Source organism: Notolepis coatsorum (genome assembly GCF_963971535.1).
Source record: "Notolepis coatsorum genome assembly, chromosome: 7".
In the NCBI taxonomy this organism is placed as follows: domain Eukaryota; kingdom Metazoa; phylum Chordata; class Actinopteri; order Aulopiformes; family Paralepididae; genus Notolepis; species Notolepis coatsorum.
Window position 1 is genome coordinate 119,652,199 of NC_140171.1, and position 121,896 is coordinate 119,774,094.

General features: G+C 44.0%; 3 protein-coding genes across 5 annotated transcripts; 1 reads left to right on the forward strand and 2 right to left on the reverse strand.

Moving 5' to 3' along the window:
• Window positions 1-25,226: 25,226 nt before the first annotated feature.
• abcg2d (ATP binding cassette subfamily G member 2 (JR blood group)) lies at window positions 25,227-93,244 on the forward strand (the record flags this gene model as incomplete). The annotated part of the gene is made up of 15 exons (XM_084318839.1): window positions 25,227-25,432; window positions 27,540-27,599; window positions 28,271-28,385; window positions 35,324-35,476; window positions 42,291-42,448; window positions 44,752-44,903; window positions 54,235-54,336; window positions 63,172-63,425; window positions 65,091-65,173; window positions 67,762-67,851; window positions 69,090-69,214; window positions 75,335-75,489; window positions 76,359-76,448; window positions 91,082-91,200; window positions 91,924-93,244. 15 exons carry the CDS (start codon window positions 25,227-25,229, stop codon window positions 92,069-92,071), a joined length of 2,010 nt encoding a protein of 669 aa, XP_084174965.1. The 3' UTR covers window positions 92,072-93,244.
• LOC311232146 (cold-inducible RNA-binding protein B-like) lies at window positions 50,264-51,380 on the reverse strand. The gene has a single exon (XM_084318841.1). It carries the CDS (start codon window positions 51,285-51,287, stop codon window positions 50,838-50,840), a length of 450 nt encoding a protein of 149 aa, XP_084174967.1. The 5' UTR covers window positions 51,288-51,380; the 3' UTR covers window positions 50,264-50,837.
• A 1,364-nt stretch (window positions 93,245-94,608) lies between the features above and the next one.
• On the reverse strand, window positions 94,609-120,188 carry pkd2 (polycystic kidney disease 2). Of its 3 annotated transcripts, none has more exons than XM_084319224.1 (16): window positions 119,216-120,188; window positions 118,609-118,722; window positions 116,641-116,774; window positions 113,920-114,170; window positions 113,030-113,254; window positions 112,086-112,314; window positions 110,882-111,052; window positions 110,063-110,244; window positions 109,375-109,495; window positions 108,302-108,400; window positions 107,114-107,235; window positions 106,339-106,456; window positions 100,530-100,690; window positions 98,531-98,678; window positions 97,160-97,261; window positions 94,609-95,889 (listed from the first exon to the last, which is right to left on the reverse strand). In XM_084319224.1, exons 1-16 carry the CDS (start codon window positions 119,691-119,693, stop codon window positions 95,782-95,784), a joined length of 2,763 nt encoding a protein of 920 aa, XP_084175350.1. In that variant the 5' UTR covers window positions 119,694-120,188; the 3' UTR covers window positions 94,609-95,781. The 3 variants fall into 3 exon arrangements, with proteins under 3 accessions (XP_084175350.1, XP_084175351.1, XP_084175349.1); XM_084319225.1 differs by having other exon boundaries at window positions 97,208-97,261; window positions 100,530-100,693; XM_084319223.1 differs by having other exon boundaries at window positions 100,530-100,693.
• Window positions 120,189-121,896: the final 1,708 nt, after the last annotated feature.

A 121,896-nucleotide genomic window follows, 5' to 3' on the forward strand; every position in this document is an offset into this window, starting at 1 on the left:
TGCGGTGAGAAAAAAAACGCAGCGTGAGCCTTTTGTATAGCTATGGCAACGAGCTGTCAGTCACCAACCTACCTGATGACGAGAGAGAAAGAACTCTAGCGACAACTACATGATAATAATAACTTTTATCGTATTTTACTGCCGCGGTTTTGCACATATAGCATATTTTAATACACTTTATTGTATATTAATTATATATATAGTTATTGCCTGACACCACAGTTCGCCCTTTGCTTTTTATTAGCTTTTATTAGTGTATTCGTGTAGTTATTAGTGTATTTGTGCTTTGTCGCGAATCTCTGGCCGCATACGCTCCCTCCCCATTGGGATCAATTGAAAAAAGACGCGTGCGGCCATAAAAATGAGATAGGTGGACCCGGGCCCTTAGACGGCATGCTTTGAAGCCTTGTTGTTTAGAACTGGTTATGCTTTGGCCCTTTTTCAAAGTCGGTTATGCTTAGAGTTTATCTTTAGAGCAGGGCGATAGACCACCAGCCCTGATTCCAAACTCTAAGCATAACCGACCTCGAAAGAGGGCCAAAGCTTAACCAGTTCAAAACAAGGCGGACATTAATAACATTTTCAATCAATCCAATAACACACGCTCACTTCATTCTTAGATGGCATGCTTTGAAACGGCGCACCTCCGAGCTGCTTCTATAGAAAGTAGGTTAAAAAAAAAAAAAAAAATTGCCTCCCTATATTTTTTTAACCTACTTTTTCTGCAGATGGTTTTGTGAATAAATCTCCATTATGCTTCAATTAATGTGTATTTATTGTATAGCAATAAGGTTGGATGAATTCGGCAATTGTATAAAGATGTAAGCACTGTCTATCTGTAATACAATTTTCAATCAATCAATCCAATAACACACGCTCACTTTTTTTCCCCCTCCTTTTTCCTCCGATTTTCTCCCATCCCAATGTTAGTCGTTATGCCAATTCCCAATCCCCTTCCTGGTCGCTGCGCACTTACCCCCCACAGTCGGTCTGGGAGAGTGGAGGCTATCACGTGCTTCCTCCGACACACGTCCAGCTAATCAACCGCTTCTTTTCACCTGGCAGCGCGGATTCTCACTGAGAGGGCATAGCGTGTGGAAGGATCACACTATCCCACTTAGATCCTATCTGCGCTTAGCAGGCGCCCCGACCGAATTGTAGGAGTCGCTGTTTACAACGACCGGACCCACCCCGCCAGCTTCTCCCACCCTCTAATACTGCCAATTGTATTAGTGTGAACGGCCAGCCAAGCTGGTGACAACCCCGGAGCTGTGAGCTGGATTCGAACAGGCGAATCCTAGCTTCTCCGGGGTTGGTGACGAACGCAATCTCTGCTACGCCACCTGACCGCCTCCGCTCACTTCATTCTTAGATAGCATGCCTTGAAGCGCACCTCCGAGCTGCTTCTACACACGGAGGCAACTTCTCTTATTTTATTTTTTGGAAAAACTTTTTCTGTGGATGGTTTTGTCAATAAATCTTCAATTAATGTGTGTTTATTGTATACCAATATGTTTGGATGAATGCGCCAATTGTATAAAAGCCATTACACCACTTGTAGTCGTGTGTTATGAGAATTAGAGCATGCCTAGGGGGGTCTAATGACAACCAGCATGCCTAACAACCACCCCTGCCCGTGATGTAATGCTTAAATTAATGCCTTTCAGATATCCACGCAGAGCTGCAACATTTAAATTGTATTTTATAGTCACTCGTGAAAAAGAGATCTCGGTCTCATAGTGTTTTACCTCTATAATTAAAGGACAAATACATATTCTATTCTTATAAGTTGTAAAACAGTGACTACTGAGATCATTATTTTAAAGACAAACATGACAGAGTGATATGGGTTAAGTGTTTGAGAATGACATCAAGAAGGATGCCCTTTTAGGGCGGCTGGGTGGCCTAGCGGAGATTGCGCTCGTCACCAAAGAGACTCCGGTCTTGACTCCCAGAGTCAGCATTGCCTGCGGCTTGGGCCAGTCGTCATACTATCTCAATTGGCAGAGGTAGCGGGTGGAAAGTCGATGGGTGGGGATTGGACGTTGTGGACAGCGACTCCTACAGGTCAGTTGGGTGACGCCTGTACAGCAGAGACAGGAAGTATCGGGGGCAGCGTGAGCCTCCCATGCGTTACTCCTCGCCACTGAGTCCGCGCTGTCTGGTGAAAAGATACGACAGGCTGCCTCCTCGTGTACCGGAGGGGACACTTGATGCAAGGCTTATATCCTCACTACAGCCGACCAGTGGGAGGCATAGAAGTTTAGCAACGTTCAAGACGGGGGAGGGGAAAATTGGCAATATGAAATTGGGATGGGAGAAAAATAGAAAAATAAGGAGAAAAAGTGGATACAAAATAAAAAGAAGGATGCCCTTTCCTGGATGTTTTGCATTAGATTAGATTAGATTATATTCTAATTTACTGTATTGTCATTATACAGTACAATGAAAAGAAGTTTGGCATCCAATAGAGTGCAAATGTAACAGTAAAGTCATGTAATAGTAATATACAATGTACATGTGATTAAACTGGGTATAAAATATCTAAATGAGTACTACTAAGTATAGTGCTATCAGATGTACAGTACAGAGTTCAAGTATTAATTCAACATGCAGAACAAAACATGCTCCAGCTAGGCAGAGAGATAATGTCTAGTATTTTCTGTACTTTATTTTTCTTTTTTTAATGTAATTAATTGTAATGTACTGGATACAGTATTTTATGTTTGCTGATATTTGTTGAGCTTACAGTGTTATGCACTACTGCAGTAAAACTGGGATTTTTTTGGTTGTGATTCTCATGTTGACTGATTTGGGTATATGGAGAGAAATATATTCAGTCTGCAGCATTGGTCTTGTGTAGTGTGTTTGGTGAATTTATTGTATATTTGCACATTCTCTGTGTACTTCACTTACAGTACTCTAATCACTGAGAAGTAGAATTGCTAAAAGTGTTTTAGGTTAAATTAAGCACAGCAGTATGTAAATGTAATGTAAAGTATGTGGTTCAAACAGAATTAAGTCATGAAACGTGTGTTTCATATGGTACATTTGTTTAAATATATATATATTAGTGCTGTCAATCGATTAAAATATTTAATCTGATTAATCGCATGATTGTCCATAGTTAACTCGTGATTAATCACTTTTTTTTTTATCTACCTCAAACAGATCTTTTTCAAGTTTTAATACTCTTATCAACATGAGTCAACAAATGCTTGCTTTATGCAGCCATTTAACACAAAAGGATGACCCTCATGCATTGCAAATTTGCATCAAATTCAAAACAGAGTGATGCACAAAATAACTTAAAAGAAAATAATTTAAATCAAGCCCAATTGACTTGCCCTAAGCCTTAGGCCTAAGCAGTCACAGGAAAATATGGCTTGTTTTCCCGGTAGGCCTTGATTGCAAAATGGTGGACACAGGAAGACAGACAAGTTTTACCAAAAATAACAATGTTTATTTGCACAACTATTTTGCTCCAGCCTCCATGTTTCAGAATATAACAAAAAATAAAGCAAAGAGCAAAAAAAATTCAAACTAGAGCACAGGTGAGCACTTCAGGTAAGCGACAAGACTCTGGAGCACTGACACCTGCAGACTGCACTCTGGTCTGCTTTCATAGGGCGTGGTGCCTCATCACCACACACCTGTGTTAATTACAAAAGCGGCCATTTTAATTACAAGGAAAAACAGAAAGAAACAGTGTGTCAATCACAAACCACCAATTAGTGACACCACACTTAAACCACAATGTGAATATACACCACAGACGGTAAGTATTCCCTCCACCATGTGAAAGTAACACATAACAACAATGAATAAAGTGTGCATGAAATAATAGGGGAAAGAAAACGTTAGGAACTTGTTACATTCACCCACACAAGGGCTGAGGACTCACACCTCCCCCCTCTCTCTCTCACACACACTCTCCCAGCTCTCTTTCTCTCTTGCCCCTTCCTCATCTCTCTCACACACACACACACACATCAGTACACACACACTTTGAGTCAGAAACAAACATAGTATCAATGAGATGATCAATAATACACCGGAGTGAAGTCTAAATTATTATTTTTTAAATATTAAAAAAAAAAATGTGTTAATAATATATAAATTAGTGTATAGCTTTTACAAGAGTGTTTCATTTAGCAAAGGATCTGAGGTGTTCTGCTAATTGTGTGTGTGGTTGTGCAAATTGTGTGTAGTGTTTTGAAAAACCGGTCCCTGTTTTCGAATTGTGCAGAACTTTCCAGAAGGGGCAGATCAAGGTTTTTAATTTAAGAAGCCTATCTAATTTAACGTAAACATAACAGTGATTTCATCTAATTTCATTATGAAAATTTGTACACGATATGCTTTATAATAATGCTTTTATTTAAGATTAGATGAAAAAAAATGCAACTCTGGTGAATAAAATTACACTGCCCTTGTCACTTTAGGCCTTAGTATGTCGACCAGTGGAGGCAGTGCTTCACTATTATCGACCAAAGAAATAATCCTAATATCAACCATGTGCTTCTGTGTTTTGTAAAAATGAACGAGGGTTGAACAAATGTCAGCTTCTTGGGCTGCAGTCATCTGACATCGCTGGGTGAAGCTAGAGTACGTTTTGATAGTTCGTTTTTCATTTCAAACGGAAATACGGAAAAACAAAACAAAAACGGAAATACGAGGTGTTTTCCTATTACCGTTTTAAACCAAAATCGAAAAAACGAGGAAAAACAGAAATACGTAGCTGTTTTTCGTATTTTGGTGTCAGAATCAAATGGGAAAAAAGGAGTAAATAATGGGCCAATGTTGGTTTTTGCACATTCCTTATTTCGTTATTCCGTTTTGATTTGAAGAATGAAAAACGGAACCATGTGACAACTACATTTTTCAAAGTAAAAGCCAAGCAGGGATAACGTTATGAATAAATACATAAATAAATGCATATATAGGCCTACATCTATTTTTTGTTTTGTACATTTCATTTAGACATGATCTTTTATATGAAGTAATAGCCTAATAATGGAAATAGCCTGTGTGGTCTGTCCCAAATAGTGTTGTCTAAACGCACGTTACCCAACGGATATCCTAGTTCAGTGGTCGGCAATAGGCGGCCCGCAGGCCGAAATAGGTCTGCCAGCAATAATATCTGCCCGTCAGATTGTTTTGAGAATATGATTTGTGATGAAGACTCGCTTTATTGTATCGGAATCGGTAGACTGGTAAAGTTAGAAAGATATTCACAGATTCGAATTTCCGCGGTCAATAATTCTTAAGCTAAATGTTTTTAAAACACAAAGGACACCTCTTTCCTATCGTAGTAAGGTAGACAACGAGCTACAACCCTATTTTCACCTAATCACTCCAATAGCCTCCAGAGTTGGTCTAACGAGTAGGGTATATCTGCAGTGCCGCAACCCCATACATTGGAGGGGCCTGTACTGTGCGATGCACTACTGCGCATGCAATGTTGGGCGGGGCTTTCTACTAGCTCTGGTTTAACATTCATTCTTCTTCGTTGAAAAATAACCAAATATGTCTTTCAGTGGAAATGTAACTTAAAGGTGACATGCATTATAAATGTCATTTTTCAGTCTCTAGCATTGTATTATAGTAATAGGAGTTAGTATCAATGTGTTTTTGTGTCTAAATACCATATTGGCGGATTGCTCTGATTCAGCTCAGATCATTTCCTGCTCCAGTAAATTAGGCCATCCTGATTTGAAGGCCTGAGTGACATCACTCAGGCTCTGGGTAGCGGACAGTGATGTGATTGGCTCTGTGGTTGTAGCTAATGCCTGCCCACAATCTACCTAGACTGACTACACAGCGAGTGGAAACCACTTCCTCATACTGCGGCAGAGTGAAACCCACCTCTGCATGCACTCTGGAGGGAGAGAGAGAGAGAGAGATAGAGAGATGGAGGGAGAGACAGGGAGAGACGGAGAGAGAGAGAGAGAAAGAAAAAAAATACAGGCCATTATTGATAAGGCCCCCTCTCTCTCCCTCTCCCTTTCTTTTTTCTTTCTTTCACTCTCTCCCTCGCGGCAGCTTGTGCTCCCGAATGGGGGGGGGGCATCTTGAGGCTGAAAAATTATGGTTGAGTACTTGATTAGAAATATAAAACAATGCATTTTTCTGAAAAAAACCTTACAGATGTCTTCAATAGACTCACAGGAATTGTGTAAAGTTGCCCAAATAGTGCTAGGAATAGCAATGCATGTCCCCTTTAAGTACCTTAGGCCGGGCCGGGGCACCTTCTATTTTGGACATTAGGGCCTATTTTCCGTCTGTAATTTGCTTTAGTGGTGAGCTAACGTTAGCTAACACACGCTCCGGGATTGCAGCTGGGGGCTAGTTCTGCACTAACCTAATGTTAGCTAGCTAACGCACGTTAGCTAATATTCCATGTAAACACCCAACTAACGCTATGTGAATGTGAAGTTGCTATTATTTTGGCCCACGTTTTGACTACTTTATTAATGTTGAACTAATGTTAAAACTATGTTAAACATGAACCATTCTCACAAGGTGTTCAACTTCACATTATCTGTTATTGTCCACCGCAATACACACATTGTAAAAAAAACACATGTGTTGCTTATTCAATCAAATCCAGGTTCAAGCGTTTTATAACCTTGAGCAACATTCCTCTATTTTAGTCCAAAATGATAAACATGACTTGATGCTTTTTTCTTACATAGTACTGTATATTTGTATGTCTCTAAATGTCTTGATGAATTGAACATTAATTTAAGTACCTGTATTATTCAGTACATTAAAATTAAACTTCTTCAACTTGAACCTGTGTGGAATGTGTATCTGGTCATGAATGAATGAAAACTTCATTTAACAGATTGCAGAATGGGTACAATACAGTACGGCTCAATACACACAATTGTTAAGGGGATGCAGACTAGAGAAAGACTTTGTCTTTACATCAGGGTCCCCCATTTTCAATTCATAGTCATCTGTGTGTGATGGAGGAGATATCAGCTGACCGACAGAGCCTTTATCCTCTCCTCTGACGGAGGCTGTGTATGTTTAAACTGTAAAACCCCACAGTCAGAGCTACTGTACCAGATATGTCTGAACTTTAAAACACCACAGTCAGTTGCGGGGAGGAAACCCACAAAGACACAGGGAGAACATGCCAACTCCACACAGAAAGTATACCTGGATTCGAATAGAATATTTGCATCTCTGTGGGGTCCTTATCAAAACAATCGCTTATCAAACCCATTGTGTTTACTGATATATACCATATAAACCATTAAGAGTGGGTGTCAGACAAGAGGGAAGACTGTCAGGTTTTAAACTGTGGATACCAAACAGAAGGTAAATATTACTTTGAACTGTACAGTAATCCAGAACTATTTCATTGCACTGTAAATAAACTGATTTTATAGTATGTCACATCATTCATGTCTTTCACATTCTACTAAAACTGAATCAAACCATAAACAAGGTGGCCTGTTGGGATGTTAGATCCTAATCTGAAAAACTGATTTTATATGTCTGAGGAGAAGACTGGTACTCATCATCAGGTCCACAGACGGGCCTCCCATCTTCGTCTCCACAAAGTACTGGGGAGGTCTACTGTATGTGAGACATATTTCCTTTAGAGTGAAAGAAAAATGATATTGTGAACAAATATGTTGTGTGCCAGGTTTATGTGCAGTCATGGTAAAGTGAGAGGTGACGGGTGGACCACCACTGATGTCATGTGTCCAGGCAGGCCTCGGGTACAAGTCATTTGAACTCCAGCAGCCCATTACGTACCAACCTGTTTCTTTTCCCATGAATCCCTGCACAGCCACAGACACTAAACCGAAAGAAGCTTTAGCTGTCATGACATAAAGATGCCAGACATCCATATATCTGCTTATAGATCTGTTTGATAATGTCTAGCTCAGGAATGGCTAAATTAATGTTGTGTGCATTTAACATCCTGCTATCCTCAAATTTACAATTTACATTACATTTGGTTTCCTTGAGGTAAATTTCACCCCAGCAATTTAAACCTCTAGAAAAGTATTAAAATGTTAACCAAAGTTTGTGATGGGGTGCACAGGGTAAAACAATTAGATTTTAGAATATTTCAGTAAATGTTTATCATCAACTATCTAGTTAGTATTTATAGGTACATTGAGTCCATCCTCACCTCCATCACACTATGGTATGCTGCAGCCAAGGACAAAGGCAGGCTGCAGCGTGTCATCCACTCTGCTGAGAAGGTGATCAGCTGCAATCTGCCATCTCTCCAGGACCTGTATGCCTCTCCAGAACTCGGAAGCGTGCAGGTAAGATTGTGGCCGACCCCTACCACCCCGGTCACAACCTGTTTGAGTCACTCCCCTCTGGAAGGAGGCTGTGGTCCATCAGGGCCAAAACCAGGGGCGGATTTAGGATTGTAGGAGATCCGGGGCTTAGCCCAGATGGGCCCCCCCCCCTTTTTTTTTTTTTTTTTTTTTTAATTTTTTATTTTTTTTTAATTTTAATTTTATTTTTTTATTTTTTTTGCAGGCAAGGGGTGGGTAGGAGGGGGTCAGACACGACCCCCTCCACGACAGATTTTTTTTGAATTTAATGAACCTGTACGTGCAATTTCCTGCAATATAGAGCCTTCAATCTTGACCAATAAAGCTGCTCTTTTCACTATAAAACTCAGTTAACCATAACGTAGTTATGGTTAGATTTATATATTGGGGGGGGATATATCATATTTTTCATATAATCAAAAAGTGGTGGAGCAAGATCATACCTTTGCTCCCCCAAGTTCAATAGTGGGAGAGCAGAGATGCTCCGAATGCTCTTATGGCCAGGCGTCTATGATTCACTGATACAAAGTAAAATAGTGCAGTGCAATAAAATAGTTAGTAAAATAGAATAAAATAATGCAATAGTGCATTGCAATAAAATAGTTATCATCGTATTTTTTCGGGAGGCCGGTAAGGAGTGCATTACAGTAGTCGAGTTGGCTTGAGATAAAGGCATGGATCTGGTTTTCAGCGTCCTTTTGATTTATAAATGGCCGTACTTTAGCTATGTTTCTAAGGTGGAAGAATTAAGTTTTTGTCAACTTGTTGATTGTGATTTAAAGCTTAGGTCTGAGTCTACCATAACACCAAGACTTAACTCACTCAAATACAGTTAGCAGCTGGATAGACCACAGATGGAAATTAGCTTCTGCTAAATCTGGTGCAAACATATTTTCATGTAACAATGATGAATTGTAAAAAAAAAAAAAAAAAAAAAAAAAAAAAAAAAATCATTTTTTTTATTTTTTTTTTATTTTTTTAAAAATAGATTCGGGGCTTTTCAGAATACATCCGGGGCTTGAGCCCAGGTAGCCACCCCCTAGCTCCGCCCCTGGCCAAAACCTCACGCCACAAGAACAGTTTCTTCCCCTCTGCAGTGAGCCTCATCAACAAGGCTCGGGACCCTCACTGACACCCCCCCCCCCCCCATTGTGTACATTAACACACTCTACTGGACTATATACTTGCCCACCGGATTGTTACTCATTCTAATTAGTGTATATAATTGACCACATCTGCCCAGTTGTACAGCCCTGGCCTATTCCTATTTTATTTTTTATATATGTGCTATATTTAATTTAGTTTATATCCCATATAATTTTATTCAACCTCTTATTTACTGATTCTGATGTAACTCTAACCAGTTAATTAATTAGTCTCTCCATATATGTAACTCTAACCATATTTGCATATCTTGTATGTCACAAACTTAAATGTCCAAACCCAACCCCCTCCAATGTACAGTCCCCTCCCCCCCAATGTACAGCTTTCCCCACATACCCAACCCCCCCACCCCACCTACCCAACCTCCAATGTACAGTTTCTTCCCCCTCAAATTATATACTCTCTTTATAGACTCTTTTTGTACTCTTAAACAGTACTGTATATTTGTAGATCTGGTATGTCATAAAATTTATTTAAATTTTTTACATTTAATGTCTAGATGTAACATACTGTCTATCTGTATGTCATATGTTATGATGAATTGAAAATGGGGGACCCTGATGTAAACAAGACGAAAGTCTTTCTCTGGTCTGCATCCCCTTAACCCTTTCACGGCAGTGAAAGGGTTAACCTGCTGTCGTGTGGCAGTGAAAGGGTTAACCTTCTGTGTATTGTCGCAGTGAAAGGGTTAACAGTTTGGTAGTGCGGCAGTGAAAGGGTTAAACCTCTCCTGCAGGCACCCTCATTCCTTTGCCGATGTCCAGGTGGGAGAGTGCAGAGGTCCACCTCCACTTTACCTTCCTGTGTGTTTGGTCTCAGGTCCGTCTGTGCAGAGGTCCACCTCCACTTACCTTCCTGTGTGTTTGGTCTCAGGTCCGTCTGTGCAGAGGTCCACCTCCACTTACCTTCCTGTGTGTTTGGTCTCAGGTCCGTCTGTGTAGAGGTCCACCTCCACTTACCTTCCTGTGTGTTTGGTCTCAGGTCCACCTCCACTTACCTTCCTGTGTGTTTGGTCTCAGGTCCACCTCCACTATTAATTTGTATATTTTGTACCCAGTTTAACCACCTGTACATTGTATATAAATACAATGTACAGGTGGTTAAACTGGGTACAAATATACAAATTAATAGTGTAGTGTTATCAGATGTATGTGTACAGAGTTGTATTATATAAATAGAGACAGTATGACAACTATAGCATAACTAGTAAGAGGGTAATAGTAGAAATATATAAATATAGGTATTTGAATCTAACAATATGAGAGAAATCAACAGTGTAAACAAGTGTGAGCGTCTGTATTGTTATGGTTTGAAACCGACCCCAACAGCGCGGCACAGACAGGTAGTTCAGAGTTAGCCAAAGACTAGGGCGTATTTATTTCTGAAACAGGAATGAGCGAGATAACAAAAAGAACAACAAAGGGGAGAATGTTCTTGGCAGAGTTGTCTGCGGCTCTGCAGATCGTCCCGGTATTGAGATGGTGAAGCGGCGTAGCGCCACTGCCTCTGCGGCTCTGCAGCTACTCCAGGATCCAACTCGGGGAGGAACGGAGAGAGAGAGAGAGTGGTCAATAAACAAGCCAACGGAATACTGAGGCAGCCCTGTCCTCCTTAGCTGAGTCCAGTATAAACACACGTGACTTAATCTTCAGTGTTACCAACACACAAGTTTAGCTGAGCCCAGTACAATCCCACATGACTTAATCTTCAGTGTTACCAACACACAAGTTTAGCTGAGTCCAGTACAAAACAAAAACGGCAAATCTTCAGTGTTATCCAAACACACAGAAAAACAGAGAATCCAAAAGGTTCATTCCAAAAACTCACCAAAGCGCAAATGCGCAAAGCGGGCAACGAGGCACAGCTCCAAACGGATGATAGAGATACACAACAGCGGCGACTTCCATGGACGTCCTGAAGAAAAACAGACGAGGCACAACAACGGGGGGAACAGGCAGTAGCAGTGGTAATCCAAAACGACCCGACAACGATTGACAGAAAGACCCGAGTATATGAAGGGCCCTGGGCGCTGATTACAAACAACCGACAGGTGCGTGACGGCAATTGGTACTTGACCTAGAAGCGTGTGGTGACAATGAGCCAATCCTCCTCACAGTACCTTGAAGCGTGTGGCGGGAATGGGCCAATCCTCACATGTATGCCCTATTGGTTATATTGATGATGCAAATTAGACAGTTTGACATTAGTTAGATAGATAGATAGATAGATAGATAGATACTTTATTAATCCCCTTGGGGAAATTCAGGGTATCTCGCAGCTCACATAGCATACAGACATTTGACCATTCCCAAACAGTAGTTACACATTATGTCTGTATCATGAATTAAAATAAGTACATGATAAAATTCAATCAAATCATACCCATCAATATTAAAATTAAAATTAAAATAGGATCGTGATTAGATAAAAGCAGGTGTATAAAAACAGGTGTAAAAACAGATGTAAAAACAGGTGTAAAAACAGGTGTGAAAACAGGTGTAACTATAATACGCTGTTGTACAGTCTGATGGCTGTGGGGACAAAGGACCTCCTGTGCCGCTCAGTCCGTGAGTGCAGGGAGATGAGCCGTCCGCTGCGACTGCTGCTCTGCCCCACCAGGGTGTGGTGGAGAGGGTGGTTGATATTGCCCATGATGGCCAGCAGCTTGCTCTGAGTGCGGCTCTCCACCACGGTCCCCAGTGGGTCCAGTCTCCTCCCTACCACTGAGCCAGCCTTCTTGACCAGCTTATCCAGCCGTCTGGTATCCCTGGCCGTGGTATTACCACCCCAACAGACAGCGGCGTAGAGGAGCACACTTGACACCACTGCCTGATAAAACATGTACAACATTTCCCCACACACATTAAAAGACCTGAGCCTCCTAAGGAAGAACAGCCTGCTCTGTCCTTTCTTGTAAAGTGCTTCCGCATTAGCAGCCCAGGCCAGCTTATCATCTAGGTGCACTCCTAAATATTTGTATGATTGCACCGTCTCAATGTTGTTTCCCTGTATGCTGACTGGTTGCAGAGGTGGTTTCGACCTGCGGAAGTCCAGTACCATCTCCTTGGTCTTTTTTGCGTTCAGAAGAAGGCCGTTCCGTTCGCTCCAGTCGCTGAAGGCTCCCACCTGGTCCCTGTACTCTCCCTCCTGTCCCTTCCTCACACACGCCACAATCGCTGTGTCGTCCGAATATTTTTGGACGTGGCAAGACTCAGAGTTGTAATTGAAGTCTGCCGTGTAGAGGGTGAACAAGAACGGAGCGAGAACAGTCCCCTGTGGGGCCCCAGTGCTGAATATAGAATAGAAGTACTTTATTACATTTGGGTTGTAAACAAATTAAATACAGAATAGAAGTACTATAAAAAAACTGGATTACACTTACAGCATATTAATGACTGTCATATTAAACATGTCTCACTAAACACAAATGTCACCAAGCCAAACATTTGATAACATCTTTGTAGCTTTGTTCAATAGATGCAATGTTGTACTTTACTTGAGTATTTCCATTTTTAGAGAACTTACTTGCACTACATTTCAAAGGACATATTGTACTTTTTAACCCATTACATTTATCTGAACCCTGCAGTTACTAGTCACTTTGATGTACATACATTCTAAAATATACAGTAAAATGTACAGGAAGATATACAAGGATCTATACAGTCCGGTGCCCTCACTGTTTGAGAATGTGTGGCTGGAAGTTTGAGAGCACGCTCACCACATACCATATCTGACTTATATTCCCCAACCTAGTATTGGGAATTCGATCTGACACCATTTTGAATTTTTTTATCTTAGCGATGGCCCTTTCAACATGAACACGGTGCTTTGCTATGCGCTTAGTTGTACGCACATCTCCAGATGGCATTTGCCTCTTAGACCTCGTAAAGGGTGGCAGGTTTAACTGCAGTCCGACAGACTTGATATCGTCCTCTATCAAAAAGCCCTTATCGGCCATTAGGCCATCGCCTCTTTGTTTCTCCAGTAGTGGGATGAGACCACTTTCTCTGACTATCTCCTTGTCAGACATAGAGCCTGTGAAAAGTGCAGAAGAGAAGATCACAGCACCACAGGGGTCACAGGCAACTAACGATTTCAGAGTGTTTGTGCTTTTGTAACTCGGATAGCTCTGACTTTGCAACACCAGTGAGGTAGGCCGTTCCATTTTTAGTTCAGTGCAATCCAATATTGCAAATGTTGATGGATAATCCGTTTTGTAGGTGTCTGGCATATTTGCCATAATGACATCTCTGTGAGGCCAAATTGGTATTGCACCCAATACGTCGAACATAATATGAATCCAGGAGTTGAAAAGATTACTTGCACTTTGCACGGTTATGCTGACTCTAAAGGCAAGGTTTTTCAAGTCTTCATTGTTGCGTAGTTTCATTAAAACAAATAACAGCTGGCTATGCAGGGGCATCTCAACAACTTGCCAATCATTCTGCTGGTATTTTAAGGGGACATTTATTTGAGTGGCACATGGATCATTTGGAATGCCAAATATTGTGCACAGGTGGTTGAATCGTTCATATGTGAACCCAGTATGCAAACATTTGGGGGATGTCACTGTTTTGGAGGAGTTCAGGTGTGATAGTTCCTTTTCTAAGTGTGCCAATGTCTGCTTTCAGCCTTTCTACCTCTGTTTCGGAACACACATATGGGAAATGCACTGTCTTCTCCAGAGTCGGACAAGAAGATATAGTGCATTTCCCATAATGTTGGCTGTTGCCTGTGTTGGTGGCTTTGTGAGACTTGCATAATAGCTAAGGTTAAAAACTATGTTTATAGCATTAAAACGAACTACAGCAGGATGCATTTCACCTGAAACTATACAGTGTTCACCTGTTTGGATCAGTCATGAATTAAACTGTATTTCTTTAGACCGCTACTGTATTATAGGGTGACTTTTTGATAATTACATTATTTGAATAGCCTAAAATATCATTTTTATTGTAGCATAAAGTGTATACATGAATTGGCATAAATCTGGTCTAGAATAGATATTTATGTTAAATTGTTTATTATTATTGTTTAGAATGACATTACATTATAGGCTATATTTCTGTAACACACCATTTGCCCCCAGTGCAGGACGTCACACAGCCGCACGCTCCAACCAGGGCTAACACACAGTAAATGTCACTCAAACTGAGTACATTTGACTCAAACTGAGTAAAATGTTACTCAGTTTGAGTCAAATGTATACTCAGTTTGAGTCAAATGTATACTCAGTTTGAGTCAAATTTACTCTGCTAAATTGACTGTGCATACATGGCTGGATAATTTCTCATCGATTCTCTCTTATTTTTGTGGAAATAATTGTAAATAAATAATAAATACTGTGTTCTGTTTAGTACGTTCCATACCTTTATGAGTGCTTTTTCCCACGCAATGCAGATATCATTATTGTTTATTGTTTAATTTAAAAGGATCCCCATTAGCTGCCACCTAAGTGGCGAGCTATATAGTCTTCCTGGGGTCCACACAGAAAGACAACACAAAACATAACAATACATGAGATATGACAATCACAATTCACTTAATTAACAATGATAATCTAAAAACAGTAAACATCTTTATAAACATCAGCATATTTTCAGAAAAGGTTATTACATTCATGAGTAAATATTTCATTATTACATTCCTACAGTAGGTATTTCCACTCCCAAATGTGAACAGTATTTGCTCACATATTTAAGTAGTGCATTCTTAGGTGGTACTTGAAAGACACTTTGCTATTCAATTTACTTATGTTCAATGGGCAGTTATTCCAATGATTGATGGCACGATAAACAACAGTCCTCTTTAAAGCATTTGATTTTGGACATGGTAACATAATCTGTCCATCATCGGCTGACCTAGTAAAATAAGAATGAACCTGACTGCATCTGACAATTTGTTTGTATAAGAAAACAGGTTGAGATGAAAAGATGTAAATGTAATGTAACCGTTTTGAAAACCAGCATATTCTCTATACCGTTAACCTGCCATGAGAGTTGACGGTGCATACTGATAGTGTTTGTTCTCATGGAACAAGTATAGTATGTCTGTTTGTCTGTCTGTCAAAGCAATAACTCTGGCAGTTTTAATCTGATTTGGATCACAGTTTGTGTTTTTAATTTTTTGATCTTTGTTAGTTACTTAGGTTCTTGGTTTAACAATGGGCTATAGGTGTGTGGTTCTGCAGAAAACAGTTCCTCTCCAGCTGGGTGGTAGCTATAGAAAACAGTTCCTCTCCAGCTGTGTGGTTCTGCAGAAAACAGTTCCTCTCCAGCTGCAAGGCCCACATTGCAGACATTAGACATCCTAAAAAGAAATGATAAGAAAGTAAAATCAATATCTGTTGTAGGCTTTATTTACTAAAACACACATTCAGGTGAGTAAATAGGTACTTTCTCATTCACAGGTAGGCTATGGTAAATGTATACATATTTCACAATATAGGCCATATGCCCCCTACACACACACACACACGCACGCACGCATGCACGCACGCACGCACACACACACACACACACACACACACACACACACACACACACACACACACACACACACACACACACACACACACACACACACACACACACACACACACACACACACACACACACACACACACACAGTAGCTGTACTACTACAAACTGCTTTTACACAAAATACTTTTACACAGGTAGACAATGGTAAATGTATATATTTCACAATAATAGGCCACAAGGCCCCTACACACACACACAGACACACGCACACACACACAGTAGCTGTACTATTGCAAACTGCAATTTTACTAACACAGGTATAGCAATGATAAATGTATACATATTTCGCCATATGGCCCCTACACACACAGACATACACACACAGTAGCTGTACTACTACAATGTACAGTAAATGTCCTAACCCAATAATACACGAGACCCTCTTCTTGGGACCAAGTAAGGTTTCGTCGATAATCCTGTTGAAGTTAGAGGTTCTATGTAGGATTGCAAGTAACTGTCTAACTGCATATATAACTGTTTCCACTAGAGGGCGCTCTAGGCGGAACCACTCATGATACCACCAGGTGGCGAGTATATAAAGAGATGTCTCCTCCCCCTCTACCTCTCTTCCACCTGCCTCTCAGTGAGAGGAGAACTCTAGAACTGCTGTTTAACATGTGAATGAATAAACCACGCCAAAGGCTAAAGATAGAAACCATGCCTCTTGACCACATTATTGTCGCCCCATAGCCAGATTCTGTCAACAAATCCTATATATAGTTCCTCAAAAGATATTCCAGAGTTACCGATGTCACCACGTCGTGACGTGTACGTTTGAGAACACTACCGTAATGACAGAGAATGAAGTGCAGTTGACATGGTCGGCCCTCACACAACTCTGTCGTTTTTCGGGAGCGGTTTTCGGGAGTGGATAGCGCCAGCGGGGAACATAGGACCCGGGGAACATAGAACCCTTTTTATCGCAAGCGGGGAACATAGAACCCGGGGAACATAGAACCCGGGGAACATAGACATGCTCCCCTAGTTAGCAGCTATCATTAGCCCATTGCTCGCGTCAATTATATTGCATGTCATTGAAGGTCCGCGCTGGTCTGTGTCTAATGAAATTACAATTGCATGTCATTGAATGTCCGCGCTGGTCTGTGTCTATAATGAAATGAGAGGAAAGCTCTGCGCTAAAGCAAGTCTCATCTCAGCCGCGACGTGACAACATACTCAATGTTATATAAAAATAATCTTGCGGTCTACTTGAAAATCAGCCTGCAATCTATACCGGTCGATCACGGCCGACTGGTTGGGCACCACTGGTCTATAGAAATAAATGCATTCGAACAAGAAACCAATGTATATAGCAATGGCAAAAAAATTGCCAGGCCTAATGCGAGCCAGGGAAGTCTTGGGCTTGTAACGTGGCTTCATCTAGAGGTTTTCATCCACTGAGCCGTGAGGCTCAACATGCTTGTTTGGTTGAGGTCTGAATTCTGAACTCGCCAAATTGGCCATAAATATTGTTTTTGTGGGTATTGTCCAGTTGTTGCTGTATGTTTTTATCTGCCCAAAATTCAAGCAAGCATGAAAGCATTACAGTAAGCTTGCACACCACGCCCCGCTCCGTTGTCGGGGATGCTGGTTCGCACCCGAGACCACCGACCTATTCCAGTCGTCCAGGTTTGGAGCGAATCAGCGTCCCCGGGGACGCGGGGGAGAGTTCTCATCACACCCTATTTTGGTGCGATCGGGCTCTGATTCGACCCCGAATGGCTAGTGTGAAAGCCCCCTAAGTCTCCCCATTCCGATATAAAGCGAGTCTTCATTACAAATCATATTCTCAAAATAATCTGACGGGCAGATATTATTGCTGGCGGACCTATTTCGGCCTGCGGGACGCCTATTGCCGACCACTGACAATCTGTTGGGTAACGTGCGTTGGGTAACAACACTATTTGTGACGGACCACACAGGCTATTTCCATTATTAGGCTATTACTTCACATAAAATATCATGTCTAAATGAAATGCACAAAACAAAAAATGTATGTATCATAACGTTACCCTGGTATAGATCTGTAATATGCATGTATTTATGTATTTTATTCATAACGTTATACATATTCGTTAACGTTAGATCGTGCATGGCTTTTACATTGAAAAATGTAGTTGTCACGTGGTTCCGTTCTCCATTCTTCACATCAAAATGGAATAACGAAATAAGGAATGGTCAAAAACAAAAATTAGCGCATTATTTACTCCTTTTTTTCCATTTGATTCTGACACAAATACGAAAAACAGCTCCGTATTTCTGTTTATCCCTGTTTTTTTCGATTTTGGTTTAAAACGTCAAAATGTAAACGGACCCTAGAGCCTGAGGACCTGTCATACTCATACCCCGCTGATGATGCCATCTACACGCAGCCTGGATAGCCATGTGTAGTGGTTACGTCATTGCCGTTTTTCGTGTTCCACCCTCTGTCCAACGCAAATGCAATGTATTTCCCCATTGACCATTTCTAAATCGTCTTGTTTAAAACAAATAAAGCATTAACATTTGCATGGTGTACCTTTCTGTGCTTATTCATCCACAATCTATAGCTCACATGAAAATATTCGCAATTATTCATAAAAAAAATCGCCACATTTTATTTCAACCAAAAATGCTTAAACAATAATGTTAGTGATAGAAGGGAACACATTTAGTGCAAAAATCGAAAGCTTTTCAATTTCCATGCAGCAGAATTGTTACAATACCCGATAATCCATTTTCCCAATGATAAATCCCTATACGGGTGGAACAACCAGTGACGTCAGACTACACCTCCCTATTAGCCACACTGCCACAGTCCTCCCACATTTTGGAACAACACTGGCGGCAGACGCCTATAAATTCATTGGCTACACGAGCGCCTTCACACATGCGAGGCTCCACAGAGAGGATACACGCCTACCGCTCCCGACTGTAGCGACCACCAAGTTTGTATGTTGGGTAAGAATCCGAATCAGAAATGCCATAGTATTGCTAGTGTTGTTCGTTTTTTGGTTGCTGTTCAAATGCTTATAGTGCACATTTTAAAAAAATATATATGTATATATATAAGAGCTTAATTGAGCTTAGAGTGAAAGCGTTTTCATTTCGATTTAGCATTTGGTCAGTTGCAAGTGCATTACTTTTTTGTTGCATAAATGGTGATTGACGTGCACGTGGGCGATTATCAAATAAATGTAATAATGTTAGCCTAATTAATTATTCTATATCATGATGATTGATGATCTATCTATAGATGATTGATTTGACCGTGATCTGGTGCACGTGCATGTCCCAGTCAATGTCATGTGTTCTTGTTTGCAATTAAAGATTCAGTGAATGAGCATGCTTTTGGAGATGCGTGTGAGCCATCTACCCGCAAGCTACAGTTTAGTCTTATCACGAGAGTTGGTCGGGGACTGCAACGCTCTACAAAGTTATTCTTGTGTGCACACAGCTCCGAGAAAGAAAGCAAAGCAATACAAGCTCACAGAGTATAGTGAGTAGTGACCAGTGTAGAAATTACTTTATAAGACATAGCCTATAGGGATAATAGGCATATTGCTGTGTATGCCCTATTGTCAGAGGTTGTTTATACTGTACTGGAGATGAGACAGACATCTGGTTTACCTCGTCAAGGAGCGTAGGCCATCGATTGATTGATTGATTGATTGATTGATTGATTGATTGATTGATTGAAGATTTTATTAACAGATTGCAGAATGGGTACAATACAGTACAGCTCAATACACACAATTGTTAACGGGATGCAGACCAGAGAAAGACTTTCGTCTTGTTTACATCAGGGTCCCCCATTTTCAATTAATCATAACATATGACATATACATGACATACAGATACATCTACATCGATCTCATCTATAAGTGAATAAGTAAATGAATCCTTGCTCTGAGGAACCATACAACTGCAATGTTGTATGTGTGAATGTGATATATCGCAAGAAAATGCTCAACCTCATATTGTCTTTTAAACGCAACACGAACTCACTATCTATAGATATTAACGTTTGAAAAATGTGTTCCTCTGAAAACTTAAAACAGAGCTAGTATGGTTGTTTTAAACAGATTTAATTTGGACTGCTGATTTTTTCCCCCCACAGCTACTTTACTGTGAAAATGAGAGCACCTTGCAGTCTTTAGTGTAATTGTTAATTGGTTTTATATTGTCAGTGTTGGGGAGTATAGTTTCAACTACGTGTAATTCAGCTAGTTTTTATTTTATTTTTATAACTCTTTATTTTTGAGTTTTACATAAGCATTATACAGAACAGTAATAATATGACAACCACCACCACAGGACAGACAAGACAGACAAGACTCACAGGACAGGACAGTGTTGTATGGTGGGGGGGGGGGGAGAGCTGTATTTGCTCTTGGTGTGTCGGGTCTGTTTTGATTGTGCCATGGCAGTCTGTTACACATCTATAACGGCTCATATGTTGTCCATTTCGACCAGCGTCTGTCGTATGTCTCGGAATTCAGCTAGTATTTTAACAAAGATTTTCAGTAGCTTGCTATAGTTCAACTAAATACAAATTGGAATTAGTGATTTTAGTAGTTCATAACTTTTTTGACAGGTGAGACCATTGTGAGGGTTAAGTTGGTAAATGGCCTAAAAAGGTGCCAATTTTACATTTCTCTATTTTTGCATTTTCTTTCTATAAAGAACCCATATGGTTATTGGTTTATGTCTGACTGGCAGACAGCTATTAAAGTGAAGAGTAGACCTACACTATACACTTAGTTTTCACTTTCAGTGGTCACTTAATTTTGCCCTATATGTTATAATTGTTGTTTATCGGATTGCAGATGTTATTGTATTTTTTTATATTTTTATAAAAAAAAATCAAGTAACTTTAGTTAACCATACTATACTTCTCTTGAGGGTAGCTTTGATGTAGTCTATCTTTGTGCACTTTCCCAACACTGTATATTTAATTTTAAAGGTGCACCCTGTTAGTTTTGGGAAGGATATTTGAATACTAAACTATGATTTAATTTAGTCAGTATGATAATTTAATCATTTTGAAAGCATGTTCACTTCAGAAGACAGAGAAGAAAGCGTGCGTGACTGCATTTTGTTTCCATTGTATTGTACTTTTTCTTTTCCTGTGTCACCCAAGTTATGAAATAGAATCCAGCTTAGTGTTGCTGTGGTAGGACAGAAATGATCGTATAGGGGATGGGAATCAACAGATAGCTCCAGATTATCACCATACCTAGTAGCCAGTATATCACTCCTGTATATGGTTAGTCCCTAACCATATACGGTTGTGAAAATCTCCATTGACAAACTAGGTTTATGAATGAATGACCTTTATTTATATAGCACCCTTCACACTACACTACAGCTTAATATAAAAACACAATAAAACAAAATCAGAAATAAATGACAACAAACAAACAGCAGTTAAAACAGTGAAGCCAGATAGAAAAAGTAGAATAAAAGAATTTGGATAAAATCATGAGTCACTAATTAAAACAAAACTATAGAACAGTGAGAACAAGAAAAAGCGCCTATGCATGATCAAAGGCCTGTCTGAACAAATGTGTTTTTAGTTGTTTTTTAAAAGAGTTTTCAGAGGGGGCAGGTCCAGGGGGAGAGCGTTCCAGAGCCTTGGTGCTGTCACCTCGAAGGCTCGATCACCCCTTGTTTTTAGCCTGGACCTGGGGACCACCAGGAGGTGCTGATCGGCAGATCTGAGTGAGCGGGTGTTGGTGTAGGGTGTAGGGATGGATGAGTTCCGTGATGTAGATAGGGGCCTGACCGTGAAGTGCTCTGAAAGTGAAAGTGAGGACTTTGAAGTGAATTCTATAGTGTACCGGGAGCCAGTGCAGGGATACCAGAATGGGAGTGATGTGACATGATTTTTTTGACCTTGTGAGTAGCCTGGCTGCAGCATTTTGGACCATTTGTAGTTATCATTGGGCCCAAGATCCTATGGCCCTTCTACAGATCCCAGGGCCTTCTGCACAACCGCAAAGTTGTACAGAGGGTCACATGGACAGCCCAGAACATCAGTGGCTGTGAGCTGCCATCCAGGATATAGTTTAGTTTTAGTTTAGTTTCACTTTATTGTCCACAATGTGGAAATTTGTCTTTGGTCTCACCATTGAACAAACAAATAAAACAACAACAATGACAATGACAGCAGACATTATACATATACACATACATACATCTGTAATGGAGAAGTGCAGAGAAAATAGGAATACAATACATCAACAAGGACCGGGTCTAACGAGTGCAAGATTCATTTAAAGCCTTAATGGCATTAGGAATGAAGGAGTTTCCTTTTTTTTATCGGTTTGCTCTAGGTAGCAGCTCGAACTCCCCATAGAGTGGGTGAGAGGGGTCACTATCTTCCTAGCTTTCTTCCTAAGCACTTCGTTGTAGCTGTTTTTGTGGCTTCCCTGTGGTTTCTGAGGCCAAATTCACTATCCTCTGCAACTTGTTCCTTCCTTCCTTCCTTCCTTCCTTCCTTTTTTTTTTTTTTTTTTTTAGCGTTTATCGCTTTTCTGGTAAAGCATGACCGACAGAAACAGGTTGAAATGGGATGTAGAGCAGGGGAAGACATTCTGAGAAATGACGGCGGGTCTGGGAATCGAACTCGTGTCCCCCAGATCCGTGACGAGCACGGTTTTCCCCGACGCAGAAATAGCGCCGAGATATGCGGTGAGCTACGGGAGCTCCCCTGTTCCTTCCTTTTATGTTTAGATATCTGTACCATATGGCCATGTTAACACTTTGAGTGCCACTCACGAGATATCTCAGGTTTTTAATAGTGACGTTGAATGCCACTCACGAGATTTCTCGGAATTATTATTGTTTTTTTTTTTAGCGATCTGAAATTTTTTTGCATCACCCGAGCCTACCCGAGTATAGCCGAGCGGCGCCGGCGATCACTGTGGAAAAAAGCGCCCCCTGTCGTCTCCCAGATGACATAAGTGATTTTGGAATGGACTCAATGAAAATGAATGGGGAAAAAAATCCGGTACTCCACATTTTCCAGTTCACTGATCCAGCCGGGGTTACCACAGTTCATTCTGGAACCTCAGATCCCCGCTGATCATGGAGTTCTACAGTATCGCGTTGGATCCATACACGTATCGATTTTTTCGAATGGTGATCAGGAATTGGAATATACCAGTTGGATACCATCTGATGTCAGGTAAGGACTCTATGTTATCAGTGTTAGGATAATCAGAGTAAGTTTGATGAAGATATAGGCTGTTTTGTGAAATGTCTTCTTTCGGTTTCACTGTAAAAGTCAGAGAGGAAATCAACGAGGCGATTATCCGTGCGCGGCCGTAATGTGCTTGCGTGCACGTATAATATTGATCATCTAGCGTTTATTTGAAAACGATTCATAAAAAGGCCGACGAATATCAACGTTGTGGAATATTCCACTAAAAGACGATTTTCATAGAATGCTCCAGAATGAGCTGTTTTTTATATCAAAACGGGGGCTTTTCTAACTGCTCTGAAACGGAAACGATGCGATAAAAAAACAATCTGCCTTGACAGCACTGACTGGAAAATAGTCTTTGATAATGCAATGGGCAGATTAGACACATAGCCATAATTTAAAACATAGATTAGGCGATATTAACGTTAACATTGGCGCCGATGGTGGCATTCAGCCGGTAAAAAGGAAAACCAGGCGTGGCGCTCAAAGTGTTAAAGGTTAAGATTCCCTCCACTAGGTTCTTATAAACTGTTTCCATAATTGGCTTACTCACACAAAAGTTGTTGAGCGTACGTAAAAGGTGGAGGCGTTGATTGCATGATTTAATTATGTGGTCGGTATTTTTATTGAATTTAAGATTGCTATCAATGTACGTGCCAAGATATTTAAATTCATCCACTTGCGCCGTCGTTTGTCCGTTGATCATGAGAGGCTGCACTGAGTTACTGTTATGTATGACAAGTTCCTTCATTTTACTTACATTCATGAGTCATCTCTAAGGAACTTTCTTTACATAGTCCCTGTATGTACCCTCATAGTATCCCCCTTCTTCAGTAAGGCAACCAAGGTCAGCTTATTTAACAAGTATACAATATACAACAACCACCCCAACCACAATCAGCTGACGCCATCTGGCAACAGTACCACAGACCTCAAGACGTGGACCAGCAGACTCTGGGACAGGTTTTCCCCCCAGGCAATCAGACTCATGAACAAAGAACATTAATGTTTTATTTTTATTTTATTTTTTTTTATTATCTTTTTCCCCCTCCTTCTTTTTCCGATTTTTCTCCCATCCCACTGTTAGTCGTTATGCCAATTCCCAACCCCCTTCCTGGTTGTTGCGCACTTTCCCCTACTGTTGGTCCGAGAGGCCGGAGACTGTCACATGCTTTCCTCCGACGCATGTGCAGCCAGCCGGCAGCCAGCCTGGCCGCGCAGATTCTCACCGGGAGAGTGTAACGTGTGGAAGGTCGCACTACCTCTCTCCAGATCCTACCCTTGCTGAGCAGGCGCCACGACCGAACTGTAGGGGTCGCTGTCCACAACGCCCAGGACCCACCCACGGCTCCCCTCCCCCTATCTCAGCCAAACGAGTTAGTATAGCGATCAGCCCGAACCAAGGCAATGCTGACTCTCTGGGAGTCGAGACCGCAGCCTCTTGCATTGGTGACGAGCACAATCTCCGCTACGCCACCTGACCGCAAAGAACATTAATGTTATTGTAATGACAGACTATTGTATTATAACGAAAGACTATTGTATTATAATGATAGACTGTGTCAATATGACACCAGTGCATTGATTATTTCTGGCACGTGACAAATATACTGATTAGAGACGAGTTCATATTGGATTGGATTTGGGGGCGACAGTGGATCAGGAGGTAGAGCGGTCGTCTGGTAATCTGAAGTTTCCCAGTTCGATTCCCACTCCTCCCGGCAGCATGTCGAAGTGTCCTTGAGCAAGACACTTAACCCCTAACTGCTCCCGATGAGCAGGTTGGTACCTTGCATGGTTGCCTCCGCCGTCGATGTGTGAATGTGTGAGTGAATGGCTGAATGTGTGAGTGAATGGGTGAATGTGAGGCAAAAGTAATTTCTGCAGTGTCTCTTGTCTTGTTTTCCTCCACCCCCTAATCCTGTCCCAAAAATGGGGTTAGGTTATGTCATGGTCCCCTAAGTGACTCGTCTTTTGTTTTTATTCTGCTCAACAGGGTGCACGCTGCACAGGATGATGGAGAGAGCCAGTCACATCAACATCGCCATGATGGAGGATGGAGGCGCCAACGGGACGAGCCGGTCGAAGGTCCCAGACCAGGCCAAGCAGCCGTGTGGCTCCACTGTGAGCTTCCACAGCATCCAGTACAAAGTGGAGCTCAAGACAGGACCCCTGTGCAAGAGGAAGAGCACCCCCAGGGAGATCCTGCTGGACCTCAAGTTAGTCCTTACAAAGATATTTGTGCCATTCCTCGCTCTCTGTTTATCTCTCTCTTTCTCCCTCTCTCCCTTTCTCTGATACTTTTCTTCTCTTTCTACTTTCTCTCACTCACTCACTCACTCACTCACTCACTCACTCACTCACTCACTCACTCACTCACTCACTCACTCACTCACTCACTCACTCACTCACTCACTCACTCACCTCAACTCAACTCACTCACTCACTGACTCACTGACTCACTCACTCACTCACTCACTCACTCACTCACTCACTCACTCACTCACTCACTCACTCACTCACTCACTCACTCACTCACTCACTCACTCACTCACTCACTCACTCACTCACTCACCTCAACCACTCATGCACATACTCACACACTGACAAATTCCCCATAGACAAGTAACACCAGATGTCCACACATAATTAAAAGAATATTGTAATGTTACAACAATCAGACAGTTATATATATATCGTGAGGTACACAACACCAACCACAATGTAGCAAACAGACCACTGATGGAATACACCTGACGTTTTCCCATGGAGGAATGCATCATTTCACACAAGTTTTGGGTAATTTCCCCTCTTAGTGTTAATTATATGATATTAAGCATGGTTTCTTGCATATAATCTCTCTTGATACACTAAAGAGCTGCCAGGGAATCGAATTAAACAATGTCACGTGCTCCACTACAAGGCTTTAATTTAGGCTTTTTAATACTGTTTTATATCACAGAGGATTTTTTATTCTATTGTGCAACTTGACTTGCCATTGTTTTATTTCTGTCTGTCTTTCTGTGTGTGTGTGTGTGTGTGTGTGTGTGTGTGTGTGTGTGTGTGTGTGTGTGTGTGTGTGTGTGTGTGTGTGTGTGTGTGTGTGTGTGTGTGTGTGTGTGTGTGTGTGTGTGTATGTGAGTGAGAGTGTGTGAGAGAGAGAGAGAGAGTGTTGAAAAATGTCGATCTGTAGTAGTAGATGGTAGTAATTGTTCTAGGAATCTTAAAAACAAAAAAATAAAGAAAAGCTCATCGTTTGCATAATAAATTATGCCTGTAATTGTCATGTACAGTATGCATTGATTATGCACCGTGACCTTTCTGCAGACAAAGACTTGAACTCTGATTGACTACTAGCTGAAGCAGTGTGAAAACGCATGTTATATGTTAGCTTTCAACAATGTAATGATTATAAACATCTGCACTATATTTGGATGGTGTGTGTGTGTGTGTGTGTGGGGGGGGGGATGCGGGCACTACTGGCTTATTTTTTATTCATTTTTTAATGTTTCTTTACTCTTTGTGTTTGGCCAATAATATAACCTTTAAGAATGTACAATTGGCACATTTATGAAAAAATTGATTATGGCTGATGGGGGAATAATCTACACAGTTTATTGATGGAGGCGGGCAACAGAGCCTTTGATTGAGGGTGGAATTTAACCCTTTCACTACCACACTACCAAATGGTTAACCCTTTCACTGCGACAATACAGAAGGTTAACCCTTTCACTGCCACATGACAAAGGGTTAACCATCTGTCGTGTGGTAGTGAAAGGGTTAACCTTCTGTAGTGTGGTAGTGAAAGGGTTAATGAAAGCGCATGTTGCAGCATGGAGAGATTCAGAGTACAGCAACGAATGCCCTGCCCTTGATCTCTGTAGAATTATTTATACAGGGGAGTAGAAAAAACTGAGTGGACGCATTGTACAAATATGGGTAGAGTGACGTAAATGGGTCGGGGTAGAGGTGTGTGTGTGTGTGTCCCATGACCTCAATACAGGAAATACCATGTCACGTAGACTGGGTCAAATAGTAATTCATTCTTAGCATTTTCTTTCCATACTTGGAGTACCAGAGGGGAGGGGTTAATGGCACAAAAACAATTAATATACTGTAGTGTCTGTAATAACAGAAAGAAAATTGATCTCTCTCATTATGTTGTTCACCCCCCCCCCCCCCCCCCATCAGGTACTCCAAGTAGGTTGAAACAAACCCGAATTTTAACAAATGCTAGGAGTTATTTGCAATTTATTATTTGACCCAGGTCTGATATCATGTATGTGAAATATATTGGTTGAAATTGGATTTGTTATTGTCTTGTAGTGGAATCATGAGACCTGGCCTGAATGCCATTCTTGGCCCCACTGGGAGTGGAAAGTCCTCGTGAGTATTGAGCCCCCTCTCCTGTCACTGATAAGAGGCTGATGCTAGATCACACAGGGGTCATCTGCGTCTTATTGGGGGTCGTTAGTCTTTGGCCAAGCTGCAAAACTGTGAGTCGTAATTTTTACCTTAAAAGTTGTTTCTAAACCTACTCTATAACCTTAACCACTCCCACTACCTACAAATCTTAAATTAATGTAAACATTTATTTAAGTGGGATCTAGCATCTAACCTGTTGCACCCATGAAGATTTAAAGGGACATTTCACCTGTTGTTCCAGTCATCAGTGTAGTTGATTTTCCAAGGTAGTGTAATGCTATGGTCTTAAGTTCACAACATATTTGGTTTATTTCCTGTTGCAATGGTTACTAATGCAGTAGTTGCTAATACATATGGGTCCAAACTGTTCTCCTAGCAACAGAATTGAAAGTGAAACCGTCTATGAATAAACTTACCAACTTGATAATAATATTCTTCTATTTTACTTTACTTCGCCTCGATACATTTTTAGGCCATGTTATATTTCCTCAAACCAAATGAATTACATTAAAAAAAAAAAATCTGCATTTTATTTATCTTTTTGGTCAAGTAACCCTTTAAATTCCCAGTAGTCACCTGGTCGATGCCATCAATCAAAGATGGTGACTGGTGGTTTCTGCTGTCACTCAAAGGTTTCTGGACATCCTGGCAGCGAGGAAAGACCCGTCTGGCCTCTCTGGGGAGGTCCTCATCGACGGAGCTCCACAACCTCCCAACTTCAAATGCCTCTCTGGCTACGTAGTTCAGGTGAGCTTTTATTATCATTATTATTATTTTAAAATGTATTTATTTCATTCGATTATGTATCTATTATTATTATGATTGTGGCGCAAGCAGATCAAATGCATTTAGGGTTAGGACATGCTGTGAGAATGAAGGGCGGGTTGGTTGTGTGTGTGTGTGTGTGTGTGTGTGTGTGTGTGTGTGTGTGTGTGTGTGTGTGGGGGGGGGGGGGGGGGGGGGTTGTCAAAGGAAGAATTACATTAGTCATGTCCAATTGACCTCCAATTGACAAACTCTGTCCGAGGGAAGCAACAGTTGTGATTGGAGAATCAAGAAAAGAGGGCGGGTCTTGAGATAGGTCAATTATCATACCGATAACTTGCGTGGCACTCGAAGATTTAGTGCATCAGAACCATCAGAATACATTACAACCATTTAGTAAAAAAAATATTAAGATATGGAAGCAGTTTTTCCTCTATTCAGATAAGCCTAGAAGGCTGAATACAGGATCAAATCTCTTGCTGACACATCATTTCTTGCAGTGTAGTCAGTGCCAAATACAGCTACGTTGTCAAATGCATTTAATTAGTTAACTTTGTATATATCTAACGAGGTGAAAAGGACAAGCTGCCAAAGAGAGGCTTGGAAATAACAGAGGAGGACAAAGACGTGTGTAGAGGTAAACAAGGATGGTGGCCGTGCCAGATTCAATTTGTGATTGCTGTGAGAAATTCACTTATTCAAAGTTCACTGTCACAAGATGGGGGACTTTTGAGACAGTACTGATGTGTGTGTGTGTGTGTGTGTGTGTGTGTGTGTGTGTGTGTGTGTGTGTGTGTGTGTGTGTGTGTGTGTGTGTGTGTGTGTATTTATGTATTTAATTAAGGGTCAGTAAAGGAATGTATTTGTCTGGCTGAATTGTCAGCACGGACTGTTTAAAAATAGTTTTTGGACATTAAGTGGTTTGGATATTAAATTATATACTTGTTAATAGTGTAACTGATGCAGTGCCATTAGTTTACTCACAGAGTTCCGTGGTCTCCCGGGCCATAAATATTTATCAAAACAGTTTATCGACTAGAAATGGGTCTGATATAGAAAGGGTAACTGAATATAAATATCTTGGAATCTGGCTCGATGATACATTTTTGTTTAAATATCATAAACAACCTTGCCAGTAAATTGAGGCAAAGAATTGGTTTCCTGTACAGGAATAGATCTAGTTTCCCAATGATGTGTAGAAAGAGGGTTATTGAAGCAGTCTTTCTATCTGTCTTGGATTATGGAGATGTGATTTATAGAAATGCTGCCCCTTCAACTCTTAAACCACTAGATTCTGCGTATCATTCTGCTCTTAGATGTATCACTGGTGATAGATATGATACACACCAATGCATCTTATATGAGAAAGTGGGTTGGTTTTCTCTGGCAGATAGGCGAAATCAACACTGGTATTTATTTATCCTTACGGCCATTAATGGGAAATTACCTCCTTATCTCACATCACTATTAATTTGGAACACTAGACCCTATATGACACACTCAGATGAATGGCTTACACTGGAGGTCCCCCATGTACAGACCCAACTTGGAAAATCAGCCTTTCATTATAGTGCCCCTACTACATGGAACTCTCTTCAGCTCTCGCTGAAGATGAAACTACCTATAACGCAGGGGAAGTTTAGAGGTTTACTTGCAGGCCTGCCTGCAACAGTCTGTAACTGTTTTTCTTAGCCTACTTATATTAGTTTAGGGCAGTATATAGTCTTTCAGGTGTTTCACACATTGGTCTTTGTTTGTCTTCATTTGGGACGCAGTTCCCGGTGGGGCGTGTCGTGGTTGGAGGGGGACGCGGGTAGCTTGAGTGTACTTGGATTGTTTGTGTGTGTGGTGGTGCGGGTGTCATTTCTGTGGGCTGCTTTGTTGCCTCTGGTCCTGGTGGCCATGCCGGTGCGAGGGGATCGTGGGTTCTATGGTTTTGCTTTCAGATTCTGTGGGGGGGGGGGGGGGTGGCGGGTCATGTGCTCCATGGCCTGTAGCCGTGCCGGATGGGGGGGGGGGGGGGGGGCGTGTGGCGTTGTGGGTGGTCTGGGATGGTGCTGGGACCTTTTGGGACATTTTGGGGTGCTGTGGGGGTTGTGGTGGGTTCTTCATGCGGGGGTGTCAGTGGGTTGGGGGAGTTTCGGCGATGGGGGCTGGCCGGGGTCCATCGGGGAGCATGCAGGGGGTTTTCCTCGTGGTGGCGGGGCCCGGCACCGGGACCGGGGGAGATGGAGTGGCCCGCAGGGGTGGCATTCCTGCCACCGTGCATGACGGTGTGAGTGGCGCGCGGGCTGTTTTGTGGTTTCCTTCGGTCATGGCGTGCTTTATCGGGGGGGTGCGTCTTGGATGGGGATGTGGTAGGGATTGATGTGTGGGGTGTTTTGGGGGGACTGACTGTTCCGGGGGGGTTCACATGCCTTCGAGCAACATTGTACTTATTTTATGCCATTATTATTAAGTCTGCACGTTTATATTGCACTACTTTTATTGTCTTTTATACCTATTCTTATGTCTGCAATTTATGCATTGTTTTTTATTCTGTCAATCTGTGTGCTGATTTTATGCCTATGTTCATTTTATACTATATAGATAGTTATTCATATTTATTATTGTTATATTGTAGAAATGTGTGCATTGAAATGTCTGTCTCGACGACATTGAAAATGAGGGTGACCTCAATTGTCTTTTCGAGTATAAATAAAGGTTGATGATGTATTTAATTAAGGGTCAGTAAAGGAATGTGTATTTGTCTGGCTGAATTGTTGGACATTAAGTGGTTTGGATGAATGAATGAATGAATGAAAACTTTATTAACAGATTGCAGAATGGGTACAGTGCAGTACAGCTCAATACATACAATTGTTAAGGGGATGCAGACCAGAGAAAGACTTTCGTCTTGTTTCCACCAGGGTCCCCCATTTCCAATTCATCGTAACATATATGACATACATGACATACAGATAGACAGTACTGCTACATCTATACATTTATGACATACCAGATTTGCAATTACAGTACTGTATTTGTGATACAAAAAGAGTCCAGAAAGAAAAGAGTATATACATTAGGCGTAGAAACTGTACATTGGATTGGGTAGGTGGGGGTGGGACTGTACATTGGAGGTGGTTGGGGGGGGGGGGGGGGGGGGGGTAGGAGTGGGGGGGGGGGGGTGTTGGGTAGGAGTGGGGGGGGGGGGGTTGGGTAGGAGGGGTGGGTGGGGGACACTGTACAACTGTACAAACAACACTGTACATTGGATTATGGGACTGTACATTGGACTGTACATTGGAGGTGGTTGGGTGGGGGGGGGGGGTGGGTAGGAGGGGTGGGTGGGGGACACTGTACAACTGTACAAACAACACTGTACATTGGATTATTGACAAGACCATACTTGGTAATTTGTGTTCGGACATTTACAGGGGCCAGTTTCGAGTTGCAGTCTCCCTTAGGTGTTTTTTGAGAGTGTTTTTGAAAGTGGGTAGTGATTCACATTCCTTTACAGCTTTGGGTAGGGCGTTCCACATTGATGTGGCATAATTGCGAAACGTGTTTAGTCCCTTGTTTGAGCCGAATCTGGGTTTAACATGATTTGTGGAGCTCCCTCTGGTGTTGTGATCGTGGTATTCACTGACCTTTGGGAAGTATTTAGTCATGTACATGGGTACCTTGGTCGTGTAGTGTATCTTGTAGACCAGGCCCATTGCAAGTTGCTGTACTCTGTCGTCTACTCTAAGCCATCCTAGGTTGTCAAAGTGGGCAGGGGTGAGGTGGGTTCTAGGAGTAAGGTCAAGCAGTAGTCTGACCAGTTTGTTTTGAGATGTTTGTAATTTTGTTTTTAGCGCCTTTGAGGTGCTTTGGTACCATGAGGTGCAAGCATAGTCGTAGTACCCTTGAATGAGTGCTCCTGCTAGAGTCTTCAGGGTATTCTTGTTTACCAGTGAGGAGATCCGGTACAAGAAACGAGTTCGTTGGTTGACTTTTTTTATTACATTGGATGCCATTTTGTCACAGGAAAGATTTGCCTCTAGGATGGAACCCAGGTAGGTAATATCTTCTTTCCTTGTGACAATATTGTCACCCACTGTAACTGAGAAGCCGTCGGTCTTGCTGAGTTTGTTATTTGAACCGAAGAGAATAAATAAATAAATAAATGATATACTTGTTAATAGTGTAGCTGATGCAGTGCCATTAGTTTACTCACAGAGTTCCGTGGTCAGGAGTTCTGGCCCGGTTCTGAGCGAACCAGGAAGCTTCAGACAAGCAGCCAACAGATCACAAGACAAAAAAGTGTTAATCCATAACGTGCATGCAAAATATTTAACCATCCACAACAGAAAACTGCAGTCCTGGCGCATTTCCTATGCTTGCTTCATGTTGGAACGAGCCCCAGCACATAGTAACTGCATCACACTGGGGCTAGTTCCAACACATAGCGTTGCTCTGAAGCGTAGGATATGTGTGAGGATTGTGGTTTTCTATTGTGGATGGTTAAATCTTTTGCCTGCACGTTGTGGTGTGGATTAACACTTTTTTGTCTTGTGATCCCGTTTGCTGCCTGTCTGAGGCTTCTCGGTTCCCTCGGAACCAGGCCAGAACTCTGTGAGTAAACTAACGGCACTGCACAAACTATGCTACTAAAAAGTATTTCATATCACTTAACCCTTTCCCCGCCAATAACGTCGTACAACGGGTTTCAAGTTCATGCGAATTCTGCCAATAACGGCGTACGACGTGATTCTGATCATAATTTCATATTTTCGCCATGGTATTCATATTTCACTCACGGAGCCTTGTCGGATGCTGTGTGAGCCAGCACAACTCTGCAACGCTTCAATACTGCCACCTGGTGGCTGATCGGCGAGTTGCAACCGGAAGTGGATCTTTTGTGATCCCGGTGCGTCTCCCTATTCCGTCCGGCCACTCGTTTATCGTCGCAGGACTCAATACACACACCGTGGATATGGATCTTTGCCATAACTCAATAATCTACATGATTTGGGCGTGTATTAGTAATATACAAACCGGAAATGGATCGCCTCGATCCCCACCACATAACTGGGATCCGTTTGCTCCACTCTCATCGCCCAACGGTACGAGGAGACTAACGTGAGTTTCAGCGTTTTTGTTTATCATTTTCGATACAAACTGCTCTGATCAATATATCACCCATACTACATGAAGCATCTAACGACTATCACGGAATTATAAACGACCCCCCCCCCCCCTCCGTTCACCCGCGCATGATCAGTCATACCGTTTAGGACCATGTACAGTTGAAATTTTTAATATAGCGTCGATCGGTGTCAAACTGCATTTGATGATCTAATATATGCATTTGTGCCTATATCTCACGTTCTGGGAAATACTGCAGAAAACGCTAAAAACATATTTATACTCTAGACGGTATTTTCGTATGAATGTGTGAATGAAAAAGTAAAACGTTCCTACATCCTGAACGATAGATAATCGATGTTGAATGGGCCATAGTAATGTCAATTTAGCTATACAATTTAAAAAGTTATAGCCCTGCAAAGAAGGTGAACATCTCCATAGACTTACAGTGCTGGCAGAGATCAAACAGCGATGGATATAAGCGTGGCAGAGAATGGGTTAATGTCCACAATCCAAACTATCCCTTTAAGGGGCCTCACTTGTGTACTACAATATATAAAAGGTCATTTCCGCTTGGTCCATTCAAACGCTGATGACGGCTGTGTCCTGAAACCCGTCCGTTTGGATGTTTGCTGCCCATGCAATGAAATCACAATTAGGAAATTTTCTGTGAATGCTGGTCATTTCAACAAATAATAGTTAAAAGGCTTCAAATATGGCACACCATACATGCAAACAGAGAAAGTCCACTCAGCTAAACAAAGTTTGTCGACGACTTGTGTGAATCTCTGTTGGGTGAACTTTGGTCAATGTGTCACTGTTTGTGCAAAGGGCTTAATTTCCACAGTGCGGTGACTAATTAACGTTGGAACCGGCCTTAAAGCAGTAGAAACACAGACGATGTCATCCCCCACAGATTACAAAGATAGTCAACAACAGCGTATTTTGTACATGCAGGTGCAGTGCACAGATTTTCACTTCCATAGACTCACATGATTGCGGCCGGGTTATTGACTATGACAAAAAAAAACAGACCTGCACATCACTAATAAGGACACATAATTATTTGAGCGAGTATGAAACCCCTGAACCCTGGCAGTGTTAGTGCCATGCTCTACCCGTCGTGCTCAACGAGACCACAGAGAGAAATGCTTATTTATTTAAAAATGATATATATATACGTTATTGTGTCAATGAAGTCACTCTACATTTAGGTGTAGTATATGTATACACATATCCATACATACATGTATGCATATATACACACATACATATGTACACACACAAATGTACATATACTGTACATACGTATATTTAAAATCTTGACACCGTGTTTTGCATTTTTCTTTTTTTACCCATCACCCATACAAAAACAAAAACATAAGTGCATACATAAACAAAAGAGTGCCTGAATCTGAATCTGAGTGAGTACTGGTATAGATGTTACTGATCCTGGACTAGTATACTTATCCATCCATCCATAGTATACATCCAATATACATCCCTACTCGTCTCCACATACATATAAAATAAAAAAAATAGATAGATGAAAAAAAGAAAAAGAAAAAAAAAAGTAAAAAGGACTTGAATTTTCATTATACAGTAGGTGTTTTTGAGTAGTAGATCAAAGAGAACGCTCTGCCTACTACTACTACTACTACTACTACTACTACTACTACTACTACTACTACTACTACTACTACTACTACTACTATAGTTTTCTATTACTGTTTCATGTATTACTTAAATCCTCATGTATTAGAGATGTATTAGAGAAATTCTTATTGACTCTGCTGGTAAACATCCAGGACGACGTGGTGATGGGCACCCTGACCGTGAGGGAGAACCTGCGCTTCTCGGCCGAGCTCCGCCTGCCCGGCTCTGTTCCCCAGAGGGAGAAGGAGGCCCGGGTCAATCACCTCATCAAAGAGCTGGGCCTCACCAAGGTGGCCGACTCCAAGGTACAGAGACGCATACTCAGGAGAGAGGATGGTTGCTGGGGGGTGGGTGGGGCAGAAGTAGGGTTGGGTACTGTTCACATTTGAACCGGTACTTGTGAATCGTTACAGGTGCCCGACGGTACTTTTTTTCTGTACTTTAGTGTCTAAAAATGTAATCTACCTACCTCAGTTGTAAAAACAATTTCCAAACTTCTAATTATTTATTATCATTATTATTTATTTAGAACAATTTGTTAATATATATATAATATATAATATTGCAGCAAATGTTGTCTGCATCTAGCTTTGTAAAGTGTAACCACACTTGCAACCGTTTTCAGCTTGCCATTACCCCGACTGCTTTGTTGTTGAATCAAGTAAAATCCTAGGTAAGCGTGTATTGTGCACGTGAACGTTGACGTGAACGTGCAGCACACATCATAGGTTTCGCTTTGCGGTAAACGAAACGTTGACGTCATAGGACTGATGATAGTAGTCCAGGTTTAAGCAACTTCTCCTTGATGTACTAGCATTCCACTCTTGTCAGCTGGTGTAGATCATGCCGTTTTATGTCCAGGCTAAGGGCAGGGATTTGAGGAACACTACACTGATCCTTTATGTAGTATGAATGGTGTGCTGGAAATACACATAAAATTACATTACATGTTGGAAATCCCATTTGAATAGGGCTTGTGTTGACATTCTGAATTGTCCTTTTATAAGAAATACTGATGAACATAAAATGAACTGAGAGCAATGTAACATTACATTACTTGAAGTAAAGGGAGAAAATTAAGACAGTGGACCTCATGATTTGTAACAAGTTCGTAAGAGTACCAAAGATCCAAAGATCTCCACCGGATGCTTTATGATTCATTCATTCATTCATTCAATTAATTTATGATGAATTGAAAATGGGGGACCCTGATGGAAACAAGACGAAAGTCTTTCTCTGGTCTGCATCCCCTTAACAATTGTGTGTATTGAGCCGTACTGTATTGTACCCATTCTGCAATCTGTTAATACAATTTTCAATCAATCAATCAATGCCTGAACGCGTGAAAAGGTGTTCATAAATAGCCAATGGTCTGTAAAACCATTGAGTTATTTGTGTGTAACTTCAGTAAAAACGACATCCTTAGATGCTCTCATTGTTTCATCTATGCACCCAATAGTGCCTGATCCTCCCTTTTTGTCCTCTGTTATATTTCGTATTGCATCGCGTCCCGCTCTGAGCCTTACGAGATACTCCTATCTCCTGTGATACCTAATGTATCTCCCACGAACAAAAACACATGCACCCCACCTGTATGGGGCCCCGCCCCTTATGGTGGCACCGCCCATATAACCATGACCCTGGTCATGAAACACCCTTCCTCTATTTTCGTCCCAGCGTATTGGATGCGTGCACCATACGAGCTAGCGGAATGAAAAGATTAAGGAAGATTAATAATGTTGGAAGCTTACCGGAGGTTGCTGGCCCCTGGCATCTTCGACGCATGTTTTCGGCGACACGACGGGCCTGTGATGTTCCTCGTTTGATGACTGCACATCGAGGTTCAGCTGTACAAGGCTGGCTGTCGGGCCAGCTTGTACTCAGGTAGGCCCTGTGTCTTCAGGCATGGGTATTAGTGTTAGTAATGCTGGTTTGTGTTGTTAACACAACCTTGTTGTGTGTTGGCGCCAGGGGCAAGATGGTTTGGTGAACGTTCTCTGCAGGGAACGGTTTCCAAGCTGTCTTGGGCGTGCTGCTAAAACATCTAAAGCTATGCTAACATGCTATCGCTACTGCCGCATGCTATCACTACTGCTAATTGCTATGCTGTTTTAATGTCTCCGCCGTGAGATGTTGTCACTCTCCCGCCTCTTGCCCGGTTCATCAATGAAGGTCAGTCGGTAGCTGTTGTGGGGTTTTGAGTTCTGTTTACCTTTTTCGGGTAAATGGGTTGACAACGGGGTAGGTCGTGGCTAGGTTCTAGCCAGGTATTACCTAGTGTTCCGGCGGGGTTTGTTGAACGGTGTTCCCATCTGGGTTGGCGTCGGGTAGTGGGGCTATGGGTCCAGCCGACATGGTAAACATGTTGCGTGTCTGTGCACAGGCAATTGTTGTCTTGGGTTCCACATTGCCTGGCGTTAGGCTGCAGTAGTATAAGGGCAGGGCCGCTTGGGAGAAATGTGAGGCCCTGTGCGTTTTTAGACGCGAGGGCCCCCATCTCCTGGGGCGGCCCTGTGTAGGGGGCTATTGTTTCATTTTGTCACTCTGCTATGAGAAGGTCTGTCTTGCTACAGCTTTCTCTCCTCTCAAACCATTCATACTGACGGTCAATCGGTATACTGGGGGAGTAGTGCGGGGGGGGGGCTTTGTTTACCTTTTTTGGTAAATGGGCTAAACTAGGGCTGGTGTTCTGTTGTGAATATTTTGAATGAAGACGGGTCTGGTCCGTCTCCCCTTAAACTTTGTGTGTATGGGTTTGCTCATTCTACAGTTTTTGTGGTTTAGCTCTTTTATTCATTTAACCTTTTCATGGTCCACACCACAGTGGAGGGTGCTGTTTGCAATCACCACTGGTGCTCCATGTTAACGTCAGTCCTTTGTTTTTGATATATTGAAACAATGCCCCGCCCGGCCGACACCATGGGTCGGCCTGGCGAGTGGCTGGTGGGCTGTTAAGGCTTGTACCGCCACGGTATGGAATTGGCAACGATTAGAACTGTGTTCGAATTGGTGTTTTTTCTATTAAAGAAATGGTGTCTGGTGGAGGGGCCTTGAGGGCCGGCCGACGTCGACACATCGCGCAAGGTTGTTGACGTTATTAGCTTTGACCCAGCCGCAAGCTATAACCGCTCAGGGTTCCCCTCTCCGCAGGGGATTTTGGTCTTCTGCTGGAGCGCGGGCGGTATTGTCCTAGGCCCTACACCGCCTCACACCGCGCAGCCAGAAGAAGAGAGAGCACGGCCTCGTCAGCGGCGATGACGGGGCCCTCGACAGGCGGCCATGTTTCCCCCGCCAGTGGTGCCCTGGTTGGAGAATCGACAGGGTATCGCGAGGCCGACAGTCTTGGCGGCCGAGGGATCGGCCATTTTGGGTGATTTCGGTGTTGGTAAACCACTCCGTCGTCATTTTGCCGCGAGCAGCCCGCTCCCCGCTCAGTCCGCTTTCTGTTACCCTCAGAAGCGGGGCTCTGGGTGTGTTCCTTTGGCTGCGGGCCGCGAACCTTCTTGAAGCGTATGCGGCCCCATTCTTCGCTTCTCATGGAGACAGGAGCTGACACCCAGTTGATGGCTGAGCCTGGGTCTGTCCGTGAGAATGTTGTGCTGTCAAACGGCTCCCACACCTTGAACTGTGTTGGTTGAGCCTGGTGTTACGTCTGTCAACTTAAGTGTTGTCAGCAGGGGGGCTCGAAACCTTTTGAGGCACACAGTGCGGGCTTCCCCGGCCTCGCCTTCGCCAGGCCAGGTATCATGTTGGTGCTCCCACTCCTGGAATATTGGCAAGTGGTCGCAGCTCACATGGTTTGGGGTGGTAGTGATATCACTGCAGGGCTACGGTGTGTAGGAACCCATGGGGGCCTTACACCTTGCATGTCCGGCTGCAGAACAACTCCTTCAGCATGTTCTGGAGGGGTGTTCAGTGGGGGGGCTTTTTTGATCGGAAGCCCCCCGTATCAGACAGGCCCTTTTTCTGTCGGGGTTCCCCCTTGGGTGCGATTGCCTCGTGGGTGGTGTCAGGGTCAGGTGTTCCGACACGGAACGCGCTCCTCGCACGATTCCAGGGTTGTCTTCGCACAGCGGGGGGGACCGGGCCAACTATCTACAGTTCCTGGCGGACCTGCGCCACGTGACGGCGGGTGCGTTGGGAGTGTCGTCACATATGACTACGGCAGTACCATATGTCAAGGTAGATGGAGAGAATGGTGAGGCGGGGACTTGTGTTTACACAACCCCACCCGTTTTCAGGTTTGGTACAGACCCTGTTGTCGGGGTCTCCAGCAGGGACAGCTCTGGTCGACGAGATCCAATCTCTGTGGACGAAGCAAGCCATCGTCGTGGCGTTCTCCTCCCGGTGTTCTCTGCCCGAGAAGTCGGGAGGGAGGGGTGTAAGACCCAGGCTGGACCTGTCCCATGGGAAGGTTCAGCATTTTTTGGATCGTCTCCTACCTGTTGAACACTGTCAGGTGGGGGTCTGGTTCTCCTCCATAGACCTGTAGGATGCGTATGCGCATCCCCGATCTTCCATCCTAGGGCTTACCTACGCTTCCTTTGCAGGGTTAGCGTATGAGTACCAGAGGCTGCCGTTCGGTTTTCTCTGGCTCCCCGCATCTTCACCAAGTGCGTGGAGGCCGCACTGGGGCCTCTGCGTCATCCGGGGTTACGGAGTGTTCTGCCCTGATGACGTTCTGGTCCTTCGCGGTCAAGGTGGATCGTCAGGTCTCGTACCAGGCAGGTCTCTACCAGCCTGGGGTTGCTGTAGACTGGATGTAGAGTATTCCTCTTCCCAGTCAACGGTTGGAGGGCTATGGGCATCCATCTCAGAGCGTGTTGTCAACACGCTCGGGAGGTTCCGTCCTAGGACGGTTACGGCGCTGTCTCACGTCGCGTTTTCACCGACGCCTCCCTCGCTGGTGATGCGTCGGGCCAACGCAGTAGGGGGCAGCTGGCAAACCATGCTGCCCGGTCTGCGCTACGTTCAATGTGTTGGTGTTGAAAGCGGTCCTTCTGGTCCACAAATGGTGTTGATCAGGACGGACGATACGACGTCAGTGTCGTGTATCGACAGACAGGGAGGAGTACGCTCCCCCTGTCTGCACCAGGCGGCGGGCGGCTGGCTATGGGCGTCCTCCATCTGCGCGGCCTAAGGGCTCCCCACATCCCCGGCAGGGAGAATGTGGGTGCAGGTGTACTGTCGCGGGGCGGCCCTCATCCTGACGGGTGAGGATTGCGTCTGGACATGGCCAGGCAGGTCTGGGACCGATGCCGTGCCGCCAGGGATTCTTCCCCATACATCTGTTAGGTCAGTTGTTGGGACGGGTACGTTGAGGGGCGCAGGTTCTTGATCCTGATGGTGTTACCATCTGGAATGCGCATGCTCCCTCCACTGTCGCGCTTACGCGGGCAGATGACGTATGTTCCAAGTGTGGTGTAAGGCGGGGGGCCAGGACTCAGTCTCCTGCCCCCTGGTTGCTGTCCTTAGTTACCTCCAGTCTCTCCTTGATAGACTGTCGGCTTCGACGGTGAGGGTATATGCAGCAGCTATATCCTCCTATCATGAGGGGTTTGAGGGGATGTCTTGTTCAGCCACCCTCTTGTGAAGCGTTTCCTGCTTGGCGCTCGACGCGTTAAGCCGGTGCAACGCTCCTTGGCTCCGACTTGGGATCTTCAATTGGTCCTCGGTCGGTTGTCCTTGGCCCCGTTTGAGCCGCTCGAGCGGGCGCCGTTGGGACAGCTGTCCTTCAGGACCGCGTTCCTTCTGGCTGTCACTTCCGCTAAACGCGTAGGTGAGCTCTGTGCTCTCTCGGTACATCCAGAGTGCCTGTCTTTTCGGACCGATTGCGGTGTCACTCTGCGACCTAATCCTGCTTTCGTGCCTAAGAATATCCGGAGTTCCTTCCGCTCCCGGGATATTGTGGTTCAGGCGTTTCGTCCTCCTCCTCACACTGGTGAGTTAGATGCGGGCCTTCACCTGTCATGTCCAGTCCGTGCTTGGGGATTTACCTCAGCCGTACTCAGGATTTCAGGGTTACCGACCAGCTTTTTGTCTGTTACGGTGGGGCTCGTGCTGGTAAGGCACTGTCGGAGCAGCGCCTGTCCCATTGGTTGTGCGAGGGTGTTACCCTCTGCTACACACTGGCTGGGCAGGATCCCCCTGGGGGCGTCAGGGCGCACTCCACTCGTGGGGTGGCTGCCTCTGCCGCTCTCCTGGGTGGGGCCTCGGTGGAGGCCATCTGTGCTGCAGCTTCATGGTCCTCCCCGGGCTCCTTTGTAAGGTTTTTCCTCATGGACATGACCGGGGGTTCTGTCTCCCAGGCGGTTCTGGGGTCTGTGGCCTTTCCTGCTTCCCGTCCTTTGGTCGGGTAGCAGGAGTGTATGGGTATGGGCCGCAGTGTGTTGAGTCACACGTGGTTCCGCCTGTACGGTGTGTTCAAGGGGTTCTGGCTCCCTCTTGTTCGCATTCAGGTGGAGTTGACTGCGCCCCCCCTTCGTTAGGAAGGATGGGGTGACAGGGCTCCCCGCACCCCTTGATGTGGGCTTACGGGTCCTCAGGGGGTACATCTGTCGGGTCTCGCGCCCGCTCTTCCCCATTATCTCGTAAGGCTCAGAGCGGGACGCGATGCAATACGAAATATAACGATAGGTTATGTAGATAACCTAGTTATATTAGTATTGGCTAAGCGTCCCGCTCTGCGCGCCCTGAGTTCCCTCTTGAGGGATCTTTTCCTGGGACGGGTTTTGGCGAGGAAGGGTGTTTCATGACCAGGGTCATGGTTATATGGGCGGTGCCACCATAAGGGGCGGGGCCCCATACAGGTGGGGTGCATGTGTTTTTGTTCGTGGGAGATACATTAGGTATCACAGGAGATAGGAGTATCTCGTAAGGCTCAGAGCGGGACGCTTAGCCAATACTAATATAACTAGGTTATCTACATAACCTATCGTTATTTGTATGTCAAATGGTAGCTAAAGGTCCTGCTAGATAAGGGCTGGAGGTGTAGCTCACTAGGCAGGACAGAAGGTATACTGTTACCCTGTAGGGAAGGTAGTGTCCTATCCTCCTCTACACCCACACTACTTCCTCGTGCTTGGGTCTTTATAGCCGTTGCTGTTGCTTCCCCTGCAGGTGGGCACACAGATGATCCGGGGGATATCTGGAGGTGAGAGGAAGAGGACTAACATGGGCATGGAGCTGATTATTGACCCGCCCGTCCTCTTCCTGGACGAGCCCACCACCGGGTTGGACGCCAGCACTGCCAACTCTGTCCTGCTGCTGCTGAGGAGGTAGCTAATGCAATTCTTTCTTGTTTGTTGTTTTTTTGTAACCCTTTCTAACCCTTTGTCGTGTGGCAGTGAAAAGGTTAACCTTCTGTATTGTGGCAGTGAAAGGGTTAAAACTTAAAGAGTGTGTGATGGAAGTTGTTTTGGGTCTTTTTGATTAAATTATTATTTTTTGAACAAACACATACAACAAAAAACAACTAAATGCACTTTTCAGAAAAGGAAAAGGGAAAAAACTAAACATAACAATAAAAAATACACAACAAAGACCACACAAGGTGGCTGAGTGGCGCAGTGGGCAAGGTACTCGCCACTAACGCAGGATATGCTGGGTTCGAGCCCAGCTCTCTGCGTTGCTTCCGGCTTGGCCGGCCGTCATACTAACACAATTGGGAAGTGTTAGAGGGTGGGAAAGCTGGTGGGTGGGGATTGGACGTTGTGGACAGCGACTCCTACAGGTCGGTTGGTGCACCTGTACAGCAGAAAGTATCGGGGGCAGCGTGAGCCTCCCACACGTTACTCCTCGCCACTGAGAGATCGCGCTGTTCAGGTGAAAAGATGCGACAGCTGCCTCCTCGTGTACCGGAGGGGACACGTGATGCAAGGCTTGGTCCTCACTGCAGCCGACCAGTGGGAGGCATAGTCTAGCAACGTTTGAGACATGGGGAGGGGAGAATTGAAGGGAGAATTGGCGAGGCGAAATTGGGATGGGAGAAAAACAGAAAAATAAGGAGAAAACGTGGATACAAAAAAATCTAAAATATACAACAAAGACCACACAAGTACAAAAAGAAAAAAGGGGGAACCACCACCACACCACCACCAACAAGCCACCACCACCATCCCCATCTCAATTTATAATGGATTTCAACTGCACTGCCAGACCGCTCCACATTGCAAATACATCAAGGTCCATGGTCTGAGAGCGAGACAATGAATGGAAGTAATTTTGTTAGAGTAGAACTGGATCTCCCACGCAGAGCCTTATAACGGTAACTGTTTACTGACCTCTGTCACCAAAATGTCTACTCCCTCCCTTTCACTGAGGCTTGACTACAGCACTGCACACCATTCAGTCCATCATGGATGTAACTTGTTACATTGTCCAGCCTACAGCATGTGATGAGACATTATTTGTTTTTTTGTTCTTTTTTTGCCACAGAAAATTCTAGCAGGAATTCTAGAGCCTTCTTAATTCCTCTATAAAAATAGTAACTGCATCTGTAAGTGTGGAGTGTTTTTCTTATGCAATTGACAGCTTGCTAGCATTCAATGTAAATGGTCAAATTGATTATTTGACTCCTGACATTTGGGGAATTGAGAGTTGACTCCAAAGCTGTGGGATCTATTCGAGTAGATCTGACTCCAGTGGATGTGGAATTGATTCTCTGTATGTGTGTCAGTGTTGTGAAGTGGAGCGGTGGAGTATCTCACCCTCTCCAGGAACACGGTGTAGAGAGCAGAGAAGAAATGCCTTCCTCCAAGTCACACACGTTGTTAATTTAGTCTTTTGAAATTAAGAATAAGGGCGGCTAAGTGGCACAGTGGGCAAGGCGCTCGCCACTAACGCAGGAGATACTGGTATCGAGCCCAGCTCTCTGCGTTGCTTCCGGCTTGGCCGGCCGTCATACTAACACAATTGGCAGTGTTAGAGGGTGGGAAAGCCGGTGGGTGGGGATTGGACGTTGTGGACAGCGACTCCTACAGGTCGGTTGGTGCGCCTGTACAGCAGAAACAGGAAGTATCGGGGGCAGCGTGAGCCTCCCACGCGTTACTCCTCGCCACTGAGAGTTCGAGCTGTCTGGTGAAAAGATGCGACAGGCTGCCTCCTCGTGTACCAGAGGGGACACGTGATGCAAGGCTTCTATCCTCACTACAGCCGATCAGTGGGAGGCATAGTCTAGCAACGTTCAAGCCAGGGGAGGGAAGAATTGGAATTACGAAATTGTGATGGGAAAAAAATAGAAAAATAAGGAGAAAAAGTGGATAAAAAAAACGAAAAGGGTCTGGAATCAACTCCATTGATTCCCGTAATTTGGAATCGTAATCTGACTCGACTCCCAACATTTCTGGAATCAAACAGCCCTAATTTCAACAATTCCAGCAGGGGTTCGGCAATTATATAGATGTCGTAGTTAATGTAGCCGATACTGATCAATTAAAAAGATACCGTGATCGGCTCTGATCTGTCTGATCCCATATCCTTTTTCTCCTCCTTGATGTTATTTATCTTATTTGTTTCATGCAGTCGGCAGCTCACTTGTATTTAAATGCATGGGACGTTTTCCCTCTTTCCCTGTTTTCAGAATGGCCAATCACGGACGTACTATCATCATGTCCATCCACCAACCACGTTACTCCATCTACAGGCTTTTTGACACCCTGACCCTGCTCGTTAGTGGCAAGATGGTGTACCACGGGCCGGCTCAGAACGCTCTGGACTATTTCGCCAACATCGGTGACTATACTCCAGTACTTAGTAGACAGGGCTTTGAATAGATCGATGACCTCTAACCACCAGCCACCAGCCAACTCCTGGTGAGTGTCGGCTGTAGCTGGTGATTCTGTCAGATCTGCTGGCCTCTCTGGCAGGCAGCCCACCTCTATTTGATGGAAAGAAATTGCTTTGGTAGCTAAGATGTTAGATTGGCCGGTGAAATTTGGAGGCCACAAGCCAAATGCGGCTGCTTGATGAAAAGTTAGTTTCATGCTCTGTGATGAGACACTTGGGCTGTCAAAAGTATTTGAATGAATCCAAAGTAAGATGGAGTTTGTTTGTTTGTTTGTTTGTTTGTTTGTTTGTTTGAATTAAATGAAACTTTTGTGTAATCAGAATCGTTTTCTATAACATGCTCTCACACCTCCCTTGGCTGCCATGCCTTTTCAGTCACCAACGATCCAAAAACAGTTTACAGCTCAGTCACACAATGTCTCACGAGAGAGAGAGAGAGAGAGAGAGAGAGAGAGAGAGAGAGAGAGAGAGAGAGAGAGAGAGAGAGATGCAGAGGGGAGAAAGAGAAAGAGATGCAGAGATAGAGAGGGGTGAAAGAAAGAGAGAGGGGAAGAGAAAGAGAGAGGGGAAGAGAGAGTGGCAGAAAGGGGAGAAAGAGGCAGATTGAGAGAAAGAGAGAGAGAAGCAAATAAGGGAGAAAGAGAGAGGGAGGCAGAGGGGAGAGAAAGAGAGAGAGAGGCAGAGGGAGCACAAAAGGATTTGGGGGAGTGTAGGCACGCCTTGTTAAATATTTAACCAATGCACAAATGCCACCTTTTGGAGCACATCGTGCCAGTGCCGAAGCACTCCTCTGCCTCGAGCCTTAATGACTTCCGCCCTGTTGCACTCACCCCCATTATCATGAAGTGTTTCGAGAGGCTGGTCCTGGCTCACCTCAAATCTGGCCAATCACCAATTTGCCTATCGTGAGAACAGGAGCATAAGATAAGATAAGATATTCCTTTATTGATCCCCTTGGGGAAATTCAGGCATCATAGCAGCATGGGGGAAGGGGGGGGGGGGGGGGGGGTAGTTAAAACAACACAAGCAGTGTAAACAAATAGGTCAATATAATTTACTATCTAACTAACTGAAATATATATTCACAGTATTCACAGTGTCACATAAGGTGCAGTATGCATAAGGTAGTGTTATAATTTACTATCTACTGAAATATACATTATTCACAGTATCACAGTATCCACATAAGGTGCAGTATGTCTAAGGTAGTGTTATTGTCCTCCTTGGGTTCCTATTAGTCCTAGGTCAATGTCTGGCAGCAGTCGCTGCCCCCTGTTGTGGAGCCTGGAGGCCGCTAGTCGCTGCCCACTGTTGTGGAGCCTGATGGCCGCTGGTATGAAGGACTGTCCGAGGCGGTTAGTTGAGTGTCGGGGGGGTATGAGTCTGTGGCTGAACGTGCTTCTCATCTTGACTAGCTCGTCGTAGAGAGGGTGGTAGGGGTTCTCCATGATGGCAGCCAGCTTCCTTCTCATCCCCCTCTCTGCCATCACCTCTAGTCTAGGTAGCTCGACTCCCACCACGGAGCTAGCCTTCCTCACCAGCTTGTTGAGCTTGTTGGTGTCCCTTGAGTTGATGTAGCCTCCCCAGCATGCCACAGCATAGAAGAGGACGCTGGCCACTACAGACTGGTAAAATGACTGCAGCAGTCTATTGCACACGTTGAAGGACCTGAGTCTCCTCAGGAAGAACAGGGCTTTGGAGGACCCTATCTCCTCAGTGCTACATTCTGCAAGGCTGCGTGCTGAGCTCCCTTCTCTACTCCCTCTTCACCCACGACTGCACTCCTATACATGGCACCAACACCATTAATAAGATTTGTAGACGACACAACAGTGTTGGGCCTCAACAACGATGAGGAGACTGAGGAAATTGATTGATTGATTGAAAATGTTATTAACAGATTGCAGAATGGGTACAATACAGTACAGCTCAATACACACAATTGTTAAGGGGATGCAGACCAGAGAAAGACTTTTGTCTTGTTTACATCAAGGTCCCCCATTTTCAATTCATCATAACATATATGACATACAGGTAGACGGTACTGTTGCATCTAGACATTTATGACATACCAGATCTACAAATATACAGTACTGTTTATGAGTACAAAAAGAGAGTATATACATTTGAGGGGGAAGAAACTGTACATTGGAGGAGGTTGGGTAGGTGGGGGGGGGGGGGTTGATTGATTGATTGATTGAAAACTTTATTAACAGATTGCAGAATGAGTACAATACAGTACAGCTCAATACACACAATTGTTAAGGGGATGCAGACCAGAGAAAGACTTTCGTCTTGTTTACATCAGGGTCCCCCATGGGTAGGCGGGGGGAATTGTACATTGGAGGGGGTTAGTTTTGGACATTTACAGGGGCCAGTTTCGAATTGCAGTCTCCCGTAGGTGCTCTTTGAGAGTGGTTTTGAAGGTGGGTAGTGATTCACATTCCTTTACAGCTGTGGGTAGGGCGTTCCACATTGATGTGGCATAATTGAGAAACGTGTTTAGTCCCTTGTTTGAGCCGAATCTGGGTTTAACATTATTTGTGGAGCTCCCTCTGGTGTTGTGGTTGTGGTATTCACTGACCTTTGGGAAGTATTTTGACATGTACATGGGTACCTTAGTGGTGTAGTGTATCTTGTAGACCAGGCCCATTGCAAGTTGCTGTACTCTGTCGTCTACTCTAAGCCATCCTAGGTTGTCAAAGTGGGCAGGGGTGAGGTGGGTTCTTGGAGTAAGGTCAAGCAGTAGTCTGATCAGTTTGTTTTGAGATGTTTGTAATTTCGTTTTTAGCGCCTTTGAGGTGCTTTGGTACCATGAGGTGCAAGCATAGTCGTAGTACCCTTGAATGAGTGCTCCTGCCAGAGTCTTCAGGGTATTCTTGTTTACCACAGAGGAGATCCGGTACAAGAATCTAGTTCTTTGGTTGACTTTTTTTTATTACATTGGATGCCATTTTGTCACAGGAAAGATTTGCCTCTAGGATGGAACCCAGGTATGTAATTTCATCTTTCCTTGTGACAATATTGTCACCCACTGTAACTGAGAAGCTGTCGGTCTTGCTGAGTTTGTTATTTGAACCAAAGAGAATGGACTCTGTTTTACCCAGGTGTAATGATAGTTTGTTATCAGCGAGCCAGGTGCAGATTCTGCCGAGTTCCGAGCTGAGGGTTTTTTCAACCTGTAACTTGTTCTTGTCAGAGACCAGCAGGGCTGAGTCATCCGCGAACAGGAACAAGTTGCAGTCACAAGCTGACAACATGTAATTTGCATAAATTAGGAACAGTAACGGTCCTATTATGCTTCCTTGTGGAACACCACAGCTCACTGGGAGGGGGGGGGGTAGAGTACCGTTTACCTCCACCACCGTTTACCAAGCCCACCTGTTCCCGCAGATTCTGGTGAACCTTTACCGGTGCGCCATAGAAAGCATATTCACCAAGTGCATCACAGTCTGGTACAGCAACTGCACTGCCTCTGCTTCCGGTGGTGAAAAACACCCAACGCATCACTGGTACATCACTGCCTGCAATTGACTCAATCACAAACGGTGTCTGAGGTAGGCACACAGCATCCCAACCTCTCGTCCCAATCATGGACTGTTTGCCCTCCTTCCTTCCGGGAGGCGCTACAGGGACCTCTGCTCCAAGTCAAGCAGACTCTGGAACAGCTTCTTTCCCTCAGCCGTCGTCTCCCTGAACTCTGTGCCACGATGACAGCCCCCTCCCCCATAAACTCTGAACTCCATTGCCTACACCCTATAGGTTCTGTTATCCATACTGTACGACATAGAACTCTGTTGCCTATACTAAATGTATACCTATCTACTGCTTTCAATGTCTACAACTTTGCTGGAGGGAATGTGGGGAGAATCATGCTGACCATACACATATATTCTTCACATGTAAAAAAATGAAATCAAAAAATACAAATCTACTGGTCAGATATTTTACACAATGGAACAGATGTTCGAGAAAGTGGGGTATCTAGAAAAACTAAATATACTGTTAGGAACACGCCCCAAAAACCTACAAAAAGAAGAATTATATATATATATTTTTTTAGAACTGCAGCACTTAAGCAAATAACAAGAGCTTGGAAAAAACTTGAATCTCCCAAAGTAAACCAATAGTTAGAAACTGTAGAGGACATAATAGTATGGAAAAGGTAACTTACAAAATCAACAAGAATGAAAATATGCTGGACAAAAGATGGAGTTTCTTTAAACTATGGAAAGGTATTTGACGACGGACAGATCAGGCTTTGAGATGAGGATTTAAGAAATACATGCAACAGTAATAGAAAACTATAGTAGTAGTAGGCAGAGCGTTCTCTTTGATCTACTACTCAATTGTTGGGGAACACCCTGTAGGCCTAAACCTATAATGAAAATTCAAGTCCTTTTTACTTTTTTTTTTTATCCATCTATTTTTTTTATATGTATATGGGGACGAGTAGGGATGTATATTGGATGTATACTATGGATGGATGCCTGGATAGGTATACTAGTCCAGGATCAGTAACATCTATACTGGTACTCACTCTTTTGTTTATGTACTATGCACTTGTGTTTTTGTATGAGTGATGGATGGGTAAAAAAAGAATGCAAATAACTGTCATGATTTTAAATATACGTATATGAACATGTGTGTACGTGTATGTATGTATGGATATGTGTATGTGTGCACATACACCTAAATGTAGTGACTTCATTGACAAAGTATAAAAAAAAAAGTCTAAAACTGCCCAGCCCAACACTGTAATCATCAGTGTGTACAATCAAAGTGTAGCACTCAACACTTCATGAACATTGTTACTCAGCTGATAGTTGTCGTACAGAACTTGTAAGTCTCTTTGGACAAAAGAGTCAGCTAAAAGTAAGTAATAATAATAACTACCCACTTCATACTATAGTCTACCCATATACTCTGTATGATAGCATATACTGCATATTTACATTTTCACATATATATACATATCTCTGTCTGAATATAATCCTTCTTACACAACTGCAGATATAACCCATAACTCTGTGATAGCATGTACAATAATGCTGTGTGTATATATCCACACCCATTTGTACATACCTGCATATAATCCTTTTACATATCTGTAGATACTATATCTGTACCAGTTACACTGCTGGTCAGTATTGACTACTACCAGTACCATACTGTCTTTATACCTGTGTCACTGTGCAGATTATACAACTCTGTACATAAATCTGATAGCACTACATTGTATTACTATTGCACTTTACCGTTACATTTGCACTCTTTTTTTGTACTGTATAATAATAATAATGAGATTTGTTTTTCTTCATTCAGTTTTATTTGGCGAGAGAAGTTACATCGACATCGATCACTTATACAAGTTCAGTTCATTCCAACCGCACATTTAAAATGCAGACGTTGCGCAAAGCAAAAAGAACGCATTGAACAGCCGACCACATTCGGAGTGTAGTTCACAAGTCTGAAAGGAATTAACTTTGTGGGGGAAACGGAACAAATGATTTCAGAGTTTTCCAATTTCTCATTTAACAGCAGTGTAACAGCACCAATCAAATCAGATATTGTACGTAGTCAAGGTGCGTGTGAGGTTAGGGGGGGAAAGCCTGTGAAGCAGGAAAACATCTTCAACTTTGTGTTTAAACATCATAAACATGGTTCGTCAATGAATGGCCAAAACTATGGCTACATTTGCACAATGTTTGAGCTACTGCAACATAATATAACTACAAAGATAATCGGGTCAACACCACGTGGAAATACAGCCAGGCAGTCAATGGATGCTCATGAATCGGAGAGTGTTTTACTCGTGTGCAGCATAGCTGTACGACCCAGAGCGCTGCCCGTAGCTGAGCTACCCCCGCTCCTGCTGCACTAATCCCGGTATCCACCGCCGCTTCTGTATCCACCACCGCCGCCGCCACTTCTGTCACCACCGCCTCCGTAGCCTCCATCACGGTCACCGCCATATCCACCTCCGCCGTATCCTCCACCGCCTCTCCCGCCGCCACCGTAGCTTCCTCCGCCTCCGTATCCTCCGCCTCCTCCTCCTCCTCTGCCGCCGCCGCCGCCACCCTTCCCGGCTTCATCCACACGAATGACTCTGCCGTCGACAGTCTTGCCGTTCATTCCATCCATCGCATCTTTGGCGGCGCCCGCGTTATCGTATGTAACGAAGCCGAAGCCGCGGGACCTTCCCGTCTCTCGGTCTCTGATCACGTCGCATTTGGCGATGTTTCCGTACTTTGAGAACGCTGACGCCAACGAGTCCTCGGTTGTGTCGAAGCTCAGTCCGCCGACGAAAAGTTTCCCCTCGTCAGACATCTTTTGTCTTGATGCAGCAAACTCGTGGCAAACGATGAACAGGAAATCAAAGCAGGTCTTCTCTGACCGAAATCCTTCCCAAAACGGAAACAGCGGTAATCCTGAGGACACCTGGGAGTCGGGACAACTCCTTTATTTGATGAGGCTCCCCAGGTGTGGCCAATGCTGCCTCGTTAATTATGATAATAGATTTTAATCTAATCTAGTCTAATCGAATCTAATAAGGCATGTTTAGAATTTCACAAGACACATTGCAACTTCACTGAGCTGATTAAAAGAAGAAACACTGTCTGTATGTGACACGAAGCACGTATGCATATTGATTGATTGAATTGAATTGATTGATTGAAAACTTTATTAACATATTGCAGAATGGGTACAATAAGGGGATGCAGACCAGAGAAAGACTTTCGTCTTGTTTACATCAGGCTCCCCCATTTTTTTTTGTGATCACATTTTTTTAATTTTCAAACATGAAACAACACAGTTCACAACATAATAACAATAATACAATCCATACAACAATAATAATACATAAAAAGACACCAAAAACATTGACTCAACACTACAATGACTAGACAATAAATAAAACAGATTGTACAATTAACACCCTAAGCCCCCTCCCTCACCACCCATCACAGCCATGATCCCCAACCCTCGAGAGCCCCAAGTCCGGTACCCCGGCGAGCCAGAGCATCATGCCTCTTTAACACCCCGACCCGCCGAGGGCCCCCCCCCCACCCCTAGCCTGTGACACTCCGACACAATCAAAAGGGGCCCAGAACACAAACATAATGGGTTTCCTGAGCCCCCTCCATCTACAGGCCCGGCAGTCGCGAACCCCGACCCCGGGGGATCCGCAGTCCGGCGTCCCCACGAGCCAAAGCATCATGCCTCTTTAATGCCTCGACCCGTAGAGACCCCGAACCCCCCCCCCCCCCCCACAGTCCGAGCCCACAACCACCAGACCCACATCTAAAGGGGCCTCAGAATATATACATAATTAAAAATACAATAGTTCTACAAAAAGAAAAAACAAGTGGACAATGGTCTCCGCTCGCTCTTCACCCCCCCCCCCCCACACACACACACTCACCCCAGGACCTCAACGTGAGTTAAATACATAATATATGGTAGATTATCTAGCAATTGATCGTTATATGCGCTCTTTAAGTTTTGCAACCGCTGCCAACCAAATAGCAATAATCGCTTCGTTAACCCCTAAAACTTGTGCAGTGGATATCTCCAGATATATCACATCGAGGTAGGTAAGAATCCATACCTTCGGGCATAGCTTGTCTGGGTGTATCCACCGTGAGGCAATCAATTTCTTGGCGGCTGTGAGGCCGGCAAAAATTAGTCTCTTCACATGTGTAGAGGTCGGTAATTGGGAAACCTCATTCAATAATAATACAGAAGGCAGGACAGGTATAGTCAGAGAGAAAATATCTGATAGCTGGGTGGTAATCTCTTCCCAGAAAAGCTCAACAGGAGGACATATGCATAAATGTTCCGATGGCCCCGTTTGGACATAAGGTACATCGAGACCCATTAGACAGGGTCCCCCATTTTCAATTCATAATGACATTAATGATATATGCAACATATAGATATATATCTTGACATTTCTGACATACATGACATACAGGTAGGCCTATACAGTACTGTTACATTTGTGACATACAAGATATGCAAATATACAGTACTGTTATCCTAACAGAAAATATATACATACGAGGGGGAGGAAACTGTACATTAGGAGGGGGGGTTTGTACATTTACGGGGGCCATACAGATATATATCATGATGACATATGACAATACATGACATACAGGTATACAGTACTGTTACATTTGTGACATACAAGATATGCAAATATACACTACTGTTAAACGGAGATCCTAACAGATAATATATACATACGAGGGGGAGGAAACTAGTACGGGTGGGTGGGAGGGAGGGGGGGTTTGGACATTTACGGGGGCCAGTTTAGAATTGCAGCCTCCCGTAGGTGCTCTTTGAGAGCGGTTTTGAAGGTGGGTAGGGATTAAATTTTTTTTTACGGCTGTGGGTAGGGCGTTCCACATTGTTGTGGCATAATTGCGAAATGTGTTTTAGACCCTTGTTTGTGCTGATTCTGGGCTGAACATGATTTGTGGAGCTCTCTCTGGTGTTGTGGTTGTGGTATTCACTGACCTTTGGGAAGTATTTTGACATGTACATGGGTACCTTAGTGGTGTAGTAGTGTATCTTGTAGACCAAGCCCATTGCAAGTTGCTGTACTCTGTCGTCTACTCTAAGCCATCCTAGGTTGTCAAAGTGGGCAGGGGTGTGGTGGGTTTTAGGAGTAAGGTCAAGCAGTAGTCTGACCAGTTTGTTTTGTGATGTTTGTAATCTTGTTTTTAGTGCCTTTGAGGTGCTTTGGTACTATGAGGTGCAAGCATAGTCGTAGTACCCTTGAATGAGTGCTCCTGCTAGAGTCTTCAGGGTATTCTTGTTTACCAGAGGGGAGATCCGGTACAAGAATTTTGTTCGTTGGTTGACTTTTTTGATTACATTGGTTGCCATTTTGTCACAGGAAAGATTTGCCTCTAGGATGGAGGGACCCAGGTATGTAATTTCATCTTTCCTTGTGACAATATTGTTATTGTCACTCACTGTAACAGAAGCCGTTGGTTTTGCTGAGTTTGTTATTTGATCCGAAGAGAATGGACTCTGTTTTACCCAGGTGTAATGATAGTTTGTTATCAGCGAGCCAGGTGCAGATTCTGCAGAGTTCAGAGCTGAGGGTTTTTTCAACCTGTAACTTGTTCTTGTCAGAGACCAGCAGGGCTGAGTCGTCTGCGAACAGGAACAAGTTCCAGTCACAAGCTGACAACATGTCATTTGCATAAATGTAGTATTATTGACTAATAATTGGAGATTACTAATGTCCATAATGTTCCAGGTTATGCATGTGAGCCACACAACAACCCGGCAGACTTCTTCCTAGATGTAATCAATGGAGAGTCGACTGCCACCGCTATGACCAAGATGCAGGGCTCTGAAGGTAAAGGCATGGAGAGCACACACACACACACACACACACACACACACACACACACACACACACACACACACACACACACACACACACACACACACACACACACACACACACACACACACACACACAGCTGAGACTAGGAATGCACCAATATCGGGTCAAAAGTAATGAATCTGATTGTTTGTCGATTATTGACAGATATACTTATAGTTAAAGTTAACAAATTATATAGATGCATCTTAAAAACAAATGTATGCATTATTTATTAATGAAGTACTTTGTGCTGTAAATTGTAAAACAATGTGCTCAAAGAAAGATTGAATTACACGGATCAGAAAGGTTCTCTCATGGAGTGCAGTGACCGCACCAACGACCCCATAGAATTACCTCGCCATAGCCGCCCACGCCTTCTCCCCCTCAAATCCTGCCTGTCCAGCACCAAACCAAGTCTGGACCTCTAAGCTAGCTGACACCAGGTCAGGAGTTGTTTGTATTAGCCTGCAAAAAAACTAAACCCTCCGTAATACTTTTGTACCTTCTCTACTTTGTCTGGACTTAATTAAATTAAATAAAGACGTCTGTAGTGTGGTAGTGAAAGGTTAAGCTTCTGTAGTGTGGTAGTGAAAGGGTTAAATATCCCCTCGAAGGTGTTTGGTTTGTAACTGCAAGGTATGAAACGTTATTAATGCTCAAGTCAAACACTGTACTCGCACTTGATAGGCTACTGATAATTTGCTACATGAAGGCAATTATGGTAGTTATTGGCGCAGGTGTACTGCAGTTGTAGTAACGAGACTGAGTTCTGTAGATCAGCACACTGCTGCAAATAAACCACCGTAGCATGACTTTATGACATTGCTTGTTATTAGACTAAACAATGACCAAAGCTTTATTTTGCTCATCCACGAACAGTAATTGCTAAGCAATATAGTTCCAGTTCACTGGAATGCTGTTGCTAGGGAACAGTTGGACCTATTTTCTGTCAATTATTGCATTAGCAAATATTGCAACACGACACGACAATGTTTTGTTATTGTCGTCACTATAACCATCTGTGCTGCCGGTATAAACGCTCATGGGATGTCTCTCATCCAATCACAACATGTGTTTATACTACAGTTGGTTCTGATCAGGCAACTTGACCACACGCCATCACTTCACCTGTATTATTCAGCTCTGTTTACAATAAACGTATTGCATATTTCAGGCTTTAACAAATGACCTCAACCTCAGTTTGGTTACAAAATACATCAGACCAGCAATATACGTCAATCGCACTGAATTTCGATCATCTCTATTTTGGTCACGCTGTGCCCCTAGATTAGTTGGTGTTTGTTCATAAACTACAAATTTAGGACAAAACACACAGATTTGAATCACTTTACAAGATTCATAATTGTAATATTAAATGTCCAGGTAGGGAAATGAGGAAATACCCTGCAACTGGCTGGGGAAATACAATTGAGAAGACTGAAAATGGATCAAACCCAACTTTTTACAATGGTGTGAACACTCAATTATTATTATTACCTTTATTTAGCCAGATAAAACATTAACTCTTTGGACGCCACAGACTTGAGCATCTTTTGTTCCTACCACGCCAACGCTCTAAGAGATAGGAATAAGTGGAGGCGTTTGCAGGGCTATATCTATATTCGGCTATATTATAGCTATGGATACAATACTATGGCCCATTTGATATCAACTATCTATCGTTCAATATGTGTTATACGTTCGCGTGTTATACCGTGGTGAATATAAGTATAGTTTTAGAGTGATCCTGGTTAATCCCAGAAAACGAAGGTTATTCTATAACCCTAGTTATATGAATACTGACTGAGCATCTCGCCCTGCCATAATGAGATATCATCTCCATGCACCTATTGTGCACATGAAAAAGTTGACACATGCATGTCACTTGCACGTGACCACGCCTACTCCTGTGTGTTCCTACAAAACACAGGAAGTGGTCATGCTCACGCCCTTCCAAGTCTGAATTCCATGCGTGAAAAACATCCAAGGGTCCTCAGGGGGCGCTGAAGAGTGAGACGCTCAGTCAGTATTCATATAACTATGTGACAGGCGTTGCTTGGACAACGCCTTACCCGCGTGAGAGCCACCGTAACAAACAAACAGTTGATCGGTAGCCCTGAGATCCTGCGTGCGACTAAGGTAAACCATCAGCGCACGGACAGGACACAACAGGTGAAGGCTCGCCTCCAACTCACTAGCGTGAGGAGGAGGGTGAAACGCCTGGAGCACATTATCCCTGGAGTGATAAGAGCTCCGGATATTCTTTGGCACAAAGGCCGGATTAGGCCTCAGAGTCGCACTGTTATCGGCCTGAATAGACAGGCACTCTGACCGCACAGAGAGAGCACACAGCTCACCCACGCGTTTAGCGGAGGTGATGGCCAGAAGGAACGGGGTCTTGAAAGACAGTCAATCCAACGGCGCCTGCTCAAGAGGCTCAAACGGGGCCCCCAACAGCCTTTCCAGGACCAGTTGGAGGTCCCAGCTCGGAGACAGAGCACGTTCCACAGGCTTAAGACGCCATGCACCAAGCAGGAAACGTCTCACGAGAGTGTGGCTGAACAGCGTTCTGCCCTCAAAGCCCACATGACAAGAAGATATAGCTGCAGCGTATATCTTCACTGTCGAGGCCGACAGCCTATCCAGGATAGACTGGAGGAAGGACAGAACCGAGTCCAGGGGGCATGACACCGGGTCCAGGCCCCCAACCTCACACCACTCTTGAAACATACGCCACTTCCCTGCGTAAACCGCGGTAGTGGACGGAGCGTGCGCGTTCTGGATGGTGTTAACCACAGTAGAGTTAAGACACATCCCCTCCAGATTCACCCTTTCAGCAGCCAAACCATTAGAGGCTGCCCCAGAACAGGAGGCAGAAACAGTGTTCCGCGTACGTGAGAGAGGGCCCGCGGTGACCACGGAACAGGCCACAGTGGGGCCACTAAGAGCTGAATCAGGGCCGGGAACCACACAGCTGTGCCCCGGTCCGGCGCGACCAGGATCAAAGTCCTGCGCTCCTGACGTACCCGCTCCAACAGCTGAGCTATCAGGTGTATGGGGGGGAACGTGTACAGAATCCCGGGCGGCCACGGATACATCGAGAAGGCATCCACTCCCAGAGAAGGGTTGTCCTTCCGACTGACCGAGAACCACAGAGGGCACTGGTAAGACTGACTGCTTGCAAACAGGTCCACCGCGGCCTCCCCGAATCGGTCCCAGACCTGTCTGACTATGTCTGGACGTAGTCCCCACTCGTCCGGGTGGGGACCGCGCCGCGACATCACATCTGCACCCACATTCTCCCTGCCGGGGATGTAGAGAGCCCTCAGGCTGCGCAGATTGAGAGACGCCCATAGCCAGAGTTTGACTGCCGCCCAGTGGAGACGGGGGGAGCGTACACCTTCCTGTCTGTTGATATAAGACGCCGACGTCGTGCTGTCCGTCCTGATCAAAACATGCTCGCCCACCACCGCTCTGAGAGGGTTGCCCTCATAGACCTTGAGCTTAGAATTAAGCCCAAGTACTCCACCTGTTGACTGGGAAGAGGAGTATTCTTCTCCCAGTTCACAGCAAACCCCAGGCTGGTGAGGAATTCCACCACCTGCCTGGTATGAGACCTGGCGATCTCCTCTGACCGGCTGAGGACCAGAATGTCATCTAGGTAGAATAAAATTCGTATCCCCTGATGATGCAGAGGTTTCAGCGCGGTCTCCACGCACTTGGTGAAGGTGCGAGGAGCCAGAGAGTAGCCAAACGGCAGCCTCTGGTACTCGTACGCTATGCCCTGAAACAGGAAGCGTAGGTATTTGCTGTGAGGAGGGAAGATCGGGATGTGAAAATACGCATCCTTCAGGTCTATGGAGGTGAACCAGTCTCCCACTCTGACAGCGCTTAACAGGTGTTTGACGGTCAACATTCTGAACCTTCTTGCCACAATCAACCGATTGAACGCAGACAGGTCCAGTATGGGTCTGACATCTCCCGATTTCTTGGGCACCAGAAAATATCGGGAGTAAACGCCACTCATCGCGTCCTCCCATGGGACCACGACGATGGCCTGCTTCGCCACCAGAGAACGAATCTCTTCAGCCAGGGCTGTCACTGACCCTGACAATAGAGTCTGTACCAAACCCAAAAACGTTGGGTGGGGGTGTGCAAACTGTAACATAAGCCCCGCCCTCAGTGTTCTCTCCATCCACGCCGACATATGGCACTTCTGTAGCCATACGTGGTAAAAATCCCAAAGCGCCCCCGCCGCCAACTGGCGCGGGTCCGCTAGGAATCGAAGATAGGTGGCCCGGTCCCTCCCGCTGTGCATTGCAAACCCTGGTCTCACCAACCGCACGAGCAAGGTGTCTCGCGGAGTCGGGATATCGCACCCTGACTCTACCAACGAGGCAATCGCACCCAAGGGGGGACCCCGACAGAAAGGGGCAGTCTGATACGGGGGGAGTGAACAACACCCCCGGTGAATGAGGCTCCCCCGCTGAGCATTTTCCCAAAGCTTGCTGGGGACAGCCTGCTCTGCAGCTGGACATGCATGGTGTGTGGTCCCCACGCTGCCCGATAGGGTGAGTCCCTACACACCGTAGCCCTGTAGTGATATTACTACCACCCAAATTACGTGTGCCTGACTCACTACCGCTGCTAGGATTGGAAGTCCGGACGGGGGAGGCACTAACGTAATACCCGGCCTGGCGAGGGCGGGGCTGGGGGAACCCGTGCTGCGACCTCCTGGGCCTAGGGTTCCCCCTCTGACAAAATCTTTTAGATACAGGGAACCCTGCTCCGTTGTCAGATACAACACCAGGCTCACCAAATGCACACACAGGACGTGTGGTGTGGGAGCCTCCTGACAGTACAGCATTCTCATAGACAGACCCAGGCCTAGCTAGCAGCTGGGTGTCAGCCCCTGTCTTCATAAGAAGTGATATGTGGGGCCGCTTGCGCTTCACTGAAAGAACGCGGCCCGCAGCCAGAGGGGACACAACAGAGCCCTGAATCCTGTAGTGTAGCGGGGGGGAGTGAACGGAGAGCGTGCTAGACACAGCTAGATGGCAAAGTTTTTTTAGGGAGTGCCCATCTAATACAGCCGATCCCTCGGCCGCCGAGGCTGTCGGCACTGTGATAACCTGTTCTCTTTGTTTGTTCCAGTCGGGGGTCTCGCCGCAGCCGGTGGCGAGACCGTGCTCTCACCTCTGGCTGCGTGGTGTGGGGCCCTGGTCAAATACCGCCCACGCCTCCGTCGACAGACCAAAAAGTCCATCCACGGAGAGGGGAGCCCTGAGGAGGAGAACTCTCCTCTCCTCCTCCAGGGGAGATTGCTCCAACCAAAGATGTCTGTGAACAAGAGTCGACAGCATCCTAGCCCTCCCTGCGGTTATTGCCTGCGGCTGGGTCAAAAGCTGAATAACCTCAAAACCTTGCGCGATGGTTGACATCGGCTGGCCCTAAGACCCTATCACCCGACACCATTTTCGACAGAAAAGCAGCCAATTGAGCAATGTTATTAGTTGCTGCTAAATTCGTTACTGCGGCGGTATAAGCTTCATCAGCCCACTCAGCCACCTGCCGGGCCGACTCGCCCCCTGGCGTCGGCTTCCGGGCGGGATACCACTCTACCATGTCAGGGCAAAGGACCGATGCCACCTGCTTCTCTAAGCACGGCACACCTGTCCTGAGCCACGTCGTCAGACCATCCACCTGTGTAAAGGGTAAATAAGCCTCAGCCAAACCCCCAACATTAGACACCGATTGACCTTCAGTAATGTAAGGGTTAAGCGGGGGGGAAACTGGACACAGTCCCCGCAAAACGCATGGGAGCGGCATCCCGAAAGCATTAACATTAGGAGTAGCTGCTGCGCTCACCATGATAATTGGAAAAACATTTAACAACGTGTCATGTTGACCACATTCATCCAAATACACAGCCCCCCGCGCCATCACACCGCCCGGTCATCTCACGGGACAACAAGCAGTAGTGAACATGCTAGTACCAAAACCTGCCAGTGTCGGCCCTACCTGAGCGCGATGTGGCTCGACCGCCGACTGCCGCGCAAAGTCCGTCGGTCCACTGCCAAGAATCAAGGACCGACCAGAATAGGGCCGCCGTTCCGTCTGGACGCGCCGAGGAGGGTCCGGGGGCTGGCGAACCTCCGGCGAAAGTCCAACATTGTTTAATTTCTCATTTCGCTTCATAATAACTTCCACTGGTTGAAATGCATATGAACAATCTCACGCTGGAAAAAGACGAAGAAGGGCGTGAGCGGGACCACTTCCTGTGTTTTGTAGGAACACACGGGAGTAGGCGTGGTCACGTGCAAGCGACGTGCATGTGTCAACTTTTTCACGTGCACAATAGGTGCATGGAGATGATATCTCATTATGGCAGAGCGGGACGCAATGTCAGTATATGAAATATAACGGCGATATGCAGCAATACGTGCATTTCACTAAAAGCGTTGGCGTTTCTCGCCTGGACACGCTCCTATTTCCAAATCAAATGTATATAATAGGTATTATGTTTCATCATGAATGCATGTAAGGGGGGGGGGGGGGGGGGGGGGGGGGGGGGCGTTTTTTGATGCTTTGATCGTCACCAACGGCATACGTTGTGGAGTAACGTTACACACACACGTTGCAATCGATGAGAAATCATGGTTGGATCAAAGCAGGATTGATGTCATATAGTCCTTACCTTCACTAGGAGGTACCCCAAAAAGAAAATTCCAATTGTCTGATCGCGAGTCCCAGTATTGGTGTCTATCGTGTCGCCAACATAATACACCACAAATGGACGCGTCTCAATGCCATCGAGTGAACCGCTAGACTAGCCTGACCAAGAAAACTGCGCCCGGAGACATTTGAACGGAACACAGGGCAAGATATAAGGTTTCAAAGGTTGCTCGATACTGCCACCTGGTAGGAGGCGGCCGGTATTGCACTTTGGCGATCTCAGGATGATTCCCCATGTTAACCCCGATGGCAAATAAAGGGGCGACCAGGTGGTGCAGTGGGCAAGGCACTCACCACCAATTCTGGAGATGCTGGGTTCGCGTGTTCGATCCCAGCTCTCCACATTGTTTTCAGTTTGGCTGGTCGTCCGTACTAATACAATTGGCAGTATTAGAGGGTGGGAAAGCTGATGGGCGGGTCCTGGGCGTTGTAAACAGAAAAATACTCCTACAGTTCGGTCGGGGCGCCTGCTCAGCGAAGGAAGGATCTGGAGGGAGGTAGTGTGACCTTCCACACGTTACACTCTCCCAGTGAGAATCTGAGCTGCCAGGCTGGCTGCCGGCTGGCTGTGCATGTGTCGGAGGATAGCATGTGATAGTCTCCGGCCTCCCGGACCAACAGTAGGGGGGGTGCGCAACAACCAGGAAGGGAGTTGGGAATTGGCATAACGACTAACAGTGGGATGGGAGAAAAATCGGAAAAAGAGGAGGGGGAAAATCTTTTGTAAAAAATAATAATAATAAAAAGAAAAAAAAAAGAAAAAATTCTGTGTGCCTGTAATGAATGGAAATATCGAATAAAATAAATAACGATGAAAACCCGACTATACTCGGGTTTGGCGCTGAACGGTTGGCGAGATAACCTGACTATCCTCGGGTCTGGCGCTGATTGAGTTAAGAACAGGTTTCTTATTTACAATGTGATATGATTATATATTGCCGTCGACTAAAGACTCACTTCTTCAACCATTATCTGAAATGATAAAAAAAAAATCTAACCGTGACTAACCTTACTGTCGTGCACTTGTCCTAATAAACTAACGTACACTGTAACACGCAACACTTTGATAAACATTGTTACTCAGCTGATAGAGTTGTACCTTTCTTGCTGTCTTGTCATACAGAACTTGTAAGTCGCTTTGGATAAAAGCGTCAGCTAAATGACTAAATGTAAATGTAAATGTAATATTAATAATAAAATAAAAACACAGTTAAGAATCATACACATGAACAAATAAACAAATAAACACATGCACAGCCTATGTACAAAAAAATAAACAGGGGAGGAGTAGGGGGGGGGGGGTGAAAGTGTGTGTGTGTGTGTGTGTGTGTGTGTGTGTGTGTGTGTGTGTGTGTGTGTGTGTGTGTGTGTGTGTGTGTGTGTGTGTGTGTGTGTGTGTGTGTGTGTGTGTGTGTGTGTGTGTGTGTGTGTGTGTGCGCGCACTGCGCACGCATGTGTATGCAAACAGATGCGTGTGTCTAGGTGCGAGTATGAAGGTGGCCAGTGTTGGAAAGTAATTGCTTGACTTAACATGATGAACTAACAAAACAAACTTTTCAAACAATGTATGTAAGCGTTCTGCCGACAGCTTGTATACAGGCCAAATACAATAGTGGTCTATAGACCTGTTCGCTGTATATGTCAGACTCTCAGTGTGCGCGTGCATCGCCGGGGCAGAAAGGAACGTGATCCTGGTCAGAACAACGGGGCAGACTACAATATATTTGCATTTGTTAGCCATGCTAGCGATCTAAACAATCAATCCATGCCAAAGCTAGATATGTAAAAGGTGAAAGACTCACTCACAACCATGCTGATTTGGCTAAATGACATCCAGCCATTTTTGTTTGAAACAACTTTCAGTCAGGGGAGTGCCATGGTTTCTCCATAGAGCCCTGTCGTATTATTTTAGCGCAGCAGATCACGCAGGTAGGGGGCAACTTAGTCACGTTGGTATTGCTGATTGGCTCAAACACGGTATGTTTGTATACAGCGAACAGGTCTATAGGAACAGTGTCTGTGTTTTCAGTAAACATTTCTCTTTTACTTTGTTGTGTTCCGCATGGTAAGAGCTGGACTTTGAGGAGCTGAGCAGGTCCAGACAGAACATCGAGGAGCGCCTGGTGGAGGAGTACCGCAACAGCAGCTACTCCAGGGACATGCGGGCCGAGCTGGAGCGCATTGCCCAGGGCAAGGAGTGCACCTCCAGGCCGGGGTCTCAGCGCACCATCACCTACAACAGCTCCTTCCTCCACCAGTTCCGCTGGGTGCTGAAGAGGACCTTCCAGAACCTCATGCTGAACCCACAGACCTCCGTGGCCCAGGTGAGAGGACACCTTCCACACACTTTAGGGGGGTTAGCTAATGTGCACTAATCGCCGATTGAACTAAAACCCTGCCTTCTTTTCTTGATCCTCCAATCACAACTGTCGCTTCCCTCTGACAAAGAGGGCAGGGCTTGGGATAGGTCAATAGAGATATACAAAGGTTGTACTGTATATTTGAAGCCATAATCATAACACTCTGAGCATACAGTGATGTTTTGTGTTTGTGTTTTTCCAATGCGTCCATCTACCAAAACATCTTTGCAAACCACTCGGGATGGAGGGATGAAACAAACTGGAACCTTCAGTGGGAGAAAAATGTATCCATGACCTTTACTTGGAAGGGCATTTAGGCATCTGTGGTCGTTTACATGCATCCCTTAGACTGCATTGTTAACGCTGTTGTCGGCTTTCATGCAAATATATAGTTTGTTAGTAAGAGACCGAAAGTAAGCTGTCTGACACCTGAGGAATAAATCTTCTGACACCACTAACACTAACAACTAACTACAGTAAGAAAAATTGTGGCTGAGATTACAAATCACGGCTTTATGCCACAGAGCTCCATGTTCCTTTGTGGTCACAGATCATGGACATGAGCTGTGAAGAGGAAGGAGGGGTTGGATGAGATGAAGGACTTTTTACACTCTCATTAACCCCGCAGAAACAAAATGCCATCAGAGCTCTCCTCACTTTAAGAATTATTAACAGCTAATTGGCCCCAAATAAGTCACGGTAATCCTGCAAGAGGGGCTCTGGGTGGCGTGGGCGCTGTAATCGGCTTTGGTGACTTGTTGTGACCCTACTCTTGCCTCTTTTGGCCAGGATCTGAACTGATATCATATCTGGCCAAGGCCCCGTGGCCCAGGGCCCGGGGGACCGATCACATGGCGGCGTCACGACCCATCAGTCTGCCGCCTCGCTTCCACATGAGGGGCCGAGGGGAATGAGGTGAAGAGAGGCTCAACCTTATTAGCTTATCCCCTCACCCTGGGAACCACACAGCGCCCGCTTAGGCCTGTCACACGCTGTAAACTGTCAGGATTAAAACGCACGTCCTTTTCCCCCTTTTCTCTCTCTCTCGCTCTCTCTCTTGTCATCCCCTCACCGGTTGTTGTGTGTCTCTCTCTCTAGACAATAAGTCCAAATGTGTGGACATGGGGAGGGAGGGAGGTAGGGCGGGAGAGTCTGGAGGAGAAGCAAGCTATTCCACTTAACTCACACTCTCCAGAAACTCTGGCTGTTAAGTAAGTCATAAGTAAGGATGCCGCTAAACTCTTTATTTCTGGTCTCCAGAAGGAATGAATGACATCTCTCTGATCATTCGTCTCCACTTGCCACGGTGTGCCCTTGTCCTTCTTCCAAACAGCCTCGGATGTCAGCCATTTCTTTTGCCATAGAGACCAAAGAGATTAGCTGTACAAAAGGCAAGGAGGGTGGGGGCTGGGGGTTGGGGTTGGGGTTGGGGAGCTGAAGGCTCTTTGATCAAACCAGCTCCCTCATGCGATTTAAGTCTCCAAGCAGCTGTACAGCTTGTTGTCAGGCACTTACGATTGTTTAGGCACCACTGCCATGGCACATTGCTGTTAATGTTGGAAATCTGACTTTCTAGAAGGTGACCCTTGACCCTGGTTCATTAATCTCTCATGTTTCTGTCTGGGGCAGCTGGGCGTCACCATATTCCTGGCTGTCATTGTGGGCGCCATTTTCTTCAGGGTTAAAGATGATCAGAGTGGTCTCCAGAACAGGTATGGAAACGTCTGCATGTTATCACACTGAATATGTCCACAACACGGGTCTGATTTACTAGGATCCTAAATAAAGAGTACTAAATTGCGTGTTCATTTGAAAGGTTTACACATTTGGTAGGTGTACATGTTGCAGATGATCAACTAAGAATAATTGACAACAGGTGCAAACAGGGTGGCAACACCAGTATTTAAAGGTGCTATAGATAACATCCAGCCATTAGATCCTTCCGGTTGGACAGATAAATTCATAATCAATAAAAAGTAATAATTTTATTCTTTGCCTTCTAAAAGCTCTGTCCAACATATACATACATATACATATATATATTAAAACTTGTATCTATTTAAATTTGTGTGTGTTTTAGTGGTTTTCCATCATGGAGAGTTTGATTGGAGAACAGAATGACCACAAGCTTAAATCCAATAGAATTAAAGGTGTAAGGTCTAGTGGTCAAAAGTTGTACATTATAACTTTGTCCTCATCTACAAATGTGAAATCTCCTAGTTTCCTGCGTTATTACAGTATGTGTTGTGTTACACACCATTGTTGGCTAGGCATAATGCCTTGATCCAGCCCATACAAGGAATCATATTGTTGAGCTACAGCAAAATAATCTGAATAATACAATAAAAAATCATTTGATTATCTGTGAGAAAGGCAATGCTGTGGGTAAAACAAGAATAACTTGAAATATGAGAAGATGGCAAGATATAAGATATAATATGAGAAGATGGCAAGATATAAGATATAATATATGAGATATAATATTAGAAGATGGCAAGATATAAGACTGGGAAGAGACGTGCATCAGAGGAGAGATGCAAAAAACAACAACATAAATGTTGGTGAAAAAATGGAAATAGGAAGACATGATACAATGTACATTTTCCCAGTATCGTTTGGCTACAAAAACTATTTATTTCATTTAATCATGATGTTTTTCTGCATTCTAAGGAGACGTGTCCATCTGTGTCTCGATAATCTTTTTGCCTCTGACATTTTAAAATGTTGACATGAGTGGAAAAAACACCTTCTCTACATATTCTTTCATCGTGCCTCCTGCCCACAATAAGAGCAGCCAACTGTGCGCGACATGCGTCTGGTTGGTACCTTCACTCATATTAAATACAGATGTGGCCACCGTTCCTGAAATGTTCAGGCTTGGTACATCGCAGTAGAATTAACCACTAATTCCTTGTATTTTGCACACTCGTATACTAGCATTCTTTACACTAGGCTTCTCTATGCTAGAGTTCTGTACACTACAGCTAGCTACAGATGCTCCATGCTAACAGCCTTGGAGGAACCAGTCTGTTCTTGTTTGCTTACATGGAAATATGATCAAGATGAACAGTCATTATGTATTTTTAGTAAGACTTATTTTCTATATCTCAAATAACATTATTTTTCCGTCAACAATAGTCTGTCTATATGCAACAGGTTATTATTAACCTACACCTCGGATCTAGTGACAGCTGTTTGTCAGTTTGTTATTGTTGTCAAGTTGACTACTTCTCTGGTAGACTTTATTCCATTCTTAACTTCAATAATACCTTTATAATGCACATACGGCGTTACTGGTAGTTCTGAGTATCTGTAAAGCACACAGGCACCACTGATCACTGTTAAACAGTCTTGGAACACGACGCTGACGTACAGTGCAGCCCAGTACTGGTCCATTGGAGACCTTTTTTGCGGCAGGCTTCTTTGCAAAAAATCAGGCCTTTATAAGTAGATGACTTTGCCTTTGGTACGGAGGTGTGATAAGCGGAATAATTCCTGCAGGATTAATCCTCTTACCTTAATCAGACTTTGTGCTTTTTGGGGGGGGGGGGGGGGGGGGGGGGGGGGCACAACCTGGTACTCACAAGCCCAAAGTAGAATTTGAAATAAATTTCAAACGTTCCTGCCCCCCCCCCCCCCCCGATTTCATGCATGGATAGGTAGACTACAAGGACTTAATGTCATTATATTCAATGTCATTATTTAGGGACACAAGTATATTTACCGTAGCTTATATGGCCCAAGTTATTCAGCCCCCACCCTCCCTACTTCTTCTGTCATTGGGTGCAAATTAGGGTGCCATGGAGGTCAGTCAGCTTTTGAAGTCTTTTCTTATTTATTTTTTTACTTAAAAGCTTTGTTTAAACATTTGAGCCATTATATATACATATGTGTCCTATATAGTAATATACAATTATCTATTTAATCTCTTTAAGTATTGTTCAGTCTAGCATTATAGCCCAAAATACCCTGTAGACGGTTTCACTTGCGTTGGCAATGTTTATTCAACCCAGTGTCTCAGGATTACTGATGGCAACGTCACAGTGATAGAACATTCTAGTATGTGTACCTTTTTCTATGCATTAATGAACAGTCAATCACATTTAGGAGAGCACACTCTCCAGCGGGCAGAGAGTAATATTTGGTTGATGAAGTGGCTCTTTCTGCACAATGGTGACATGATGTTCTGCTATGTTTGTGACTTCACTGTGGCATTCTTGACAATGTCATGATATAAGGCCAGTCATGTGTTTTGTTTCCAGTTGTCCAATAAACTGAACTCCCCTTGTTTCTCCTGTAGGATGGGTGCCCTCTTCTTCATCACCACTAACCAGTGTTTCAGCACTGTGTCTGCTGCCGAACTCTTCATCACAGAGAGGAAGCTGTTTGTGTATGTACTGTACAGTAGAGCAGAGGGTTCCCTGACTTTCAGACAAATGTAGGGGGTTAAATCACCTAGGGATACATGTGTGGGAATTGACCATATTCACAAGCCGGCAATTTTGCTCTTAGTATGTCATGCTCAGGATGGGATTCCTTTCCACCCTGTTCCCACCCAAGGTGGGAGATAAAGTTGGGACAAAACATAGAACTTCCTTGTTCCATAGAAGTTGATGCCTTCATCAGAAGGGCTGCACCTGGTGGTTAAAGGACCATTGCAGTCTTTTTGACAGGTGCATGTTCCAAGTCATTGTTGATTCTTCTCGTACAAAAATCAAGGCACCCTTATTATTTCACAATATTTTACCGTTACTGAACAAAAGTTGCTCCATTATGCCTTAATACGGTGTCTAAAGAGGAATTCTTCCTCAGATACTGTATTATATCACAATGGCAAACACCTTTCAGAAAACAAGTGACATATCAAATGTGGTGACTTTCAGTTTATGTGGTGTTTAAAACACATTTTCAGATACACTGGAAGCCAATGCCAGTGGTGAACATCGTGGAATATTTGAAAAGAGACGGTGAACTGTAGAAATTTAGATAGTAGTTTATTTTCTGTGGCCACAGAAAGTATCCTCAGTTTACAATCAGAGACAAGTGTAACACAAGCGTCTGACCAGAAAGTGAGAGAGCTCTGGTCAGACTTACAATAAATACACAGTTTGACACGATGACAAAAGATGACAAATTAATAACAGATATGACAAAAATGGAAAACAAGGATGACATTAGGGGTTTTGTCGTATCTGAAACAAGATTGATATGAAGACAACAAGAAAAGAACAAGATGTGATTTTCTTGGACATATGTCATATCTAAGTCAAGCTGTCCTGACCCTTAAGTTGTTTTAAGAACACCGTCAGACTGTCGCCTAGTGTCTGACTAGTTAAACTAGTTAAAGCTTTGTACAGAGCAATATGTATTTAGATTAGAACAGAGAAACATGACATTTTCTATAACATGAATCAGCAGACAATACCTATTTTTTCCTGTAATGGTAAAATGATGAAGGAAAAAAAGAGTGCTATGATTTTTGCATCAAGGCAAGAATGACTTTGAACCCATGTGTCAAAAACACCGCTATGGTCCTTTAAGTTCCCCAACACAGTTCTCCATCACACACACACCTGGCTCAGACATTAAAGCACAACCTGAAGAGTGTCTGAATTATTCCCCCAACAGGCACGAGTACATCAGTGGCTATTACAGAGTGTCGGTCTACTTCCTGTCCAAGGTCCTGTCTGACATCATCACTCTGCGCACCATCCCTGCCATCATCTTCAGCTGCATCGTCTACTTCATGATCGGTGAGATGGAACCACGACACGCCTCCGAACACGTTCTCAGCTCAGTGGTGGTCTCCGTCGTTCACTTTGTGTGTGCGTGTGGTGCTCCTGCCTGGGTCAGCGTGTAATAATAATAATAAACTTTATTTGTATAGCACTTTTCATACAGAAATTGCAGTTCAAAGTGCTTCACAGCAGTAAAAAAAAATTAAATAAAAAACAGGCATAACTGAGCATAAAAAGGATAGAGAGGTAGCAAGGTAAGGTAAATCACAGTTTTTCACATTAGGATCTAACATCCCAATAGGCCTCTCTGTTTACGGTTTCGTTCAGTATAATAAAAATAATAAACAGTAAAAAAGTGCGGTTTGATGCAATTAAAAAATAGGCAATACTAAAAATAATAAAATAAAAACAGAGTAAAAAAGTGTGATAAAATAGTTCAATAAAAATATACAATAACATTTACAACAGAGCATCGCTCATAACACTTAATAGAACAACAGAGCAGTGCATCACTCTTAATACTTTTGAGTTTCTTTACAAAGTTCTAACATACAACAGAGTAGTGCATCGCTCTTAACACTTTAAGTTTATTTACAAAGTTCAGTTCTAAATGACCTTATAGAACAACAGAGTGTAGATCAAGGCAATAACTGTCACGATGGGGTAGGTAGAATGCAATAATACAGAAAGGGAAGGAATGGAGGAGGCAGAGGCGAGGAGTGAAGCTTGGAGAAGGGTGTTTACTGTAGAATCCAGTGCAATACAAGGAACATACAGAAACGACATAACAAACTTCACAAAACAAAACAACAAACACTAAGACTTACTAGAGGGAGAACGGTGCGACACGACGTGGATAGGAACAGGGGGTAACTGGAGGTATGTCGCCACAAGGAAGGGAGGACAGACAGACACCTAAATACCCAGACTAATTAACAAATCAAGAACACCTGGTCAACAGAGAATCACAACACAACGACCAAAGGCACTGACAAACTAAACAACAACTAGACACTACGGCAATGACACACAACAACACAACAAGGGGTGACATCACACATAGACAGGAGTGGCCCAAAATAATAAACAATTAGACACAAACTCTATTATTTGGAACCAGAGCAAAATGGCCGCCTGTACCAACAGGCTAGTCTGGCCACTAGAGGGTAGGAGACCAATGTCAGGCCGAGGGCCAATGTCAGATGGAGGGCATTGCCCAAAGTTAGGTGGAGGGTACTGCCCAATGTTACCATCCTGCCCAGTCCAGCCAGGACCGGGCCTAGGATCATGACAGTACCCCCCCCTCAACGGGGGGCTTCCAGACCCCCGAAAACAACGTCCATAAGCAGGTGAGGGAGGAAGCCGGAACCCCGGAGAGGACCCAGGGAGAGGACCCGAAGAAGAGGGACCAGGAGGCTGAACGAAAAACCCAGGAGGGGCATAGCAGCCAGGGGGGTTGAAAACGGGCGCAGATGCCCGGAGAGGGGGGGTGGGGACGAGAACAGAGGCCCGGGGAGGAGGACTGGACCTGGGAACAGAGGTCCGACGAGGGGGAGTGGGGACGGGCACCGAGGCCCGACGAGGAAGGCTGGACCTGGGAAGAGAGGCCCGACGAGGGGGGGTGGGTACAGGTGTAGAAGCCCGGGAAGGGGAGCTGGACCCTGGAGCAGGATCCCGGGCGAGAGACCCTCCAGCCGCCGGACCCGGGGCCAGTTCAGGAGAGCCGGACCGGAGGTGCGGCGGCGACGACCCCTGGAGCAGTATCCCACGCAGACCACGGCGAAGACCACGGCGAAGACCCCGGCGAGGACCACGGCGAGGACCAGGACGCTGATCACGGCGCAGAGCTGGACCAGACGGGGAGCCAGGATCCGTCGAAGAGCCGGGAGCCGGCACGGCAGCCGGACCAGGTGTAGAGTCCGGGCAGGGCGTGGAGACCGGATCGGTCTCGGCGGCGAGGCTTGGTGTAGGATCCGGAGATGAGGAGCCAGGATCCGTCGAGGAGCCGGGAGCCGGCACGGCAGCCGGACCAGGTGGAGAGGCCGGGCAGGGCGTGGAGACCGGATCGGTCTCGGCGGCGAGGCGTGGTGTAGGATCCGGGGATGAGGAGCCAGGACCCAGAGCTGAGGCTGGACTGGGCGTGGAAGCTGGACCAGCTGTGGAGGCCTTACTAGCCATACTAGCCTCGGGGGCTAGGCTAACTGTGGGCCCTGGACTCACTGTGGGAACTGTGCTAGCTGAGAATGCCTGGCTAGCTTGGGACATCTGGTCCGTCCCAGGTACTAGGCTCACCCTAAACCTGGAGCCTAGTCTGGCAGTGGAGACTGTGCTAGCTGGAGACATCTGGTCTGTCTCAGATACTAGGCTCACCCTGAACCTGGAGCCTAGTCTGGCAGTGGAGACTGTGCTAGCTGGAAACGGCCGGTTAGCTATTGAAACGAAGCTAACGGGCGGAGCTATGTTAGCTGGGGACGGCTGGTTAGCTATTGACACGAAGCTAACGGGCGGAGCTAGGTTAGCTGGGAGTGGCTGGTTAGCTATTGACACAAAGCTAACCGGCGGAGCTATGTTAGCTGTGGACGTCTGGTTAGCTGTCTGAGCAAAGCTAACGGGTGGAGCTGTACCCACTGGAGACGTCTGGCCATCGATAGTGGCGGGACTAACAGGTGGAGCCGTGCTAACTGGGGACGACCGGTTGGCTATTGGCACGAAGCTAACGGGTGGAGCTATGTTAGCTGGGGACGGCTGGTTAGCTATTGACACGAAGCTAACGGGCGGAGCTAGGTTAGCTGGGAGTGGCTGGTTAGCTATTGACACAAAGCTAACCGGCGGAGCTATGTTAGCTGTGGACGTCTGGTTAGCTGTCTGAGCAAAGCTAACGGGTGGAGCTGTACCCACTGGAGACGTCTGGCCATCGATAGTGGCGGGACTAACAGGTGGAGCCGTGCTAACTGGGGACGACCGGTTAGCTATTGGCACGAAGCTAACGGGTGGAGCTATGTTAGCTGTGGACGTCTGGTTAGCTGTCTGAGCAAAGCTAACGGGTGGAGCTGTACCCACTGGAGACGTCTGGCCATCGATAGTGGCGGGACTAACAAGTGGAGCTGTGCTAACTGGGGACGACTGGTTAGCTATTGGCACGAAGCTAACGGTCGGAGCTATGTTGGCTGTGGGAGGATCTAGGCTGACCGTAAGCCTGAGAACAGTCGGCAGGCTAGCTACCCTAGCCTTCGGTTTATGCTTCTCTATGAGGACAGCAACATGTTCAGCCATCTCCCACATCGCCGTCTGCAGTGTCGGATTCTCAGTGGCGACCTGGTCGATCTTCCGGAGTAGGAACCCCCATTTGGCCAGTGAGTAACTCTTCATGTCACCGGCCATCAGGGTCAGGACAACGGTGATGGTATCACTTGCCCTTCCTGCTGCATTCGTTACTGTTGGTGGCGACATTCTGTCACGATGGGGTAGGTAGAATGCAATAATACAGAAAGGGAAGGAATGGAGGAGGCAGAGGCGAGGAGTGAAGCTTGGAGAAGGGTGTTTACTGTAGAATCCAGTGCAATACAAGGAACATACAGAAACGACATAACAAACTTCACAAAACAAAACAACAAACACTAAGACTTACTAGAGGGAGAACGGTGCGACACGACGTGGATAGGAACAGGGGGTAACTGGAGGTATGTCGCCACAAGGAAGGGAGGACAGACAGACACCTAAATACCCAGACTAATTAACAAATCAAGAACACCTGGTCAACAGAGAATCACAACACAACGACCAAAGGCACTGACAAACTAAACAACAACTAGACACTACGGCAATGACACACAACAACACAACAAGGGGTGACATCACACATAGACAGGAGTGGCCCAAAATAATAAACAATTAGACACAAACTCTATTATTTGGAACCAGAGCAAAATGGCCGCCTGTACCAACAGGCTAGTCTGGCCACTAGAGGGTAGGAGACCAATATCAGGCCGAGGGCCAATGTCAGATGGAGGGCATTGCCCAAAGTTAGGTGGAGGGTACTGCCCAATGTTACCATCCTGCCTAGTCCAGCCAGGACCGGGCCTAGGATCATGACAATAACAGTGTCCACTGATGACTCAGACTTGGACTTGGACTCAAGCATTGACTGCATTCGGACTCGGAAGCAGGTGCAGACGAGGACTCTGACTTGTTAATTGATAAATAGTTATTTATAAAGAAATATATATATTGCAATAGGCCCTAATCATTTGGCATAAGATATTGATGGCTAGTGCATTTGTTTGGCTATTGTCACAAAAAATAAATAAAAGATAAACTCCCTTTGAAATGGTGACTGTTACAAAGGGTCAGATTAAACCGAATATATGTATTTATTTATGGATATATATTGAATAGTATTTGTATGTCGTTTGATATCCCTTGTATATTCTTTGTACATATACACGGAATATCCCTTTAGCCTACTATAGCCCATAATATTTCGTTCTCCTATTGGATGGCATGCCACCAGTGCCAGTGCCGAGCCCCTAGAGCCGACTTGAAAGCTACCGACATGACTTGTCTCAACATGCCCGCTTCTGCCCAGGGCTACGAGACAGTGAGCAGGCTGGCACTTGATTATTCCCCGTACATATAAATATGGCGTAGGTGAATACTGAGTTAGTTCGCCCCTTTTCAGTTCGAGTTGAAGTTCAGTCTTGTTCAGTTACCCAAGTGACGTCTCACCCACTATGCAACGTGCGGTAGAGTAGGGCTCGTATTGCCTCAAATAGAGTCGTGTTATCCTACTACGTTTGTTCAACGTATCGTTCGCTATTTACTAGTAAGCCTTCATTACGAGTCAAAGACCACGTGAAGTGGGTAATTGTGTGTCTACATAGAGCACTTATTGCCGCGTGCTAATAGGATAGTAACGTCAAGTTCAACCGTGGACCACCGCGCACCGGAGGATCTCCCCGGCGCCAGCAGAGCCACTTTCCGGCAGGATTATTATTATTATTCTTCATTGCTTTGACTGTGGCTGCTGGAGCAGAGAACCGTCTACCCCGCTGCTGTGTGGGATCTACCGTGAGGACATCATTCGAGCCCGTCTCAAGGAGAGACTCCACGGCTTCACCTGTGCGGCGCGCACCCTGGGATTACAGCTGCCGTTTTCATCCGCTGCTCCAGGGAGTAAGATCGCCCCCCGAGCAGGGCTTGTTGAAGTCCCTGTGGAACCCATTGACTTTGCATAGAGCATCGCCTCCCCCTGCTGGCTTACAACCGGTAGTACCCCCCTTTCTAGCTATCTCCCCAGAGTACCAGAGATATAATTCCTAATATCCATATTGACTTGCCTACGCACATTCTTTGCCTTATAAGCGCATCTAAGTAATGTAATATAATATTCTTGCTGTAATAAATATTCTAAACGAGTATTTGTGTGGAAACCGTTTCATTGTGGAGGAGTTCTCATTTGATATACTTGTGTACGGTATGGCCAGTAATGTACATAAGACGGTAGTGGTTTAATGATACCATACTTGATTAATACAGTCAGGGAATTGTACCCCTCAGTTACAGTGACCACTGTGTCATTTATGTTTAATGTAGACCTTTTTTTTTTATTTGTACGTCAGCTCTTTGACTGCCAGAGTGGAGTGGACTCAACCTTGGTGACTTGGACTCAGACTCTGACTAGGGTGATGGGGACTCGACTCAGACTCGACTCTGGCTCTTCTTTGGTGACTCAAACTTGGACTCTGTGTTGGGGGGTGATTCCCATAACTGAAAATGTATCTCTCTCACTGGAAAGAGGCGAAAGACTCAGTTTCTTGGAATTATAGCTGACAGAAGGACTTGCTAGACCGACAGACCCTACAGTACTGAACTCTGTTGCCTATACTATAATCTATAATCCATAATAATCGACTGTCCACACTGCCTATAACCGTCATATGCCTTCATTATACCACTGTATCCAATCCAGTCTATCCATATAACACTGTATGATAGCAATGTACAATAACACTGTATATATACATGTATCTATCTATATCTATATATCTCCACACACGGTATATAAGCTTATATAAAAGCATCCACCAATGGCATGTATTTTATTTTGTGTGTGCGTGTGCCTGTGTGTCTGTTCAGGGTTGAAAGCCACAGCAACAGCGTTCTTCATATTCATGTTCACCGTGACCCTGCTGGCTTACACAGCGACAGCCATGGCCATGGCCATCTCAGCAGACCAGAGCGTTGTGGCCGTAGCCAACCTCTTCATGACCATCACCTTCGTCTTCATGATGGTGAGAGGAGGAGGGATGGATGGATTGAAGGAGGAAGAGAGAGAAAATAGGCAGGGGGGGGGGAACTGTACATTGGAGGGGGTTGGGTTAGGACATTTACAGGGGCCAGTTTCGAATTGCAGTCTCCCGTAGGTGCTCTTTGAGAGTGGTTTTGAAAGTGGGTAGTGATTTGCATTCCTTTACAGCTGTGGGTAGGGTGTTCCACATTGATGTGGCATAATTGCGAAACGTGTTTAGTCCCTTGTTTGAGCCGAATCTGGGTTTAACATGATTTGTGGAGCTCCCTCTGGTGTTGTGGTTGTGGTATTCACTGACCTTTGGGAAGTATTTTGACATGTACATGGGTACCTGAGTGGTGTAGTGTATCTTGTAGACCAGGACCATTGCAAGTTGCTGTACTCTGTCGTGTGACACCTGTAACATAGTGTAAACCTTGCTAGCTTGAATGACACCTGTAACAGTGTAAACCGTGCTAGCTTGAATGACACCTGTAACATAGTGTAAACCGTGCTATCTTGAATGACACCTGTAACATAGTGTAAACCGTGCTAGCTTGAATGACACCTGTAACATAGTGTAAACCGTGCTATCTTGAATGACACCTGTAACATAGTGTAAACCGTGCTAGCTTGAATGACACCTGTAACATATTGTAAACCAGAGGTTGTGGGTACAGTAGCTTAACGGGTAGAGCATGGCGTCAACACGGCCTGCGTTACAGAAAGTGTTCGATACTCCCATGGGGGTAAAACATACTGAAATATGCTGGTTTCAGTTTCATACATAGTATGCTTTTAAGGCGCTTTAGGTAAAACTGTCCCAACAAATCAACATGTTTTGAAATTCTTTCCTCATTGTGATGTTTTCAGATCTTTTCAGGTCTACTGGTGAACCTACCCAGTATCATGGATTGGCTCGCCTGGCTCAAGTACTTCAGTATCCCTCGATATGGCCTAGCAGTAAGTCACAGCTATCTCTGTATTATCTTTTTGCCAAGGCATAAAAGAGAAAAAAATTTGGTTCCTGTTGGTTGTCAGTTAAGGCCATTTCAGGGCCATGTCAGTTAAGGTAGGGAATTTATTTTATTGAATCTTTTATTGAATTTTTTCCCACAGCAACTATGGATAGGGAATTTCTTTAATTAAAATGTTCACGACAACATGGATGCATGTACTCTGCCAGCATGTTTAATATCCATAATACTAAAGGTGTGACTAAGATTTTTATGAAACTTTATTGTACATTTTAATATTTTTAATATACCGGTATATATTTTTTTAACTCTTAATAAATTGGGTTGCACCTAAATCGGCAGGGTCGGTCGGCCGGCAACCGGAACCAAACCATTTTTTCTTTTAGGCCCAAGCATGGCCAAGACTTGAGACCTCAAGAGCTTTCATGATGTTTGTTGCTCTTAGTTAACACTTTGGTTGCCAAAAACGAGAAATCTCGTTTCTGTGCCCCAACCGTTCAGTGCCATAAACGAAGATTCTCGTTTCTGGGTCGTTTTTCCTTTTTTCGATTTTAATACCATATTCAATCTCAGGGAGCTGTGTGTTGCCTGAAAAATGCATAGTGGGAATCCGAAGGTGCAGTACCGGCCGCATCCTACCAGGCGGCGGTATTGAGCACCATTTTTAACATTGTATCTTGGACTGTGGGATGACCCCAGGTCTCGGCTTTAATTTTTTCTTCTCGGGGAGGAGCACAGTTCTGCCGGTTACATTGAAGCCTGTCAACTATGCCCAATCCGTATGTTATGGTAGTTTATGCCGTCGACCAAATGGGCATTGGATCTACCAGATGACGATCAAGAAATTGGAATATGCTTTTTGGATTACTCCCGGCCACAGGTAAGGGCGATTTGACGTCAATTCAAGCTTGATCCTGCAATGCTTTCATACCGGTCGGGCTGATAACCGTTTTTAGTGTTCAATGTGAATGCCGTTACTGACGATTGAATAATCAGAAACGACCCCCCCCCCCCCCCCCCCCCTCCCCCCATTTCATGCATTCATGATGGAACATAATACATATATTGTAGATTTGAATCCATAACAATAGCGGGTTCAGGCAAGGAACGCTAGCATCTACAATGTAATCGACGTGTAGGGCTATAACTCAGCATTTCATGAATTACGCTAGACCGCTCTAAAACCATACTTATATTCACCACGGTATAACACGGGAACGTGTGGATGGAATTTGTTTTCCCTTTTTGCATCTTGACCCGGAAGAAACCCAGTGTCAAATGACTATAGTATTGTATCCATAGCTATATGGTTATAGCTCTACAAACAAGGTGACCGATTACATTGGTTTAATGGGTGGCATGAGGCAATGCCTTCCCAGAAGAGGCGTGGCACGGAATGTGTTAAGAGATGCTCTGATACTGAGATATGAGGCTGATACCAGGCTAAACAGACCATGATGCTGATATCAGATATGGGGCGGATACCAGGCTAAATAGACCATGATACTGATAACAGATATGAGGCTGATACCATACTAAACAGACCACGATGCTGATATCAGATATGGGGCTGATACCAGGCTAAACAGTGTTAATACCATAAGTCGTACTTTTGTGTTGTGTTCAGTAAAAGTAATGAATTGGATTTGATTTGTTGGTTATTGCTGGGTCCTTACAGTTAAAGTTAACAGATTAAATAGATGCACAGTGTACTCATACTGTTGGTCCTTGTACGCATTATCATGTGTTGTGCAGGAAAAACAACTCTGATGTGCTCACTAGAGCCACCAGTGGTCACGTTTTCCTCATCTACACATGTTTAACTCAATCAGCGCCAGAGGGCGCTGTGTACTGTGTTGGTTAAAAGGCCAACGCTTTAAAGTATAGGAATACGTGGTGATGTTTGCAGGGCTAAAACTATATTTTATATTATAGCTATGGATATAATACTATTGCCCATTTGACATCGAGTATCTATCGTTTAATATGTACAAAAAAAATTTCATCCATACATTCCCGTTTATACCGTGGTGAATATAAGTATAGTTTTAGAGCGGTCTAGGTAATTCCCAAAAGGCTGCGTAATAGCCATATGCGTGTATTCTACTAAAAGCTTTGTCGTTTCTTGCCTGGACTAGCTACTATTCTCAAATCAAATCTAGATTATAGGTATTATGTTTCATCATGAATGCATGAAAGGGGGGAGGTTGTTTTTTTATGTGTTGATCGTCACCAACGGAATACGTTACACAGTACATTACGCACATACCCTCCGATCGCAATGAAGGAATTATTGGATCAACGCAAGATTGATACCATATAGCCCTTACCTTGACTAGGATCAAAAAGAATATTCCAATTATCTGATCGCCATTCCAAGTATTGATGTTGATCGTGTCCATAACATAATCCACCAAAGAACATGAATCGGGAGTGTTTGATTCTTATAAATCCATGCGTTATAACCGCTCGTCATGCCCGACTAGGAAAAACCCGCCCGGACCTATTTAATCGATGCACACCCGAATACAGAGAGTTTCAAAGGATGTGTAATACAGGCCACAACCCACCAGGTGGCGGTATTGGACGAATATATCGGAATTGGATGAATTATATCTCATTCATTCCATAAGAACGTAGAATAAACATTTACAAACTTTTTTTTTTAAATGGTCCATTTGCATGTTCTTGGTATCTGATTCTAGGGACATCTATGGATCTCAGGGAATGTATTCCCAGTGTCAGAAATACTATGTCTGTTACTAGGCTTGAGTAAATTGTAATGAACCAAATGAGAATATCAATTAAATATATTTTTTTGACTGTGAATAACACCATGCTAAAATTGACCAGACCTAAAAAATCTAAGCAAATTAATAAAGGGAAGATGATTAAACAGAAGGTTTTGTAGATACAGTACTGAATTCTGCCATCCGGACACATGCAATTTGAAATATGATTATAGAATATAAAATATCAGGCCTAAAATGGTTATGCGATTAAAATGTGATTAATTAATTACAAATCCTGTAATTAATTAGATAAAACAGCACTATTTATTTATTTTTGTTTTTTTTACCTACTTTTTCTCCTCCTTTTTCTGTGATTTTTCTCCCATCCCAATTTCCTCTCGTGCCAATTCTCCCTCCCCTCCCCTGATCGTTGCTCGCATGTGCCCCCCACTGGCCGGTCATAGGGAGGGTAGAAGCCCATCACATGTCCCCTCCGATACATGTGGAGGCAGCCAGCCACTTCTTTTCACCTGCCAGCGCGGACTCTCATTGGCGAGGTGTAACGTGTGGGAGGCTCTTTGTCTTTGCTGTGCAAGTTCCCTGAACAACCTGTAGGAGTCGCTGTTTACAACGACCAGATTACCACCCATCGACTTCCCTCCCGCTGACTCTGCCAATTGAGTTAGTATGACGGCCGGCCCAAGCCGGAGGCAACACTGACAGCCAGATTCGATACCGGTGTCTCTTGCGTTGGTGACGAGCGCAATGTCCGCTGCGCCACCCAGCCACCTGACAGCACTATTTATTATTATTATATTGTAAAAGAAATTATGCATTGAAATGTTTGTAAGTCTCGACGACATTGAAAATGAGGGTGACCTCAATTGTCCTTTTCGAGAATAAATAAAGGTTTGAATTGAATTGAATTTTTAAAAGTTCTTATCCAGGATAAGCTGTTTATATGCATTTCAGAATCAGGTTTATTGCCAAGTACGTTTGCACAATACAAGGTATTTGTTTTTGGTACGTTGGTGCATACATCCCTAATATCCCTCGCATGCATGAATGAACAGAATATTCAGATTATAACCATGGAAACAGGAGCTATCACAGACTGGAGAAAAAGAAAAGGGCAAATGGGATGCATGAACACTTTAGGCAACCAACTTGCGCTTCCGCGTTGCTCTGAATTGCTCTGATTGGCCGAGCGTGCGCATGAGCCGCGACGCGCTCCTCAGAGGCAGGAATACTTTTTTTTTTATCAATTTTTTTTTTATTATTATTAATTACATGAAACAGGACAACACAATAACCACAGTAACAAAAAACATAACTTCACAGGAGAATAACAAACAATAATAATACAGAATAATAAATTATAAAGACAAAAAGAAAAAGAAACAGCGTCCAACCTATCAAATATAGATGGCTACTTCAATAACAAAAAGGGTCTTCAAAACATGGCAACCTTTCCCCACCTTTACAAAGTGGAGTGACTTAAAAGATTGTTTATGAGAGTGTTGCCGCAGATTTACTGTAGATAGCCTAGGTCCCTTACACATGTTCAAGGCTGCCAAACTCGCAGAAGGTAAAGTGTAAGAAGAAAGAAATTCTTCCTCCAAGTTGGTTGACAGGTCAATCAGTCTGCCAATATTAGTCCCTTGGGGAGATGGCATGTGAATTGACATATAGCGCAGAATAGCTAAATACCAACCCCCCCTAAAATCCCCCCAGTCAAAGTTAAGAAGGACAAGACAAAAACCAAGACAGACAAGACATTTCCTCCTCCCCCTCCCCAGAGACCGCCGGACCCCCCCGATCAAGCGCCCCAACCCCGCTCAGCCGCACACTGCGGTCTTTACCTTCTCAGCTGCTGCGAACCACAGGTCAATTCCAGCCTGCCCTACCCCGATCACCCGGGCCGTGGATATCTCAAGATAAATCACATCCAATAGAGTTAGGGACCAGTTAATCATTGTAAGCTTCTCAGGCTCCTTCCATCTCATTGCTATTAGCTTCTTCGCTGCTGTGACGCCCGCTAGGACAACCCTTTTCAGTTGTACGGACGCGGGTAGTGTCGTTATATCGTTCAGGAGTAGCGTAACAGCTGTGAATGGGATAGTTAAGCCACACAGATCTGAAAGTTTGTCCGTTATTGACCTCCAGAAGCGGGCCACTGGTGGGCAATCCCAATACATATGCATATAAGTGCAGGGCGGCTAGGTGGTGTAGTGGTCTAAGGCACTCGCCACCAGTGTGGAGACGCTAGGATTCGCGTGTTCGAATCCAGCTCTCCACATTGTTTTTCAGTTTGGCTGGTCGTCCGCAGTAATACACATTGGCCGTATTACGGGGAGGGAAAAACTGAAGGGTGGGGATCGAACGTTGTGAACAAGCGACTCCTACAAGTCGGTTGGTGCGCCTGCGCAGTAGAATCAGGAAGTGTCGGGGGCAGCGTGAGCCTCCCACGCGTTACTCCTCGACACTAAGAGGTCGAGCTGCGCAGGTGAAAAGATGCGACTGCTGTTACCTCAAGTACCGGAGGGGACTTGTGCTATGTATGACTTAGTCCACATTGCAGCCGGCTTGTGGGAGGCAAGAAACAGCGTTCGTGACAGGGGAGGGTTGAATTGGATGATACGAAATTGGGATGGGAGAAAATATAGAAAAATGGGAGAAAAAGTGGATCAAAAAAAAACATATGCATATAAGTGCCAGTGGCCTTTTGAGAGCACAAAGTGCACCGAGAGTCGGTTATCAGTCCCATAGCATATAGCTTCCTAGGTGTAAGATAGGTCCTATGAATATAATTAAAATTAATTTGCTGGTGATTGGGGTTGCGGGAAGATAATGCCACATTTGCCCAAACATCATCCCAGTCAAACTCGGGGTCCAACTCCGGGATATCCACACGCCAGATTGTATCCAATGATAAATTTTATACGTGGATTGAATTAAGAGCGTATAAAAGTCGGAGACAAACCCTCTGGATGTCGTCCTGTCCACTATGAGCCTGAGGAAGGGGTGTGGGTGCAAGGCTTGAGCCCACGGTACGCCATGCGCCCTCAGTGCTGACCTTAGTTGAAGGTAAAGAAAGAAGGACTCGCCGGGAAGATCATAAAATTCTCTTAAGTCCTGAAACGCACGGAGGCCGTTCTTATCATAAATATCCTCCAGAGTATGCACTCCCCTCCTTTGCCATTGAGGAATATTAACCGGCTTGTGTCCAACAAGTAATTGCTGGTTATTAAAAATTGGAGAGTCCAGGTGCCATGGGCATTTAACCCCACACGACCTCTGTACATTACGCCACGTTTGGATCACGTGAGTTATGATCGGTCCATACCTCAGCCGGCATTTCGAAATAGAGACAGTGGAGTACACTACATCCTGCAATCTTAGCGGAGATACCGCCGCCGCTTCTAAGGAGCGCCACGATACAGCCTCTACAGGGTCTAGCCAGCACATCAGAGGTCTCAGTGAAAAGGACCAGAAATAAAGTTTAAAATCAGGGATTGCGAGGCCCCCATCTTGTTTTCTACGTTGAGTAGTAGCCCTTTTGATTCTCGGGCGTTTGTTATTCCAGATAAACTTAGATACCATCGATTGTACCTTGCGCCAGTGGTCTATTGGAGGGGGCAGGGGGAGCATTGAGCTAATCAAATTTATCCTAGGCAGGATGTTCATTTTGATTATGGAAGCCCGGGCTTGTAAGGAGTTAGGAAGGGACGACCACCTGTCTAGATCCTGGCGTATTTTATCATAAGTACCCGTGAAGTTGTACTTAGTAGTTTGGTTCAGCGTGGGGAATATCTCTATGCCCAAGTATTTAAAATGTTCTACTATGGGGATATCAACTGGTAGTCGTACCGCCTTGGCCAGTTCATTAAGAGGTAGGCAGGCTGATTTGTTCCAGTTAATCTTAAAGCCTGACAATTTACCAAAGTCGTCGATTATCCTCAATAATTTTGTGGCCGACCGGGAGGGGTCGTCCATGAAAATCAGCAGGTCATCCGCATAGAGAGCAATTTTGTGTGGAGTATTATTGACCATTATGGGGACGATGTCCTCCGATTGCCTAATAAATTGGGCCAAAGGTTTGAGGGAAAGCGCGAACAGTCCTGGGCTCAGAGGACAACCCTGTCTAGAAGATCTGGAGACTGGAAAGAGTGTGGAACAGTTTTTGCCTGTCAGTATCATCGCAGACGGCGAGGCATACAGGACTTTAATCATATGAATAAAACTCTTCCCAAGACCCATGACCTCAAGTACCTTCCACAGGTATGACCACTCAAGTCTGTCAAACGCCTTCATGGCATCCAAAGACAGAACTGTGGATGGAGTTGTATTGTCTTTACTGTTATCGATTACATGCAACAGCCTCCTAAGATTATCTGCAGCCAGACGCCCCGGGATAAAACCAGTTTGATCGCAGTGTACCAATACAGACATAAATCTCTGCAGGCGACGGGCCAGCACCTTGGCAAACACTTTTAAATCGGCCCCGAGAAGACTCAAGGGTCTATAGCTACCACAATCATTGGGATCTTTGTCCTTCTTGAGAAGTAAAGAAATCAACGCCATATTGACATCTCTTGAGAACTCCCCTTGTTCGATAGCGTAATTGATCATATCGAGCATCAATGGACCCAGTTGGTCCCAGAAAGCTAAATACACTTCGGGTGGAATACCATCCCAGCCTGGTGCCTTACCCCTCTGCATTTCAACAATCGTCTCCCTCAATTCCACGAGAGTAATCGGTCTCCCCAGTTCCTTGGCCTCTTCCTCAGAAATGTGGGGTATCTCAAGCCTGCCAATGAACGATTCAAATTTAGAGTCATCAAGATTACCCTCTGAGCTATATAACTGTGAGTAAAACTCTTTAAAAGTGTCATTGATCTTTTTCGAATCAGTAGTGACTGCACCCTGGCTCGTCCTAATCGAGGGGATATCCGAGAAATGATCATTTGAGCGTATTTTCATTGCCAATAGATGGCTAGGTCTGGAGCCGTGAAAACAGTAATTTTGTCTTGTCCTATGTATCAAGAACTCAGACTGTTGTTTAAGTATGGAGTTTATTTCTTTTTTGACTATCTTACGTTGTGTGTTTAGTCGTTCATTATAGTTAGTTTGCAAGGATGCGTATAGGTCCGCATATAATGATTCCAGTCCTTCTAGCTTTTTTGACCGGGATTTTCGCAAATTGGAGGCAAATAGTGTGACATGACCCCTGATAAATCCTTTCAATGCGTTCCACAGGACCCTAGGGTCATCTACTGTGCCAACGTTGATCTGCAAAAATTCAGCTAGTTTACTCCTGAACTCAGAACAGAAGTCATCGTTCTTTAGTAAGGTCGAATTAAAACGCCATCTGGGAGCTCTTGCGGAGAGCCTGCCAAAGGTTGCCGTAAGGAAAATCCCCTTGTGGTCTGAGAGAGCCAAGGGAACCAATGAGACATCGAAACTATCAAACATATTAGGGGACGCAAATGCATAGTCAATTCGAGAGAAGCTTTTGTGTCTGGCTGACAGGTGAGAGTAATCTTTGAGGGTGGGGTTGGATAAGCGCCAAAGGTCTGTGAGCCCTGTGTCCTTGGCCCACATCCTAAGGGCCTTAGAGGCCCGTTTTTGGTCGCTCGTTTCAGAGGGCCCGGACCTATCCATCTCCGCATCCCAGCACGCATTAAAATCGCCACCCACAATGAGAGCGTATCCATTAAGTTCCAACATATTCTTCGTGATTGTATTATAGAACGCTGAATCAAATGTGTTAGGAGCATACAATGCTATTATAGCCATCTTCCTATGCAATAATTCAACTTTTGCTATAGTAATCCTTCCCTCCGTGTCCGACCATACATCCAAGACTTTGATATCAAGGTTACATCTTGTAACTATGACTACTCCTTTCGTCTTATCATCGGCTGAGGATGAGGAGATAACGTGATATTGCCAGTTTTGCCAGTCTTGACACGTCACCTACCAATAAATGCGTCTCACTAAGGAGAGCAAGGTCAATATTTCTCCTCTTCAATAGCCAAAGGACACTGGCACGCTTGTGTGGGGCGTTAAGCCCTCCTGCGTTCCAAATTAAAATATTCAATTTAGCCATGGTCGAGCTCGTCTAAATGCGTAGAGAACATACCAGTGCAGCCAGGCTGAGTACAGAGGCGCTGATCCAGGCGGGCCCAGACGGTCAATCCCAGGAGTTCAGAGGAGGAACAATTACACACATATAAGACAACAGTACATAAAACACATAAAAATACCACCCCAGCTACAACCCCCCCTCCTTCTACTCTAAACCCTAACCCACCCGTCCTATTATAAGCCCCCCTATACCCACTCTCCAATCCCCACCCTATGCCCCATCCACTGAGGATGGTCATCTTCCTATCACTTCCCACTAGAGACATGGATCCAATAAGACGCTCCCCACTCCAACCCCCCTCTAGATAAACCCCTGAGTAAACCCCCACTAGTCCAATAAACACAAATAATAATAAAAATAAAATTCAATAAAGATATCGGTCGAAAACCACCTGAGCCTTGGCCCCAACATAAGACAACCATAATGGTAAAAATAGCCATTATTAAATAATAACTCCACATCAACCTGCAACCATCTATTTCCGAATCTGCGCTTCAACGTCGCAATGTTATAGCCCAAATGGGTACAGGAAAATTCAAAACAAAATTAAATTAAAGCATCCCAGCCGATAGTCTAAGGCAGGATCGGGTCACAGGTTAATTGTGCAAAATTGTGTGAACAATGTCAATTAAACAATGACAATAATAAGAAAGGGAAAAAAGGGGTTATGGTTAAAGTGCACCCCTGAAGCAGTCCCTCTGATCAGGCACAACGGCTGAAATGACATAACCTATGTAAGAATCGACAATAATAGGAAAAGGAAAAAGAGGGTTATGGCTAAAGTGCAAGCAAAGTTAAACCTGACCCAGCCTGTTATCACATATTTATGTATATTCGTTCGAGAGCCAACGTGAACCTTGGCCCTAACATGACAGCTATAATGGAAAAATTTGCCATTATTATATAATTACTCAACATCAACCCTGTGACCATCTACCTCGTAGTCTGCATATTAATGTTGCAACGTTATAGTATAAATGGATAAAGGAAAATTCAAAACAAAATTAAGGCATATCAGCAGTTAGTCCAAGGTAGAATCGGATCACATTTAAATCGCGCATACAGATGACATAAAAACAGCGACAATAAGAAAAAAAAAAGGAAAAGAGGGTTATGGCTAAAGTGCAAGCCATATAACCATATAGCCATAAAGTGCAAGCCATACCCGACCAAACCTGTTATCATATATTGTATATGCATATTCAACCGACCTTGGCTTCTACTATTGGATCCCAAAGCTCAAAACAACCTGGATATAAAAATAAAAGCATACCAGAAGTTAGTTAAGGACCCGATCACTCTTGAATTGTGCAAACCAATGTCACTTTGAACAGCAACAGCAACCAAAATACGTAACCATTAACGGTTCTCGAATGTCTCAGCGCAGACGATAGACGAAGCCCGCTTAGCTAGCCCGAGGCTAGCGCGTAAGCTAGTGATGAATCCGGATAGCACGTTAGCCTATTATGTACATTGTTCAGCTAGCTCGTTAGCTTCCAAAGAGGCAATACACAAGTACGACCATGAGGTCAGCTTTAGCAAGTAACAGAAGTCATTGGGAAGCCCCGCTAGTTGGATGGGCAGTGGGCAGTTAGCATGTCTGGGCATGACCGCAAGTATTTGTGAATAGTCGGCCTAATCAATGTATATAGGCCCACACCGCCAAGTCACTCACCCGACATAGATATCAAGCAACAGTCTCGGGTATCCCCGCGAGATATTCCTTCGCTTTAGCCAACGACCAAAATGAACGCTGACCATCGACCTTCTCCAATACAGATAATTTCGCGGGAGCGAATAACGTGGGCCTCAGGCCTAGCTTCCATAGCTTAGTCAGGACCACCTTGTATTCGCCTCTCTGTGCTTGAACCTCCGGCGTAAAGTCTTCGAAAATGGCCACTTTGTGATCGCCAAGCCTCAGATTACCCCTTCTGGTACGAGCCGACCGCATGATGAGTTCTCTCTGCTGAAGCCTGTTCAGCTTGACTATGATGGGCCTCGGCTCTTTGTTCACGCCGGGAGAAAACCTGCCCGCTCTGTAGGCCGACTCACAGACAGGAGGCGAAGGGAGGACGTCCGTCCCTAGTATTTTCTGCAGCAGTTCGGGCATGGTCTCAGAGAGACGGCCTTCACCGCTGGCCTCCGGTACTCCAACAATCCTGACGTTGTGGCGTCTATCCCGGGACTGCATCTCCTCCATTGCCGACTGTAGTTTGTTGACTTCAGCCTGCCTAGCCAGCAGGGTGGATTCGAGACCCGCCATCTTCTCGCACTGTAATGATACCTCCGTCGTTAGCATGGCTAGTTCGTTAGCATTAGCCGATGAGGCAGCGTGAATCGACTCCATCTTGTCTGTCAGCGGGACCACCGCCAGCCGTATTTCTTCCGATATCTCACGACGGAGGTTGACACAAAAATCCGCCAACACTTTCTTCTGTGCTTCAGCGACGCGTGCCTCAGAGTCTGCGTGTAGCTTGGTCATGACCAAGAGCACAGCTTCGCTTATTTCCCCGACACCGGACGACGATGCGGCCAGGCCCGGTGGTGGTGGTTTGCTGGTTGGGGCGCTCATGGCTCTGGTTTCCACCCCCGTCATCGCAGAAAGTCGAAAAAAGGCGATGACAGTATACTAAACACGACGACCTAGCAAACAGATAAAAACAAATAAAAATAAAATAAAGACTAATGGGGAGAAACGTATATTCAGCACGGTAGAAGGGAGCTCATGTGAAACACGTCTACTCCATGATCGCTCAGCTCCGCCCCCCCCAGAGGCAGGAATACTAAGCTCCCCTTTAAGCTCCAGGAGAGAGGCTGAAAACCCGCAGTTCTTGCCCGACTGATGGGAGCCGAATCCCGGATCAGATTTGTCTGATGAATACCCCCAAAACATGGAGGTCCCGAACGCATGGAAGCAGTGGCAGTTGGAATGCCCCACGGGCCCTGAGGCGAGATTGACAGCTCGGGTCCCCTGAGCTGTCGGGTCGTATCACAAACAGTACTGTATTTGCAAATCTGGTATGTCATGTATAGATGTAAAAAAGAAGCAGTGAAGCTAGACCAGCACTCTCAGGTTCAAGTATTTAATGGCAGCCTGAAACAAACATGTTTCGGAATTACATATTCCTTCGTCAGTGTTATAGCTTGCCATGTATAGATGTAGCACTACTGTCTATCTGTATGTCATGTATGTCATTATGTTATGATGAATTGAAAATGGGGGACCCTGATGTAAACAAGACGAGTCTTTCTCTGGTCTGCATCCCCTTAACACTTTGAGCGCCACGCCTGGTTTTCCTTTTTACCGGCTGAATGCCACCATCGGCGCCAATGTTAACGTTAATATCGCCTAATCTATGTTTTAAATTATGGCTATGTGTCTAATCTGCCCATCGCATTATCAAAGACTATTTTCCAGTCAGTGCTGTCAAGGCAGATTGTTTTTTTATCGCGTCGTTTCCGTTTCAGAGCAGTTAGAAAAGCCCCTGTTTTGATATAAAAAACAGCTCATTCTGGAGCATTCTATGAAAATCGTCTTTTAGTGGAATATTCCACAACGTTGATATTCGTCTGCCTTTTTATGAATCGTTTTCAAATAAACGCTAGATGATCAATATTATACGTGCACGCAAGCACATTACGGCCGCGCGTGGATAATCGCCTCGTTGATTTCCTCTCGGACTTTTACAGTGAAACCGAAAGAAGACATTTCACAAAACAGCCTATATCTTCATCAAACTTACTCTGATTATCCTAACACTGATAACATAGAGTCCTTACCTGACATCAGATGGTATCCAACTGGTATATTCCAATTCCTGATCACCATTCGAAAAAATCAATACGTGTATGGATCCAACGCGATACTGTAGAACTCCATGATCAGCAGGGATCTGAGGTTCCAGAATGAACTGTGGTAACCCCGGCTGGATCAGTGGACTGGAAAATGTGGAGTACCGGATTTTTTTCCCCATTCATTTTCATTGAGTCCATTCCAAAATCACTTATGTCATCTGGGAGACAACAGGGGGCGCTTTTTTCCACAGTGATCGCCGGCGCCGCTCGGCTATACTCGGGTAGGCTCGGGTGATGCAATAATTTTTCAGATCGCTAAAAAAAAGAAGAAAAAAAAATCAGAGAAATCTCGTGAGTGGCATTCAAAGTGTTAACAATTGTATGTATTGAGCTGTACTGTATTGTACCCATTCTGCAGCCTCGTCTATATCCCCGCCAGTGCATGGAAGTATTGATTGCGCCGTAACGAATCATTAAAAAAATATACTGTTAACTGGAATATGTTGTGCCTTTACACATATGTTGGATTATGTAATTGGTTTGTCAATGAGTTAACGGTATATTTTTTTAATGATTCGTTACGGCGCAATCAATACTTCCATGCGTTCGGGACCTCCATGTTTTGGGGGTATTCATCAGAAAAATCGGATCCGGGATTCGGCTCCCATAAGTCAGGCAAGAACTGCAGGTTTTCAGCCTCTCTCCTCTCTCCTGGAGCTTAACACTTTGGTTGCCTTGGGTTAAATTCATGATATACCATAGGTTGCCGGCTCTATTTGTCTATGGAGAAGTACCCCTTCTTTGCATGGCTATAACTTTTTAAATTCTATTGCTACATTGCCATTATTAGGGCCCATTCAAAGTCCTATATGTATTGTTCATTGTGTAGCAACGTTAAACTTTTTCATTCACATATTCATAGTAAAGTATGGTCTAATGTATAAGTATGTTTTCATCTCTTTCTGCAGCTTTCTCCAGAACGTGATCTATAGCCCCAAATGCATTATGATGATGCAATACAGTTTTATGGCAATCAGCGCGATATAAAAAATTCCAACTAGACGTACTTCTAGAAGTTACTACACGTCATCTGATGTTGACCGGATGGGCTAGGGGGCGTTTATAATTCCGTGGGCAGCGTTATACCAATCATCTAATGTGGGTCAAATGTTGATAATAGCAGTTAGTATCGAAGACGGTAACGTTACACGCTGAAACTCACCCCAGTCTCCGCGCGCCGTTGGGCGATCATCGTAGAGTAGAAGTCTTATCATTATGGGATGTAAATTTACCCGGTCCATCTCCAGCTTGTATAATGGTATATACGTCCAAATCATGTTGTTTATCGAGTTATTGGCAATCGATCACTGTGTAGCGTGACGAGCCAGAGTCCCGGGACCTATAGCGAGTGCCCGGAAGTACTACGGACGTCTAGCACAACCTCTATGGCACATCCTGTTAAGCGATTGCGCCGATCGGCCACCAGATGGCGCTCCTGAACCGCCAGAGAGCTCAGTGGGTCCTGCTGGTGGATCTCAGGCCAGCGGAGGGGACATATGAATCCGATCGCAGATCTTTGAAATATTGATATAAGGACGCTGTACAGCGTCCTCCGGCAACTTGAGCATGGCCAGCAATGACATCTAAACACGTTTCATGGCAGTCAAAGTGTTAAGGGGGAGCCGCGCTCGGCCAATCAGAGAAACGCAGAAGCGCAAGTTAGTTGCCTAAAGTGTTCACGCAAATGGGATGAGGTGTCTGTATATGTGACTCGGTATCCTGCATAATAACAGTACATCCTAGCTATCCTACTAACGTTCCTCATAATTGCAGAACTAATCTGTGTTATTGTAAACATAATATGATATGTGCATGAGTCAACAATTTTTTTTTATATTTGACTATTCCAGTCATCAAATGAATTATTTTAATTATGTTCAGGCTCTGAAAATCAACGAGTTTGTGGGTTTGAAATTCTGTGAGGAGCCTGGGAGCCGGACAAGCAGCACCATGTCTCCTGCCGTGGCCAACTGCAGTGTGAGCGGCACCGCTGGCCTGACGTGAGTATAGTCTGTCACTAGATTTATGTTCTCCTGCTACATCATTCATCTGAATGAACACTATTTTCATTTAGAAGGATTCTACTAGATACGATAAAGCTACTATGGATATCTTGCAAGAGGGTGGGTGTGGTCCACGATTGTGGTCAAATTTACAAAGATCAGATCCTTTTTAACCCTGAAACATTCACAGTTGTTAGATTATGGTGGTTTCAGCCTTCATCGCCTCCGTCCGTGCATCTGCGTTGTGTTGTTTGTTTTGTCATTCCATGAGGCCATCGTCTAAGGCTGAGACACCAGATATCTCCCTGGTGCATTTATTGAACAATCGTACGCTGAGTCGTCCATTTATATCAAAAGGAAGGTTTATTTACAATAAACAGAGGTCTAATACAGAATGAAATTAAGAAAAAACGAAGTCTTTAATTAATGAAATTGAAAGTGAATTCTTCTCAATCCTGGCTTCAACAATGTCATTGGTAGCAGTGACTTCACTGTCGGTTTCCCCTTGCATACTGTATATTGTGCCTTTCTTGTCTGATCCAAAGCAATTAACACAAGCTTGAATTGGTGTGTGCATTTTGAGAATATTTCTAATCGGTCTCCTCTATATTCTGCACTCATCATATCATGCTCATTTTAAGAGTCCTGGCTAACTTGAGGAATCCTGCTTCTGGAAATAACTCCTAGTTTGGTCACTTGTGGCCAACTGTCTCGTTCCAGATGCACCGGGGAACAGTATCTGGACTACCTGGGAATAGAGTACACGACCTGGGGCCTGTGGGGAAATCACGTGGCCTTGGCCGTTATGGCTCTCGCATTCCTCGCCATCGCCTATTTGAAACTCCGCTTCATCAAGAAGTTCACCTGAAGTGTGTCAATTCCATGTTGCAGTTCATTGTTCATTGTTCAATGAAGATGGCCAGTGTTTTCACCCGTTCACCGAATGTTTGGTAGTGAAGGTGTGTGCAGATTGTTTGCACTTGTATATATACATTTTTCTGGCCTTTTTGCTCAAGCGCTGTACTTAAGTACAATATTCAATGTACTTGTACTTTACTTGAGTATTTTAATTTTAGGGAACTTTGTACTTTTACTCCACTAGATTTCAAAGGAAATATTGTACTTTCTAACTCCACTACATTTATCTGAACCCATCAGTTACTACTAGTTACTTTGGAGAAAAGGATTTTGCATAGAAAAACATGGCAACCATTGATGAAGATTATGTACTTTCAAATTTGAAGCCTGCCAACTTCAATCGTAATCAGAGCAGCATAACTGGACCACATACCACTTTAACATGACCTTTAGAGGTCAATGGTTCAAGAATTGAACGCTCCCAAGCACTGGAATACACAAACATCATGTAGAATGCATACTTTTACCTTTGATACTGAAGTACATTCAATATCAAATACTTTAGAATTTTTAATGGAGGACTTTTATTTTCACTGGAGTACCATCTTATCTGGGTATTTCTACTTTTACTTAACGGTATACTTCACCACCACTGTGTATATTAGCATCACATTGGTATTCAGGTGGAGTGTGTATCTTTTTTTACATTTACTACTACTCTGTTTATTTATGAGCACTGACACCTTCTGTATTGTTATCAAATCAAATGAGACTCGTGCCTCATTATATTTAAAGAATTATCAAGAGGTGAAAATGTAATATTTGCACTAATACCAAATCACAAAGCTGAATCACTTTTGATAATCAAATCATTTGTATTGTTTGTATATGGCACTAAATAATAAAATCAAGTAGATGATAAATCATTTTGTTTAATTGTTCTACACTAGTGTGTTCAAAACCAAAACCTTTATAACTTTTATTGCTTATGTGTTGCTTGTGAAATCTTTTTTATAAACATTTTCATGTAAACAATTGGTCTTTCTTTTGTGCACTTGTTAGCATTAGACAGTGGTGCTTTTTTAAGTCTTACATTGAATAGATTTGTATTCAGGGCAGCGTTTAGGTCAATATAGGTAATTTCCTGACTTTTTGGCAGCTGACCCCATATTGAGGATATTTCTGCAACTCCAACATTTAAAGTGACGATGTGTCTTTTCTTTAATTATTATTATATTGTTTCTATTAATTAATGAAGTCCTGGAGTGTGTACAGAGCAGATTAAGAACATCCAGCACTTCAACGCGGCACTCACCTTCGCTGCTCTGGCCTCGAATGGTCTGGTGAGACACGGCACTAAGCCACCAGACCATTTGAGGCCAGAGAACTTGATTAATTAATAATAATAAAAAAGACACATTAAAGATAATGAAACATCTGTGTTTACTGTAGGACAGAGTGCCAAACCTTTCATTCAGTAAGCAAGCTACTTGTCAACTGTGTGGCATGACTGGATGGCTTTCACAGACACCTCTGTTTAATAAAAAAAAGAATAAAACATATACAGTCGTTTTTTATTTCAAAACAATGATGGATATTATTACCAATATTAATACTAGTTATTACAATTATTTGATTTGACTTTGAGGCCACGATTTTATTTCAAAATCGTACCCTGCATTGATGGTTAAGCTGCTGTTCGCATTTGATTTGTAAGACAAATGAGCATGAAGAACAAATATTCTCTACACATTACATTTATGTATTTGTGCTAACATTTTGGAAAAATACAACCATGTGAAATATCCATCCAGGGCTAAATATTCTCTAGGTTCATACATACAGTAGCACTCGCATCTTACTAGGGTTTCCCCTAAATAGCACTACCTTTATGTAAATGTTAACATTTATGTAGCCATCCAGCTTTATGTTAAACTCTAGATTCTCAGAATCCATCATTTGATTGGTCTTACGATTTAAGGTCACAATTAAATCTGACTATTGAACTCATTGTTTTCAATTTCACTTCAGGACCTTATTCATTAGAATTTATTCTATGGACCCCATTTTACATTAGCAGGGACCTTACACAGGGGTCATGACCCCAAGGTCGGGTTTAATCCCATTCATCTGGCTTGATCCTCTATTATATCTGCACTGCATCCCACCATCAAATCCAGTCTTCACTACCTGACTGCACCTCGTCAGTCACATCTACTGCCTTTAGTCAGGCCTGAAATGCTGGAATTAGGTTATGCAATGATTTCAATCACAGCAAATACTCAACTTGTTAAGTATCGGGCCAATATATGAGTAGAGATCCATCACTGGTACAGAAAAACACAGGGGGACTAAAATTATTTAAATATAATAGTTTTCTCCGTTACATGCTTCCACTGCACTTGTAGGCTATGTATGGAAAATGCAGAAAATCTATTCACGGAGGTTTGATTTCCGACACGTCACATGTGTCTTTCAAACACCCCCGCAGTAATGTTCTTATTACATAATGTGTACCATTTAATTGATCGAAAAAGTGGCTAGAAATTCAGTTTAATGTTGGAATAGACAAACAAGCATAACATACTTTATTGGTCACAACTTCGATATACAAAATAAGACTACAAAACATTACAAGGCATAATAGGCCTACACACGATCCAAAAGATACTGTATATATATATAAGCATGGGTTGCCCATGAAAACTAGATGCACTCCAAATCGAAGTTTGTTTCAAGTTACAATATGTATCATAGGTTGATAAGGAATTTACTTGTAAGTTAAACTGATGTGCAGAAGGTGATTAAATATGACAGGATATGTCACACTTGTACCTACTTATATTAAAATTACAAATAAAGAAAGCAGCAAAATGAACATTCAAAGCGAGGCAATGTTCGGTGACGTGCCAACATGTGACACTAGGATCAAAGGCCACAGAGAGCGTGTGTTTCAGGAAAAGACATACTTGAAAGATATTTTACGTGTATTTCTTTCTAACATAAATGAACAAATAGCTCAGAGGGCCATTTGCCTCGAATACGGTCCCTTTTAAAGCCCTAACACTTTGATTGGTACCCTTCATCAGAACCTTAATTATATACTTCATTTTGTTTTTCAAACACTACAATCATATTGCATTTTCATTGTAAGCTTTATATGAAATGTACCATCTTGTGAAAGTGACCCTAGAGTATAGTTGTACACCATGTGTCTGCTGGGTTGAACCTTAACTCTCAACAATTTCAGTGCATTTTAGTATTTGAGGTGTTGTGCACTTGACTTCATCATCGTGGTCGTCTAGAGATTGAACATACAGTAAATACTTGTAAATAGTATAGTATGTACTGTAAATATTATAGTAAATACTATACCACCAGGGGTAGCATGAATTGTGTTGTGTTGGGACACGATTTCCCCACAGCCAGCAACTAAAATAACATGCGAACAAAACCTTAAATCATCCCTTTTTAGAGTTTTTCCATGAGAGTACTTTGAGTACCATAGGGAAATTTCCAATAAAGCTTATAGTTTTTTTTTTGTATCCCTGCATCGATAAAGGATTTTTCTTTGTGCCTAAGATTCTTTTTCAGACTGCCAATCTCTACCATGGACTTCCTTTTAAGTAAGCTGGACAGTCACTTTATTTAATCCTTCCAATAAAGCTTTTGGTCCTCAGAGAATGTTCTTCGTGGAAACACCGGGAGGGGCCGGAGTCTTCACACGTGGCCACTCCCATTTGTGCCAGTATCAAGGCCATCAGTGGACAGAGAGGAAGATGGACGTGGGCGGGGGCCAATAGGAGTGGCTGGTGGCTGATGACTCACCTGCAGAGTTGGGAAACGTTACTTTCAAAAATGTGATCCGTTACAGATGATTTCCTGTATCAAATTATAATCAATAGGGCGGCTGGGTGGCGCAGCGGACATTGCGCTCGTCACCAACGCACGAGACACCGGTATCGAATGCGGCTGTCAGCGTTGCCTCCGGCTTGGGCCGGCCGTCATACTAACTCAATTGGCAGAGTTAGCGGGTGGGAAGTCGATGGGTGGTAATCTGGACGTTGTGGACAGCGACTCCTACAGGTCGGTTGGGGCACCTGCACAGCAGAGACAGGAAAATGGCGGGGGAAGTGTGAGCCTCCTACACGTTACTCCTCGCCAATGAGAGTCCGCGCTGGCAGGTGAAAAGATGCAACTGGCTGCCTACACATGTATCGGAGGGGACATGCGATGAGCTTCTATCCTCCCTACAACCGGCCAGTGGGGGGCACATGCGAGCAACGTTCAAGACAGGGGAGGGGAGAATTGGCATGGCTAAATTGGGATGGGAGAAAAATTGAAAAAAAAAAGAAAAAGTGGATAAAAAAAAAATTTATAATCAATACACATACCATTGGAATACTCAAATTCAGTAATCGGAGTACTTTTATGAGACCAAATGGATCTAGAATCTTAAATTGTCTTAATTTATTGCTTGTACAGTGTTAAACCATAAGAGTTGGGTTTAAAACCGTGGGGTGGAAAGGGTGTTGGGTAGCGTGATGAAGGTGGGGAAATCAATAGAGGCCTTGCAACGGAACATTTGTATAGTGCTCCGACTTCCAACATGGCTGCCTGTAACATAGCAACTTTGTACATGGCAATGCAAGAGACAACGGTTGCTACGTGCAAAACAATGGTTGCTTCTGTTTTAGCCTGGTATCGGCCAGATATCTGATACCAGTACTGGTATCAGTGCATACCTAGGAGTTGCACTCGTATCTGTCCAAAAGTGGGCAATTTGCTTTTCAGCTTTAAACACAAGGCAAAAGACTTAGGAATAAATAATGAAAAACGCATGTTAAATTTTAACAAAAAAGGCAGTGAATGCAAGAATCCAATGTATTGGTTGAGGTACACAATATTGACCTTTTATGCAATTCAACAAGATGATCATTATCACAGGAATGATATACTGTATACAATAAACGAATAGATATTTATTATCTTGCTTAGGGCCCCAAAAAGGTAAGTCTCCGTTATTGCATTGCATTGTTGCATCAATTTTGCAGTCATATTTCCATGGTTTCCATTACTCTCCCCCAGCCCTGCTGACCTGTGAGACAGTGTCATCAGACTCCCAGCGCTCCAGCTCCTCCCTCACCAGCCTCTCCATCTGGTCCCGGTGGGCCTCCGTGTCCCGGCCCTGCCTCTCATCCTGATGGAGGAGGAGAGAGAGACATGGAGGTGGAGAGAGACACACAGGTGGAGAGAGAGACACAGGTGGAGAGACAAGGAGGTGGAGAGAGACATGGAGGAGGAGAGAGAGACACAGAGGAGGAGAGACATGGAGGAGGAGGAGAGAGACACAGGTGGAGAGAGACAAGGAGGTGGAGGGAGAGACAGAGGTGGAGAGAGACAGAGGTGGAGAGAGACATGGGAGGAGGGAGAGACAGGAGGAGAGACATGGAGGTGGAGGGAGAGACAGGAGGAGAGACATGGAGGTGGAGGGAGAGACAGGAGGAGAGACATGGAGGTGGAGGGAGAGACAGGAGAGACATGGAGGTGGAGGGAGAGACATGGAGGTGGAGGGAGAGAGGAGGAGAGAGACACAGAGGTGGAGAGACATGTAGGTGGAGGGAGAGACAGGAGGAGAGAGACATGGAGGTGGAGGGAGAGAGGAGGAGAGAGACACAGAGGTGGAGAGACATGGAGGTGGAGGGAGAGACAGGAGGAGAGAGACATGGAGGTGGAGGGAGAGACAGAGGTGGAGAGAGACATGGAGGTTGAGGGAGAGACAGGAGGAGAGAGACAGAGGTGGAGAGAGACATGGAGGAGGAGGAGAGAGACATGGAGGTGGAGGGAGACAGAGGTGGAGAGAGACATGGAGGTGGAGGGAGAGAGACATGGAGGTGGAGGGAGACAGGAGGAGAGAGACATGGAGGTGGAGGGAGAGACAGAGGTGGATAGAGAGACAGGAGGAGAGAGACAGAGGTGGAGAGAGACATGGAGGTGGAGAGAGACATGGAGGTGGAGAGAGACAGGAGGAGAGAGACAGAGGTGGAGAGAGACATGGAGGTGGAGAGAGACACAATGTATTGGTTGAGGTACACAATATTGAACTTGTATGCAATTCAACAACATGATCATTATCACATTATATACTGTATACTATACAATAGATATACTTCTGTGGGGGAGGGGGGGGGGCACAAAAAGGATATATAAAAATATTTTTTCCAACAACATGCAGTGTCATTGTTGCCTTAATAACAACATCAACATGAGCAACTACATAGAACCACATAAATGGAATGTGAGTGATGTTCAATAGATCAATATCTACGAGACAGTTGAACTACCTCTCTTTTCCTCAATTCAGGAAGGCAATGGCGATGAGTTCCCCCCCCCCCCCCCCACACACAACTTCCGCCCCAAAAGCTGTCCGTTGCCATCAGTCCATGTCTGTGTGTCCGGTTGGTCTCACCTCCAGCACTCCGTCCAGCAGTCTTCCCAGCACGTCTCTCCTCTTCAGCTTGGCTCTCTCCATGGTCTCCAGCTTCACGATCACCGCATCGATCTTGGACACTATGCTGCCGATGGAGTGTTCCATCCTGTCCACGCGGCGCACCAGCCTGCAAGAGTAGGAGCCGAGATATCCATTTTAACCCTTTCACTACCACACTACCAAAGTGTTAACCCTTTCACTGCAACAATACAGAAGGTTAACCCTTTCACGGTCACACGACAAAGGGTTAACCCTTTGACAACCACATTACAGAAGGTTAACCTTTCACTACCACAGGCGGTCAGGTGGCGTAGCGGAGATTGCGTTCGTCACCAACGCCGGAGATGCTGGGTTCGCGTGTTCGAATCCAGCTCCCGGCGTTGTCACCAGCTTGGCTGGCCGTTCACACTAATACAATTGGCAGTATTGGAGGGTGGGAAAGCTGGCGGGTGGGTCCTGGGCGTTGTGGACAGCGACCCCTACAGTTCGGTCGGGGCGCCTGCTCAGCGAGGGTAGGATCTGGAGGGAGGTAGTGCGGCCTCCCACACGTTACACTCTCCCAGTGAGAATCTGCGCGGCCAGGCTGGCTGCCGGCAGGCTGCACATGCGTCGGAGGAAAGCATGCCTCTCGGACCAACAGTAGGGGAAAGTGCGCAACAACCAAGAAGGGTGGGATGGGAGAAAAATCGGAAAAAGGAGGGGGGAAAAGATATATAAAAAATAAAATAAAATCAAAAAAATACATTGGCGATCACATTAGGTCATTGGTTTAATAAGTAAATCAACCGTACGTCACAAACAAGCCAAGTGGGAGGAGGGGAAAGACCATATTGATTTTTAGGTTTTTTATTTTAATCGAAAATGTATATGATTACCTTAGTTTACATGATACATGTTGTGAGCAAGTGTCATGACCCTATAGACCATGAGAATCAAACCCCAATGTATATATAAAAAAAAGAAGAAAAAAACACACATGGGGGTCAAACTACAAATTAGGTAATTTTCTTAATTCCTGAAAGGTTGAACCTATTGAAGATGTAAAAAATAAATAAAGTTTTGGCCTGACAGCAGCAATATGAGACAATATAAGGGCTTGCAAAGATTAAAGGCGAATGCCGCCCATTTTAAGTGATGTCAGTATCCCAGGGGGGGGGGGGGGGGGGGCTGTACATGAGCACATTGTGTTATTAATACCAATCTTTATTTCATATTTTACCTGTATTATCTACCTCATCTTTATCTACCCATTTTTATTCTTATTTCTATTTACCCTGCCTGTACCTCCCCTCCAGGGCCCTGTGCTATTATGACACCTGAATTTCCCCCAAAGTATTGATACATGACCGTAGATCATAATAAGTGGAGGGTTGACATACATAATATGAGTTATAGATATGATGTAAGAGTGGTGCATGTTCATGAATACTGACTGTGACCGTCCCGGGAAGAACGTGTTGGCATTCCCCTGCTGTTAGGTAATGACCTGTCTGGGTTATTCAATGGCTGACAAACATTCTAGTCTAATTAACCTTCTACTGGTAGGTTAACATTCGTTCATGTGATTGATTTGACATGTACATTACAGTCTGTGGTGTAGTGGGCTTGAGGGCTTGAGTAGGGTATACTGTGTACCTGCCATTCTACAGTATATGGTATTGATGAGTGATTGAGTGATGTATTCTCCCATATTCCAGCGTATACCTTTGTTTATTTTGTGTTACTATTTCTTCCAAATGGACTGCACATTGCTTCCCTTTTCATTTTTATTAGTTTTATTTTCCTGTTGTTACTATACATAAAAAGAGAAGCTATATAAAAGGCAAGATATGAATATATATGTAAAGTGTCCTTGAGTCTGAGAAAGGTGCTTCTCTCTAAATCAAATGTATTATTATTTATACATTTGGCCACACTATAATACTACCCCCTTACAGTGCATAAAAAAAAAAAAAAAAAAAAAGCAAAAAACACATACACTTGGAACTCCTCATAGGACACGCCCCCTGAGCTGCTGCCACGGCGACGGGAGCTGTGGCCACTATCCTCGTCGTCGTCCTCCTCCGAGTCGTCCTGAGTACGAGGGAAGCTCCTCCCACTGGCGGATCTGGTTAGCGAATTACGTTCCAGGTCCAAGTCCTCCTGGCGTGTGGGCACAAACACACTGAGCATCTGCGTGTGTTTATGTGTGTGCGTGCGTGTGTAGTACAGTATATGCAGTGCATGTGTTTATGTATGAGTGTGTGTAGTACAGTATATGCAGTGTGTTTATGAGTGTGTGTGTAGTACAGTATATGCAGTGTGTTTATGTATGAGTGTGTAGTACAGTATATGCAGTGTTTATGAGTGTGTGTGTGTGTGAGTGTGTAGTACAGTATATGCAGTGTGTTTATGAGTGTGTGTGTGTGTGTGTGTGTGTGTGTAGTACAGTATATATGCAGTGTGTTCTGTGTTTTTGCATTTACATATTCCTTAAATGGCATGCCCATTTTCAGTGGTGGAAGAAGTACACAATTCCTTTACTTAAGTAAAAAGTTAAATACCCAGATAAATAAGTACTCTGGTAAAAGGAAAAGTCTTCCATTCAAATTCGACTTACCGTAAGTTAAAGTAGAGAAGTATGTGCTCTTGAATGTACTTAGGTATCTAAAGTAAAAGTATGCATTCTACATGACGTTTGTGTATCCCAGTGCTTGGGAGCATTCAATCCTCGATCCATTGACCTCTATGGGTTATGTTAACGTAGTGTGTGGTCCAGTTATGCTGCTCTGATTAAAGGTTATGTTAAAGTGGTGTGTGATCCAGTTATGCTGCTCTGATTAAAGGTTATGTTAAAGTGGTATGTGGTCCAGTTATGCTGCTCTGATTAAAGGTTATGTTAAAGTAGTGTGTGGTCCAGTTATGCTGCTTTGATTAAAGGTTATGTTAAAGTGGTATGTGGTCCAGTTATGCTGCTCTGATTACATCATCTTGAAGTTGACAGGCTTCAAATGTGAAAGTATATCATCTTCATACATATTTGCCATGTTTTCTATGCAAAATCGTTTTCTTCAAAGTAACTACTAACAGATGGGTTCAGATACATGTAGTGGAGTAAAAAGTACAATATTTCCATTGAAATGTAGTAGAGTAAAAGCATAAAATTCCCTCAAATTAAAATACTCACATGAAGTACAAGTAGCTCAAAATTGTACTCAAGTAAAAATACATTACTTTCCACCACTGGAAGGAAGGCATAGGAGTGTGTTGATTTTCAGCTCCTGAGTAGTATATCTTATTATTAGGGTTGTCTCTCTTCCAGTGAGGTCCAACAGGCACTGTGAGCCAGTGGCATTCTGCAGGCAGAGACTTTCTGTGAGCACCAGCTACCAAATCCAGGCCTACCACACAGAGACCTTGACCTGTTAAGATGCTCATAAACACATAGCTATAAGTTCAAGTTCTTTAATAGTTGTCATACAGAAGTACAGAATACTTTCATACAAAATGCTTCTTACTGTTACGCTCCAGAGACTGTGCTAGACAAGATAGTATCAAATAACATAATATAGCATGTAATTTAGAAGAAGAAAAATGAGGTCACAGTGTTCGGTATAGACATATGTACAATGTTCTGAGTTACCATATAATATACAATACTATGCAGTGTACTAATGTACAGTACTATCTAGTGCAAAGCAGAAATGGGATGAGGTACAATTTTAGGTACAATTTACAGTAAGGTGTACGAGTTGTAGTGCAATCCTTCATCAATAAATATAAAGTGTGGGGAGTGGGTGCTACAGTGTGTTTGTTTAAAGTGGGTGTGTGCTATAAAGTGTGTGGAGTGGGTGCTACAGTGTGTTTGTTTAAAGTGAGTGTGTGCGTGTGGATGTGTGTGCTATGTGCGTTTGGTGGTTGTTGTTGTGTAGTGTTCATTCATTGTTCGTTTAGCAGCCTGATGGCCTGGGGATAGAAGCTTCTTCTGAGTCTTTCTGTGCTCGCCTTGAGACTCCGGTATCGCTTGCCTGACCGCAGCAGTTCAAAGAGGCAGTTGTTCGGGTGACTGGAGTCTTTAATGATTCTCTTAGCCTTGCCCATGCAACGCTTGTTGTAAATGTTCTGGAGGGTGGGGAGCCCCCCTCCAATTGTGCGTTCGGCTGAACGTGTCACTCTTTGTAGTCTGCTTCGGTCTTGTGCAGTGCTATTCCCAAACCAGGAGGTGATGTTGCCGGTCAAGATGCTCTCTATAAATATGTATTTGCAGCTATAAACATGTGCTGCTAATACATATCCAGCTCATACTTGGTCCTTTCCACCACTGCCCATTTTAATGTGTGTTAAAGGAACCTGCCAACATTATGGAACAACATTAGTCCGACAAGAAAATGAACCAATTTCCTCTCTGTGCCTTCAGAAGAAAGCTATCTGGCTGCAAGCTAGCCTAGCTTAGCACAAATGAATGGAAGCAGATACAGACCACTAACCTAGCTTAAAACCCCGGGAGGCCTATATTCTAATACCAACGCAGTTGTGCGTTTTGCTAATCTGATTGGCCACTGACGTTTCTGGTCATGTGCACCAATCGTGTGACGGCAAGTTCTTTCGACGGTTAAGCTTAGGCACTCTTTCGAAGTTGGTTAAGGTTAGAGTTTGTCTTAGAGCATGGCGATAGAACGCCAGGTAATTTGCAGGCTGTTCAACGCGGAAATGGGCAAAGACACAGCTAGTCACGCGATTGGGCGCACATGTCACATGACCAGAAACGTCAGTGGCCAATCAGATTCGCAAATCGCACAACTGCGTTGGTATTCACATAGACGTCCCCGGGAGAGGTGTTTTTGGCCAACAGCTAGGCTAGCAATGCTAGGAGCAATATATTAATAGTCCGTACATTTTCCTATAACTCCAACAAAGACTGAAGAGACAAGAGCAGCTGGAAATACGTGGCGACGCCGTCCCCTCAGTCACCACATCCATCCTGTGAACAGACACAACCTAGCAATGCTAGCATCTCCTTTATCCATGGTAGGGCACCCCCCTCAAACTGAACAGTGACATCTCCTTAGCAAATGATCTCAATTCCTTCTATGCGAGGTTTGAGGCTGTGAATAACAACACCAGCCTACAAACCACGGCAATGGGGGGGGGGGGGGGGGTCTGCTGATGGAGACTCAGTGTTCAGGGTAACAGAGCATGAGGTGAGACGGATCTTTAAAAAAGTGAATATCAGGAAGGCAGCAGGACCGGACGGCATCCCCGGCCGCGTCCTAAAAGTCTGCGCCGACCAACTGGCCCCGGTATTCACTGACATCTTCAACCTGTCCTTGGAACAGGCTGTCATCCCCACCTGTCTGAAGAAGTCCACCATCATCCCTGTACCCAAAAAATCTACGCCCGCTTGCCTCAACGACTACCGCCCTGTAGCCCTCACCTCCATAGCCATGAAGTGCTTTGAGAAGCTAGTGAAGGGCTACATCTGTTCCTCCCTCCCCATCAACCTGGACCCTCTGCAATTTGCATATCGCCCCAACAGGTCCACGGAGGACGCCATAGCCCATGTGCTGCACACAGCAGCATCACACCTGGACAAGAGGCAGGGGAACTATGTGAGAATGCTGTTCATCGACTACAGCTCAGCATTCAATACCATAGTCCCCTCCAAACTCATAGCCAAGCTCAGGGACCTGGGCTTGAACTATGACCTCTGCCAGTGGGTCTTGGACTTCCTGACGGGCAGACCCCAGGTGGTAAGAGCCGGCAACTGCACCTCCTCATCCATCACGCTCAACATAGGGGCCCCCCAGGGCTGTGTTCTGAGCCCCCTCCTCTACTCCCTGTACACACATGACTGCGTAGCACAGCGGAACAACAACACCATCATCAAATTTGCTGATGACACAGTAGTGGTGGGCCTGATCTCTGCCAACGACGAAAGGGCCTACCTGGAAGAGGTAGAGAACCTGTCACAGTGGTGTCAGGAGAACTGCCTCTCCCTGAACGTCAGCAAAACAAAAGAGATGATTGTGGACTTCAGGAGGTCGGGGGTCAAGGACTACAGCCCCCTCAGCATCGACGGGGCACCGGTTGAGAGAGTGAACAGTTTCAAGTACCTCGGAGCCCACATATCCGAGGACTTGACATGGACCACACACATTGACAGTGTTGTGAAGAAGGCACGACAACGCCTCTACTTCCTCAGGCGCCTAAGGAAGTTCCAAGTCAGTCAGAAGATCCTTAGGAACTTCTACTCATGTACAATAGAGAGCATCCTGACCGGCAACATCACCTCCTGGTTTGGGAATAGCACTGCACAAGACCGTAGCAGACTACAAAGAGTGACACGTTCAGCCGAACGCACAATTGGAGGGGGGCTTCCCACCCTCCAGAACATTTACAACAAGCGGTGCAAGGGGAAGGCTAAGAGAATTATTAAGGACTCGAGCCACCCGAACAACTGCCTCTTTGAACTGCTGCGGTCAGGCAAGCGATACCGGAGTCTTAAGGCGAGCACAGAAAGACTCAGAAGAAGCTTCTATCCCCAGGCCATCAGGCTGCTAAACGAACAATAATCACTATGCAACAACCATCAAATGCACACAGCACACACACCCACACGCACACACTCACTCAAACAAACAACACACTGCAGCACCCACTCTCCACACTTTAGATCACACAAACACACTTACACTTTATATTTATTGATAAAGGATTTGCACTACAACTCGTACACCTACTGTGAATTGTACCTAAATTGCACCTCGTCCCATTTCTCCATTTCTGCCTTGCACTATATAGTATTGTATATTAGTACACTGCACAGTATTGTATATTGTATGGTAACTACGTCTATTCTGCATCGAACATTGTACATATGTCTAAACTGAACACTGTGACCTCATTTTTTTTACTTCTAATTTTACTATGTTATTTTATTTCATACTTATCTTGTCTTGCACAGTCTCTGGAGCGCAACAGTAAGAAGCATTTTGTATAAAAGTATTCTGTACTTCTGTATGACAACTATTAAAGAAACTTGAAACTTGAGGTTCCAGTGGTGGAAAGTAACTAAGTATTTTTACAATTTCGAGATTATGTACTTTCAAAATCTGAAGCCGGTCAACTTCAAGAGGACATAATCGGAGCAGAATAACTGGACCATGTACCACATTAACATTAACCTTTAGACTGCAGTGGATAGAGGTTTTAACGCTCCCAAGCATTGAAATACACAAACGTCATGTAGAATGCACACTTTTACTTTAGATACTTAAGTACATTCAATTGCAAATACTCATCTACTTTTACTTAAGTAGAATTTGAAGGAGGACTTTTACTTTTACCAGAGTACTCATTTATCTGGGTATTTCTACTTTTACTTAAGTAAAGGAACGGTGTCCTTCTTCCACCACTGGTAGGTTGCTTGAAGCCTTTTTACAACGCATCGTTGTTTCCGGGTTCCCGTTTTGCGCTCTGATTGGCCAGGCCAGGTCATGTGACATGAGCGCCAATCGTGGGACGGCAAGTTTCTACACTGGTTAAGCTTAGGCACTTTTCGAAGTTGGTTAAGGTTAGAGTTTGTCTTAGAGCATGGCGATAGAACGGCAGGTAGTTTGCAGGCTGTTTGACGCGGAAATGGGCAAAACACGCTATTGGGCGCACATGTCACATGACCTGGCCAATCAGAGCGCCGGAAACGCGGATGAGTTTGTAAAAAGGCTACACGCGGACCGGCAGATGTTTGGCATGCTACGCAGGAGAGCCCCAGGTTGGAGTGGAGGTGCGTCACACCGGTCATCACTCACTCTCTCCTTCTCCAAGTCGTCCCTCAGCTGCTGGTGCTCGTGTTCGGTCAGCTCCTGGTCCCCGTCGTGGTCGTACTTGGCGAAGATGGCCTCGATCTCTGCATCGGTGTGACCCTTTCTGAACACGGAGACATTCACACGGAGCACTTTAACATGAGCCGATACGAATGCACTTCTGAAGAATCCAGAATGAATCAAGAATCATCATCATCATTTCAGAAGCCCGTTGCACGGCTGGTGTCAATTCATTTTAAATTCAATCAGTTAAAGTTTGCCTATACCACAGGCTTCATTACCCATACTGTATGAACGTTGAACTCTGTTGCCTATACTCAATGTATACCTACTGCTTTCACTGTCTATACAGTAACTGCCCTACACTGTAATCATAACTACCTACCTCATACTATAGTCTACCCATATAACTCTGTATGATAGCATGTACAATAGTGCTGTATATACTGTATACTATACACTGCATCTTACCTACTCTTACTAGTTACGCTGCTGGCCAGTATGACTTACCATAGTGTCATTATACCTGTATCACTGTACATATTAATACTACAACTCTGTATTAATAATAATATACACCTGATACACCTGATAGCATTATACCCAGTTTAATCACCTGTACATTGTATATTACTATTCCACTTTACCACAAACCTATTTTCATTCATACATATGAATGAATTATACATAATGACATTAGATTTTTATCTAATATAATCTAAGACAGTAGTCCGTTGTTTTCACATGAGGCTCTGGTCACCCTTTAAGATCCTGGCGTAGTTCATCAAAGTTGAGCTTTCCACCAGCCTGGCGCAGGCTGTCTGAGATGTCGTCCACCGCAGTCTTCTTCAGCCGCAGCTTCATCAAGGCCTTGTTACAACCCTGGGAGAGGAAGGGGAGTACTTTTTTTTTTAATTATTGAAAACCTTTATTTATCCCCGAAGGGAGATTCAGGTGTCCATCACAGCATCAACAGCAATTTAATACAATACATACAATTAATATGCGTTAAAAACAAAGACGGACATAATACGTAGAGCTAAAAAAGAGGTAGAATAGAGCTAGAATTAGAGCTAGAAAGTGGTGATGGGGAAAAAAATAGTCTATTCAGGTTGTTGTTATAGTCCACATATCAGATCCTCATGTCTTCAGATGTTCTCACCCAACGAATTGAGGGGAATTGCTTTAAAATTTAACTGCTTGACCTTAAAAAAGGGAAATACCACTGAAATCTACTTTTTGGCTGATATTCTACAAAGGTAAACATAAAAAAATATACTGTATATACAGTATATATATATATCAAGTCAAGAGTTTTATTTGTCACGGCATACAAGCATACAGTGAAATGCGGGGTGTCTTGCCCGCAACGATTGTGCAATAATACAATAATAAGAATCCAATAGGATGTGCATTTGTGCAATAAATTAATACAAGTAATAAGAATAAGACATAACAGGTATATGTACATGAAGTTTACAAAAAGCATGGTAAGACATGCTAGGTCCTGCGATACACTGTTAGCTACGGATGAGGCACTGGGTCTTATGTACACTACTATACAATGCTATATTATACAATCTACAGTTATACTATGTGTCCTTATGCTAGCTTGCTATCCATCTGTTTACTATACAAGAACCACTCCCGTTCTTGTATATTTAAATATATATAATAATAAAACAATTTCTAAAAGAAAAACATTTGTTTTTCTGTTGTTTTAGATGAATGATTCAGGAAAATTTTCATTAAATTGTTTTTCAAACATCTCAGTCAATGCAACTCGATGACATCGTAGGGTTGCATTTCTTTTCATTTTAAGAATGTGGACCTCAAGCATGGGAAATGTATGGAGATGTCTACTTTTGCAGAATAAACATCCAGTGGAATTTATACAATATATACATTACAAACATATGGGCTGTCTTTTGGATGTTCAGTTCAATACCTTCTTAATGAGGTCAGTCATCTCCATCTCAGAGCGCTGTTGGGACATGTCTGCCTTCACCTCAGAGTATGTATCATTGATGATGGCCAGGAACATGTTCTGTGTAGGAAAGTTAAGGAAAGGAAAGGAAAAATAAATCACAGCGTTAGAACAACACCCGTCAAAATCTCTCCTCCCTCCATCAGTTAACATAATAATGGTTGTTGACGTTCAAAGCAACTGTATTTATTAAACTGGCTACTGCTAGGATCCACAAAGCCATGGACTCCAGCTACTATAAAGATATGGGATGAGACAGACCAGAAATCTCTTAAATGTTATATAATATGAACTTGAAGAGTTGTTGCCAGGGAAGAGGTGGGTAAATAACATTTTGTAGTACATGTAATATCTTATTGTTGTGATTATACATCCAAATAAAAATGTATAGAAAAAATATAACATGGCTGGGCTGAGTTGAAAATCTGAAGTTTAGCTTTACTGTACTGTGAATTTCCTCTCTTGCAGCATTTGGCTGAGGGCAGCCTCTCATGTAAAACACAAGTCTCTGTCTTAACTCCACATTACCTTTTGGTAAACAAGATGTACGTCACAGTGTAAATATACATTACTGTTCAGCTATGCTGCTACATTCTCCTGGAACCTATTACAAGAAGATTTGAAGCTACACAGTAAATTTCGCAGAGTAAATTTTACTCAAACTGAGTAAAAGTTTTCACAGAGTAAATTTTACTCAAACCGAGTACATTTTACTGTGTAGATTCCCTCATTAGAATTGATCATTTTAAAGAAAGAATTAGACACCGCCTTGCCATGAAGTGCACATGTTTTTAATGTAGTATTTTTCATTGAAATGTGACATTTTCTAAACTTTAGTATTTGTATGATTTACTATCTTGTTTTGTTTTTTATGTTAGTTTTATATGATAATGATCTGTATGCTGCCTTCTTAACCAGGGCCCACTTGAAAAAGAGATGGAAATCTCAACGTGATTACCCTTCTTAAATAAAGGAGAGAAATGTAAAGGTCACAGGCTCAATCCATGTATTAGGAGACTTATTTAAGGACTCACGATGAGAATGAAGAAGATGAAGAAGACGAAGGTGGTGTAGTAGATGGGTCCCAAGACCGGGCTGGCCTCCTCTATCTCGGAGAACTCAAAGTCTCCCAGGACAATACGGAATTGGGTGAAACTACATGGGAAGAGGACCAGCAGCAAAGTGTTTCATTAACCCTTTCAATACCACACTACCAAAGGGTTAACCCTTTCACGACAACAATACAGAATGTTAACCCTTTCACTACCACACTACAGACGGTTATGAGCGAAAACAGGAAGAGAAAAACCGCAAAATGAATTGAAGTCTATGAGAAAACTGAGCTTTTCTTTTGTACACAGTTTACCAAAATCACTCCTAATCATTCATTTCTGAACGAATCTTTATGAAATTTGGACATGTACTACATAAGACTTCAGGCTATGGATCTTTAAGCCAATGCGAATTTCTGGGGAAATAGGTACTACTTCTGGACTACTAACTACTACAGAAAAACTTGAGTAACAAGTTTTTCTATAACTCAAGTTCAGACATGTGGTATAAGTATAAAGTATAGTATTTGGGTTTGCAAAAAAGTATGCAGTCCTCAAATGAAAACTAAAATGGACAATTTTGGGGGTGCCTGTTAAAGGTATGATTCAATAAGGGAGATATATTTTGAACATTTAGGATCCGTCCTTTTTTTTTTTTAAGTGTACTTGCATGCTGGCTTGGAAAGTGCTGAAGTCGTTGACTTGGGTTCCAAACACCAAGTAGGCCAGCTGAGCGTAGGCGAGGAAAATGATGAAGAACATGATGGCAAAGCCCACCAGGTCCTTGGCGCAGCGAGACATCGTGTTGGACAACTGGTTCATCGTCTTGTTGAAGTTGATGAACTTAAAAAGCTGACGGCACAGATCATTAGTGTTAAGAGGTTTCGACCACTAATATACACACCCCCCCCCCTCTCTCTGCCCCCCCCCCCCCCCCCCCCCGGACTACACTTGAGAAACACTGTTGCTGCTGATAAAAACTGTATTGCACATTGCATTTTACCCACTGCTAAAACATTGCACATTGCTTATTGTACATCACACATTTTTTCTAGTTGGAACTGTAAAGCCATTTTGTTATTTAAATTTGATAGTGTAATATCTACATCCTGTTATCTGCACTGCATACTTTTAGAACTGTATATAGTCATATTTTATCTTGTTTTATTCTTACTCTATGCTAATTCTATTTTATTTATATTATTGGATGCTGCTATGGTTGAGGAAACACAACACATTTTATTTCACTTTTTTTGCTGTAAGGTACTGAATGGTACTAGGTACAACTGGTTTTAAATAGTATGCCCTGTACAAATGGAATGAAGTATAGAAAATCTTGAAGTTAGAACATTTACTTCTGTTAGAAGATTTGTCTAATGTGTTTTTTACATGTGTAAATGGGTCGCTCATGAAAAAGAGATATGTCATGTTTTACCTGTATAAATAAAAGGACAAATAACATAAAATCAAATCTGGACAAGGGTCTTACCTTGACCCAGGAGAAGAAGACTATGACGGCGGCCATGTTGTTGAACTGAACCTGGAGGTTGGCCAGAGGCTCAAAGCTGGGGTGCGCACTGTGGTTCTCCAGGAGGCCTTTGAGACAGCTGCTCACCAGCGATGTTCTAGTGATGTTCATGATGATAGCAACAACGCTCAACTAAAAACAAGAGAGGGGGGGACAAAATCATCAAAGCGAAGCAGGCTATTCTCTGTCCTTGCTCCATAGTCAGGACAGCTGAAATCCGGCCAATTTTCTGCTGTTGACTAAAAACACACCTCTTTTTTTTCCTCCACTTTTCTCCTCTTTTTTCTATTTTTCTCCCATCCCAATTACCCGCTGTGCCAATTCTCCCCTCCCCTGTCTTGAACGTTGCTCGCATATGCCCCCCACTGGCCGGTTGTAGGGAGGATAGAAGCCTTGCATCACGTGTCCCCTCCGATACACGAGGAGGCAGCCTGTCGCATCTTTTCACCTGCCAGCGCGGACTCTCATTGGCGAGGTGTAACGTGTGGGAGGCTCACACTACCCCCGCTATTTCCTGTCTCTGCTGTGCAGGCGTCCCCAACCGACCTGTAGGAGTCGCTGGCCACAACGTCCAGATTACCACCCATCGACTTCCACCCGCTAACTCTGCCAATTGAGTCAGTATGACGGCCGGCCCAAGCTGGAGGCAACGCCGACAGCTGGAGTCGAACCCGGTGTCTCTTGCGTTGGTGACGAGCGCAATGTCCGCTGCGCCACCCAGCCACCTTAAAAACACACCTCTTCAATCAATATCTGAAATAAAAAATTAAAAACGAACCTTGCTATACTTATACTACTACCCATCATGCTAATATGTCTATACTACTATGCACTCAGAGTGTAACACTCAAGTTCAACACTATTTGACGAACAATGCCACTGACCCTTAGCTGCCAGAGATGTATACATCTCCTGCTGGCTTGTTCACAATTTGTAAGTGGCTTTGGATAAAAGCGTGAGCTAAATGACTAAATGCAAATGTAAAAAGTTACCAAGAATGACAAATGGCATCACATTTGTTCCTGGTAAAGAGTATGAGCAACTGTACATGTATCTGACAGGTTTCACTACGGGGCTGTGATAGAAATCCCCGAACAACCAAACGATGCTATTTGGATTGAATAGTTGCCGTCCTGCCCTACAACAGCCTTAGTACAGTATGTACCCCAACGATGAAGACGTCCAGACAGTTCCACAGGCTCTTGAAGTAGCGCAGGCGATGGATGTGGATCTCCAGCACCTCCTCCACCACATAGTACAGGATGAAGAGGCAGAAGGCCACCTCGCACAACCCCACGAAGTAGTCCCAGCCGGACACGTAGCGAATCAAACGCACCGTCTGAAACTGCCAAGAGGTCACGACCCCGCCAGTGGCTGGAAACTCCACCAGCAACCTGAGGCACATAGAGAGGCATAGTGGGGGTTTTATTCCAAAAACATATAGTATACTCATTTTGGATAACACATTGAATCTTACATTTAGTCATTTAGCAGATGTATACATCTCTGGCAGCTAAGGGTCAGTGGCATTGTTCGTCAAATAGTGTTGAACTTGATTGTTGCACTCTTGAGTGCATAGTAGTACGTAGACATATTAGCATGATAGGTAGTAGTATAAGTATAGTAGCAAGGTACATAATAGTACAGGTTTGTTTTCTTTTTATTTCAGATATTGTTTGAAGAGGTGTGTTTTTAGTCACAAGGCCCGGGTTTCAGCTGTCCTGACTGTGGTGGGAAGTTCATTCCACCATTGTGGAGTGAGGACTGAGAATACGTCTTGTGTTCATCGCTTAATATTTCTTACATGCAAATGATTAAATCCTCTAAAATGTAGCTACCCAAGTGATACGTTTACAAATAATAATAATAAAATCCTACATTCACACAGGTGTTTTAAATGATTATGGCCACTTTTACAAGACTGTTTTATTTCATATGTTTTCTATATTTTACATTACCCATTTCATGTATGCAAAATAATTTCAATGGAGTCGCAAGACTAATCAGAGAGACAGCTAAGTTTAAATATAATGTTACCGAATGATGGTGATGGAAGATCACTTGTAAAAATGTCATTCCTATGATCACTTGTAAAAATGTCATTCCTACCTGGCAATGCAGAAGAGGTTGATGTTGCTGTTGTAGACGGAGAAGTCGAAGAAGACCGCTCTGGTGCCTCTGTCCAGCCACAGGTGGTCTTTGAGATACCGCAGCTGGATGGCAGACTCCTCTCTGGTGCGGGACAGGTCCTGGTAGTAGCCCCCTCCACCGTATTTTGATACCTGACCCCAATAACCACTTCCATTCAGTCTGCCTTCCGTAGCATGAACCCACCTGATAAGACATCAAGGAGAAACAATTAGATCATTGATAATATAATGAATATTGTATAGACTGTAGGAAACATGTGCTTGAATGATGACCCTTAAAGGGGCACTTTACTGAAAAACAATGCAGATTTATTTTGCACATAATCCCACACACATTCAAAGACTTTTGCACACATTAATTTAGTTTGACAGTTATTGGAAGTAAATTAGTTTGAATATGGCCACCAGTGATCTGGGACATTGAATCCTTGTGTTAATTACACCTCAATGAAATGATAAGGTGGCACTTCCTATAAGTACACATCATTTCATTGAGTTGTAATTAACACACACAAGGATTCAATGTCTCCGATGACATCTGTGGTGGCCATATTCAAACTCATTTACTCTCAATAACTGTCAAACTAAATGAACGTGTGCAAACCTGTTTTGAGTTTTGGGCTGTGTGTGATAATTTCCCAAAATGTTGGCGTGTTCTTTTAACAGAAAGTGCCAATATAGACACTTTTATTTACTGACTGATGACTGACAAGATTAAAAACCAATGCTGAGGTATCCCTTTGAGTTTGCTCTCTGACTTACAAGAGAGGATAGAACATTTCTGTGTTGGTCATTCATGAAATTGACAATTATTTCCACTATCTAACACTATGGTTGAACTGGACATACGCAGTTCCTTTCTTGGGGCCAAAGGGGGCAGTGTCCTCGTTGCTGGCGGTGTAGACGTTGTAGCAGTCCTGAACCTCGTCTCTCAGGTCTTCGTGCACGGAGCAGGAGTCGTTGTGAACTTTGACCTGCCGGAGGCGTGGCACGCCCAGTAGGAGGTTCTCGTAGTAGATGAAGCTCTGGTTCTCTGGAAGGCTCTTGTTGTTGTACCAAACCTCCCAATACATGCCGTTGAGGAAAGGCCCCTCTGTGAACTGCAAGGTCAGGACATTTTGTGTTAAGCATACATGAAAGAAGCCGTGGTGGAAGAAGTACACCGTTCTTTTACTTAAGTAAAAGTAAAAGTCCCCCATTCAAATTCTACTTAAGTAAAAGTAGAGAAGTATTTGCTATTGGATGTACTTAAAGGGGAACTATCTTATAAATGGCCTTTTTGAGTGTTTAGCATTGTTTCCTAGCTATGTGAACTTATATTAATATGATCCATGTCTCAAAATTCTCATATTGGCGCATTCTTCCAATTCTCCTCTCACAATATTCACCCTCACTGAACTGAGTCATTTGAAAATGTGCGCGATTTGTGATGTCAGAGAGACACCGCTGCATGTTAATGTTCAGGCGCCGGCGCCGCTAGGTACACTTTAGGAGCCCAGGCTCAAAACGGCTCGAGATCTTGAGGTAGAAAAATGCTGTTTTTGAGGACTTGATTAGAAATACAAAACAATGAATAAAAAAAATATATATATTACAGAGGTGTTCCATAGACTCACAGGAATTGTGTAAAAGTGCCCAAATAGTGAAAGAAATAGTAAAATAGTTCCCCTTTAAGTATCTAAAGTAAAAGCACACATTCTACATGACGTTTGTGTATTTATTGACCGCTATAGGTTATGTTAAAGTGGTATGTGTGGTCCAGTTATGCTGCTCTGATTACGTCATCTTGAAGTTGACAGGCTTCAAATGTGAAAGTATATCATCTTAATCTTATAATCCTTTTTTATGTTGCATGCATTATGTTTTCTATGCTAAATCCTTTTCTTCAAAGTAACTAGTAACCGGTGGGTTCAGAATTTTCAGATAAATGTGGAGTAAAAGTATAAAGTTCCCTAAAATGAAAATACTCACATAAAGTACAAGTAGCTTGAAATTATACTTAAGTACAGAACTTGCGTAAAAATACTTAGTTACTTTCCACCATTGGAAAGAAGGCATAGGAGTGTGTTGATTATCAGCTCCTGAGTAGTATATCTTATTATTAGGGTTGTCTCTCTTCCAGTGAGGTCCAACAGGCACTGTGAGCCAGTGGCATTCTGCAGGCAGAGACTTTCTGTGAGCACCAGCTACCAAATCCAGGCCTACCACACTGAGGCCTTGACCTGTTAAGATGCTCATAAACACATAGCTATAAAATATGTATTTGCAGCTATAAACACGTGCTGCTAATACATATTCAGCTCATACTTGGTCCTTTGAAGGAGGTGCAACACTGAAGGTAGATAGAAAGTAAATGACGACAAGAAAAAGAACTCGCCAACATTTTGGGAAATTAGCTTATCGTCTTCTCCCGTTTCCTCGCTGTGCGTTCAGTAGAAAGCTATCTGGCTCATAAGGAGGACACGGGTGTTGCGCTGTAAAATGTGAAACTTGTTAGTTCTTCACAGTAATCATTCAATCCATGCGTTCGCTAAACACGCTGTTCTGCTTCCCATTGGTTGAAAAGACAACAATAGACCACTATGTGCTGCAGTTATCACTGCTATGTTTACACCTCCTGCTCGGTTTCAGATAGAAATTCAAGCCAGCTTTTTGCTCTCCAGAGCCACAGTTGAGTGTGTTGGAGCCAGATTGGTGCCTTTTCTACCTGATTAAGGTCTAAGGACTGAAACGTTGTACTTTAAATAAAGTCTATTGCGAGTAAAAGGACAGTGTGTGAGAGTTCTGTTCTCTTGCTTATGGACATTTTCTCCTACGCACCTGTCTAGAAGGCTACATTCACACTGCCAACTTTAGTGGTCAATTCTGATTTATTTATTTATTTTTAATTGTGGCCAATATCAGATTCCAGTGTGAACTGGTCACGCTCCTGAATTGACCCACATATGCAAATGAACAATATGTGATGATGGACATAAACATGGAGACACTGAAATCACAGTTTATGGTTTAATTTATAAATTCGATGCAGTGGAGGCCGGCTAATTAAAACAAATCAGACCTGTATCTGATTTAGGACCACATATGAAAGTGGCCCAAATCAGAATTGAAAAGATCAGATTCCATGTGATTTGGGCTGTTCACACTGTGAACACTCAACAGATCTGAGTCACTATGAGCAAAAATTATCGAATCTAATCTAATCGAATCTCGTGCAAGCCTTCACTAATCTGAGATGAACGTTTGAAAGCTTTCACTGCCACATGACAAAGGGTTAACACTTTCACTACCACATTACCAAAGGGTTAACCCTTTCACTGCGACAATACAGAAGGTTAACCCTTTCATTGCAACACACAACAAAGGGTTAACCCTTTCACTACCACTACAGGCGGCTAACCCTTTCACTACCACAATACAGAAGGTTAACCCTTTCACTACCACACTACAGATGGTTAACCTTCTGTAGTGTGGTAGTGAAAGGGTTAGCCTTCTGTAGTGTGGTAGTGAAAGGGTTAGCCTTCTGTAGTGTGGTAGTGAAAGGGTGAAGAGCGGCTGAGTTGAAGTTACCCTCCAGAAGTCGTCCATGGTCGAGAGGCCTCTGAAGGTGGACGCGTCACCAGGAGCCAGCGGCGTGTCCAGGAACAGCTGGGACATGACTTTGGTGTAGTAGTACATGTTGGAACTCACCATCCCATAGGTCACTGCATATACACATCATATACAAAATATATCAGCATTGTCGAGTAGTTATTACAGTGTAACGATGCACATTATGTGTTGCAGTGAACAGTAGGATACTCACTGGGGGCAGTATGGTAATTATGCACGCTAGTGTAGCGACAACAATATCATATTTTATATTTTGAAAGAAAAGTCTGATTGAAAACTGGTTGGATATAACTGTGAAGGTGGCCCGGTAGAATTGACAACAAATGGACATAGTATATTTTATTATTAGGGTTGTCTCTCTTCCAGTGAGGTCCAACAGGCACTGTGAGCCAGTGGCATTCTGCAGGCAGAGACTTTCTGTGAGCACCAGCTACCAAATCCAGGCCTACCACACAGAGACCTTGACCTGTTAAGATGCTCATAAACCCATAGCTATAAATAATTAAATATGTGTATAAATATGTATTTGCAGCTATAAACACGTACTGCTAATACATATCCGGCTCATACTTGGTCCTTTGAAGGAGGTGCAATGCATGCTGAAGGAAAATGATTAAGAATTACATGAAACTTCCTGTTGCCCATCTGTCTGTTCGGTTCTCAAACGTTTTCATGTGAAGGACCCCCAAATTGACACGTAATAGTTCTGGGACCCCCATTTGATTTGACTCAGGGTCCCCTATCTTCCCTTAACTTAATATTGTCATTATGGAAGAGATGATTTTGTACATTGATTTTAACTGTAATTGTTGTATTACTCAATGTCAATATAAATACAATTGATCCATTATGGACTGTGAAATGTCCATCATTGATGAGTTTCCTCATAGGCTAAATGCAGACAGACTGTGGGCTGATAACAGTGGAGAGGGTAAAACCTATATGATCACAATAGTCATTCTTACTCTCATTTGGTTAAACTTAGTGAATAAAATATTAGTGGAATTAAACTATTACTCATTTTGCTGGGGGACCCCCTGGAACCCTCTCAAAGGGCCCACCGAGGTCCCCAGACCCCACGTTGAGAACCACTGCTGTAGCACACTGTATCCAGCATGGAACAAGTCTTCTTTTTACTTCTACCTCAACCTGACAAAAAAAATCCCTGAGCTAGACTGCAGGAAAACAGTTTCCTGATCCACCCAAAACCTCATTTTGGCACCAGACACAGCAGCGGAAAGAGGAGAGTGTGACTGGACCAATCGAATTCCAGATAGGTTACATATAGCCATGTGGGTGGACTACATCACACTTTGGGCAGGCAAACACTCAGCTGATATCAAGGAAGGGGCAAATGACTTTTTTCATCACTTGTATGCACCAAATCCAGTTCACTAAATACACTGCCGATATTGATTCCTAAACTTAAGGGACTACACCCAGAAAAAAAGATAACGCCGATTTATTCTGCCCATAATCTCACGCCACATCCAAAAGCTAGAAACTGTTTTGCACAATTTAATTTGTTTTTGAGTGAAAGAGTTTGAAATTATGTCACATATATTACAGGAAGTATTCATATATTACACATATCACATTTACAGGATATACTAAAATACAAGCCTTCAGATGGAAAACGAGTTCAAAGTTGTTTTTTGATACAACATAATTGCAAAATTACAATGATTTCCTACAGCGATGAATGGTATACATCACTCAAAACCCAACTCATGCAAAAACCTAGAAAGGACTTTTCATCTGAAAGATTATCATAAAATGTCTAATATTATTGTCTCGTCTAAACTCTAAATCCACTGAATTGATACCTATAGGCCTACTCCTTGTACATAAGCGATTCCCAAAGAGCATAAGCAAAACTGTCTGCATAGATGTAATGAGAAGCTTGCTAGTGATTAGTTTACTTACCGATGCAAAGGGTGATGAGGTATATGACGTATGTGAGCATCTCCCGCAGAATGTTCCTAAGGTACCGTTCTCTGCTGCTGTCGCTGTCCTCCATCAGATCCGTGCCCCACAGAACTGCGAAGAAACCAACCGTTCATGACTGCCATCAGCATCTACCCCAAAGCAACACACATTCTGCATATCGTATTATATGTCACAAATGTAACAGTACTAAATACCTGCATGTCATGCATGTCCCTATATGCCATACATGTCATGATGTCATGTATGTTGTTGTGTATGTCATAAATGTCACTGTGAATTGAAAATGGGGGACCCTGATGTAAACAAGACAAACGTCTTTCTCTGTGTATTGAGCCGTACTGTATTTAATTTGTACCCATTCTGCAATCTGTTAAATAAAGTTTTCATTCATTCATTCATTCATTCATTCATTCATTCAAGCTGGGCTGGGTGTACGAAATAGTAGGCTATTGACAAAGAATTACTTAAATATCAGACATATCTCACACACTCAAGACTAAACACACAATTTCCTCGGTAGACTATTAACAAGGGTGAATGAATGAATGAATGAATGAATAATGAAATAAAGACGGACACTAACTTCTGATTTTTTGGAGGATCTGTTTGACACAGGTGAGGTGCTCGTGTCTGTCCTGCTGTTGGGCGTCCAGCGGCGTGGTGGGATACAGCCCTCCTCCCCGGTGGATGCGCGTGCTGCTGCCCCCGCCGCCGGGGTAACCCAGGCCGCTACTGCCGGAGCTGCTGCTGCTGGAGGCCGTGGAGACTGACCTCCTGCCCGGACTCGCCGGAGGCCAGTCTGCTTCCATGATCTCGTCTTCGGGTTCGAACCCCGGGTTATCCCGACTCCAAGCTTGCCTCGAAGGAGGAGACGGGGTGCCTATCGGCCCTCCGAGACCCAAGTCTTGATGCTGGATGTTCTCCATCTCAATGCCTTCGCCTGCTGCTGAGTCCAATCTGTGCGGCAGAGACGACGCGCCTGCAGCCGCCGCGCCCGCCGCGGGGAACCTGCCAGCTTGGTTCTGCTGCGGCTGTTGTGATCTCACTCGGGTCGAGCTCATCGTCCAACGCACTAAATCCCCAGTCCAGTCCAGGACATCTATAAATCTTTGGCTTTAACAACTTTCTATAACTTTTGACAAGTGCTGTTTATAGCCTATTATTAGGCTATGCGCACATTACGGGAAAATCCACATGCCGAGGTTATATATCCTGCCAGGGGAACAACAACAACAAATCACGAGTTATAATTGATAGCAATGTAACGGTCAAAGTTGAGAATGTTAGGCTACATTGTTTCCACCCGCAACAAATTAGGAAAAACTTGTCTCAGAGAGAGAGAGAAAAGTCTCAAGCAGTCCAGAAAACTGTCTCAAGAACGACCGGGCGTTTGCCGCGTTGTCCTAAAACTATCCAAAATGTCAAATTAAATACTTCTAAATTGTTAATAGACTAGACACGTCAAGCTGATGACTGCACATAAATGCCTTGTTTATGTAAAAGAAAGAAAACACTTTCCTTGTCCCGGGACAGCCATCTTGTTCTGAGCTGTTCCCCCAAAACCTCAGTCTCATTTGCTGAAGAATCAGATTACATTAGAAGTCATGGCGTCACACAACCGCTGTGGCGACGGCACGCACCTCTGGAAAATGAATCTATATTCAAGTATGTATGGGGGAACAAAGGGTCCACGTTTAACACAGATGATTTGTGGACCTAACTTGTCTTTAGATGTAAGCAACATGTTAAAGATTGGCCAGGAGAACAACAGGCCTATAATGTTTGATGCTTTTCAGTGATTCTACTGGGTTGTTATTATTCACACAAAAATAGAAATGAAATGAGCACATTTTGGAATATTTACATTTACAGGAATATAGCCCACATGCGTTTGTAATGACCATGAATCGTATTCAATCGAAATAAAATATAGTGTAATGAAAAACAGTTGTCTCGACACTGACAGGCTGTTTCTTACATAACCCCCCCATGTTTGTGTCTTGGGGCTGTCATGGCAACAGGCCCTCCATGTGTATTTGATAGAGTCTGGACTGTCTGGCTTGAACACTTGAAAAGTTAGTGACATGTATTTAAGCAGATTCTTTTATTTAGCCTCTCTTTTCCATGAATCAAACATAATTTTGTCGCGCATTCATGTTACTGCTCATGTAAGATTTAAATGGGTAGCATGCATTTTGTCATAATATTTCAGCTTTTGACCACTTGGTGGTGCTCGATATCCAAGTTTGATAGTGCTAACACACATACAACAACTAGACTTTTTATGGCAGTGTATACTGCATGGGTAATGTTTGGCACCAAAACTGCTATTAGTTAGGGGTTAGATTCCCGTTTGGTCCACACACTCTAAAGATGTCCTCACTGAAGGCACTTTGGATAAAGGTTTTCACCTAATTAAGTTTAAAGATGTCCTCACTGAAGGCACTTTGGATAATTAAGTTAAGTTGTACCTTTATTAATCCCCTTGGGGAAATCCATCCTCTGCATTTGACCTATCCATCCTAACTATAACCATTCATTTGTTACGAGTGCGCTTACTCTGCATGGTGATTGGAACCCAGATAGCAGAGTGAATACGAGAGAAAGCTTGAAATGAGCAGATAAGAGACGGCGTGGTGACGATAACAATGTTTTACTCACAAGACACTAGACAGGATACATGACTGACATACACAGGTAACATTTAGACAATGAACCAGCAAGTCTCTTCTTCTTCTTCTTGGAGTTTTACGGCGGACGGCCACCATAATTGGGGCATTTACCGCCACCTACCGACCCGGAGATCGGGCCAGTCTTCCAGTCTCCCCTCTCTAACCCCTAGTCTAACTACCTAACCTACAAAACAACTTCCTACAACCACACTGTTCACCATCCCTGTCAACCTCCATCTACATTATACTATATATATACCCCACTCTCTGAATCACGTATAATTCAACTTTCTATCTAACTTCCAACTCTGACCCTTTCCCTCAAACCCTATCATACACCCCCACATTTCTCAAAAACCCCATCACCACCCTCGCCTTATCTCCCCCTCCCCCACTCATTATTTCTGATATCCCCAACTCCCTAACCCCCATCTCCCTCAATCTTCCCTCCATCTCTCTCCTCCGCACCGTATAAGCCCTACACTCCAACAGTACATGCCCCACTGATTCCTCCTCCTCCTCACACCCCTCACAGAGCCCACTCTGATGCTTCCCCACCAGCTTCAGGTTTTTATTAAACCCACAGTGCCCC

What these genes read in the sequence shown, in the direction of transcription:
- pkd2 (XM_084319223.1), bottom strand. Translation starts at nt 119,693, where the DNA reads ATGAGCTCGACCCGAGTGAGATCACAACAGCCGCAGCAGAACCAAGCT. An exon ending in TCATCTTCTTCATTCTCATC is followed by an intron (nt 108,401 to 109,374) that starts GTGAGTCCTTAA and finishes TTTCCTACACAG; the next exon opens with AACATGTTCCTGGCCATCAT. An exon ending in CTGATGACACTGTCTCACAG is followed by an intron (nt 95,890 to 97,159) that starts GTCAGCAGGGCT and finishes CCAACTCTGCAG; the next exon opens with GTGAGTCATCAGCCACCAGC.
- LOC311232146 (XM_084318841.1), bottom strand. Translation starts at nt 51,287, where the DNA reads ATGTCTGACGAGGGGAAACTTTTCGTCGGCGGACTGAGCTTCGACACA.